Below are 105,228 nucleotides of genomic sequence, written 5' to 3'. Positions count from 1 at the left end.
AAAGCATACTATTATTGGTAGTGAAAATTCCTCGATACTTTTTTTTGAAATTTCCTTACATAATTCTTTAAAAAAATCACGTTTTTAGGCTAGATGATCTTTGAACATTTTCTGGTTAGAAGGTCCTTATAAAAATTATTTTAAAAAAATAACGATTATTGATGTGAAGGTCCTTCGAGAAATTATTTAAAAAAATCACGATTATTGATGTGAAGGTCCTTCGAGAAATTATTTTAAAAATCCACGATTATTGATGTGCAGGTCATTTGAAAACAATCCACAATTATTGATGTAAAGGTCCTTTAACATTTTTTAAAAATCCACGATTATTGATGTAAAGGTCCTTTTAACATTTTTTTTAAAAATTCACGATTATTGATGTGAAGGTCCTTTTAACATTTTTTAAAAAATGCACGATTATTGATGTGAAGGTCCTTTCAACATTTTTTTAAAAAATCCACGATTATTGATGTAAAGGTCCTTTTAACATTTTTTAAAAAATCCACGATTATTGATGTAAGGGTCCTTTTAACATTTACTTTTAAAATTTAACATTTTTTTTAAAAATCCACGATTATTGATGTGAAGGTCCTTTCAACATTTTTTTAAAAAATCCACGATTATTGATGTGAAGGTCCTTTCAACATTTTTTTAAAAAATCCACGAGTATTGATGTAAAGGTCCTTTTAACATTTCTTTTAAATCCACGATTATCGATGTGAAGGTCCTTTTAACATTTTTTAAAAAAATCCACGATTATTGATGTAAAGGTCCTTTTAACATTTTTTTAAAAAATCCACGATTATTGATGTAAAGGCCCTTTTAACATTTACTTTTAAAATTTAACATTTTTTTTAAAAATCCACGATTATTGATGTGAAGGTCCTTTCAACATTTTTTTAAAAAATCCACGATTATTGATGTAAAGGTCCATTTAACATTTTTTTTCAATTCACGATTATTGATGTAAAGGTCCTTTTAACTTTTTTTAAAAATCCACGATTATTGATGTAAAGGTCCTTTTAATTTTTTTTTTAAATCCACGATTATTGATTTAAAGGTCCTTTTAACATTGTTTTAAAAAATCCACGATTATTGATGTAAAGGCCCTTTTAACATTTACTTTTAAATTTTAACATTTTTTTTAAAATCCACGATTATTAATGTGAAGGTCCTATCAACATTTATTTTAAAAATCCACGATTATTGATGTAAAGGTCCTTCAAACATTTTTTTTAATCCACGATTATTGATGTAAATGTCCTTTTAACATTTTTTACAAATCCACGATTATCGTTTCTTTAAATTTTTTTTAAAATCCACGATTTTTGATGAGAAGGTCCTTTGAAAATCCACGATTATTGATGTGAAGGTTCCTTAAAATAATTTCGTTAAAAAAATCCACCATCATGTATGTATGTGAAGTTTAAAACAACCACATTTCTTATTTTAAATGACCTTTAAAGTATTAAAAAAAAAATTACGATTGTTGATATAAAGGACTTTCCAGAACAATTCAAAACAATCATGAATAGAGCATTATAGGACCTCCAAAAAGTATTCTTAAAATTCCAAAACTCCCACAAAAATAATTTTTAACATTCTCGATTATCATCACTTCCCTCTTTATTGTTTACACTAATACATGTGTTGACTTTAAACAAAACAACATTTGTCAAATCCTTTGCTGTATATAATCGTTTGGCTAATTTATTATAATCATGAAACCAGAAAAAAAAATGGCAAATGTATTTTTAGCTAATTTTCGGTTATTTTTTATTTGCCATCATTCCTCGTCAGAATTTAGGTCAACATTTTCATTATATTGTTATTTTTCCTTCATCTTCTGGCTGTTTTTATTTACTTTTTTCTTCTTCATAGCCACACAGTCAGATACTGAAACTAACAACAACAATTTTCGCACAAGGCCAATCAAGCGTCTCTAAATAACAACAACAAAATAACTCAGAACTCAGAAACCAAAAATTAAACATTTTTCAAATTTTCATTTCCAACCACTGGAAGAAAGACAAAATGAGAAATTCTCTGTTTTTGCCTCTCTCCGCTTTGGAACTGCCCTCCCGGCCGGCAAAGTAACTCAATTAAAACCTCAAATGGATAATATGTCCAGACATGGAATTCTCGCCAAGATTTATGGTAACACAAATACAATTTGTCATGTCAAGGAGCAAGCAGCGGGAAGACAACGAAATGAACATCGGCCTGACGGCATGTGATGTCGTCTGTGAGGAGAGATAGGAAGAGTGTCAGTGTGGGAATAAAATGTGCGGTGACGCTAATCAAGAAGTTTGCCAATGTATTTTCGCTAATTTATAGCAGAAACCAAGTGACCACAAAAAAAAAAAAAAAAAAAAAAAGAAGAGAGAAAATAGGTTGGCCATACAGGAGATAAAATGAGGAAGGAAGTCCTCTAGGGATTAAAGGTGGAAAAAGCACATGGTTTTTAAATAATCACAAGGAAGGATGATTTCTTTAAGAATATTTGTTGAAGTACCAAAGGAACCATTACAGAATTTTCAAGAACATTTTTATAAGACTTTATAGCCCCCATATGTGGATTTTTAAAATATTTTTTTCAAGGATTTTTTTTAAATATATTTCAAAGGTCTAACAGAACGACTCGGATTTTTTTAGTAACATATTTAAAGCACATACAGATCATAAAGAAAATATTTCACAATATTTTTTAAGGTCTTTTATGCCTTTAAAGGAAGATATTTTTATATATACAACAGAGGATTTAAAAAAAAATCAAAAAAAAAAAAAACATGAAGGTCCTTCTGAGTTCCATATGTGGATTTTTTAAGTCCTTCAGGACTGAAATAATGTTTTTTTTTTATTTTTTTGAGGGCCCACTACAAACTTGATTTTTAAAGAAATTTTTTTGGGGGGTCATTTAAAGGTCCTATATAAAATGTCTAATTTTAGATTAAAAAACAGACGGAAGGTCCTTTATGTCAACAAATGCTGTGTTTTAAAGGTCCTTTTTAAGATAAAGTTTAATTTTAAACTTTTTAAGAAATTATTTTAAGTTCCCATTAAAGGCTCTAAACTTGAATAAAAAAATAGTTTTGAAAGGATCTGTAGATTATACTAGGAAAATATTTTTCAGGTCCTATAAAGAACTCTTAAGATGAATCTTAAAACAATGTTTTTGAAGATTCTGTCGGTTGTCAAAGAAAACCATTTGAAGGTTCTATAAGGGGCACTAAATGAGGAAATTAAAAAAATATTTTAAGGACGTTTACATTTTTTTAAGAAAATATTTCAAAGGCTATAAAAGTGGATTTTAAACTACTGAAGGTCCTTCTACCAAGGACATGCAGACCATCAAACGTGGTTGTATTTTCAAAATATTTTTTTTAACCTTTATAAGGTCTTTTTTTTAGAAATAATTTTTAAAAGTCCTTTTTTATTTTTTTAGAATTCTATTAAAGATCCTTCAGAGCAACAAACTTAATTTTTTTAAAACTTTTTTCCAAGGAACTGAAGACTGATTTTTTTAAAGAATAATTTTTTAAAAATCTTAGATCCTTTAAAATGGTCTTAGGCCAACAAATCTGGATTATTTAAAGAATCAGTTTGTAAACATCCCAGGTCCTTTGGAGAGGTCTTAGACTAAAAAACCTGGATTTTTTTTTAAAGAATAAAATGCTAAAAGACCGAAGGACCATTAAATGTGGATTTTAAAGAATATTGTGAAAGTCCTTTAGAATGCTCCTTTGGATAAGCAAACGCGGATTTTTTAAGATTATTTTTCAAAGACGTTTTTCCAAGGAACTACAGATCATCCAACGTGGATTTGTTAAAGAATTATTTTAGAAAGAAAGATCCTAGGTCTTTTAGGGAGGTACTAGTCCAATAACTTGCATTTTTGAAAGATTTTTTTTGAAAGATCTCAGTTTTTTGAGAGGTCCTAGGCCAATAAACGTGGATATTTTGAAGAATTATTTTGGAAAGATCCTAGGGTCTAGGCCAATAAAAGTGGAATTTAAAAAAAAAATATTTTGGAATGATTTCTAGTCCCTTTTGAGAGGTCTTAGGCACACAAATGTGGATTTTGTAAAGAATTTTTTTGGATAGGTCCTTTGTAGTGGCCCTAGGCCAACAAACGTGGATTTTTTAAAGATTTATTTTGGAAGGGTCCAAAGTCCTTTGCAAAGGTTCTTATCACTTGTCAGATGCCAACAAACGTGGATTTTGTAAAGAATTTTTTGGATAGATTCCTATGTCCTTTGGAGTGGTCCTAGGCCAAAAAACGTGGATTTTTTAAGATCTATTTTGGAAGTGGCCAAGGACCTTATCAGACGTCAGATGCCAACAAACGTGGATTTTGTAAAGAATTATTCTTCAAAGGTCCTTATCAGATGTCAGAAGGAAAGATTCTTGGTCTTTTGGGCCGTGGCCAACAAACGTGGATTTTGTGAAGAAAAAAGTTTTAAAATTCCTAGAAGGTCTTTGAATTTTATTAAGAACGCTCTTTTTGGATCAGCAAACGTGGATTTTTAAGAATAGCTTTTGAATCTGCTATTGAAAAAATTTGTATATTTTATTTAATAAAAGTCCTTTTTCCCAACAAATATTTTGGAAGGTCTTCTAGAGTTCTAAGCGTGGATTTTTTTTGAAATATATTTTGAGGGATCTTATATCAAAATTAGTAAGATTCCTATGTCCTTTGGAGTGGTCCTAGGCCAAGAAACGTGGATTTTGTAAAGAATTATTTTGGAAGGGCCCAAGGTACTTTGCAAAGTTCCTTATCAGATGTCAGAAGGAAAGATCCTTGGCCTTTTGCAGAGGTCCGTGGCCTACAAACGTGGATTTTTTGCAGAAAAAAATTTTAAAATTCCTTGAAAGTATTTGAAGGTTATTTTGATCGCTCTTTTGGATCAGCAAACGTAGATTTTTAAGAACAACTTTTGAATCTACTCTTAAAAATATTTGTATATTTAATTTTTAAGGACTTTCAATTTTTGTCCAAAAAATATTTTGGAAGGTCCTTTAAAGTTCTAAGCGTGGATTTTTTTTGAAATATGTTTTGAGGGATCTTATATCAAAATTAGTAAGATTTTTAACATTATTTTTTGGGAGTCCTTAAGACAAAAAAAGTGGATTTTTCATAAAAGGACTTCGGACCAATAATCATCGACATTTTAAGAATACTTTTGAGTTAATGATTTTAAATTTTGATTTTATGAAGTTTATGGATTTTTTAGAATATTTTAGGGAGGTCCTTTAGATTAAAAAAATCGTTTTTAAGGAATATTTTTACAAGGTCCTTTAGACAAGAATCTCGGATTTTTCGAAATATTTTTAGGAGGTCCTTTACATTAAAAATTCGTTTTTAAGAAATATTTTGGTCCTTTAGACCTATAATCCCACATTTGTTGGTAGTATTTAAAATTTTTTTGTTTCTTTTTCATTAAAAAAAAATGTGTTCGTTTTTACTTTCACTTAAGAATGCTTCTTATATTTTCTTTCTAGTTCTCATCTTTCAACATCCAATTTATTCCACTATGTATGTAAACTGTAAATGGTGCAAAAAGAACATCTTGCCACTTTCTTTCCGTGTCCTTCGCCAGACCGCTGTTTACATTGTCAACTGGTTTTTGATTTCTTTTTGTGTGTGCCGTCGTAAATTTAAAATGAACTCTCTATTCTTGGCAGTCAAATATTGACTTGGCCAATTTATGAGTTACTCACTTGTTGCTGCACTTCGTTACAGCGAATTTATATGCAGAGAATAAGTTATAATGTCTGGAAGGAACAGCAAATTTGTTGGTGTGGCTCAACTCGTGTCTTCCTTCCTCTAGAATTCCTTTGGTTTTCAATTTTTTCGCCACCATTCCTACCATTTTTTTCATACTCAGACTGCAGGGAAAATCGTCAATAATTCAGTATCCATTGTGCTCGAGGAGATAATACGTTTCCTTTAAACCATGTCCTTGAGTTGCATTACCCAGTCTTGGTGGCCAAAGTCCTTGTCGTTCATATCCCTTTCAATTGTTGGGTTTCTGGTGCTAGACTTCCTGTATCATTCACTGTTTATTGCTTGTTGTGTTCGATTCCCTTCCTGCGTTCCATTCTCCTTTTTGGCATTTTTACTTATTTTCCCATAATTTTTCATTCTTTCTTTTTTTTGTGGCACTTCTTTTTTTATCCCGCTGCCATAATTCTTCCACCAACACGACAATCGTTTGGCTGACTGGCTGGCTGGCCGGCCGGCCGGCTGATATACGACAACAATAAATCCGTTGCCTTATATTTTGTTCGATGATTTTCTCCCCTATAGCCGTTGATGCCGATGCTGTCGATGATAATGTTCCTGCTTTTGTTGTTATGGACATTAAACATGGCCGAAGAAAAAAAGAGGAAAAGAAATGCTAGCACTCTCAATCTTGTTTGAATGGTTTGTTTGGTGTTGATGATGTTGTTGTTGTGTTTTTGACCATGGCAATGGCATTTTTACAAATGACACAGCTGGTGGGTGGGTGGTCAGGCGGACGGAATTGTTGTTGTTGGCTGTTTGGCTGGTCAATTGTATTTTTGTTAGGCTTCAGGCATTCAACTGCCTCTCTCTCTCCCTTTGTATGTATGCCTGTTGTTGTTGATGATGTTGTTGTAATGTACTCTATTTTGTTGTTGTTGTTTTTGTTTGTTAGTGACAGCAGATGTTTCCATAGTTTAATGTATTTTCATATGAATTTTCACAACGTTAAACATGACTTGTCTCTCTCCACACATCATTTTCTCTCGATGGTATTACAAAATATGAAGCATACTTTTAGGCGCCTTAATGTAAAGGGGTGATAATGTTACAAAGAGGATTTTTAAGAACATTTTCAGTGCACTCTCAGAGGACAGAAATGGGGATATCTTATGAGGGTATTTTTTAAGGACCATCCGGGCAATCAATGGGGTGTATTAGAGAATATTTTTGGGAGGACTATCAGGGCGAGAAACGATGATTTTTTATTTATTTCTTAGAAGGACTATTAAAACATGGAAAGTAAATGACTACATTTTTTGAAGGTAATGTAAATGTAACTTTTAAAGGACTTTCAGAGCTTTAAACCCGACTTTCTTGGATTATTTTGCAGTTTATTTTCAAGAGATTTTTTGGTTGGATTTTTTTTTTAAGAATACATTTTTGGGGAAGTTCGAATTCTAACGTAGATTTTTAATAGTATTTTTTTGAAGGACTTTCACAAGGAAAAACCTGGACATCAGGACAAAAAACGATGTTTCTTTATTTATATCTTGGAAGGACTTTAGGTAGATAGATGTTATGACTAATTTTTCAAGGAAATGTAAATGAAATTTTTAAAAAACTCTAAAAGTTTTAAACGAGAACTTTTTAAGAAATGCTTTTTAAAGTTTATCAGAGCCTAAAACGAAGGGGTTTTAAGTAAATTATTTAAAGGACTTTCAGAGCTTTAAACGTGTTTTTTTCTTTGGGTATTGTTATTTTTAAGAGATTTTTTTAGTTGGAAATATTAAGAATAAATTTGAAGCTGTGTTTGAAGTATTTTTAGTGGCTTAATCGTAGATTTTACATATTTTTTTGAAAGACTTTCAAACTTCAAGCCTAGGTTCATGAGGACAAGAAACGATGTTTTTTTTTTTTTTTTTGAAGGTCTAATAATAATTTTTGTATAACTTATTTTTGAACGACTATAAAATCTTTAAACGTGGCCTATTTAAAATAAAGGTTTGTAGATCTTAAAAGACTTTTTTATTCTTAGAAAAATTTGAATTTTTTAAAAAAAGAAGAATTTTTAGGGCCTAAAGATTTGGCTTGTTAGGAAAAATATTTCAGAGCCTAAAACGCGGATTTGAATGACACATAATGTCGTTTTTTAATATTTTTGAAGGAATTGAAGAGACTTAAAGAAATCATTTTTGGAGGACTTTCAAACCCCAAAAATGTGGAGTTTTTTTTAAAGAATTTTCGGAATATTTTTTAAGAAATTCCAGCGACGAAGATGTTTATGACTTATTTTTTTATAACTAATTTTTGAAGGACTGTAAAATATTTTTATTTTTTTTAGATCCAAAAACGATATTTTTTTAAGAAAAATTTAAATTTTTCAAAAAAAAAAAAAAAATAGAAAACTTTTCAGAGCCTAAACAGTTGGTTTGGTAGGAAAAATATTTCAGCGCCAAAACCCCGGATTTAAATGACTTCCAGACACAAAGACGTTTTTTAATATTTTTGAAGAAATTGAAGAGACTTAAAAAATCATTTTTGGAGGACTTTCGAACCCCACAAACGTGGAGTTTCTTTTAAAGAAGAAATTCCAGCGACTTAAAAAAAACTTTTTGGGAGACTTTGAAATCGAAAAACGTGGATTTCATTGAATAGTTTTCGAAACATTTTCTGCAGGATTTTCAGAGCCATAAAAGTGGACATTTAAAAAGGATTTTCGGAATAACTGTCAGACCAATAAATGCGAACGTTTGAAAATACTTCTTGAAAGATTTTCAGAGTCATATATGCGATTTTTTTTAACTTATTTTGAAGTTTTTTTTTAAGATTTTACGGAAAACTTTCTGCAGGACTTTCAGAGCCATAAATGGATTTTAAGGAATGGCTATCAGATAAAAATTATTTTTTTTGGATTTCTAGAGACAAAAATGCGAATTTAAAAAAAAAAACAAAATATTTTTTAAGGAATTTTGGATATTCCGCAGCAGATATTTTAAAGAATATTTTCTAAAGGACTTGCGGAACCGTAAGCATGAATATATTACCAGTATTTTGTTTAGGAATTTCAAAGCGCTAAATTTGGGATTTTTAAGAATATTCGTGAATTTCTTGAATATATATTTTTCGAAGGACCATCATCGGTACCTCCCAGTATTCGGTATTTTGATGATTTTAGCGTCATTATTCAACCGAATCGTTTAAAATTTTGTATATGAAGTTCGTAATGAATGCTACAGCCTGTGACAGAGAATTGTCTTTGCTGGTTCACGTCTTCGGATAGCCCCCATATACGAGTACCTGCCTATATTCGGTATTTTGACGAGTTTAGATACAATGCTCACCGAAATTGTTTGAAATGTCGTATGTGAAATTCGTAATGGATGCCACAGCCTATGACAGAAAATTGTCTATGCTGGTTCTGGTCTTCGCACAGCTCCGATATATACGATATTTTGATGATTTTTGCTGCATTATTCACCGTTTATTTCAAGTTCCGAATTTGAATTTGGAAATGACTTATGACAAACAATGCCTGTGTGGGTCCACGTCGTATAGACACCAATATAACGGCTATATTCGGTATTTTTAAAAATTTAACAGAATTTTTTAAGGATTTTATTTCCAAATTCGTTCCAAATAGTGGAGGGTATTCAAGGTTCGGCCCGGCTGAACTTGCTGATTTTTAACTTGTTCCAGAATAATTTTAAAAAATATCCTTGAAGGACAAATAAAGTCACAAACCGGGATTTCTTGTGAGCGTTTTGGTAGGCTCAGTAATGTTATTCACCTGGTTTTTTAAGAGTATTTTTGGTTTTTTTTTTAAATATTTTTTTCAAGCACTAAAATCTAATCTGAGACTTTTAATGAATATTTTAAGGTTGAACTGATAGACATACACATTTTTTTGGGAATTTTTCAGATTAGATCTTTAAACGAATTTAAAAAAAAATTAAAAATTCCCAATCCTTAATTTTCAGAGCACTTTCACCACCGTAGAAGAATATTTTTTTGTGAAGCAAAATATGAAATAAATTTTCGAACATAGTAATTTTTCGAACATAGGGGCGTATACTGTATGTATATTATGTATACGCCTTCATGTCCCTTTTGAGTGATAGTTTAATATTTATTAAATTTTTTTTTATCCCCCTTTCGTTAGAAAAATAATTCTCCTTATCCTTAAAGTTCATTGTCCATTTAATCATTGGGAATATCAAATTCTATTTTCACATAGTCATCCTGAAACCACACATGTTTTTTCCCTTAGCAATCTCCATGGATAACCAACCGAATTATTCCCCCACGGCTATTTATCTCTGGCAAACAAAGAATTAAAAGCAAATGTTCAACAATATTTTACGTTGCTAAATTTAATCACAGAAAAGCTGTAAAATTGCATTCTTTTATTTGAGTTTTGGTTTTTATTGGTTGCTTACCCCATACCCCCCAAACCAAAAAAACGGGCAATATGCTCTGAGTACTGAATCCCCCTCCAAAAAAGGGAGAAAAACCCCATTTTTATATAAATTGCAAAGAATTAATTTTTTATTCTCTTCGCCGCCGTTGTTGTTGTTCGCCGTTAATTCATTGTCTTACAATGGCCAAGCAATTACAATGCAATGCATTTTTGCCAACCTCATGCTTTTGTTAAAACAATGCGGAGGAACAAAAGAGGATCATAGCTGGTAACTGGTGATATGGGGTATAAAGGATGTGGTTGTTGTTGATGGGGCTGGTTGGTGTGGAGAAGATTTCAATATTTTATTGCAAAAAATAACAAGTTAAAAAGCACTAAGTTCAGCCGGGCCGAACTTTGAACACCCTCCACCATTTGAAATGAATTTGGAAATTTTCAAAAAAAAAAAAAAAATAAATAAATAAATAAATAAATAAATAAATAAAAATAAAATCCTTAAAAATTCTGTAAAATTTTTAAAAATATAAATCCGTTATGTCGGTGTCTATACGACATGGACCTACATAGGCATTGTTTGTCATAACCATATTTAAATTCGAAACTTTAAATAAACGGTGAATAATGTAGCTAAAATAATCAAAATATCGGATATAGGGAGGTACCGTTATATCGGAGCTGTGCTAAGACCTGGACCAGCATAGGCAATTTTCTATTACAGGCTTTAGCATCTATTACGAACTTCAAATACGACATCTCAAACAATTTCGTTGGGTATTGTACCTAAAATCGTAAAAATACCGAACATCGGGAGGTACCGTTATATGGGGGCTATACGAAGACTTGGACCAGCATAGGCAATTTTCTGACACAGGCTGTAGTTTCCTTTACGAACTCTAAATACGTAATTTGAAATAATTCCGGTGAATAAAGACGCTAAAATCATCAAAATACCGAATATTGGGAGGATACTGTTATATGGGGGCTATACGAAGACGTGGACCTGCACAGGCAATTTTCTGTCTTAGGCTGTAGTATCCATTTCGAACTTCAAATACCAAATTCGAAACAATTCCGATGAATAATGTCGATAAAATCATTAAAATACCGAATATTGGGTGGTACCGTTATATGGGGGCCATACGAAGACCTGGACCAGCATGGACAATTTTCTGTCACAGACTGTAGCATTCATTACGAACTTCAAATACCAAATTCGAAACAATTCCGTTGAATAATGACGCTAAAATCATCAATATACCGATTATCGCAGGGGTACCGTTATATGGGGGCTATACGAAGACGTGGACCTGCACAGACAATTTTCTGCCACAGACTGTAGTATCCATTTCGAACTTCAAATACCAAATTTGAAACAATTCCGGTGAATAACGACCCTGAAATCATCAAAATACCGAATATTGGGAGGTATCGTTACATGGGTGCTATACGAAGACGTGGACCTGCATCGACAATTTTCTGTCTTAGGTGGTGGTATCCATTATGAACTCTAAATACGTAATTTGAAACAATTCCGGTTAATAATATAGATAAAATCATCAAAATACCGAATATAGGGAGGTACTGATATGTGGGGCCTATACGAAGACCTGGACCAGCAGCGATAATTTTCTGTCATAGGCTGTAGTATATATTACGAACTTCAAATACCAAATTTGAAACCATTCCGGTGGATGACGACGTTGAAATCATTAAAATACAGAATATCTGGAGGTACCGTTATATGGGGGCTATACGAAGACGTGGACCTGCACAGACAATTTTCTGTCTTAGGCTGTAGTGTCCGTTTCGAACTTCAAATATCAAATTTGAAACAATTCCGGTGAATAACGACGCTAAAATCATCAAAATACCGAATATCGGGAGGTATTGTTGTATGGGGGTTATACGAAGACGTGGAACCTGCATAGACAATTTTCTGTCATAGGCTGTAGTATCTATTACGAACTTCAAATACCAAATTTGAAACAATTCCGGTGAATAATGACCCTGAAATCATCAAAATACCGAATATTGGGAGGTATCGTTACATGGGTGCTATACGAAGACGTGGACCTGCATCGACAATTTTCTGTCTTAGGTGGTAGTGTCCATTATGAACTCTAAATACGTAATTTGAAACAATTCCGGTTAATAATGTAGATAAAATCATCAAAATACCGAATATTGGGAGGTACTGATGTATGGGGCCTATACGAAGACCTGGACCAGCAGAGATAATTTTCTGTCATTAGCTGTAGTATCTATTACGAACTTCAAATACCAAATTTGAAACCATTCCGGTGGATGATGACGTTGAAATCATTAAAATACTGAATATCTGGAGGTACCGTTATATGGGGGCTATACGAAGACGTGGACAGACAATTTTCTGTCTTAAGCTGTAGTGTCCGTTTCGAACTTCAAATATCAAATTTGAAACAAATCCGTTGAAGAATGTCGCTAAAATCATCAAAATACCGAATTTAGGGAGGTACTGATGTATGGGGGCTATACGAAGACGTGGACCTGCACAGACAATTTTCTGTCATAGGCTGTAGCATCCATTACGAACTCTAAATACGTAATTTGAAACAATTCTGTTGGATAATGTCCCTAAAATCATCAAAAGACCGAATATTGGGAGGTACCGTTGTAGGGGGGCTATACGAAGACGTGGACCTGCACAGACAATTTTCTGCCATAGGCTGTAGCATCTATTAAGAACTTCAAATACCAAATTTGAAATAATTCCGTTGAAGAATGACGCTAAAATCATCAAAATACCGAATATTGGGGGTACTGCTATATGAGGGCTATACGAATTCCTGGACCTACATAGACGATTTTCAGTCACAGACTATAGTACCTATTAGGAACTTTAAATACCAAATTTGAAACAATTCCGGTTAATAATGTCGCTAAAATCATCAAAATACCGAATATCGGGAGCTACCTTTATATAGGGGCTATACGAAGACGGAGACCTGCATAGATAATTTTCTGTCATAGGCTGTAGCATCCATTGCGAACTTTAAATACGAAATTTGAAACAATTCCGTTGAATAATGTTGCTGAAATCATCAAAATACCGAATATCGGGAGGTACCGTTATATGGGGGCTATATGAAAACGTAGACCTACATGGTCCATTTGAGAACTCAACCTGTCTACTGGAAAAATAAACATGTGTGCAAAATTTTAGCGTTCTATCTAAATTCGTTCGAAAGATAGCGTGATTACAACAGACAGACAGTCGGACAGACAAACTGCCGGACAGACAGATGGACATCGCTAAATCGCCTTAGAATTTTACGCTGATCAAGAATATATGTACTTTCGTGGGTCCGACATGAGTATTTCGAGGAGTTACAAACGGAATGACAAACTTAATATACCCTCCATAGTATGGTGGAGGGTATAAAAATCCATCAAAATTGGATGGTTTATTTTTTTTTTTCATATTTTTTAAGGGCCCACCTTTAATAAAATTGCATAGCTGAGAAGTGTTTCAAGGAATTTAAGGTGTCCTGCACACCTGAACGTATACGTACCGACAACATGTATCCGCCTTATGCCATCACATCAACACAAATACCGACATTTATTTGTCTTCTTTACGGCCACCTGATTGACTTAACTCCTAACTCCATCTTAAATCAATAAAAGCCCTGCAACAAACTTTAGATCTCTCTCTCAAAAGTCAGGCCAGGCAAAGTTTAAAGTTTCTATTGACAATTTCTAGCAGCTAACTTGTCTGGCGAATGACACAAAATCCATGCAATGCCATAAAAACCCGTTCAGGCACAAGGATGTGCATTCACACAGACACACACACACGAGAAGTTACACACACCCTTCGACAACATGTTGATGCCTTGTTGAGATTGAGGTTGTAAATCTTTGAAGTTACTGCAGTTTTTCGGAATATTTCTCCAATCTAAACACCTTCATTTACAGCTAAGAATGACAGGGAGATAGACAGGCAGACAGACAGAGAGACCGACGAATAGACAGAAGCAAATCCATTCATTGCCGTAGTCTAAGTTCTGCCACTAATGCAAGGATGCCACTAAAAACGATAGATTGTTGTTGTTGTTGCTGATGATGACGTTATGGAAGTTGGGCTCCATTGCCTGATATGATTGTTGCAGTTTGTCAGCATAGCCTTGTTTTGGTGACTACTGTTTGTTGTTGTTGTTGGCATTCTGATATGGCTGCTGCACACAACTGAACTTTATGATGTTATAAACAGAAGTTATGTCATAAACTTCATGAACAATAACAACAACAACAACGATGTCGAGCAACAATAACAGCAACAAAAAACTGTTGAATTCTAATTTTGCAGCTTTATGTTTCACTCTTGAGAACAACAACAATGTTGTTGTTGTTGCCGGTTGATGGTGGTGTTGACAACATTTGGTGTGGAAGGTAAAAGCCAAAAGAAAATTTTTTGGAGAACAGAATATTTTGGAATGAAAGATTTTGGTACAATTGAGAAATTTTGAGACAGGATAGCGGAGGAGCTTGTATGGATAGAGGAAAATTAGGCTACAAATGTGAATTATAAAGAATATCCTTTAAAGGACTAAAAGGGTCTAATGGATTTTGTTTCAAATAGTTTATGAGGAACTTTAAGATCAGTAAATTAGAACTTTTTGGGGCTACAAGTGTGAATTTTAAGGAATATCCCTTCAAGGACTAGCAGAGGTCCCAGGGATTTTTAATAATAATTTTTAAGGTCTAATAGAGTTTCTTACAAATAGTTTCTGAAGGACTTTAAGGGCAGTAAACGCCAACTTTTTGGGGCATTCTTGAAGGCTTTTCGGAGCCCTAAACAGGAAGGAGTACAAATTTATGATTTCTTTTACAATATCTTCCGAAGATCTTATAGACCCCTAAAGAGAGATTTTTTAAATACACCTATGGGACTATTAGAGACTGCGAGGGTCCTACAGAGCCGTTCTAGTGGATTTTTGAATAGATTTCCTGAGCCTTGGATATAAATTTCTTAAAATATTTTAAAGGACTTTCAGAGGCTTAGATGTGAATTTTGCAGAAGTATATTTTTAGAGCGTTTTTTACGCGAATTTTTTTTTTGTAGAAGACCAGAGCAAGATCTTCTTCTCATAGAAGAGACCAGAAGGTCTTCTTCTCCTAGAATAGACCAGAAGGTCTTCTTCTCATAGAAGACCAGAAGGTCTTCTTCCCATAGAAGACCAGAAGGTCTTCTTCCCATAGAAGACCAGAAGGTCTTCTTCCCATAGAAGACCAGAAGGTCTTCTTCTCATAGAAGACCTCAAGGCCTTCTCATAGAAGACCAGAAGGTCTTCTTCCCATAGAAGACCAGAAGGTCTTTTTCTCATAGAAGACGAGAAGGTCTACTTCTCATAGAAGACGAGAAGGTCTTCTTCTCATAAAAGACCAGAAGGTCTTCTTCTCATAGAATAGCAGAATGTCTTCTTCTCATAGAAGAGCAGAAGGTCTTCTAATAGAAGACCAGAAGGTCTTCTGAAAGAAGGCTAAAAAGTCTTCTCACAGAAGACCAGAGGAAGGTCTTCTCATAGAAAACTAGAAGGTCATCTCATAGAAGACCAGAAGGCCTTCTTCCCATAGAAGCCCAGAAGGTCTTCTTCTCATAGAAGAGATCAGAAGGTCTTCTTCTCATAGAAGAGATCAGAAGGTCTTCTTCTCATAGAAGAGCTGAAGGTCTTCTTCTCATAGAAGAGAGCAGAAGGTCTTCTTCTCATAGAAGAGACCAGAAGGTCTTCTTCTCATAGAAGAGACCAGAAGGTCTTTTTCTCATAGAAGACCAGAAGGTCTTCTTCCCATAGAAGATCTCATGGCCTTCTTCTCATAGAAGACCAGAAGGTCTTGTTCCCATAGAAGACCAGAAGGTCTTCTCATAGAAGGCCAGAAGGTCTTCGCATAGAAGACTAGAAGGTCTTCTCATAGAAGACCAGAAGGTCTTCTTATAGAGGACCAGAAGGTCTTCTTATAGAAGACCAGAAGGTCTTCTTATAGAAGACCAGAAGGTCTTCTCATAGAAGACCAGAGGAAGGTCTTCTCATAGAAGACCAGAAGAATGTTTTCCCATAAAAGACCAGAAGAAGGTCTTCTTATGGAAGACCAGAAGAAGGTCTTCTCATAGAAGACCAGAAGAAGGTCTTCTTATAGAAGACCTCAAGGTCTTCTTATAGAAGACCTCAAGGCCTTCTTATAGAAGACCTCAAGGCCTTCTTATAGAAGACCTCAAGGCCTTCTTATAGAAGACCTCAAGGCCTTCTTATAGAAAACCTCAAGGCCTTCTTAAAGAAGACCTCAAGGCCTTCTTAAAGAAGACCTCAAAGCCTTCTTATAGAAGACCTCAAGGCCTTCTTAAAGAAGACCTCAAGGCCTTCTTAAAGAAGACCTCAAGGCCTTCTTATAGAAGACCTCAAGGCCTTCTTAAAGAAGACCTCAAGGCCTTCTTAAAGAAGACCTCAAGGCCTTCTTATAGAAGACCTCAAGGCCTTCTTATAGAAGACCTCAAGGCCTTCTTAAAGAAGACCTCAAGGCCTTCTTAAAGAAGACCTCAAGGCCTTCTTATAGAAGACCTCAAGGCCTTCTTAAAGAAGACCTCAAGGCCTTCTTATAGAAGACCTCAAGGCCTTTTTATAGAAGACCTCAAGGCCTTCTTATAGAAGACCTCAAGGCCTTCTTATAGAAGACCGCAAGGCCTTCTTATAGAAGACCACAAGGCCTTCTTATAGAAGACCTCAAAGACTTCTTATAGAAGACCTCAAAGACTTCTTATAGAACACCTCAAGGCCTTCTTATAGAAGACCTCAAGGTCTTCTTATAGAGTACCTTAAGACAAAGAAGGAAGTCTTCTTATATTTCAAAGTATCCAGGGATGTATTTTCTTTCAAATATTAATTTTTCATTCCCTATAGTAACACCCTTTCACCTCCTGCTCCTCCCTTGTCGCAACTATGTATGTTGTTTGGCCAAAAACGCATAAATTGTTTTGATTCTTCTTCGGCCATAAAAGTTATTCGAAGCTAAACTTTATTTAACTTATTAACAATTTTATTTGATCTCGGGCGGTGTCAAAGCTGTCGTAAACTTGAACAAATTAGTCACTTTTTGTTGGTGTTTACAGCTGTAATTTTTAACAATTAAATGTGTGAAATATTTATTAAAACAATTTGTTAAAATTAAACACAGAAAAATATGTTTTTTTAATTGATTTAATTTTGTAGTTGCTGCACAAATCCAGGGTAATTTATAACAGATGACATGACAAATTTCGGAGAATATACTCATACATGCATGTATACATATGTAGGTATGTGTGTAGACAGTTTGTTGGCATTGTGTTGGTATTTTTTCGTAACTATTGCGAAAGCATTTAAAGACATGACATTTCAAAACTTGGCATTTTTTTGTGGTTTAAAGTCTTGGAGATCAAAGAAAAATTTAATTAGTTTTGGAAATGATTTTGGATGGATGTGGGTTGTTGGGGTCGGGAATGTCAAAAAAATAATTTAAAAAAAATAAAAATAAATAAATAAATAAAAAAAAATAAAAATAGGAAATCTGGTTAAAATATTCTGACATTCGAACATTCAGGGATATGAAGTCGATGAAAATTTCTAAGCTAAAAAAAATTAGCTTCCTTAAAAGAATTCTGTGGCTGACTTTAGCGGTCTTCTAAAATTAAAGAGAGCTTCATTCAGGGATTGCAATAAAAATCTATAGGTATGTATAAAGACCTGTGCTGGTATCAAAAACCTTGACTCCTATTAACTCGTTCGGAAAATATCATTCAAAACATCTTTTTTTGGAATCCATATTTTTGAAGTACCCGGTAACTGAAGCTATAGCAGCAGTTATAAATAAAATATCAAAATATCAAAATATCTCCAACTAATCTATTCTATCCCCAAATATGAAATAATTTTCTTTTCTTATTCCACAAAAAAAAAAAAAAAAAAACAGGTTAAAAAGCAATAAGTTCGGTCGGACCGACCTTTGAATACCCTCCACCATTTGGAACGAATTTGGAAATTTTCAAAAAATAAAATTCTTAAAAAATTCTGTTAAAATTTTAAGAATCCCGAATATAGCCCTTATATTGGGTTCTATACGACGTGAGCCTACAGAGCCATTGTTTGTCATTAGCCACTACCATATTCAAATTCGAAATTAGAAATAAACGGTGAATAATGTAGCTAAAATCATCAAAATATCGTATATAGGGGGGGGGGAACCTTATATCGGAGCTATACGAAGATCTGGACCTGCAAAGACAATTTTCTGTCTTAGGTGGTAGTATCCATTACGAACTCTAAATACGTAATTTGAAACAATTCCGGTGAATAATGACGCTAAAATCATCAAAATACCGAATATCGGGAGGTATCATTATATCGGAGCTGTGCGAAGACCTGGACTTGCACAGACAATTTTCTGGCATAGGCTCTAACATCTATTACGAACTTCAAATACCAAAGTTGAAACAATTCCGGTGAATAATGTCGCTAAAATCATCAAAATACCGAATATCGGGCGGTACCGTTATATGGGGGCTATACGAAGACGGAGAACTGCATAGATAATTTTCTGTCTTAGGCTGTAGTATCCATTTCGAACTTCAAATACCAAATTTTGAAACAATTCTGGTGAATAATGACGCTAAAAATCATCAAAATACCGAATATTGGGCGGTACCGTTATATGGGGGCTATATGAAGACGTGGACCTGCTCAGGCAATTTTCTGTCACAGGCTCTAGCATCCATTACCAACTTCAAATACCAAATGTGAAACATGTTCTGTGAATAACGACGCTAAAATCACCAATATCGCTAAAATTACCAATATCGTATCGTTATATGGGGGCTATACGAAGACGTGGACCTGCATACAAAATTTTTTGTCATATGCTGTAGAATCCATTACGAACTTCAAATACCAAATTTGAAAAAAATCCGGTGAATAATGTCGCTAAAATCATCAAAATACCGAATATCGGGAGGTAACCTTATATGGGGGCTATACGAAGACGTGGACCTGCACAGACAATTTTCTGTCATAGGCTCTAGCATCTATTACGAACTTCAAATACCAAATTTTGAAACAATTCTGGTGAATAATGTCGATAAAATCATCAAAATACCGAATATCGGGTGGTACCGTTATATGGGGGCTATACGAAGTCGTGGACCTGCACAGACAATTTTCTGTCATAGACTGTAGTTCCCATTACGAACTTCAAATACCAAATTTGAAACAATTCAGGTGAACGATGCCGATAAAATCATCAAAATACCGAATATTGGGAGGTACTGATATATGGGGGCTATACGAAGACCTGGACCTGCATAGACAATTTTCTGTCACAGACTGTAGATCCCATTGCGAACTCTAAATACGTAATTGGAAACAATTCCGGTGAATAATGACGCTAAAATCATAAAAATACCGAATATTGGGAGGTACTGCTATACGGGGGCTATACGAAGACGTGGATCTGCACAGACAATTTTTTTTCATAGGCTGTAGCGTCTATTACGAACTTCAAATACCAAATTTGAAACAATTCCGGTGAATAATGTCGTAAAATCATTAAAATACCGAATATAGGGAGGTACCGTTATATCGGAGCTGTGCGAAGACCTGGACCTGCATAGACAATTTTCTGGCATATGCTGTACCATCCTTTACGAACTTTAAATACCAAATTTGAAAGAATTCCGGTTAACAATGACGCTAAAATCATCAAAATACCGAATATTGTGAGGTACAGTTATATGGGGGCATCCATTTCGAACTTCAAATACGACATCTCAAACAATTTCGGTCGTTATTGTACCTAAAATCGTCCAAATACCGAATATAGGGAAGTACTGATATATTGGGCCTATACGAAGACCTGGACTAGCAAAATTAATTTTCTGTCACAGGCTGTAGTTCCTATTACGAACTTCAAATACCAAATTCGAAAAAATGCCGGTGAATAATGTCGATAAAATCATCAAAATACCGAATATTGGGCGGTACCGTTATGCGGAGGCTATACGAAGACGTGGACTTGCACAGACAATTTTTTCTCTTAGGCTGTAGTATCCATTTCGAACTTCAAATACCAAATTTGAAACAATTCTGGTGAATAATGTCGCTAAAAATCATCAAAATACTGAATATCGGGAGGTACCGTTATATGGGGGCTATATGAAAACGTGGACCTACATGGCCCATTTACGAACTCAACCTGCCTAGTGGAAAAATAAACATCTGTGCAAAAGTTAAGCCTTTTATCTAAATTCGTTCGAAAGATAGCGTGATTACAACAGGCAGACGGACAGACAGACAGACGGACAGAAAGACAGATAGACAGACAAACTGAGAGACATCGCTAAATCGACTTAGTATTTTACGCTGATCAAGAATATATATACTTTGTGGGTTCCGACATCAGTATTTCGAGGAGTTACAAACGGAATGACAAAGTTAATATACCCTCCATAGTATGGTGGAGGGTATAAAAAATAATTTTGTGACAATTTTCTGAGATATTGACATGACAGGGTCATGAAATCGATGAAGGTTTCTAAGACAAAAAACTCCCTTCCATCAAAGAATTCTACAGCTGACTTTTATGGTCTTCTGAAATTAAAGAGAGATCCATTCAGGTATTAAAATGAAAGAAAGAAATAGGAATGTCCAACTACCTGTGCTGGCTTGGAAAGCCTTAACTCTTATGAACTCCTTCGGAAAATATCATTTAAAATGTAAATTGGAATCCATCTTTGAAAAGTACCCGAAAACCTGAGCAATACCAAAAGGTATAATTACAATATCGAAATTTGACAACAGAATTATTCTGCTCCCAACTTTGAAACAATTTTCTTTTCTTCTTCCGAACCAAAAAAAAAAAAAAAACGGAGAAAAAAATCCAAATCACAAAGTTCAAAATGATTTCACTCATTTTTTTCTTTGCCTTGGCTCACTTAAATATTCATCGAAATGCATATCCTCCCCCCCCCAGAACATGACACTTCTATTTCAACGCCACACAAGCAACGAAAAAAAAAAAATCTCACAATTTCCAAAAACAACAACAACAAAAAAACGCCAAATCGTTGTCTAACATTTTACAAATCAATTGAAACGTGGCATTGTTAGATTCGCTCCGGCACTTTGCATATCCGCCAACGATGTGCAGCGCCATGGATGCAGAACAAAAACAAAATAGAAAAACTGGAAGAGACATCGAACAAAAAACATCTGGATGTGATGTGGAATTCAATGGCAAACTATTTTTTTTCATTCGTTTCTTGTCAGTGCCAACCAGCCATCTATTAGTTTCCCCTCGGGGGGTGTTAAGCGAACATTTATGGCTGGTTAGTTAGCGCGATGTTGTTTGGAGACCATGTAGGACATATTCGTAGTGTTTGGAGAGAGGGAGACAAAGATAAGTACCAAAATTGGATAAATCGTTGTCATACCAAAACAACACTGGAAGTCTCCCTTATGGAACAGATCAAGGTGTTCTCCATAGAAGACAATACGAGTTTTTTTATAGAAGGTCAGCTCTTCTCATTCGAAAGAGGAAAGAAAAGCTAGAGGGAAAAGCTTAGGGAAGACCTCGAAAAAGATTTTTTCTCAGAGAAAATAGGCATCTTCTCAGAACAAAGCAAAAGCTTCGGCAAAGAAGATTAGCAGGTCCCTTCCAAGTAGATCTGAATATCTTCTTGGAGAAGAAAGTCTTTCCATAGAGGATTTGGGGTCTTTCCATACAAGACTTGAAGGTCTTCTAATAGAAGAGCTCGAGGAGTTCCTCACACGGGACAGCCTGAGATATGAAATCGAGAAGATCTGACACAGGGAAGAGATAAACGATATCTTCACCAGAGAAGAGCTAGAAGAGATCTTCATCAGAGAAGAGAAGAAGAGCAGAAGGTCTTCTTTTCACCAAAGAGATCCAGGATTTTTTTTTTCAGAGAGGAGTTCGAGCAGGTATCGATCTTCACCAGAGAAGAGCTGGAAGAGATCTTCATCAGAGAAGAAAACCAGAAGGTCTTATTTTCACCAAAGAGATCCAGGAGGTATTTTTTCAGAGAGAAGTTTGAGCAGCATTTCTTCCTTGAAAAGAGTTCGAGGAGATCTTCGTCATGAAAGAGTCGAGTAGTTCCTCTCATAGGACAGCTTGAGCAAATTTTCTCATAGCAAAGCTCGAAGAGGTGTTCTTCATGGAAGAGCTTGAAGAGCTCTACTAATTGCAGAACGGAAGATCTTCTTCTCCGAGAAGAGCTGGAGGAGATCTTCATCAGAGAGTAGAAGAAGAAGAGATCCAGGAGGTATTTTTCAGAGAGGAATTCGAGCAGGATTTCTTAATTGAGACGAGATCGATGAGGTCTTCGTCATAAAAGAGTCAAGAAGTCCCGCTAGTAGCGCAATTTTAACAAATTTCCTCACAGCAAAGCTCGAGGAGGTCTTCATAAGAGAAGAGCTCGAGGATTTCTTCTCAAGAAAGTCATCTCATAGAAGGCCAGAAAGTCTTCCTATAGAGGATCAGGTCTTCGCAAAGACGAGAAGATCCAAAAGACTTCTCCTAGAAAAGTTCAGGACCTTTTCCAGCATTTTTTTTTTTTGTCCGAGAAGTCTTTTCAAAAAATAACTGGAGGCCTTCTCAGAGATGAACTGGAGGTCTTCTCCGAGAAGAGTTTAAGGCCTTCTCTGAGAAAGACAGAAGGTATTCTCCGAAAAGGACAAAAGGTTTTATCCGAGAAGGGCAGACGATCTTCTTCGAGAAAAGCTGGAGGTCTTCTCCAAGAAGAGCTAGAGGTCTTCTCCGAGAAGAGCTGGAGGTCTTCTCCGATAACAGCTGGAGGTCTTCTCATAGAAGAGCTGAAAGATCTTCTCATAGAAGACCAGATGGAGGTCTTCTCATAGAAGAGCTGAAAGATCTTCTCATAGAAGACCAGATGGAGGTCTTCTCATAGAGAGCAGAAGAACAAGAACAGAACAAGGTATTCTCATAGTAGACCAGATGGAGGTCTTCTCATAGAAGACCAGATCGAGGTCTTCTCATAAAAGACCAGATCGAGGTCTTTTCATAGAAGACCAGATGGAGGTCTTTTCATAGAAGACCACATGGAGGTCTTCTCATAGAAGACCATAACAAGGCCTTTTTATAGAAGACCAGATGGAGGTCTTCTCATAGAAGACCAGACGGAGGTCTTCTCATAGAAGACCACATGGAGGTCTTCTCATAGAAGACCATAACAAGGCCTTTTTATAGAAGACCAGATGGAGGTCTTCTCATAGAAGACCAGACGGAGGTCTTCTCATAGAAGACCAGATGGAGGTCTTCTCATAGAAGACCAGATGGAGGTCTTCTCATAGAAGACCAGATGGAGGTCTTCTCATAGAAGACCAGATGGAGGTCTTCTCATAGAAGACCAGATGGAGGTCTTCTCATAGAAGACCAGATGGAGGTCTTCTCATAGAAGACCAGATGGAGGTCTTCCCATAGAAGACCAGATGGAGGTCTTCCCATAGAAGACCAGATGGAGGTCTTCTCATAGAAGACCAGATGGAGGTCTTCTCATAGAAGACTAGATGGAGGTCTTCTCATAGAAGACCAGAACAAGGTCTTCTCATAGAAGAGCCGAAGAAGGTCTTCTCATAGAAGAGCCGAAGCAGGTCTTCTCATAGAAGAGCAGAAAAAGGTCATCTCATAGAAGAGCTGAAAAGTCTTCTCATTGAAGAGCAGAAAAAGGTCATCTCATAGCAGACCAGATGGAGATATTCTCATAGAAGAGCAGAAGGAGGTCTTCTCATTGAAGATCAGAGGGAGGTCTTCTCATAGAAGACCAGAACAAGGTATTCTCATAGAAGACCAGAAAAAAGTATTCTCATAGAAGAGCTAGAAGAAGATCTTTTCAAAGAATGTATTTTTATAGAAGGCCGGAAGAAGGTCTTCTCATAGAAGACCAGGAGAAGGTCTTCTCATGGAAGAGCTGAAAGTCTAATCAGAGAATAGTTGAAGGAGCTGATGATCATCTCAGCGAATAGCTGAAGGTCAACTCATAGAAGAAGTAATTGCCTAAAACAGAGGTGCCTCAGAGAATAGCTAAATTTCTTTTCAGTGCTTTAGTTTGAAAATCATTAGTTGTTCCATTTTGCTTTTCAACAGCCAGTTTCGGCTAGGCCTCTCGCAGCACGTTGCTTTTATTAACACCCATTTTAAGCCATTTAGTTTGATTGCAGTTGTCGGCGATTGCAACAAGAAATGTTGACATGGAAAAATTGTAGGAAATTATTGGGCCCCCATGGATGAGAGGTCAATTTCAATGTTCCAAAAGTATTTTCTAGAGGTTATGACGCCAATTGAATATTTCAAATTCTTGTCACTTTAAAAAGAAAACCAAGCATTCCATTTAAAACCCAGATTAAAATACCTCCCAGAGAATATCCGCTGCTAATTTACATCCGACATGTGTTAATTTAAGCCACTCCCCCCCTCTGTGGCTAATTATGTTGTTCTCGCTTTGTTGTGGTTTTGTTCTTCTATTGATTTTTTATTTCGCTGTTTTAGGTTTCGATTTCAGCCTTAACATCGAACTTGTGTGGAGGTCTTCCTTCTCCCAGCCTCTCTTTCTTCCACCCCTCTCAGTTTTATTTGTGGAACATTGAGTCTTTTGTCTTCCTTCACGCCTGCACCTTTTTGTTGTTGTTATTGCTGTTGTTAACCTTTCAGAGGTGATTATCATTAGCGTGGCGTTGATAGAGCTTCATCGCGCGTCCATTTCCATTTCAATTTGTCACTGTCACTTTGTTTGGATTTCATTTGAATGTTGTTTTCGTTTCGGGGACTTATTTCGTTGGCTTTCCTGTTTCGTTCAATTTGGTGTCGTTGGTGTCGTTGGTGTCGACGTTGACGTTGTTGTCGTTGACACTGTTCTTGTTGTTGTTGCTGTTGTTCCTTTCCTTTGTCTTTATTAAATTCTTTACGCTTGTTTAGCTTTAATGCCACTGTAATGACATTAAATCCCGGCGACGGTCATTAGACGTGAACAGGTCGTTGAGACTTGTTGTTGTTGCTGTTGTTGGAAATAGGAAATTGCTGTCATGTTTATGGAAGAAGAGCTAATGATTCAATTTCATTTATCAAAATAAGTCTTTTTTGGATTCCTGGGAAAAGGAGTCCTTGAAAAAGTATTCTTCAAAAAATCCAAGCCTTGGCTGGTCCTTAAAAAAATATTCTTCAAAAATTCCATGCCTTGGCTGGTCCGTAAAAAACCATTCTTCAAAAAATCCATTCCTTCGCTGGTCCTTAAAAGACTATTCTTCAAAAAATCCTTGCCTTGGCTGGTCCTTAAAAAAATATTCTTCATCAATCCAAGCCTTGGCTGAGAAAAGACCTTCTGGTCTTCTAGGGGAAGAAGACCTTCTGCTCGTCTAAGAGAAGACCTTCTGGTCTTCTAGGGGAAGAAGAACTTCTTGTGTTCTGTGAGAAGAAGACCTCCTGGTCATTTCTAGGAGAAGAAGACCTTCAGGTCTTTTCTAGGGGAAGAAGACCTTCAGGTATTTTCTAGGGGAAGAAGACCTTCAGGTATTTTCTAGGGGAAGAAGACCTTCTGGTCTTCTGTGAGAAGAAGACCTTCTGGTTTTCTGTGAGAAGAAGACCTTCTGGTCTTCTGTGAGAAGAAGACCTTCTGGTCTTCTGAGAGAAGACTTTCTGGTCTTCTGAGAAAAGACCTTCTGGTCTTCTATGAAAAGAAGACCTTCTGGTCGTCTATGAGAAGAAGACCTTCTGGTCGCCTATGAGAAGAAGACCTTCTGGTCGTCTGTGAGAAGACCTGCTGGTCTTCTATGAGAAGAAGACCTTCGGGCACTTCTATGAGAAGACCTTCGGGCACTTCAATGAGAAGACCTTAAGCTCTTCTATGAGAAGGCCTTCTGTTCTTCTAGGAGAAGAAGACCTTCTGGTCTTCTTGGAGAAGAAGACCTTCTGGTCGTCTATGAGAAGAAGACCTTCTGGTCGTCTATGAGAAGAAGACCTTCTTGTCTTCTAGGAGAAGAAGACCTTCTGGTCTTTTATGAGAAGACCTTCTGGTCTTCTAGGAGAAGAAGACCTTCTGGTCTTCTAGGAGAAGAAGACCTTCTGGTCTTCTAGGAGAAGAAGACCTTCTGGTCTTCTTGGAGAAGAAGACCTTCTGGTCGTCTATGAGAAGAAGACCTTCTGGTCGTCTATGAGAAGAAGACCTTCTTGTCTTCTAGGAGAAGAAGACCTTCTGGTCTTTTATGAGAAGACCTTCTGGTCTTCTAGGAGAAGAAGACCTTCTGGTCTTCTAGGAGAAGAAGACCTTCTGGTCTTCTAGGAGAAGAAGACCTTCTAGTCTTCTAGGAGAAGAAGACGTTCTGGTCTTCTAGGAGAAGAAGACCTTCTGGTCTTCTAGGAGAAGAAGACCTTCTGGTCTTCTAGGAGAAGAAGACCTTCTGGTCGTCTATGAGAAGAAGACCTTCTGGTCTTCTATGAGTAGAGGACCTTCTGGTCTTCTATGAGTAAAAAACGTTCTTGTCTTCTATGAGTAGAAGACCTTCTTGTCTTCTAGGAGAAGAAGACCTTCTGGTCTTCTAGGAGATAAAGACCTTCTGGTCTTCTAGGAGAAGAAGACCTTCTGGTCTTCTGGGAGAAGAAGACCTTCTGGTCTTCTAGGAGAAGAAGACCTTCTGGTCTTATTGGAGAAGAAGACCTTCTGGTCTTCTTGGAGAAGAAGACCTTCTGGTCTTCTTGGAGAAGAAGACCTTCTGGTCTTCTTGGAGAAGAAGACCTTCTGGTCTTCTAGGAGAAGAAGAACTTCTGGTCTTCTATGAGGAGAAGACCTTCTGGTCTTCGATGAGAAGAAGACCTTCTGGTCTTCTATGAGAACATCTTCTGGTCGTCTATGAGAAGAAGACCTTCTGGTCGTCTATGAGAAGAAGACCTCCTGGTCGTCTATGAGAAGAAGACCTTCTGGTCGTCTATGAGGAGAAGATCTTCTGGTCGTCTATGAGAAGAAAATCTTCTTTTCGTCTATGAGAAAAAGACCTTCTGGTCGTCGTTGCGAAGACCTTCTGTTTTCTGGTCGTCTATGAGAGGACCTTCTGGTCGTCTATGAGAAGACCTTCTCGTCGTCCATGAGGCGACCTTCTGGTTGTCTATGTGGCGACCTTCTGGTCGTCTATTAGGCGACCTTCTGGTCGTCTATGAGAAGACCTTCTGGTCTTCTATGAGAACATCTTCTGGTCGTCTATGAGAAGACCTTCTGGTTGTCTATGGGAATACCTTCTGGTTTAGGTTTAGGTTTTTTGTAAGAGACTTCCTGGCCTTTTTAGTGTCACAATTTCAATTCGGAAAAATGTGATTTAAAGCAGTGATTGTCATGCAGCTATTTTTTCGAAAATCAGTTTATGTCCTCACATCAGGAATGTAAAAATTTCACTTTGATATTAACTTTTGCCAGTCAGTAATGTATGTATATCCTTCCGGCAGTCGCAGACAAACCCACTCACACACACACACACACCCACATTGTACATATGCGTGTATGTAGGTGATGTGGTTGCATTCCATCTCGCTTGGATTGCACTGCATTAACATGATTTGAGTAAGTTTGGTGTCTAGGAAATATCCTGCATGTGTGTGTGTGTTTGGAATAGTGCCCCTGGAGGGCAAAAACAGAGAGTAAGAGTAGCTGTGAAATAGTTTTGTCATTTCGCGGAACATGTATAGCGCTGGCAATGCTAAGTAAATTTAGAAATCGACGAGTCGTTAAGACAATAGACTATTGTTTTATTCAACAGCAGCAGAAGCAGTGGCGTTCACATATTTACAGATGATTTGAAATTTCAACACAGCGGGAGCCAGTTGAAGGGAAATTCTAGTTTTCACTCTGTCACAGAAACACATTTGGTGGCTCAAAGGTGGAGAAAGGGGAACGGAGATAGTCATTCATTGCCACGAATGCAGTGCATAATTTGTAGAATTTCCCAGGCGAAGGTTAAGGGAAGGTAAGTGCCACAACCTACCTGCCACTCACTTACTTATGCCACACATACGAACATATGTGGCTTATACAGTTCACTCTCGCTCCCTTTGTCTGTTCGGAATTGTCAAATTGATTTTGATGTTTGAAATGGTAATAAGAAACAAACACACTCTAACCTTGCCGCGATGTCAAATGCACTTTTGCGTGAAAGCTTTCCACGAACTCGCCCCACAATGTTCGTGGAAAAACATCATTTCCATGAGGAAAATTAGATTTTTATATGCGACCTGGGGAATATTCGCTATTGTTTCGAGTGAGGGAGTACTGGCATACAAATGCAGTTTGCATTTGATTGCATCATATGTTTATGGCAAAATGTAAAAATGAAATTTTATTCATTCAATAAATATTGCGAAAAATGGAGTTATGATTGCAAAAACTGGTCGGCGATGGGGTGATGGGATTTAAAGAAGGTATAAATAGCGGAAAAATACCATTTGTCACCATTTTACCCCATTTGGAGAAGAGTTATTATGAGAAGAGTTACTACAGCTCTGCTAGAAAAAGAGCTACTGCTCCTCTCGGAGAAGAGCTGCTTCTTCCCTATTAGTAGAGCTACTGCTTCTCTAGGAGAAGACCTTCAGTTCTTCTAGAGAAAGACTTTATGCTTTTCCAGAGGAAGACCCTCTTCTGGTCTTCTATGACAAAACCTTCAGCTCTTCTATACGAAGACCTTCTTCTGGTCTTCTATGAGAAGACTTTCTTCTGGTCTTCTATGGAAATACCTTCTTCTGATCTTCTATAAAAGAACTTCTTCTGGTCTCCTTTGAAAAGACCCTATTCTGGTCTTCTAGCAGAAGTCCTTCTTCTGGTCTTCTATGAGAAGAGCTTCTTCCGGTCTTCTATAAGAAGTCCTTCTTCTGATCTTCTATGGAAAGACCTTCTTCTGGTCTCTTATGAGAAAACATTCTTCAGGTGTTCCATGAGCAAAAATTTTTTAAGGTCTTCTATGAAAAGAACTTCTTCTGGTCTTCTAGGGAAATACCTTCCTCTGGTCTTCTATAAAAAGACCTTCCTCTGGTTTTCTAAGAGAAGACCTCGTTGGTCATCTATGGGAATGTCCTCTTCTGGCCTTCTATAGAAATACCTTTTTTTCTGATCTTTTATGATAAGACCTCCTTCTGATCTTTCATCAGAAAACATTCTTCAGGTCTTCTATGAGAAGACCTTCCTCCGGTATTCTATGGAAAGACCTTCTTTTGGTCATATATGGGAATGCCTTCTTCTGGTCTATGGAAATATCTTTTTCAGATCTTCTGGTCTTTCATGAGAAAACATTCTCCAGGTCTTCATCAGCAAACATTTGTTTAGAAGACCTTCTTCTGGTCTTCTATGAGAAGAACTTCTTCTGGTCTTCTATGGAAAGACCTTCTTCTGGTCCTCTAACAGAAGACCTTTTTCTGGTCTTCTTTGAGAAGGCCCTATTCTGGTCTTCTATGAAAAGACCTTCTTTTAGTCATCTATGAGAAGTCCTCCTTCTGGTCTTCTATGAGAAGTTCTCCTTCTGGTCCTCCATGAGAAGAAATTCTTCTGGTCTTCTATGAGAAGACCTTCTTCTGGTCTTCTATGAAAAGACCTTCTTTTGGTCTTCTATGAGAAGATCTTCTTCTGGTCTTCTATGAGAAGACCTTCTTCTGGTCTTCTATGAGAAGACCTTCAGATCTTCTATGAGAGAAGACCTTCAGCTCTTCTATGAGAGAAGGCCTTCTATTAGAAGATCTCCAGGACTTCTACGAGAAGCCGTGTCAGCTCTTCTCTGAGAAAGTCTCCAACTCTTCTATGAGAAGATCTCCTGCTCTTTTATGACAGGACCTTTAGCTTTTCTAGAGAAGACCCTCAGTTCTTCTGGGAGAAGACTTTTCAGATCTTCTCAGAGAATACTTTCAGCTCTTCTATGAGAAAACCTCTGGGACTTATATTAGAAGATCTCCAGGACTTCTACGAGAAGCCGTGTAAGCTCTTCTGTGAGAAGGTCTTCAACTCTTCTTTGAGAAGGTCTCCTGCTCTTTGATGACAAGACCTTTAGCTCTTGAGAAGACCTTCAGTTCTTCTGAGAGAAGGCTTTCAGCTCTTCTAGGAAAAATCCTTCAAGTCTTCAAAGAGAAGAGCTGAAGGTTTTCTTACAGGAAAGCTGAAGTTCTTCTCTTTGAAAACTTGAAGGTTTTTTCCTAGAAGAGCTGAGAGAAGTCTCCACTCTACTATAAGAAAATACCCTCAGCTTTTCTTTGAGAAGATTTTCATTTCTCCGAGAAGATCTTCTGTGGGAATACATGTGAGAAAACTTTCAGCTCTTCTCCCTTATCTTCTGGTATTTTTCTTGGAAGACCTTCTTCTAAAATTGGATCTCTTATCCTAACAGGAAACCTCTTTCTCTTCTTGTGAGATAACCTATTGGGTTTCATAGACTTTAAGCTATCCGATTTCTATATGAAGACCTCCGCACACTTTCCTGCTATAATAGCAGATGCTCTTAAATGGTATGAGCTATGGCTTCCTATCTTCAAAGAGAGATTCATTTTTCCTTTTCTGCGAAGAGTTACTGCTATTTAATGAGGAATACTAATGCTATTCTTCAAGTAGAACTAATAATAACTCACAATTTTTCCTGGAAAAAGAAAGAACTTTACACCGTGAAGAGCAATAGCTCTTCCTTTAGGAGTACAGGAGAAAATTTCTAGTTCTTTGGGGAGAAGACCTCCAGCTTTTAAAAATAAGGAGATCCCTAGAATCTCTTTAAGAATATCTATCAGAACTTCTTAAATGAAAGCGTTTAGCTCTGCCAGAAGGAGAATGTTTTACATTCTTCTTATATGATCCCCTCTATATGTGAATAAATCCTCTATTCTTCCTTCAACTAAAACTATCTTTGTAAGACTCTCCGCAATTTCGAATTGTTTTCTTGCTAATATTTTCAGATCTTCCATCCAAAATTGGCTACGAGAAGTTTTGCGGTTCTTATGTGAGAGGAATTTTTAACTCCTTTAAGTGGCGCCCAATATGAACTATTTTTCTTTTTCGAATTCAATTATTTTGCTCCTTCAGTCAACTGATTTTTTTCTTGGAGAATATGGCCTTCTGGGATGAATATTGGCCACATCTCTTATATATTTTTCTAAGGGCCTTATATCTGCCATAAATTTCAAAATTCGTCAGATTTTAAATTAAAATTCATTCTCTCGCGCACCTTTTTTGAAACATATCCTTTACCACTAGTTCTCAGTACTTATTGCATATAAATTGTTGAGATCACATTCCCATTCATTTAATCAACCACTTGATTCAGGCAATCTTGCAATTTTCCAAGCATTTTTCCTTCCACTTACCCTACATGCATGCATCTAACTATCCTCTGTCAGCTACTTTTCTCTCTCTAGGTTTTTCCGATTATAGGCAATTTCTAGGAGAAGAAGACAAATCTTGTATCAACAATTCCCTGGTCAATTCCTATTATATTACTGTGTAAAACCCCTTTTTCCTGCAGTAATAGGGAGAGATTGCATTCTCGAGGCACACAGACAGGCGCACTCCCACACACACACACACAATTGCATTTACCATCTGGTGGATGATAGATGTCTTCTTCAAAGCACATCTGTACTTATTTTAAAAATATATTTCATCTTGATATTATTCCATTTCTAAAACTGGCATAATGCATTTTTTATGTGTCCAACGGGAGGGGAAGGAGGATCAGAAACCCAGAAACATTGCTTGTTGTTTGAGTAAATAAATCGAGAGAAAAAAACAACAAATCCTTAAAGAAAAAAAAATCTGAAATAGAAGCTATGATTTTCATGGCAACCATGCTGGGAATGTTGCCGCTATTGTTGTTGTTGCCGTTGCATTCGAAAGTGACTCAATTTCCACATCGCACAAGTCCTTGGATTTCCCAAAGGATTCACCAAGGGTTTTGGGCCGGGCAACTATTGCATTCGGCAAGGTTGTAGAGTACGTTTTCATGGTTATGGGTGTGAGTGTGTGTTTGTGAAGGGTTTCGAGTGTCTCCGTGTGTGTGTGTGTGGGTGTGTATTTGTGTGCAAAGGATACAAATGTTTATTTTTCTTAAAAGATGCTTTGAAGGAGATCAAAAATTTTTCTTCAGATTTATAAACATTCGTGCAACAGTCTTGGAGGGAGAGGGTATGGAAAAAAAAGCAACATCTCAACATTTGATGCAGCTTTAACCTGCAATGAATGAATGTAAGAGGGGAGAGAAAAATAAAGGCTAAAGCAAAGACAAAAAAATGGAAGAGATTGCAAATCCTCATATATCCTTTGCGGCCAAAGTCAATTCATTTCTATCTAATGCCACGAATGCCATATGAAATGCTGAGATTACTTTTGAGATTTCGAATATTGGGGGGAGGGGTAAAGATTTGAAAGTCATTTGAAATTAAGGACATAGAAAAGGTGCTTTATATATGGTGGATCTCTATATATAGTCCTTTACCAACAGAAGCATATCGAATCTCCTCCGTCCATAGAGGATTTTTTTAGAATCCTAGGTCCACACTGGTCCCCTGAAAGGTGCTATGGCTATAGAGGATGTTTTAAAGTTTAAAAAATTTTCTCTCTCAGTAGAAGACCCTTAAGAGATTCTCTTTTTATGGAGGACTCTCAAAAGGTCCACAGAGGGCCCTTTAAAGTTCCTCCATCGATAGAGGACATATGGATAATCTCTGTCCATAGGGGATCAGTGATTGGATATCTGTCACCAGAGGATATTTTAAAAGTCAACTGTCCTTAGAGGACCTATCAAAGTTCTCCTGTCCTTAGTGGACCGTTATCAAATCCTCTGCCCACAGCTAACAATAAAATTGTCTTTTGTCTATAAGGGAATTTTTAAGGATCCTGTGTCCATAAGGTACCCCTAAAAGGCAGCTTGGCTATGGGGACCTGTCATTCTAAGGTCTTCTCTTAATAGAAAACCCTAAAAAAATCCTCCTTTTTTGGAGGCCCTTAAAAAATCCCTCAGTCCACAGGGGGTCCTTAAAAGCTCCTCTATCAATAGAGGACATATGAAGGATCTCTGTTTATAGGGGAGCAGTTATTGGATATCTGTCACCAGAGGATATTTTAAAAGTCCGCTGTATTTAGAGGACCTATTACAGTTCTCCTGTCCTTAGTGGGCCTTTATCAAATCCTCTGCCCATAGCTAAAAATAAAATTGTCTTTTGTCTATAAACGAATTTTTAAGGATCCTGTCCCTAAAAGTCCCCTTGGCTATGGGGACCTGTTATTATAAGGTCTTCTCTTAATAGAAAACCCTAAAATAATCCTCTTTTTATGGAGGACCCTCAAAAAGCCCTCAGTCCACAGGGGTCTTTAGAAGGTCCTCGTCAATAGAGGACATATAAAGGCTCTCTGTATTGGAGGATTAGTGATTGGATATCTGTCAAATCCTCTGTCCGCAGCTAACAATAAAATTGTATTGTGTCTATAAAGGAATTTTTAAGGATCCTGTGTCCATAAGGGAACCCTAAAATACCCCTTGGCTATGGGGACCAGGTCTTCTATTAATAGAAAACCCTAGAAAAATCCTCTTTTCCGTCAATATAGGACATATAAAGGCTCTCTGTATTGGAGGATCAGTGATTGGTTCTCAGTCCATATAGGTCCTCTGTCCTTAAAGTCCAATTAAAGTTCTCCTGTCCTTAGTGTACCTTTGTCAAATCCGCTGCCAATAGCTGAAAACCAAATTGCCCTTTGCCCATAAAATAATTTTTAAGGATGAAATATCCATAGAGAACCAATAAAATAACCTTTGGCTATAGGGGACCTTTCGAAGTCCTCAGGGCCATAAAGAACCTTTAAAAAATATCCACCTTATAGAATCCCATTAAAAGATCCTCTTTCTATAGAGAACGCTTAAAAGGTCCTCCAGCACATTTACATAGAACATAATGAGACCTTTGTAGGGTCGCTTGTCCATGGAGATTCTGTCCAAAAAGGACCCTTCAATGGTCTCTGTCCACGAAGGACCCCTAAAGGATCTACGGTACATAAGGAACCTTTAAATGGTCTTAAGTACATAGAGAATCTTGTAAATGTCATTTGTGCCTAAAACAGCATTAGAGGTCCTCCACCTATCGAGTCCTTGAAAAGGTCCTATGTACACAGCGGACCTTAAAAGGTCCATTGACCAATGATGATCCTATGTCCCTAGAGAATTTTTGAGGTGACCTTTAAAAGGAAATTCGACCATAAAGAGCCTTTTGCAGGTGTTCTCTTAAAAGAGGACCCTTAAAAGGGCATCTGCCCATAGATGTTCCTTGACTGGTTTTCCGTTCCGTTAAAATGCTCCCCTTTATAAGTAGGACCTTAAAATATCATCTTTCAATGGAGGTCCCTTAAAGGGATTTCTGTGCATAGATGTCCTTTGGAAGGTCATGTACTCATAGAGGACGTTTAAGGGGTATCCTGTCAATAGAGGGACCAAAGGTTATATGTCCAAAGAGGACCTTAAAAGGACCTTTTGCAGGCCTTCTCTCATAAGAATATTCTTAAAAGGTCCTCTAGTCCTTTTTATGGTTTCCCGTGTATGAACTATCCTTTTATGGCCCTCGGTCCATAGAGCACCATGAAAATGTTTTCTGTTAATAGGGAACCTTTAATAAGTCCTCTGACCATAGAAGACCTTTAAAAGGATGGGTGTACAATGTGGACCAAGAAAATATACTTTGGCAATAGATGTCCTTTAAAGGGATTTTTTGTACATAACTGACCTTTGAAGGGTCCATCGGGAATCTGTAAAAGGTCCTCTGATCATAAATGACCCCAAAAAGGTCTCTCTCCATAGAAGACCCTCTGACTTTTAAAAGGCCCTTTGTCCATTGAGGCTGCTTAAACGGTCCTCTGTCTATGGAGGACCTTTGAAACGTTCTGTGTCCATATAAGGCTCTTAAAAGTTCCTATTTTCACAGGTTATTCTTAAAAGGGACATTCAACAAATCCTCTTCCATAGATATCTATAGACTACAAAGGTCTTAAGTCCATGGAAGATCCCTAAAAGGTACAGAGGGTCTTTAAAAGTTCCTTTGTCCATAGAGGTCGCATAAAAGACTTTCTGTATATAGAAGACCCTTGCAGCGATCTGTGTCCACATAAACCTCCTCTGTCTTTATATGAACTTTAAAAGATCCTCTTTCGACAGAAGATTTTAAAAAGGACATTTATGTGGTTATCTTCCTTAGATGACGTTTAATTAGTTTAATTTACACAGAGGACTTTGAATGAGCCTTTAACCGTTAGGAGGTCCTCTATGGATCGAGGAACCTAAATAGTTCTCTGAACATATGGGAACTTTAAAAGGTCCTCGGTCTATAGAGGTCCACCATCTATGAAGGATTTTGATAAATTCTTCTCTCCACGGAGAGTCCCTGAAAAGTCTTCCGTCCACAGGGGACCCTTTGTCGATGTGAGGCCTTGTAAAAAGTTCCTCTCTCTTTCGGGGACCCCCTGTCAATTGGTGACCTCTTAAACCTATTTTGTGCATAGAGTCCCGTAAAGGTCCTTTGTTTATAAAACACCTTTAAGGGGTCCTTTGTTTATGGTGGACCTTTAAATGCTCCTATGTCCTCGAAGAGGTCTTAGAAGATCCTTTTGCCATTGATGCCCCTTAAAAACGTCCTCGAGGACCTTTAATATATTCTCTGAAGTCATCTGTCAGACTCTTGCAAGAGTTTTTTCTTTTTATTTTTTTTTGTACCTCGACCCACCCTAATACACCTTCACTTCATATTACCTTCTGTTGGAATGCTTATATACTCTTTTGGGTTTGTCATTTGAAATAAGGACAAATCTGACCAACGTTGTTATGGATTAAGTGTCACCTGAAGTCACACACACTCTCATGTCTATATGAGTGTGTGTGTGAGTAGATATTTATGTTATGAGCATACATTTTAAAGCTTATGTGGTATTTTATTTAATATCTCCTCATAAATATATGACTGGGAAAAATTACAACCACATCAGATTTATTGCAGGATATATTGGAGAATATTTAAGGAATTGAATATTGCACCGAAAGGATTGGGATTTTTTTTTAACAGAAAAAAATCGCGAGACTGGAGTTCTTGTTTTAATAGAAAAAAATCGCCAGACCTCTGTTTGAGGTCTTTTTTTCGATAGAAAAAAATCGCCAGACCACTGTTCTAGAGATCTTTTTTCCTATAAAGAAAAATCGAGGTCTATTTTTTATAGAAAAAAAAAGTCGCCAGACCTCTGTTTCAGGTCTTTTTTCTATAGAAAAAAACCGAGAGACCTCTGATTGAGGTCTTTTTTTCTATAGAAAAAAACCGAGAGACCTCTGATTGAGGTCTTTTTTTCTATAGAAAAAAACCGAGAGACCTCTGATTGAGGTCTTTTTTTCTATAGAAAAAAGACCTCAAAAAGAGGTCTGAGAGACCTCTGTTTGAGGTCTTTTTTTCTACAGAAAAAATCGCCAGACCTCTGTTTGAGGTCTTTTTTTCAATAGAAAAAATCGCCAGACCTCTGTTCGAGGTCTTTTTTTCTATAGAAAAAATCGCCAGACCTCTGTTTGAGGTCTATTTTTTCTATAGAAAAAAACCGAGAGACCTCTGACTGAGGATTTTTTTTCTATAGAAAAAAATAGACCTCTAGAACAGAGGTCTCTCGGGTTTTTTCTATAGAAAAAAAGACCTCAATCAGAGGTCTCTCGGTTTTTTTCTATAGAAAAAAAGACCTCAAAAAGAGGTCTGAGAGACCTCTGTTCTAGAGGTCTATTTTTTCTATAGAAAAAAATCGAGAGACCTCAGTTTCTGAGGTCTATTTTTTTCTATAGAAAAAAATCGAGAGACCTCTGCTCTAGAGGTCTATTTTTTTCTATAGAAAAAAATCATCGGACCTCTGTTCTAGAGGTCTATTTTTTCTATAGAAAAAAATCGAGAGACCTCTGTTCTAGAGGTCTAATTTTTTTCTATAGAAAAAAAAAAATCGAGAGACCTCAGTTCTAGAGGTCTAATTTTTTTCTATAGAAAAAAATCGAGAGACCTCTGTTCTAGAGGTCTAATTTTTTTCTATAGAAAAAAATCGAGTGACCTCTGTTCTAGAGGTCTATTTTTTTCTATAGCAAAAAATCGAGAGACCTCTGTTCTAAAGGTCTATTTTTTTCTATAGAAAAAAATCGAGAGACCTCTGTTCTAGGGGTCTATTTTTTTCTATAGCAAAAAATCGAGAGACCTCTGTTCTAGAGGTCTATTTTTTTCTATAAATTTTTCTAAAAAATCGAGAATCCTCTGTTCTAGGGGTCTATTTTTTTCTATAGCAAAAAATCGAGAGACCTCTGTTCTAGAGGTCTATTTTTTTCTATAGAAAAAAATCGAGAGACCTCTGTTCTAGAGGTCTATTTTTTCTATGGAAAAATATCGAGAGACCTCTGTTCTAGAGGTCTATTTTTTTCTATAGAAAAATATCGAGAGACCTCTGTTCTAGAGGTCTATTTTTTTCTATAGAAAAAAATCGAGAGACCTCTGTTCTAGAGACCTCTGTTCGAGAGACCTCTGTTCTAGAGGTCTAATTTTTTTCTATAGAAAAAAATCGAGAGACCTCTGTTCTAGAGGTCTATTTTTTTCTATAGCAAAAAATCGAGAGACCTCTGCTCTAGAGGTCTATTTTTTTCTATAGAAAAAAATCGAGAGACCTCTGTTCTAGAGGTCTAATTTTTTTCTATAGAAAAAAATCGAGAGACCTCTGTTCTAGAGGTCTAATTTTTTTCTATAGAAAAAAGTCGAGAGACCTCTGTTCTAGAGGTCTAATTTTTTTCTATAGAAAAAAATCGAGAGACCTCTGTTGGAGGTCTATTCTTTCTATACAAAAAATCGAGAGACCTCTGTTTGAAGTCTTTCGTTTTTCTATGCAATGTGCTCAGACCATATGCATAATTTTAAGCGACCTGTATGACGTCTTAATATTTAACAATGTTTGACACTTCCCGCTAATTGAATTAGGCCGAAAGACCCTAGAAATGACCAGTAATGGAAAAAAATAAAATAAAACAAAAATAACAACAAAATAAAATTTGTAGAGAATATGGGTATTTTTTTGGAAGGGAGGGCCTGCGAGGAATGGGGAACAAACAAAATAAACGGCTTTGGCCATTTCATTCGTATTTATTTTTGTTGTTTTTATTTTCCTCTATTTTTCAACGGACCAGAAGGTATATATTCCAGTGCATTTTGGTAGAAATAGGCCATTGTTGAAACGCGGCGGTTAAAAGAAACAGCAATGGACGTTTGAAAAATAATAAAAAACAGGAAATACAAAAAATAAAATTAAAGAAATATTTAAAATTAATTAATAAAAAAATAACAATATATAGTGGAAATTAAAACAAAAATTCGCAAGTGGCGGGATTGTGAAAAAAATAAAAGATAATAAAAACTATTTTATGGTTTCCAATTAATCCCAAATTAAGAGCTTCGGCGTTTGGTTGTTCGCAGGTTTTAAACAAAGCGTATATATATTGAATAAAAGTAACAATTTATTTACATCTATAAAAAATTTAAAAAAAAAATAAACAAACAACCCATTCAACACCTTTTTCCAATTAAATAAATCCATAAATGCTGAAATAATTTCCAAGTGTTTGAATAAATATTTAATGCCAAAGTGTCAAAGTGTTTGTGCGAATTTTTTTTGTTCAAAAAATAAATAAATAAAAATCCCAATCGTTTCCATTCATAAATTCACTGACCATAACATTGCCATAGCCATTGAAGAGCAGAAATATTTCCCACGAATCCTGAATGATTTTCCGTTTTTTTAGCTGTAATTTTCAGCTGCAAAAAAAAACTCCGGTGTTAAAGTGTGATTTTTTACTGGTGTTCACTTTGATTTACATCATCTCCACATATGACCATTTTTTCATCGAAATTAGAAAATTACTATGCTTCGGTGTGCCAACAATTCAAAAATGTAAGTTAGAAAACAACAACAACAAAAAAGGAAAACAAAAAAAAATTGAAATCATCGAAGTGTGCGATATGCTTGCTGTTAACATGATTGTAAAGCAGATTGTTCCCATATGCCATTCAGCGTGGGATAATTGAATTACAAGGAGTGTTTTTCTAAAAAGACCAAAAAATTTGGAATTTTTTTCTATAGAAGAAAAAATATATAGATCTACAATGAGGTCTAGCTACCTGTAGAGAGATATCTGGATTTTTTTTCTAGAAAAAAGAAAAACTCACCTTCATAAGGGAAGGTATCAAAAAAGAAAAAAAACTTCAAAATGTAGATGTCTCGATTTTTTATATAAAAAAATACCTCCATAGGGGGAGGCCTCAAATTTTTTCTATAGAAAAAAGAACTCCATTGGGGGAGGACTCCAAGCAGGAGGTCTCGATTTTTTTTCCTATAGAAAAAAGGTATATTTCTGGATTTTTTCTTTAGAAAATAATCTAAGGAGAAGGTCTCAATTTTTTCTATAGAAAAAAAAATACTTTCAAGGAGAAGGTCTCGTTTTTTTCCTAGAGAAAAAATGGATGTCTTTTTTCTATGATAAAAAAAGCCGAAACTTCCTTCTTAGAGGTCTTTTTCCATAGAAAAAATTGAGATCTCCCCTTTGAAGGTCTTTTCTTCTATAGAAAAAATCGAGACAACTTCCTTTGAGGTCTTTTTTCATAAAAAATCGTTTTTTTTTTCTATAAAAAAATGGACTCTAAAGAGAGGTCGGGCGATTTTTTTCTATAGAAAAAACAGGGATCTCAGGCAGATCTATAGAAAAAAAAGTCCCTGAAAAAAAAAACAGGGACCTGAGACAGATGGACCTCAAACAGAGGTCTGGCAATATTTTTCTATAGAAAAAATGTACCTAAAACAGATTTATTAAAAAATCGCCAGACCTCAAAAATACCTCCAAAGAGGATATCTCGATTTTTTATGAAATTAAACATCAAGCAAGAGATCTCGATTTTTTTTTTCTATAGAAAACCAAAGATCTCCCAGTGGGAAATTTCGATTTTTTTCTATAGAAAAAAGACCTCCAAAGAGGAGGTCTCGATCTTTTCATAGAAACAAGACCTCTATAGGTGGCGTAAAAGGTCCTCTGTGTATTGAGGACCCTTAAAATCTTCTGTGTCTCTATATAAGGCGCTTAAAATGTACTCTGCTTTTACATGATCTTTAAAAGGTCATATTTTTACAGAGGATTCTTCAAAGAAGACAAAGACCTTCAAAGACCTTTAAATAGTTCTTTGTCCACAAATGACCTTGAATTCTTTTTCTATTAAAAGAGGACATTTAACAGGTGATCTATCTATTGAGTAACCTATAATGGTTCTCCCACCATATAGGAAACCTATAAGTACATAGAAGAGATCCTATATCTATAGAGGATCGTTATAGTATCTTCTCTCCATGGAGGACCCCCGGAAGATCCTCTGCCTTTCGAGGACAGTGAAAAGTTCGTTTGTGTAAAATCTTATGGAGGTCCTTTGTTAATAAAGAGCCTTGAAAAGGTCATTGGTGCATAGAGGACCTTTCAAAGGACTTCGATCGGAAAGAATCCTTGAAAAATTATCTATAAATAGGGGACTTTGGCAATGTCCTCTGTTAGCCTCTTGCAAGGTAAAATTAGGATACAGCTCTGTAACCTATTCGCGTTTGAATTTTTTTCAACTAGACCTACCCTAAAAGGAGATCTCGGGTTTTTTTCTATAGAAAAAAAAACCTCTAAGGAGGTCTCTGATTTTTTTTCTATAGAAAAAATGAGCTCTAAGTTGGTCCTAATTTTTTTCTATAGAAAAAATGACCTCTAAGGATGTCTTGATTTTTTCTATAGAAAAAATTACCTCTAAAGGGGTCTCTGACTTTTTTTCTATAGAAAAAAGACCTCGAATAAAAAGACCTATAGAAAAAGACCTCCATGGTAGGTCCCTTGATTGTTTATCTATGCAAAAAGAAGCCTCCAAGGAGAAGGTCTCCTTATTATTTTGGAGAAAAATAGACCTCTTAGGAGGAAGTGTCCCCCCCCTCCCACAAGTGGAGGTTTCGATAAATCCACCACCATATCTCAATTCGAGATACAAAAAGAGACTCCTATATCAAATTTGAGGATTCCAGCCTCACCACTTCACCCAATATGATATTTAGTGCAATTTAACACCATTCGTACAATTACAATTTCTCAATTACAGACACCAAGAGTGACGTCTATATAAAATTGTCATCTAATATTAAATTTAGTATCATTTTGTACTTTTCGTACAATTATAGTACACATTTCCAAAACCATCACTACATCTCAATTCTACATATCTAGAGGGACCTCAAGATCAAATTTGGGAATTCCAGCTCCATTCCTTCACCAAAACAAAAATTGTACCATTTAGTACTTTTCGTACAATTATAGTACGTTTTTCCAAAATCACGCCCATATCCCAATACCAGATACCCACAGACACCTAAATATCAAATTTGAGGATTTCAGTCCGATCCCTTGACCTTATATCAAATTAAGTACCATTTAGTACTTTTCGTACAACTATACAGGGTGAGATAAAAAAAACTGCAATAAAGTCAAACGCCGTAATTATTACATTTTTTTAATTTTATTGAATGAAAGCAAAAATTGTCGGAAATCAACTTTTAGAATAAGTTTAGATTATTCGTTCGAATTGGTCACCTTTGGCACGAATTATGGCCTTCAAACGGCCAATGAAACCGTCATACGCTGCCACAATGTTGCTCTGCGGTATTTTGGCCCATTCCCGGCGAAGCGCTTGCCAGAGGTGACCGACACTTTGGTATTTTTTAGTGCCAACCTTGCTTTCCAAAAAAACTGCAGACACAATAGTCCAACGGATTGGTATCCGGAGATTTTGGTGGTCATTGTGATATGGAAATAAAGCGAGAAACCTCATTTTGTAACCATTCTTGGATGGCGCGTGCTGACTACGATGGTGCTGAGTCCTGTTGGAATGTCCAAGGTCTGTGGCCAAAATGTTTACGTGCCCAAGGCTTTAATACGCCCTCCAGAATATTTTCGCGATAATATTCGGCATTTATTCTGATGTTCGATTATTACGAGCGGAGAGCGACCATCAGCTGTTAATGCGGCCCACACCATCACCATGGCCGGCGCTTGAGTTCTGGTGGCCAACCGAAGGTGTACATTTTCAGCCGACCTTTCACGATCATTTTGTTTCTTTACAAACTGCTGGACAACGAATGTTTTCTCATCGGAAGAAACCAAATTTGGCAGTTCACCACTTTCGGCCTAGCGAAGCAACTCTTTAGCTCTTTTGAGTCTATTTTCTTTGTTTTGCGGTGTAAGTTGCACTTTTGGAATTTGAAATTTCAATGGCTATACCCCGAATTCATTTTTTAATATTTGCCGGATGGAATATTGCGATATGTTCAGCTCACGAGCCATTTTTCGGCCTCTGCGACATGTTTCGATTAAGTTGCTTTTTTTTTCTTTTCGAACCATTTTTTTCTTCCGTCCACTTCCTTGACGTCGGGACGAGACGCAAAAGAGACACAAAAGATTTATTCACATTTAAATGCTGGAGTGCCCCAACGATAGCCACTTGTGGTTTTCCAGCCAAATATAAAGAAATCTTAATATCACGCTTGAATTCCATCACGAATAATTTTTTTTCTGGAAAATTCTCATCAAAATGCTTTTGTACGCTTGTAAACAATATCATGAGCTGTAACTGGAATAATTTTAAGAGCTGTCGGACGAGTGGCTTAGAGATGGCAGCAGTCTTAATTTGGTTGCATTTTTTTTCATCTCACCCTGTATACTCTCTATAGCTTTTATTGGAGGGTATAAAAAGCCCCAAAAAGAGGTCTGGTAATATTTTTCCGGAAAAAATACCTCAAAGAGGAGGTCTCTTATTTTTTTCTATGGAAATTATTATCAAATACCAAAATGTTATTATTATTCATGTGAATAACCCAATATTGCTGATATTCCCACGGAGAATGGCCTATTCGGAATGCAAATAGTAAATAAGTTCAATATTTGTATAAATATTTTGTTTTTTTTTTTGTCGAGAACGCAAATAATTGTGATGCCCTAAAAAAAAACTATGCCACTTTCACATTCACACACACACACACCCGATCGTTTACATACACACAACCATACACACAACCACATCATAACACAATTCAAACATTTACTTAACATTCTGCACCAGAGACAAGGCAAACACAGGGTATTTTGCACTTTCAGCCAGGCCATGTTAATAATAATCGGAAAATATATTTTTTTATGATATTTTTCGCATTTAAATTGTTGGGCACTAGTTGGTGTTGTTGTTGTTGCTGTTGCTTTTTGGATTTCATTAGCCACAAAAAGGAAAACACAAACAAACAAATAAATAAATAAATATTTTTCTCCATATATTTATGATGATGTTGTTATTGTTTTTTTGTTTCAATTGAGATTATGGTCATGATTAAGGATGTTTTTTTTTTTGAAAAAAAAAAAAAAAAAAATAAATAAAAAAGAAAAAATTATTTTCAATTTTTTTTTCTTTTTGGGTCTTCCACAGCATTTTATTTAACTGTGTCTGTGTGTGCGTTTTTTTATGCAAATTTTTTGCCGACGTGGCTTTTGTTGTTATTGGTTAAATATTTTCATTCTTTTTTCTGTGCAGTAATTGTAGGTCCAGCTTTTTGTTTGTTTATGCCATAAAATTTAATAAATGTTAATAACTTTATGTGCCTATAAGTGGCTATTTTATTTATAACCAACAACTATTTGTTACATCTACATAAATTAATACTCAATTAGTCCCGCAGAACAATAATAACAACAATGCAAACATTTAATAATCATCATTTGTTAATTTGATTTAATAATGAAATATTTATTAAACAGTGATAATTGTTTATTAAAACTTAATGCGTAAAGCAAATAGAGATTAAGTTAAGAATTCAAGGACAAAAATTATTTTTTTTAGAGAAAAAAAAATCCGGAAAACTGAGGTTGAAGTATTATTTAAAAAAAAATAAATAAATAAAAAAGCCGAAGGAGGAAAAGAATCGAAAAACTTCCTCTTGGGAGGTTTTTTTTTTCAAAAAAAAAAAAAAAAAAAAAAAAAAAAAAACAAGTAAAAAAGCTGTAAGTTCGGCCGGGCCAAACTTTGAATACCCTCCAGCATTTGAAACGAATTTGGAAATTCTTAAAAATTCCAATTCCAATGCAGAAATTCTGTTAAAATCTTAAAAATACCGAATGTAGCTGCTATATTAGGGTCTATACGACGACGTGAACATGCATAGGCAACTTTTGTTATAAACCATTACAATATGCAAATCCGAAACTTGAATAAAAAAATCGGTGAATAATGTTGCTAAAAGCATCAAAATACCGAATATTGGGAGGTGCCGTTATATGGGGAGGTCTTTTATTCTATAGGTCTTTTTTTCTATAGAAAAAAAATTTAAAAATTTCCGTAGAAAATTCGAAGGACCTCCTTTTTTATATAGATCTTTTTTTCTTCGTTTTCTATGGAAGAAAATCGCCAGACCTCTCCTCGCTGGAGGTTTTTTTTTTCTATGAAAAAAAATCCATGGACATCCCTTCGTTGGGGGTCTTTTTTCTATGGAAAAAATCTATAGACCTCCCTTCGTTGGAGGTCTTTGTTTCTATAGAAAAAAAGTCGATGGACCTCCTCTCACTGGAGACCTTTTTTCTATAGAAAAAATCCATAGACCTTCGTTGGAGGTATTTTTCCTTAGAAAAAAAATCCATCGCTGAAGGTCTTTTTTTCCTATAGAAAAAATCGATAGACCTTCCTCGGCTGGAGGTCTTTTTTCTATAGAAAACAATCGATAGACCTCCCTTCGTTGGAGGTCTTTTTTTTCTGTAGAAAAAAAATCGATAGACCTCCCTTCGTTGGAGGTCTTTTTTTTTCTATAGAAAAAAATCGATAGACCTCCCTTCGTTGGAGGTCTTTTTTTTCTATAGAAAAAAATCGATAGACCTCCCTTCGTTGGAGGTCTTTTTTTTCTATAGAAAAAAATCGATAGATCTCCCTTCGTTGGAGGTCTTTTTTTCTATAGAAAGAAATCGATAGATCTCCCTTCGTTGGAGGTCTTTTTTTCTATAGAAAGAAATCGATAGATCTCCCTTCGTTGGAGGTCTTTTTTTCTATAGAAAAAAATCGATAGATCTCCCTTCGTTGGAGGTCTTTTTTTCTATAGAAAAAAAATCGATAGACCTCCCTTCGTTGGAAGTATTTTTTTCTATAGAAAAAAATCGATAGACCTCCCTTTGTTGGAGGTCTTTTTTTCCAGACCTCAGTTTCTGAGGTCTATTTTTTTCAATAGAAAAAAATCGTCGCCAGACCTCAGTTTCTGAGGTCTATTTTTTCTATAGAAAAAAAAGTCGCCTATTTTTGTCTATAGAAAAAAATCGCAAGACCTCAGTTTCTAAGGTCTCCGATTTTTTTAGAGACCTCTAAAGGGTGCTTCTATAGAAAAACATATTTCCAGGGAAGTCAGTAACATCGACGACAATTTTCAGGATTTCAACTCTATTCCTTCACCCAATCCTAAATTTAGTACTGCTTAGTACTTTTCGTACAGTAATGGTACACAGTTTCAAAACCACCTCAATATCGTAATTCAAGATACCAACGGAGATCTCAATATTAAATTTGAATATTCCAGTCCTATGCCTTAGGCCAATGCCACATTAACTACCATTTAGTACTTTTCGAAAAATTATAGTACACATTTCCAAAAGAAGCTCTTTTTTTCAACCAAAGACACCAAAAGTTCAGGTTTTCAGATCTATCCATTCATCCTGACCTTATTTTCTATAGAAAATAATTGATAGATCTCCTCTATGAAGGTAATTTTTTTTTTGGAAAAAATCACCAGACCTCTGTTCTAGAGGTGTATTTTTCTATAGAAAAAAAAAATCGTCAGAAAAAAAATCGATAGACCTTCTCTTTAGAAAAATCGATATACTTCTTCTAGTGAGGTCTATTTTTATCTATAGGAAAAATCGATAGACCTTCTATATGGAGGTCAATTTTTTTCTCTTGAAAAAATATCACCAGACCTCTCTTTTAGAGGTTTATTATTTCTCTAAAAAATAACCAGAAAAAAAATCGCCAGAGAAAAAATCGAGAGACCTCTCTTTGAGGTCTTTTTCCCCCTTTTTTCTGTTCGTTGGCTTCACAACTTACTTTTGAGTGATTTGAGGGTTAAGTTTCAAATGAATTGTTTATGAAACCACATCACACTTGAATCAAATTTGCTGAACTCATGTTATTACATTTAATTACTCAAATTGTAATTTGTTGAAATACAAATATTTTGATAATCAAAAACAAAAAAAAAAAAAAAAAAAAAAAACAATAACATGCCATTTTACAAAATAAACACATTGAGATTAGAGACTACAAAAAATAATAATAATTATTCAAAATATTTCTTATTCAATTGTGGATTTTACAAACTTAAAAGCTCTCATCTTAGCTGCCAATATTTATTATCGGAAAAAATCCCATTATTTTCTTTTTTTGGTATTTCATCTTTGCATTGATCCATCACCGGTCATGTATACCAAATTTTGATGGAATACTTTATTTTCTGGTAGGCTTTTTCGCTCTTGGCTTCTTAAGTGTGCGAAGAGCAAATATTAAAAATTTAAAAATATTATTTCACGAGGCCCAATGGAACATGAAATATTCAGTCTCTTTTTTTTTTTGCTTTGCCGTATTTTTCTTGATCTGATTTTGCAATTAAAAAAAAAAAGAAAACTTGAAATTTCCAAAATATAATTGATTGTGTTTTTCTTTCATACATTTCAATTTTAAAATTATTTGGCTCCATATCCAGCTGAGTGTTACGATCATCCATGCCAACTTGTTGTTTTGTGTGTATGTCGAACAGTTTTCGTGGGGATTTATAAGCGCTAACAACGGAAGCTAAAAGACAGCAGCCAATGAAATTTGTGGTGAAAAAAAGTAAAAAAAAAATAAATAAAAAAATTTTTAATGCAAAACTGTGGAATATAGTGAAAAATATATAAATGAAAAAAAAAAAAATGAAATAAAAAAAATTATTAATTGAAAATACTATAAAAATATTGAGTTCAAAAAATGTCTGCGTAAATCCCAGTTTAAAGAATGTCACATAGTGCGTATGAGCTATATTTGATGGTGCATAACTCATACGCCACAGGAATATTAAGAAAATAAATACAATTTTTTTTAATAAAAAAATAACTCAAGAGGCCAATTTGTTTTTCCCAGAAAAAATATACCCCCGGGGCCTCACGATTTTTTTCTTTAGAAACTAGTTAAATATCACCAGTCGATTTTGCCAATACATCAGTGAAAGAGTAGTGAAATAACTGACTGACTGAGAATCAATGCCCAGATGAAACGGCTGAAGCCAAAATTTTGAAAATTTGCACGAGGACCAGTCTTTATGCCTAGGCCTGTGACAAGGCTGGGGTTTTGGAAATTAGTACTAAAATGGTACGAATAGTAATAAAATGTACTAAAAACTTATTAATTTGTTCTGGACAAACGGGATGAGTTGGAATTCTCAAATTTGGAATGAGAGTCACTGATGGAGTACAGGATAGATGTACCAAAGGTTTTTGAAAATATGAACCTTCAGGTTACCAAAAGTTCTAAAATGGTACAAAATTTCCAGAAATGGTACCATTTGGTATTATGTGAATGGCTAGAGCTGAGACTTGACATTTGGTATGAGAATCAGGATTGGAATGTAAATTTGGTATTTGAAGATGGTTTTGGAAATATGCACTAAGTGTGGCAATTGTACTAAATGGTACTAAATTTGTAACAGTTTGGTTTTGGGGTGAACGGATGAAGCTGGAATTTCGAAATTTTGTATTGGGGTCCCTGTTGGTGATGAATTTACAATAAAGATGTGGTTTTGACAAATGGGTACCTAAAGTGCATGAAAAGTACTAATCAGTACTATATTTGGTACAATTTGATATTGGGTGAGTATAAAGTGCTTGAAATCTGAAATTTGGTATAAGGGTCGCTCTTCATGTGTAGCCGGGTAAATGGAGGGGGTTCCGGGAAACTGTACTATTTTGTACGAAAATCACTAAATAGTACTAAATTTGGTATTGGCTGAAGGAATAGGTCTGTAATGTTGAAATTTGATAAATGTCACTGTTGGTATCTGCTGTTAAGATATGTAGATGGTTTTTGAAATGTGTATAATATGTGTGCGAAAAGTACTAAAAATAGTACTAAGTTGGGTATTGGGTGAAATTAGGTATTTTTTCTACAGAAAAAAAACCTCTCCGAGGTCTTGTGGTTTGTTTCTATAGAGAAAAAGAACTCTCTGAGGTCTTCCGATTTTTTCTTTAGAAAGAAGACCTCTCTGAGGTCTAGCGATTTTTTCTATAGCAGAAAAAATGTCCTCCAAGAAAAAACACCTCCAACAGAGGCCTTTTGATTTTTTTCTATAGAAAATAAAAAGACTTCGCAGAGGTCCTTGATTTTTTGAATATAAAAAATTTCAATACAGAGGCCTCTTGATTATTACCATAAAAATGGCCTTCCAGGGGCCTCCAGATTTTTTTCTATATAAAAGTCTCCCAAAGGCTTTCGAAAAAAGACCAGAGGCCTCTAGATTTTTTCTATATAAGATATGTCCTCCGAAGAACTCTCGTTTTTTTCAATAGAAAAATAACCCTCTGATTTTTTTCCTTTAGAAAAAGAACTTACAGGGTCCTTACGATTTTTTTCTTAAGTAAAAAAGACCACTCGGAGGCCTCTCGATTTTTTTTCTGCAGAAAGAGAAAGAACTCCGCAGGAATAGGTCTCTGGAATTTGCTTCAATAGTAAAATAGACCCCAGGAGGACCGCTTTTGAATTTTTCCTTAGACGAATAAAGTAGAAAAAAGACGTTTTTCAGACCTTACGATGCTTTATTTATAGAAATGTAGGTCTCGTGTGTTCTAGGCCCTAAGGGGTCTCAAGAGGATTTATTATTTTTTCTTTATATGTGTGTCTATATTTTCAAATGTTTTATGGATGAAAAATTCTTTAGGGGACCTTTGATATTTTATGAAGGAAGAAATTACCCCATTTTTCCATTAAAGGGGCTCCAAGTTGGCTTTGGGAGTATATCTAATGTGCTGTTTTGTCCTATAGAAAACAATTGTTTTCTGTAGCAAATTAAAGTCTTGAAAGGGAAAAAAAAAACCAAAGAAAAAGGCCTCTGGAATTTGTTTCTATAGAAAAATAGGCCTCAGAATTAGGCCTTTTGAGTTTTTTTCTTAAAAATAAAAAAATATATAAAAATAGAAAAAAGGCCTCTTACGATGTCTTAGTTATAGAAAAATAGGTTTCATGTGTTACTTCGATGTTTTCTTGAGCCTAAGGGGTCTCACTAAGTTTTTTCCTGCTGGAAACAGGTTTTCCAAATGTTTTCTCTTGAAAAAGGACCTTGATTTTGTTTAAAAAAAATACGACTCTAATATTTTTTATTTTTTTTCCAAGAAAACCAGGCTCTATGTTGGCTTGGGCAATTAACAAAAAAAAAAAAAAAAATAAATAAATAAATAAATAAATAAATGAAGTGCCTCTGGAAGCCAATCTTTCCTGCAAACAGAAGGGTCTCGTGGCTCCTATCTCACCTTGGGACCATTTATTCTGCGGAAAAATAGCCTTGGAGCCTTTTTTTCTTAGAAATAAATTTGACTTCCTTTTTTCTTGAGAAAGCAATTGAAAGCATCCCCGGGGTCATTTTCTTTTTTTTGAGAAAAAAATTGAAGGAACCATTGGCATCTTTTTCGTATAAAAATATATTTAAAGGTCCTCTTTTCTATAGAAAGTGGAGGGTTTCCATTTTTTTTCTATGGAAATAATGACTGTTCGAATACTGTTACCGAAAAGAAGTCCTCAAAGTATATTTTCATTACCCTTTGCTTAAAGAAAATATACACCATCTCTGCGTATGAGCAACATTTCGCCAGTCATTAATCATACGCCACATGTAACAAACTCATGTTTAATTAGTACTTAAAAGAGTTGTGTCAATCTAGTTCAGTACATCACTTCCTAAACGTATGAGTGATTTGATGAGTGTCATATATTTCATATCACTCATACGCAGGGTTTTCATAAAGAACACCCGAATTCTATGGAACTACATAAGCATTGTCACAACTCCAATAAATATTTCTCATTCAAATCTAAAAGTTCATAATTTAAATTAATATTAATATTCATATTAAATCTATAAAGAAGACTAGAAAGTCTGTAAAATAAAAATTTCAAAACAATTTGGTGCTGTAAAATTTACATTTTCCACAAAAAAATTCTCGTCATAAAAAAGTGTCATGAAAACCAAATGAAAGTGCCACTTGGAAAATAGTAAAACAAAGTTTTCAAATGTGAGTTTTATTTTGGCTACAAAACAGACAAAACATTGTTGCCAAAAAAAAACAGCGGATTTTGCAACACAGACATCTGAGAAAAAAATCCTAACAGTCTGTCGAACATCAGATGCCAGGTGACGTTTAACTGCGGATTTTTTTATGGGTTTGTGGAATTGAAAAAAAAAAAACCGAAAAAAGCAGACTTCCGTTTGCCTCGATGCCAAATGGACGGATGACCAAATGCGAGTCCTGTTTATTTTTTGGGTTTCAAAACAAAGTTTTTAATCTGCCAAACCCGACAACCATCATAACTGGCAACTCGAGCAAACTTCTGTGACATTTTTCCACAACAACAACAACATCGAAATTTCCATGAAATTCTAAGTCCACCAAAAACTCCAAACAAAATGGTTCTACTAAACCGTAAAGATCAAAAAGGTGTAAGTAATGCCAAACCAAAATAAAAATAAAAAAAGAAGAGAAACAAAAACCAAAACATGTAAAAATATTTTATTGTTGTAAATAAAAAAAATTAAATTTTTTTGTTGTAAATAAAGTTTTGGTTTTGTAAGTTTGAAGTAGCAAAAAAAAAAAAAAAATCATGAAAAACTTCAATGAGTTTTTCACATAGTTTTGTAGTAGAATTTTAAACGGTATTTTTCCTGGTATTTTTCTCGATTTCAAATTTTTTTTCTGTTGTCCTCATCGTAGCCAGTTTATGATTTATGGAATGTTGCAAAAGTTGCAAAACAAATAGAACCCCTGTAGCAATTTAAATTTAAAACTGAAAGTTAACAAGCCCTTAGGGGGGCGTATGCGTGCTCAACAGCACTCATACGCACCCCAGCTCTTCCCACACCCTTAGTTCACCAACAATTAATTATTTTCCCTTTCAAGTGCCCAACTGCCCTCTTAGTTTCGAAATTATTTAATTTAATTACAAATTAAATTATTCGAAAATATGCAATTTTGTAATCTCTCCCACACACACACACACTCGCACACACACATATCACTGACCATTTAAACAGCTCTTAATTTTTAATTCATTAAAACAAATCAATCAACTGGAAAAATAACTAAAATAATTGGATAAAGGATATGGAGGAGCAAAAAACAAATGGCTGTCATACAATGTTTGAAATGCATTCGGGGAATTTGCAGGATTTGAATGAAAAGTCATAGTTTAATTAGGGCTTGAGGGTAATTATCTCATAAGATAATGGGTGTCAAAACAATAAATAAAGAATAAATATAAAAATAACAATTAAAAAAGTAGAAAGATCGGCCGTGCCGAACTTTGTATACCCTCCGCCATTTGGAAAGAATTTGGAAATTTTCCAAAAAAAAAAAAAAAAAAAAAAAGAAAAAACTATAAGTAAATAAGAAACCAGTAAAGAAAGTCCTAAAGTCGGTCGGGGTCGACTTTATGATACCCTACACCACTTTGCTAATTTAGTAGAGCTCCGCATGACAATTAAAAGTTTTTATGGGAGAATTCAATCATACACGCTATGATTATAATTATAATTTAAAGTTCAAAGGACTAAATATGCCGAAGCATTTGTATCATTTAAATTCGGAATTGTATTGTCCATTTGGTGCAAAATATATGGGTGCTATATCCAAATCTGAACCGATCTCGATAAAATTTGGCAAAGATATTTCTGAGCTATATATTTCCCTGAATATCGTTGTTACGGAGTGCATATTACGGCTGTGGGTAACAAATATAACAAATCGGATGAACAGTATATATGGGAGCTATTGCTATATCTGAACCGATCTTCACCAAATTTGACATACCAGCTTCTACACTTAATTCGGTCATAAGTGCCAAATTCCATCCCATTTGGACAAATATTAAAAGTTTGGTGCACAATAAAATGTAAATCGGACGAAGTTATATATGGGAGCTATATCCTAATCGGAACCGATCTCGATAAAATTTAGCAAATGTATTTCTGAGCTGCATCTGATTGGAATCAGATCTTGATTTTGTGATTTATTACCTTCGTGGATTTTAAAAATATGACCCTTTGTGGGGGAGGTACCAGATGAAATGCTCCGTTCTCTACCATCTTTATAACAAATCTTGTATTGATGAAAATGTTGAGATGTACCAAATCTGAATGGAATCGGATATTAATTTCGGGTTTCATAAGCTCCATTGATGTTCAAAATGTTGACTCATTGTGGGGGAGGTTCGAGAAGGAGTGGATCATAATATCCCATCTTCACACCAGACCTTGGGTTGATAAAAATATTGTGTTGTGTGTAATTTGAAGACAATCGGACAATTAAATAACATTTTATAAGAATTATAATTATTCAAAATGTTGATCCTTTGTGTAGGAGGTACCACAAAGAGTCGACCGATATTGTCCATTTTCGCCCCTAACCTAGCACTGATGGAAATATTAGGTTTTGCAAAGTTGGAGCAAAATCGACTTATCCTTTTCCTTTTTGCGCAATAAAATATTTTCTTTCTGAAAATGTTGACGATATTGCCCATCTCCGAACTAGATCTATGTTTGACAATAGTATTACGATGTGCCAAGTTTTGACCAAATTGGATAGTCTCTTCGACCATCCAGCCAGACAGACACACGAATGGAAATCGATAAATCGATTCCAAATGTCTTGGAACGGATTTATTTCAAAGAGACCTAGATCTAAAACCGTTATTTCGATGAGGCACGTTATGGCCCTATCAAATGATATATACCTCCTCTAGCCATATGGCTGGGGGTATAACTAGCTATGTGGCTGAAGGTATAATTAAGGACATCCAATCGAAAAATCATGGATATGAAAAAATAAGAAATATTTCGGAAGGATATTCTAATGAAGAAATTTTAGTATTTTTTAAGAAATTTATTAAGATGATATCTTATAAAAATTCGTGAAGAATATCTTAATGAAAAATTGGAGAACTTTTCTTTATTGATTATATTTTCTATTTAAAAGGAAGGGAATGTCTCCGTAAAAAAATCATCCTAATGAAAAATCTTGGAATTTCAGAGGTCCAAGTCCAAAATCAAGAATTTTTAGGAAAATGGTTTCCAGGACATCCGACCAAAAAACAGTGTTGTAAAGATTATCCTGAAGAAAATTCTGGGATTTTTTTTAGTTCTGGCAAAAATCGTGAATTTTTTTAAATTGTATGAAAATATAAAGAATATCATGGAGAAAAATCTAAAATTCTTAGGAAAAAATGAGACTATTCTCCTGATTTTTTTTTAGAAAGACCTTCCAATAAAGCATCCAATATAACTTAACAAAATACTTTGAAGTTCTTTCGGACCAGAAAATGTTGATTTTGGAAAAATATTTTGAAAAGTGACTTTCGTGGAATTATTGATTTTTTTTAGAGAATATCTTTAAGGACCTTCGTATCAACAACCTATGATTTTTTTTAAGAAAATGTTTTGAATATTCCTTTGATGAAGCATCGTAGACTTTTTTTGAGAATATTTTGAAGAATGTCGGAACCAAAATCAAAAATTTTTTAGAGTTTTTTTTGGTGGATAGATGGCCAAAAGAAATTAATTTTTCGACGGATATATTTAACAAAATCATGAAATGCCAAAAAAAAAAATAAATAAAAATAAAAAAATAGCGAATTAAAAACATGGAAGGATATCCTAAATAGGAATGGAATTAAATGAATAATTCTTTGATGAAACATCGTAGAGTTTTTTGAGAAAATTTTGAAGAACGCCGGAACCAAGATTCAAAAAATTTTTAGAGTTTTTCTTCGAGGATAAATGGCCAAAGGAAATCAATTTTTCGACGGATATATTTGACAGAATTGCCAAAAAAAAACAATAAATAAATAAAAAAGCGAATTAAAAACAAGGCAGGATATCCTGAATAGGAATGGAATTGAATGAATAATCCTTTGATGAAACATCATAGAGTTTTTATGAGAATATTTTGGAGAACGTCGGAACCTAGATTCAAAATTTTTTTAAAGTTTTTCTTGGAGGATAAGTGGCCAAAAAAATAATTTTTCGACGGATATATTTAACAGAAAGCATGAATTACCAAAAAAAAAGTAAATAGAAAAAAAAAATAAATAAAAAAAAAACAACTAATGAATTAAAAACATGGAAGGATGTCCCGAATAGGAATGGAATTGGAACACACATTCTGATGAAAAATCTGGCAAATTTTTGAAGAATATTTTGAAGGCATTTGGGCCAAAAATTGTCGGTTTTTTCATATTTTAGCCAAAGTTTGAGCAAAACAAAAATAATATTTAAAACATTTTCTGGTCAAGGACAGGAATCTGCCATTTTTTTGAAGAATATATTGAAGTCATTTCGACCAAAAATCGTGTTTTTTTCATATTTTAGCGAAATTTTGAGCAAAACAGGCAGAATATTTAAAACATTTTCTGGCCAAGACAAGGACATCTTGTCGATTAATCTTGAATTTTTAAGATATTATTTTTTGACTTTATACTTAACAGTTTTTAATTCCTTGAGTGGATTTTTAAAGGACTTATTTCCATGATTTTTTTTAACATAAATAATTATTAAATAATTTAATTTCAAACGTCACGAGCCATGCTTAAATTTTTATGTCAAATTTCCACCCACATTTATGCTATGCCTTATCGTGATTTGCTGTTTTCCATGCAAATTCCTCCTCTATTTTTTCCGGTAACGAATTTTTATCTAACATTTCATTACAAATCAAATTCACATTTCTTCAAATTTAATTACCTTCATTCAGCTCCGTTTTATTTCTAGACATCTCTGCAGACAGACAGACCGACAGCTACTTAGCTAAACGAATTCACCGACTGAATGACTGACATACAAACAGACAGACAGATAAGTGATTTACATATGATTGTTTATCACCACTCACAACATAAATAACATTATCTCAATTTAGAGAGAGAGAGAGGGAGAGAGAGAGGGAGAGAGAGAGGAGGCGACTGAGAAGAGGGTACCTCAGTTGAGTGGATTTATGTTAACGAAGTCCTAAAGTTAAAAAAAGAGGAAAAAAGTGTTTGTGCCTTTTCTTCTGGTTCCTCTTCTTCATTTTCCATCTATCGGAATTTTATGTGTTCTTCTCATAAGGGGCGAGCTGGGTTTTTTCTTGAAAATATTTTTTCTCTGTTTTTTTTTTTTTCTTTTTTATTTAAATCGGATTTAAGATGTAGGTTTCCTTGTTCTTATTCATCTTAAAGTGCTGCTTATATTTTCATGACTCGTTGTTGGGTTAAATGAATGCCATTGCATAAATGATGAAGATGATGATGCAGGGTGTGGGGAGTTATGGAGAGGAAGTGGAAGAGGGAGAGGAAAGAGGATAAGTATCTGATAACTGTTTGTTAAAATGCTTATTAATGTGCCCGTTTTAATGAAGAAAGTGTGGGAAAATACTTAATGAAAGATTTATCTGAGGGACAGTGATTCGGGTAGGGCAAAATTTGGAAGGGAATCATAATTTTTGGATTTTTTTTTTTTCTGAAGAGACTTGGGAGATTTTGGAAAATTTGGAATTTTGGAATTTTTTGAAGGACATCTGGACAAAAAATGTTAGAATTTTAAGAAAACATTTGGAGGATCTTCTTAAAAGGCTCTTAAATAATTTTGTATAATATTTTAAAGAACGCTTGAAGAAAAAATCTCGGATTTCTTAAGAATGCCATTCAAGCACATTATTAAGAGAGCCTTAGATTATTTTTAACATTATTTCTATGGACCTGTGGATCGAAAATTATGGAGCTTTTGAGAAAACCTTTTTTGAAGAATATTTTCAGATCCGAAAATCTTGGAAATTTTGAAGAGCATTCTAAAAAAAAACTTTTGGAATATTTCCAAGGATATCTGGATCAAAAATCTTGGATATTTTTTTAAGAATATTTTGTTGGACGTGGGGTCTGAATATTTTGAAGATTTCAATATAACCTTCTGATAAAATATTTAGACATTTTTTGATGAATATTTTGAGAACCGAAAATCTTGGATCTCTAAAAATTTTTTTTCTGGATACATTCTGACAAAAAATGTTGTAATTTTTTAATGAATATTTTGAGGGATATTCGGACCAAAAGCTCTTTGAAGAATTTTTGAATGAAATTATTAGAGACATTTTTTAGGATTTGTTTTTTTTTTTTTTTTTCAGATAATTCAACAATTTTTTTTTTGAAGGATATATTGAAGGCCTTTTGAATAAAACAATTTTTTGAAAGTGGAATCTGATTCTGAGCAAAATTTTCTCCGAAATTTTTGGATGGTTTTTGTGAAGGATATATTAAAAATAATAATTTCAATTCTCTATTGAAGCACATTCTTATACAAATTTTTGGACTTTTTTAAACATATTTTAAAGGTCATCCAGATTAAGAATTTTAGAGTTGGCAAGAACAATTTTCGAAGGACCTTCTGATGAAAACTGTTGAAATTTTTGAAGAATAGTTGTGAAGGACGCCTGGACCAAAAACCCTTGAGCTTTTTAAGATTAAAATAGATACAAATTCGGATTAACATTTTTGGACGTCTGTAGCAAACATCTTGTATTTTAAAAGACATTTTTCGAGAGACCTTCTCAAGTAAAATGTACGAACTTTTTTGTGAAGGACATTTGGATTAAAAATAATATTTTTTCTCTTGAAGCACATTCTTATGAAAAATGTTGGACTATTTTTTAAAAACAATTTTAAGGACATCCGGACCAAAAGTTGTGAGCTTTATAAGACATTTTTTGAAGGATCTCGGGGCTTTTCTGACATGGACCTTTGGACCAAAAATAATACTTTTATTTCTCTTTTGAAGCACATTTTCATTAAAAAATTAGATTTTTTCAAAATATTTAAAAAAAAAGATAAAATCCGCAACAGAAAATTTTTCGTAGGACCTCCTCAGGAAATTTTTGGTAGGACACCTGGACCAAAAAAAAAAATGTGTTTTTTAAGATTTAAGATGCACATTCTTATGAAAATTTTTGTTTTTTTTTTATTTTGAAAAATATGTTGAACGACCCAAAAAAAAATAATAAATACACACAAAAAACACTACCAAAAATTCGGATTTCTAAAGACATTTAATAATAGAACTTCTGACGAAAAATCTTGGCTTTTTTTTTTTTTAATAATTTGTTGAATTTTTGAATTTTGAATTTTTAAGAAAATTGTATTCTTGAGAAAATTTTTCCAGAGCCTTTTGATAAATAATTTTGGATATTTTTAAGAATATATTGAAGGAAGTCTGAACCAAAAATCTTTTATATTTTTTAAGTAGATTCTTATGAAAAATATTTGGAATTTTTTTATTTATTTATTTTTTTTTTTGTGAATGATGTTTGGACCAAATGAGATATTTTTCTATTAAAACACAAACTGACGAAAAATTTGTTTTTTTTTTTTTTTTAATATTTTAAAAGACCAAAAATTGTGGAGTTTGTAAGAAAACTTTTCGGAAGGACCTTCTCTGGACCCTTCTGGGAAGTTTTTAAAACATATTTTTGCACCAAAAATTATAGAGTTATTTCAAATTTTTTCAACGATATTCTTTTGAGCGTTTTTGAAACTTTTTGAAATATATAAATCTTGACAACTTCCTTCATTGTTTGGAGGGCTTTAGGAGATTTTCTTCTACTATGTCTTGGTCAAAAATCTTGATTTTTTAGGAAGGATGTTCCTTTGGAAAATCATAGATTGAAAAAAATATTTAAAGGACATCTGGACCAAAAATTGTGAAATTTGAAAAAAAATCTACCATAGATAATAAAAAATGTTGAAAAGTTGAAATTTTCAAATGAGAGTAATGTTTAATGTAGGATTTATCTGAAACGTAGTGGAAAGACGTCTGTAGCAAAAATCATGGATTTTTTAAGAAATTTTTCGAGGGACCTTCTGAAAACTTTTTTTGACCAAAAATTGTTGTGTTATTGTAATTTTTTTTAAAGTAAATTTTGAAGGATATTTTCAAGAACATCTGGACTTTAGAATGAAAAGTCCTTATAATTTTTTTGTGAGGTCCTCTAAAGAAAAAGTTTTCAACACGTGATAGGAAATCTGTAGTTAAAATTGTGTGTTTTTTAAGAAGGACCATTCGATGGAAAATCGTAGATTAAAAATGGTCCACGTGGCCGTCTGGACCAAAAATTGTGGAGTTTTAAACTTTAAAGATGATATTTTTAAGAGAAAATAAGATTTATCTGAAAGGACATTCTTATTAAATTATTTCTAAAGTCCTTTTAACGGAACATCGTGTAATTTTAAAGAATATTTTTAAAGTATAGTCTGATTCCAAATGTTGGAATTTTTAAAAACATTTTTAAGGGACCATCGTTCGTAAAATTAAACAAAAATTGAAATTCGTTTGAAATAAATGATATTTTTAAGACATATAATTTCCCTGTAATGTTATGATTTTATATTTTTTTAATAATTTTCATTTATTTATTTCATCCCCTCTCTCCTTCCTGGCCACTGCACTCCTCCGCCCTTTCTCAGAAAAAAAAATATTCAAATAAAAATCTCATTGAATTCTCTGACAGCATCACTTTGCGAAATAAGTTTAACACTTGCTTGTGCTTTACGATTTTTCGGCTTTCTTTCATTTCATTTCGCCTCGTGATGAACATGCTCAGGCTCAAGCCCACTCAGAAGATAGCTTTTTACAATAAAATACCCCAGGTAGTTGCTCTTAAGCAAAAGGTAAAGTGGTAGAGAATGAATACCAAGTAACTGACACATTAAATATTTTGCATAAATACATACACACATACATATGTAAATTTTTTATGAGGTGTGTGTGTGTGATCTTATTTAAGCGACTTTATTTTCTCACACTTCCTTTTCTTTCTGTCTTTTTTTCATGTCTCTTCTTGCCTTCTCCCACAATTTCTGGCCATATCTTATTACATTGGCTTTTCGTGGGATATCCTGACTGGTGGCTGGTGATATCCTTGCTGGCTGTCCTTTCTGTGTTTACTTACAATACCGGAAACAGGTGGCCTCACACACCGTTGGTGCCGGCTCCACCGAAACCCTCAAACATGGTTGTCTGCCAATCGGTTTACCACAACCATTGGAAATGGAAGAGAAGAAATTCCTCCTGGCTGTGGAACGTGGCGATATAGCAAATGTGCGAAGGTAAGTTACATATTGTGTTGTTGTTGTTGTTGCTGCTGCTGTTATTGTTTTGTAATGAAAAGGTGCCACATGTTTGAGGAAAGTTATTTAGTTGCCGAGCTGCAGTAATTATTTGTGTATTACGCCCAGTTGTCGGGGGTAGATAATTTTTAAGTAATTTAAACGCGAGGATTCCCAGAAAGAGAAGAATGGGAAATGGAGTATTTTTATGGCAGAGGAGCTTTTTGAGGCTTTCAATGGAAAGGGAAGATTTTTCTATAAATATTTAAGGGTTTTCTAAAAGGGGACGTTCCTTAGGAGATCTTCTTCTATAGAGAAAAGATCCTTTAAAGGTTATCCTTAGAGGAAGGACCTTAAGAGACCTTCAGCTACAGATTACCTTTAAAGGATTTTCGATTTATAGAATATAATTCTTTTGGCTATGAAAATTCCTTAAGGTTCCTTCCGCTCGTAAAAGCCTATTAGACTGATGCTATAGAAGGTCCCTCAAGGACCTTTCAAATACCCCTTTCAAATACCCCTTTCAAATTCCAAGGCAGAAGGCAGCCGTCTGACTATGACTAATACAGGGTCTTTTGTCCATAGGAGAAGGTTTAAGGGATTCTCTCCATAGGAGAGAATTGATGGGCCTTTTTCTCTTAAAGATCGTTTAAGGATCTTCTCAAGGGGTCTTATACATTTGGGAGTTCACAAAGAGAAGATCTTTGAAAGTCTTTTATAAAGACATTGTTCTGGTTCTTTTGGGAAGGACAAGGTCCCTTGAATGTTTTCTACAGAGAGATGGTCATTTTAACATCTTCTTCAAAGAGAATACCATTTAAGTGCCTTATTCAGGGAGAATGCCTATAGAGGATCGCTCTCGGAGAACCTTTATAGACAAAATACCTTTCAGAGGTGTTCTGTAGACAGAGGAGCTCAAAGAGGTATTCTATAGACAGATAATCTTCCAGTGGCCTTCAAAAGACGTATGACCCTTCAAATATGCCTTTTGCCATCCAAGGGATTTTAAGAGGCCATTTGACATTAGAAGCAGGTTGAAGGACTTTCTGTCCATAGGAGGGGGAGAATTTATGGATATTTTCTTTATTCAAGACATTTAGAGTATCTTCTCTCGACAGATCCCTCACGAGGTCCACTTTTGTTAAATGGATGATCTTTGATCTGCTAAGGGCCTTTAATGGACCTTCTGTTCCAAGACTTTTTAATGATTTTATGTTTATGAGTCCTTAAAGGGACCTTCAGCTACAGATTACCTTTAAAGGTTTTCCGACTTATAGAACACATGTGAATGACCTAATATGATTCTTCTGCCTATGAATGTTCCTTAAGGGTCCTTCCGTTCGTAAAAGCCTTTTAAACGGATGATTTGCTATAGAAGGTCCTTCAAGGACCTTTCAAATACCCTTTTGCCTTCCAAGGGACCTTAAATAAGCCGTCTGACTATGAGAGTCTGATAAAGGGTCTTCTGTCCATAGGAGAAGGTTAAAGGGATTCTCTCCGTAGGAGAGCATTGATGGGCCTTTTTCCCTTAAAGACCGTTTAAGGACCTTCTGAAGGGGTCTTATACCTTTGGGAGTTCTTTGAGAGTCCTTTCGTCCGTAAAAGTCCTTTCTGTCCATAAGGCAACGTTGAAGGGATTCTGCCCATCGAGATTTGATAGGGTTTCCCTTATTAAAAACTCTTCAAGGATCCGACTACAGCAGTCGGTTTAAGGACCTTCTGTGCATAGGGGAACGGTAAAGGCATTCTGACCGTAGGAAAGATTTGATGGGGTTTCCCCTATTAAAGACCCTTTAAGGACCTTTTCTCCATAGATATCTTAATCTCAGACTTTGATTTGTAGAGAACGCTTGAAGGATCTTTAATCTACTAATGGCGTTTAAAGGGCCTTCCGTTCATAGACGTTTTTCAATTGTCTTCTGTAAATAGACTTGTTAAAAGGACCTTCAGCTCATAAAATACCTCCAAAGGATTTTTTGTTCATACAACACCTTTAAAGGATATAGAAAGGCCCTTCTCCCTATGGAAGTTCTTTAAGGGTCCTTCCTTTGTAAAAGTCATTTAAACGGATGCCTTTCTACAAAAGGTGTTTCAAGGCCTTTCAAATGACATTTTTGCCTCCCAAGGGACATTAAACAGACCTTCTGGCTATAGCAGTCGGTTGAAGAATCTTCTGTCCATAGGAGAACGTTGAAGGTATTCTGTCCGTAGGAATGAATTTGTGGGTCTTTTCCCATTTAAAACCACTTGAAGAACCTGAACTGAATAGATCTCCCGAGGGGTTCTCTTTCGTTAAATAGTCTTCAGTTTGTAAAGGGGCTTTCCAATGTCTAATTACATTCAGTTTATAGAGTCCTTAAAAGGACCTTCAGCTATAAAATACCTTGCAAGGATTTTTCTACTTTTAAAACACCTTCAAGGGACCAATTGAGGTCCTTTACCTGAAGGTGTTCCTTAAGGTTGTTTTCGTTCGTAAATGTTTTTTAATCGTATGTCTTTCCAAAGAAGACCCTTCAAGGGCCTTTTGTCTTGCAACAAGCCTTCCGTCTTTAGCAGTCCTTCAAAGGTACTGCTTTATAAAAAATACCTTTCGAGGATTTTTTTTGGGCGTAGAAAAACTTCAAAGGCCCATCTGCCAATAGTAGTCCTTTAATGCGTCATCTGTCAATAAAATATCATAGAAGGACCTTCTGTCCATAGAAGTTATTATTATGATCTTCTGTTGATAGAAGTCCTTAGAAAGACCTTTAGAATATCTTGAAAGGACCTTCTGCGCAAAGTACGCCTTTAATGGACCTAGGAAGAAGCTTCCACTTATTCTTTCCGCTCGAAAAGGTCCTCTTAACGGATGTCTTCCTATAGAAGGTCCTTCGAGTGCCTTTTGTCTATATTTGTCCTTTAAATGAACCTGTGTCCATGGAAGCCCTTCAGTGGGTCTTCTGTTTCCAAGAGTCCTTCAAAGGTTCTTCTTTCTAAAAAAATACTAGTCAAGGACATTTGGTTTATAGAAGACCTTTAACTGCCTCTCTGCAAATATAAGTCCTTTAATGAGTCTTTTGTTTATAGAATACATTTAAAGGACCTTCTGTCCATAGAAGTTTTTCAAGTTGACAGTTTTCTTTAGAAGATCCTATAAGGAGCCCTATGCACATAGGAAACGTTAAAAGGTTCTTTTGCTTACAGAACACCTTTAAAATGACCTTGGAGGGACCTTTAGTCTATAGGAGCCCATTAATGGACCTTCCATACACAAAAGTCCTTTAAAATTGTATATTTTGAACATCCTTTAAGGGGACTTCTGCTCATAGAAAAGGTTAAAGGACTTTTTGCTTACAGAACACCCTTTAAATGGCCTTGGACGGACCTTCTGTCTATAGGAGTCCGTTAATGAACATTCCATCCACAGAAGTCCTTTAAAATTGTATATTTTTATAGAAGATCCTTTAAGGACTTTTTGTCCATAGAGGAACTTTAAATAGTCTTCAGCCAATTGAGGACACTTAAAGGTCATTATGTCTATAGAAGTCCTTTAAGTGGACTTCAGTTTATAGAAGTCACGCAAAGGTCCTTCTTTCAAGGACTTTTCGTTTAGATATGAACTTTTCAATGGTTCTCTGTCAATAGTAGTCCTTCAATGGGCCTTGTGTCTATAGAACATAAAATAGGCTTCTTCCATAAAAAAATCCTTTGACGTCTCTTCTTTCGGTAGAATATCCTTTAAGTGTAGTTTGCCTGAAGAAACCGGACCTTCTGCCCTCATAAGTCCTTCAACAGATATCTACAGGTCCTTCTGTATATAGATATCCTTTAAAATACCACCAGTTCATAAAAGTTCTTCAAACATAGAAGTTCTTCGAAGGACCTTCAGGAGTCTTCAATAGCCAGAAAAACATTCAAGGGTATTTTGACAAAAAATGACCTTTTGAGGTCTGCTACCCACAGAAGTTATTGTAAAGGAAGAAGGTGCTTTAAAGCTCTTCGGTGGAGAAAAGCCTTATGCAGGGTCTTTTGTAAAGAAAGAAGTTTCTTTCATTAAAGCACCTTCTTCTACCCTTCTGTGGGTAAAAGACCTCAAAATGGCTTTTTTTGGTCAAAATACCCTTGAATGTTTTTCTGCCTGTGGAAGACTCCTGAAGATATCCTTTAAAATACCGTCAGATCATAGAAGTTCTTCGAATGACTTTGTTTACAGAAGACCCTGCATTAGGCTTTTGTCCGCCGAAGAGCTTTAAATCACATTATTTCTACACAATAACTTCAAATGGCTTTCTTTTTATAAAAGTCCTTTGGAGGATCGTCTGTGGGTTGGTGCTTTTTTGGTCAAAATACTCCTGAATGGTATTCTGGTGTTGGAAGACCCCTGAAGGTCCTTCGAAGGTCTTTTTCTGTCTCAATTGTCTTTCTACACAATAGCATCAAATTAAATTTTTTTCTATAAAAGTCCTTTAGAGGACCTTCTGTAGGTTGGAGACCTCAAAATGTGATTTTTTTGTCAAAATACCCTTGAATGTTTTTTTCTGGCTATGGAAGACTCCTGACGGTCCTTCGAAGGTCTTTTTCTGTCTCTATGGACTTTCTACACAATAGCATCAAATGATTTTTTTTCTATAAAAGTCCTTTAGAGGTCTCTCTGTTGGTAGAACATCTCAAAAGGTAATTTTTGGGTCAAAATACTCCTGAATGTTATTCTGGTTATGGAAGACCCCTGAAGGTCCTTCGAAGGTCTTTTTCTGTCTCAATTGTCTTTCTACACAATAGCATCAAATGATTTCTTCTATAAAAGTTCTTAAGAGGACCTTCTGTGGGTTGGAGACCTCAAAAGGTCCTTTTTTGGTCAAAATACCCCTGAATGTTTTTCTGGCTATGGAAGACTCCTGAAGGTCCTTCGCAGGTCTTTTTTCAGTCTCAATAGTCAAGTTATGGGTCCTCTCTAAAATGTCCTTCCAAATTCCCTACCCATCCTCGCTGAGAAATTATTTCGAAATTTCCATTTTCTCCCCGCACAAGACTTAGACAAAAAAGCGACTGAGTGTAGAAGGTGTATTGTTCTTGTATTTATTTTGTTGTATTGTGGTTTTTTTTCTTTGCCAACAACACTAACAAACCAGGATGTATCCTCCACAATGTGTGTGCAATAAGGATAAACCACAATAGTGGGCAGGATGCCACAACTACTGGTGGTGGTGCAGAACATTTAAGCTAATGTTTTTCACATTGTTCGCCTAAAGAACAAACACTTTCGTTTTTCCCCCCACTCTCCTCTCGCCGAAAGTATCCTCCGCCAAGTATCATCTTTCAGTCTTCGTTTCTTTTTTCACATTTGGTTGCTGTATCCTGGCAGCAGACAAATGTCTGATGTTATGTTACACGGTTACCCTGGCCGAGCACAAACTTACATCTGTGGGAAAATGGGGGGAGGGGGTTTTGAGGGAAAGGATGTATGTGGTTGCCAGTGTTGTTGTTGTTGTAGCGAACAACAAATTTGTTGTTAATATTGGTATTCAGGTTTTTTTTTATTATTTATTTCGTTGTTGTTACCCTGTTTGGCAGAACAAGAAGGTGTTTATATGTGAAAGTAATTTATCTTTTTTAAACCTCCTCCTTTGCCTCCGCCCACCAACACTTGCTGGTGTCTCTCTGGCATCATGTTTGTGTGAGCGTATGTGTGGGACACACAGAAAAAGCACTTCCCGTTTGACTTCCCGTTTGCCAAATTTGTTCTACAAGGGATTCCAACGTTGCTATTGTTCTTTCCACTCTTTTTTTCCATGGTTTTTTTTTTCTTTTTTTTTTTAATAAATTTTCAATTAATTTTCGCATTTTCTGAAAAATGAATTTAACGCAAAACATGAGAATTTAATCTTTTGCGAGAGCAGAACATGTGAGGAATTATATTTAAATTTTACGAACATTGTTTTGCCATAAATTATGAATTCAATTTAAAAATGACTCCTTAAAGTAGGCAAGGGATTATTGCAGAATATTTGTTGCATTAAATATGCAATAGTTTACATTAAATTTAATGCATTTTCAATCGAGTGTAATTGCTGGTTAGTTGAAGCCTAAATATCGATTTCTAGCGAAATGGGCGGAGTGTTTAGGGCATGAAAAATAGTGGGCGTGGTTGAGTGAAAAACCACAGTGAAAATAATTGAGGAAAATAGTGAAATTTAAAGAGGTTGGTATTTCTATGAGAGACCTTCTGGGCTTCTATGAGAAGGAGAAACCCTGGTTACTGGTCTCCTACGAAGAAGACCAGCTACTGGTCTTCTATGGAGAAGACCAACTATTGGTCTTCTATGGAGAAGACCAACTACTGGTCTTCTATGGAGAAGACCAACTACTGGTCTTCTATGAAGAAGAAGACCAACTACTGGTCTTCTACGAAGAAGAAGACCAACTACTGGTCTTCTATGAAGAAGAAGACCAACTACTGGTCTTCTATGAAGAAGAAGACCAACTACTGGTCTTCTTTGAAGAAGACCAACTACTGGTCTTCTTTGAAGAAGAAGACCAACTACTGGTCTTCTTTGAAGAAGAAGACCAACTACTGGTCTTCTTTGAAGAAGAAGACCAACTACTGGTCTTCTTTGAAGAAGAAGACCAACTACTGGTCTTCTTCTATGGAGAAGACCTACTACTGGTCTTCTATGGAGAAGACCAACTACTGGTCTTCTTCTATGGAGAAGACCTACTACTGGTCTTCTATGGAGAAGACCAACTACTGGTCTTCTATGGAGAAGACCAACTACTGGTCTTCTATGGAGAAGACCAACTACTGGTCTTCTATGGAGAAGACCAACTACTGGTCTTCTATGGAGAAGACCAACTACTGGTCTTCTATAAGAAGACCTTCCGGTCATCTATGAAGAAGACCTTCCGGTCTTCTATGAAGAAGACCTTCCGGTCTTCTATGAAGAAGACCTTCCGGTCTTCTATGAAGAAGACTTTCCAGCTCTTCTATGAGAAGACCTTCCGGTCTTCTATGAAGAAGACCTTCCGGTCTTCTATGAAGAAGACTTTCCAGCTCTTCTATGAGAAGACCTTCCAGCTCTTCTATGAGAAGACCTTCCAGCTCTTCTATGAGAAGACCTTCCAGCTCTTCTATGAGAAGACATTCCAGCTCTTCTATGAGAAGACCTTCCAGCTCTTCTATGAGAAGACCTTCCAGCTCTTCTATGAGAAGACCTTCCAGCTCTTCTATGAGAAGACCTTCCGGTCTTCTATGAAGAAGACCTTCCGGTCTTCTATGAAGAAGACTTTCCAGCTCTTCTATGAGAAGACCTTCCGGTCTTCTATGAAGAAGACCTTCCGGTCTTCTATGAAGAAGACTTTCCAGCTCTTCTATGAGAAGACCTTCCAGCTCTTCTATGAGAAGACCTTCCAGCTCTTCTATGAGAAGACATTCCAGCTCTTCTATGAGAAGACCTTCCAGCTCTTCTATGAGAAGACCTTCCAGCTCTTCTATGAGAAGACCTTCCAGCTCTTCTATGAGAAGACCTTCCAGCTCTTCTATGAGAAGACCTTCCAGCTCTTCTATGAGAAGACCTTCCAGCTCTTCTATGAGAAGACCTTCCAGCTCTTCTATGAGAAGACCTTCCAGCTCTTCTATGAGAAGACCTTCAGCTCTTCTATGAGAAGACCTTCCAGCTCTTCTATGAGAAGACCTTCCAGCTCTTCTATGAGAAGACCTTCCAGCTCTTCTATGAGAAGACCTTCCAGCTCTTCTATGAGAAGACCTTCCAGCTCTTCTATGAGAAGACCTTCCAGCTCTTCTATGAGAAGACCTTCCAGCTCTTCTATGAGAAGACCTTCCAGCTCTTCTATGAGAAGACCTTCCAGCTCTTCTATGAGAAGACCTTCCAGCTCTTCTATGAGAAGACCTTCCAGCTCTTCTATGAGAAGACCTTCCAGCTCTTCTATGAGAAGACCTTCCAGCTCTTCTATGAGAAGACCTTCCAGCTCTTCTATGAGAAGACCTTCCAGCTCTTCTATGAGAAGACCTTCCAGCTCTTCTATGAGAAGACCTTCCAGCTCTTCTATGAGAAGACCTTCCAGCTCTTCTATGAGAAGACCTTCCAGCACTTCTATGAGAAGACCTTCCAGCTCTTCTATGAGAAGACCTTCCAGCTCTTCTATGAGAAGACCTTCCGGCTCTTCTATGAGAAGACCTTCCGGCTCTTCTATGAGAAGACCTTCCGGCTCTTCTGTGAGAAGACCTTCCGGCTCTTCTGTGAGAAGACCCCCAGCTCTTCTATGAGAAGACCTCCAGCTCTTCTATGAGAAGACCTCCAGCTCTTCTATGAGAAGACCCCCATCTCTTCTATGAGAAGACCTCCAGCTCTTTTATGAGAAACCTTTCAGTCCTCCATGAGAACACCTTTCAGTCATCTATGAGAAGATCTTCAGCTCTTCTATGAGAAGAACTTCAGCTCTTCTATGAGAAGACCTTCAGCTCTTCTATGAGAAGACCTTCAGTTCTTCTATGAGAAGACCTTCAGCTCTTCTATGAGAAGACCTTCAGCTCTTCTATGAGAAGACCTTCAGCTCTTCTATGAGAAGACCTTCAGCTCTTCTATGAGAAGACCTTCAGCTCTTCTATGAGAAGACCTTCAGCTCTTCTATGAGAAGACCTTCAGCTCTTCTATGAGAAGACCTTCAGCTCTTCTATGAGAAGACCTTCAGCTCTTCTATGAGAAGACCTTCAGCTCTTCTATGAGAAGACCTTCAGCTCTTCTATGAGAAGACCTTCAGCTCTTCTATGAGAAGACCTTCAGCTCTTCTATGAGAAGACCTTCAGCTCTTCTATGAGAAGACCTTCAGCTCTTCTATGAGAAGACCCTTCAGCTAAGCTCTTCTATGAGAAGACCTTCAGCTCTTCTATGAGAAGACCTTCAGCTCTTCTATGAGAAGACCTTCAGCTCTTCTATGAGAAGACCTTCAGCTCTTCTATGAGAAGACCTTCAGCTCTTCTATGAGAAGACCTTCAGCTCTTCTATGAGAAGACCTTCAGCTCTTCTATGAGAAGACCTTCAGCTCTTCTATGAACAGACCTTCAGCTCTTCTATGAGAAGACCTTCAGCTCTTCTATGAGAAAACCTTCAGCTCTTCTATGAGAAGACCTTCAGCTCTTCTATGAGAAGACCTTCAGCTCTTCTATGAGAAGACCTTCAGCTCTTCTATGAGATGACCTTCAGCTCTTCTATGAGAAGACCTTCAGCTCTTCTATGAGATGACCTTCAGCTCTTCTATGAGAAGACCTTCAGCTCTTCTATGAGAAGACCTTCTGGTCTGCTATGAGAAGACCTTCTTGTCTGCTATGAGAAGACCTTCCAGCTCTTCTATGAGAAGACCTTCCGGTCTTCTATGGGAAGACCTTCCGGTCTTCTATGGGAAGACCTTCAGCTCTTCTAGAGAATACCTTCAGATCTTCTATGAGAAGACGTTCAGCTCTTCTAGAGAAGACCGTTCAGCTCTTCTATGAGAAGACGTTCAGCTCTTCTATGAGAAGACCTTCAGCTCTTCTATGAGAAAACCTTCAGCTCTTCTATGAGAAGACCTCCAGCTCTTCTATGAGAAGACCTCCAGCGCTTCTATGAGAAGACCTCCAGCTCTTCTCTGAGAAGACCTCCAGCTCTTCTATGAGAAGACCTCCAGCTCTTCTATGAGAAGACCTTCAGCTCTTCTATGAGAAGACCTTCAACTCTTCTATGAGAAGACCTTCAGCTCTTCTATGAGAAGACCTCCCAGCTCTTCTATGAGAAGACCTTCCAGCTCTTCTATGAGAAGACCTTCCAGCTCTTCTATGAGAAGACCTTCCAGCTCTTCTATGAGAAGACCTTCCAGCTCTTCTATGAGAAGACCTTCCAGCTCTTCTATGAGAAGACCTTCCAGCTCTTCTATGAGAAGACCTTCCAGCTCTTCTATGAGAAGACCTTCCAGCTCTTCTATGAGAAGACCTTCCAGCTCTTCTATGAGAAGACCTTCCAGCTCTTCTATGAGAAGACCTTCCAGCTCTTCTATGAGAAGACCTTCCAGCTCTTCTATGAGAAGACCTTCCAGCTCTTCTATGAGAAGACCTTCCAGCTCTTCTATGAGAAGACCTTCCAGCTCTTCTATGAGAAGACCTTCCAGCTCTTCTATGAGAAGACCTTCCAGCTCTTCTATGAGAAGACCTTCCAGCTCTTCTATGAGAAGACCTTCCAGCTCTTCTATGAGAAGACCTTCCAGCTCTTCTATGAGAAGACCTTCCAGCTCTTCTATCTTCTATGAGAAGACCTTCCAGCTCTTCTATGAGAAGACCTTCCTAGCTCTTCTATGAGAAGACCTTCCAGCTCTTCTATGAGAAGACCTTCCAGCTCTTCTATGAGAAGACCTTCCAGCTCTTCTATGAGAAGACCTTCCAGCTCTTCTATGAGAAGACCTTCCAGCTCTTCTATGAGAAGACCTTCCAGTTCTTCTATGAGAAGACCTTCCAGCTCTTCTATGAGAAGACCTTCCAGTTCTTCTATGAGAAGACCTTCCAGCTCTTCTATGAGAAGACCTTCCAGCACTTCTATGAGAAGACCTTCCAGCTCTTCTATGAGAAGACCTTCCAGCTCTTCTATGAGAAGACCTTCCAGCTCTTCTATGAGAAGACCTTCCAGCTCTTCTATGAGAAGACCTTCCAGCTCTTCTATGAGAAGACCTTCCAGCTCTTCTATGAGAAGACCTTCCAGCTCTTCTGAAAGAAGACCTTCAGCTCTTCTGAAAAAGACCTTCCAGCTCTTCTATGAGAAGACCTCCAGCTCTTCTAGAAAAGACCTTATTTTCATGAAGAAGAGCTCCTGCTGAGAAGAGAAGCTCTAGCTCTTCTCTAAGAAAAAGGGCTCATGCTCTTCTCTAAGAAAAAGAGCTCTTGCTCTTCTCTGAGAAGAAGACCTCTTGCTCTTCTCTGAGAAGAAGACCTCTTGATCTTCTCTGAGAAGTGGAGTTTCTCCTCTTCTCTGAGAAGAAGAGCTTCCACTCTAGACTGAGAAGAAGAGATCTTGCTCTTCTCTGGGAAGAAGAGCGTGTGCTCTTCTGTGAAGTAGAAGAACTTCTGCTCTGCTCTGAGAAGAAGAGCTTCTGCTCTTCTTTGAAGAAGAAAAGCTTCTGCTCTTCGATAAGGAAGAGACTCTGCTCTTCGATGAATAAAAGCTTCTGCTCTTCTAGAAAAAAGAAGAGCTTCGTCTCCTCTTAGAATTGCTTCTGCTCTTCTATGGAAAGAAGACCTCCTGTCCTTCAGTAAAAAGTACTTTTAATTAAAGGACAGTTTTATTCATTTGGCTGGTTCTCTTGTCTAATTTTGTGTAGTGGGTATGTATCAACCCCCTAATGAGAATATCATTGTTTCCAGATGTTGTTAAATTAATTTCCATTTGTTAGACTAGGTCAACCCCTTTTCCTAAATACAAATTCCTTTAAATATCTCCATGGTTATGGTCCCCCCTGACCTCCAGTTTGACAAAAATTCTACAACTTTTACTTTGGGGCAAAATTGTATGTTTCCCTTCAGATGATGTTGTCGTTAGTGTTTTTATCTTTGTGTTCGAATTTTTGGTCAGTTGATATTGTTGTAAAGAGAAGGAAGAAGAAGAAGCTGGAGGTTGCCATGCCACTCATCCGAAAAGTCTGGCTCAATAGTAGTTTGTTGTTCTTGTGTATCATTATCCTTGTAAACATTCAAGTGTAACTGTTGTCCGACTGTAAACGCACTTTCAAAAGGTTAAAGTGTGTCGTCCGAACCTAACAAATGTTTCGTTCGAAGTGTGAACGGAACTCTCGCTTTGTCCATCTCTCAGTTGTTTGAGTTTTTGGTCACACCAAAAAGGCATTGGAATGTAAAGCTAGAATTGAGTTTGCAACACTTCTTGTTCGGTCACAAAAATATGGTGTAACCTTAACAGTTGTATTGTCTTAGCAACACTTGGACATAAGACACACACACATATATTCATACATAATAAAAGTTTCTTGTGGCCTCTTTTGTGTGTGAGGTGTTAAGGGGAAGGAAAAAGGCGTGAGAGAAAGAGTGTTGTTACCGACTGTTGACAATAATGGCCAAAAGGACTTTAGTAAAGTGTTTCCTGCCTTGTATATGTTCTCCCATGATTATAAAGGAATACACACACACACACACATACAGACATACCTATTTATAGCCATGAATGAATGTTGTTAGGAATTTAAATTTGCCATTCCAGCCCAGACCCATGTCCTGTGTGTTGTGGCCACAAAAAAAATGTTGCCCCTCTGCCTGTCCTTATTCATTTCATGACTTTGTCTCATATTTTCCGAAATTAAATTGTCTTTGTCAAATAAAAAAAAAATATCTCAGGTATGTGTTTATTATGACATTTTCCACAGTTGTTGTTGTCGTAGTTGTTGTAGAATTTTTATTAAGGTATTTGTATCTGTTGTTACTTGGAAGAGTAAAACAACTTAGATATTTATTAGATACGACCAGAAGGGTTACCTTCAACGTATATTAAATTTAAACAAGTTAAAAAGCAGTATGTTCGGCAGGGCCGAACTTTGAATACCCTCCCCCATTTGGAACGAATTTCGAAATTTTCAAAAAAAAAAAAAAATAAATAAATAAATAAATAAATAAATAAATAAAAAAATCCTTAAAAAATTCTGGTAAAAATTTAAATATTCCGAATATAGCCGTTATATTGGGGTCTATACAACGTGGACCTACAGAGGTATTGTTTGTCATAAGCCATTACCATATTCAAATTCGAAACTTGAAATAAAAAGGGTAAATAATGTAGCTAAAATCATCATAATATGGCATATAGGGAGGTACCCTTATATCGGAGCTGTGCGAAGACCTGGACCAGAATAGGCAATTTTCTGTCACAGGCTGTAGCATCCCTTATGAACTGAAAAATCCGACATCTCAAACAATTTCGGTGGGTATTGTACCTAAAATCGTCAAAATACCGAATATAGGGGGGTTCTGATATATGGGGCCTATACAAAGACCTGGACCTGCATAGACAATTTTTTGTCACAGATTGTAGTATCCATTTCGAACTTCAAATACCAAATTCGAAACAATTCCGGCGAATAATGACGCTAAAATCATCAAAATACCGAATATTGGGAGGTACTGATATATGGGCCTTATACGAAGACCTGGACCAGCAAAGACAATTTTCTGTCACAGGCTGTAGTTCCCATTACGAACTCTAAATATGTAATTTGAAACAATTCCGTTGAATAATGTCGCTAAAATCGTCAAAATACCGAATATAGGGAGGTACTGATATATTGGGCCTATACGAAGACGTGGACCTACATGGCCCATTTACGAACTTAACCTACCTACTTGAAAAATAAATATGTGTGCCAAATTTTAGCCTTCTGTCTTAATTCGTTCGAAAGATAGCGTGATTACAACAGACAGACCTGACGGACAGATAAACATGCAGACAGACGGACATCGCTAAATCGACTTAGAATTTTACGCTGATCAAGAATATATATACTTTGTTGGGTATGACATAAGTATTTCGAGGAGTTACAAACGGAATGACAAGGTTAATATACTCTCCATAGTATGGTGGAGGGTAAAAAATGCTTTTGTTGAAAAGGATATTTTCTTGAAGGCGGGCATTTTTTAATAGTAAATAAAACCTTGACATTTTATTTGGGGAAAATTATTAACATTTTTATCCTTTTTATAAAATTTTCTGTAAAAAAAATACCTGATGACAGGGGAAAAGAGACAAGAAAATATTTAAGGACTTTTATGAAAAAGTAGGGTAAAAAGATACAGGTGAAATGGGGATGAGTCTAGAAGTACAGGGGTGAGATAAGACGGGATTTTTGGAATTTCGCATCTGAAAAGGGAACGAAAAGTACAAGAAGGTGAAAAATAGTACTAGCTCTGATAACTTCGTGTGGTTTATTCTAGATTTAGAGGAATATTCTTCTTCTTTGTTCTTGATTTAGAGGACTTTTGGAAATTCGTATATTAATGGCACGAAAATTCTCAAATGGTACAACAGTTTCTATTGAGTTTATGATGCCTAGAGATCTGGTGTAGTGTTATTTTTCAAAAATTTGTTTTTTTAAGGGAATCAAAAGTACCAAAGCTGTAGCTGTAGTACAATTTTGGGAGAAGCTCAAATTTTGACGTAAAGGTGTGACTAAAAATGAATTTCTAGAATTTTTTGTTTCTGAAAAAAAAAAAAAAAAAAAAATACAAAATGTACAATATGTTATTGGATCTGAACGTCTTAAAACTTGGAAAGTTTATAGAGGGATTATTTTTTGTTCATTAAGACAAGATACGGTTGGACTTTTAGAGTTTCGTACTACAAGGGTATGAAAAGTTCCAATAGAAACGGAAAGAACTAGAACATTTAGCATGGGATCGTTTTTTAACTGGTTACTAGTGGTACAAAATAATTAATTTGGATTAATTAATTAATCCAAGTTGGGCTAAGACCGGATTGTTAGGAATGCGTACTTTAAGGGTACTAAAAAAAGTTCTAAAATAAGAAAATGTCCTAACCTTGCTATTTATGGATTGATAAAAGATAATTTTTTGTATATTAGGTGAGGTAAGCCGAATTTGAAGTTTCATACTTTAAAATAAGTTAGAAAGAAATGAACATTTTTGCATAACAACCACTCTTTGGTGAAAAAAGTCAGAATTTTTACAAATTCGCACTTCAAAAGTACAAAAACGTCCAACGTTGCTATTAAAATATCGGGGAGAGATGGAACTTTAAAATTCGGCAAGAATAATTCTCATTTTGTTTAAAAAAAGTCGCCCTAAAAAGAAATAAACTGTACCAAATGGAGTAATATTTTTTACGGCTTTAGAAGAGATCGATAAATTAATAGCAGTGCTTCAAATTTTTCAGTTACATGAGAAATGAAATAAGGCGGACTTTTTGGAAATTCGTACTTCAAGGGTATGAAAAGTACTTTAAGGTACAAAATGGTACAACGTAGTTTTTTAGGTATCTATAAGTCCTGGAAGCGATATGATATATATAAAAAAACCTCAACAAAGTCAAACGCCATAGTTTTTACATTTTTTTTTTAAATTTTTTTGAATGAAAGCAAAAAATGTCGGAAATAGCATAAAATTTTAGAATAAGTTTAGATTTGTTCGAATTGGTCATTCTTGGCACGAATTATGGCCTTCAAACGGCCAATGAAACCGTCACACGCTGCCCGAATGTTGTTCTGCGGTATTTTGGTCCATTCCCGGCGAAGCGCTTGCTTGAGGTGATCGATATTTTAGTGCCAACCTAGCTTTCCAAAATACTCCAGACACAATAGTCCAACGGATGGGTATCCGAAGATTTTTGGTGGCCATTATGCACTGGAAATTAAGCGAGGCACCTTATTTTGTAACCATTCTTGTGTGGTGCGTGATGAGTGGTTGCGATGGTGTTGAGTCCTGTTTAAATGTCAAAGGTCTGCGGCCGAAATGTTTGCGTGCCCAAGGGTTAAATACACCTTCCAGAATATTTTCGCGATAATATTCGGCATTTATTCTAATGCCACGGTCGGTTAATACGAACGGAGAGCGACCATTGACTGTTATGGCGGCCCACTCCATCACCATCACACCAGGGCCGGCGCTTGAGTTCTGGTGGCCAACCGAAGGTGTACATTTTCAGCTGACCTCTTTGGCAGGTAAGCCCGATCATTTTGCTTGTTTACAAACTGCTGGACAACGAATGTTTTTTCATCGGAGAAAACCAAATTCGTCAGTTCACCACTTTCGGCCAAGCAACTCAACGAAGCAACTCTTTAGCTCCTTTTTGTGTCTATTTTCATTCTGTTGCGGTGTAAGTTCTTGCACTTTTTGGGATTTCAATGGCTTTACCCCGAGCTCATTTTTCAATATTTGCTGAATGGAATATTGCAATATGTTCAGCTAATGAGCCATTTTTCGGCCACTGCGACGCCACTGCGGGGTTCGATCAAGTCGCTTCTTTATTTTCGAACCATTTCTGCTGATGTTCCTGTTTTCTTCCGTCCACTTTCTTGACGTCGGGCTACGCTACCAGTGTCACGGTAACGAGACACAAAAGATTTATTCACATTTAAATTGAGTGCTCTAACGATAGCCACTTGTGGTTTTCCAGCCAAATATAAAGAAATCACACTATCACGCTCGAATTCCTTCACGAATAACTTTTTTTTCTGGAAAAGTCCCAACAAAATACCTTTGTAAGCTTTTAAACAATATAATGAGCTGTCACTGGAATAATTTTAACAACTGACGGACGAGTAGCTTAGAAATGACAGGAGTCTGAAGTTGGTTGCAGTTTTTGCATGCTATAAAAATACCAAAAAATTAATGTGCAAAAATCCACTTTAAACAAAATTAACAAAATTTGAAATCTGGCCTGAAATTATTGTATTTTGATGACTTGGATATACTAACTACAGGGATGGGGTAGATCTCTTGGAAGTTCGTACCGAAATCTACTAAATATTGTACTGTGAGAAGCAAAATTTTCAAACAATTGTACTTAGAATGTTCCGTACCATTTTGTAAATAAATATCAATCAAATTTAAGAACAAAATAAGTAAACATTTCTCTGACCTTATTTTCATAACATTAAAGCATACTTTTAGGCAAAACTTATTAAAATAAATTACCAACACAAAAATACCTGCTGCCGGAGAAGATGACAAATGAAGTTTTATTTTTTGTTGAGGGGGAGAGGGGGCAACAAGCGATAACATAACAAAGTAAATAAATTAAAGAGAAAGTCAAATGCCGCCAGTTGTTCTAAAGTAATTTATTTACTTTGTAATTTAGCGCAAATTTCAAAGAGGAAGACAAAACAGAAGAGGGACAAACAACTTTTTAATGATATGGCTACGGAATAAAGTTGTTAAGGACAGGTGATGGGTAGAGGGGAGGGGGAAAAATTTTTCCTTGTTTTTTTTTTTTGGTGGGACATAAAAATATCTGCAATTTCTGCGAATCTAGATTTCTGGGGAAGATGAAAGCTTATATTTCGATTTTCTATGGAGAGCTTGTCATTTTGAGGAATTATGATTTTAATTTTTAAATATATTTTGTGATAAAAATTCAGCTAACATAAAATTGTCCATGTTTTCAGGAACAGACTAAAGAGGCTTCTCCCCCACGAAAATTTAAGGGGAAGTAGTGAAAACACTTCCCTTTCTCCTCCTTCTCCTCCCACCAACTATCTCATTCTAATTTTCTGTTTCTTCTTCATTTTCCCAGCCATAAGGCATCTAATTAAAAGTTTTGTTTTGCCTCCTCCTCCTCCACCTCCTCCTAAACAGTTTACCTTGCAATTTGGAGAAAATTTGAAACGAAGTCAAGAGAAAATTTTCAACAACCTTCCTTTGCAAATTTAAATATGAACTTTTCTATTGATTTGAAACTTTATGAAAAGGCAAAGAAAAATTAAAAAAAGGAAAAGCAAAAGCAAAAGCAAAAGCATGGAGCATAATTGTGATGCTCTTTTTCAATCGAAGTAATTTTGTGGCAGTACAAATATCAGACATTGGTTTTTTTGGAGGAAAACTAAAACTAAAAGTTTCTCCACATTTGGTTGATTGTGTAGCAATGGCAGGTAATTACCTGAAAAATCAAAAGCATACTTTTGGGCGAATTTATTTTTAAATTTTTTATGAGAATAAATGTTGGCAACAATTTCCTGAGTTTAGAATAGCAACAATTTATTTCTAAAAATTAATTGGAAATATTTGAAAAAACCTTGTAACTAAAGTTTTTGTTTCTCTCGCTTTTCTAGAATCCTTCAAAAAGCCCATCGCAAACACCACATCAACATCAATTGCATGGACCCCCTGGGCCGGCGTGCCCTCACCCTGGCCATCGATAATGAAAATCTGGAAATGGTTGAGTTGCTGGTAATCATGGGTGTGGAGACCAAGGATGCCCTGCTGCATGCCATCAATGCGGAATTTGTCGAGGCTGTGGAGCTTCTACTGGAACATGAAGAGTTGATATACAAAGAGGGTGACCTATATGTAAGTGCATGAGAAAAAAAAAAACGAGAAACAAAGAGAGGACAAGATAACAAAACGGAATATGTGTCTTATCGATGGCAACAAAATTTAAAGCATATTTGAAGTTTACCCACTGCTTCGGAAGAAATTAGTTTTTTGCCCAGGGCAGGAAGCAGAAGCTGACAAAACTACCCTTCTTTGCCTAATCTTTAATTAGACATCAGTCATTAGACACGTTTTTTTCTGGGGGAAAGACATCATAACAATGCCTGTGGGATATGTTGGAAAATTTTCTTTTTTCCTTTTGTGGTGTGTCATCAACACCATCGTCTCGTACAAATTTTCTGTTCCTCTTTCTTCAATGAAGAGAGTGGAACATTGGGAGAGGTAGGGAGGAGGTGCTAATTCCTTAGATTTTTTTGTCTTTATTATTTTTTTATTGATTTTATTTTTAAAAAAAAATTCGTTGAAAGAAAATGAGGAACTTGGAAAGCTGTAAAACTTCGTTGGCAAAGAGACTTTGTAAAAAATTTTAAAAATCTCCACAAATATATCGAGGGTGATTCATTCCTGGTGAAGCTCTTATAGTTGAATCGGGGACTTTGTGAAAATTTGAAAATTAATTTGAAAGTCCTTGGATTATAGGAATCGGAGCTCACCATTTTCCTATACATCATGAAGATTAATATCATCACAAGGATAAATCACTATCGCATCCTTGGCTTTCTCTTGTATTGATGCGATCCATATTGTATTAATGCTAAATAGTGACACAGGGCAATATTACACTTCATGTTAATGTCATATGTAATGTGACTAATTCCACATTTATTTTTAAAATCTATAGCATAGTTTTAGGCGATACACAGAATTTTCTCACCTGAACAGAAACACTTTATATTAACATACGACTGGCGTTTCTGATTACACAGGACAACACAAAAATTAATTGCAGGAAAAAAGCACCAGATTGTGTTAGAATCATATGTAAAGTGACTATTTCCAGATTTACATGTATGTATAACATAGTTTTAGGCGCTCAAATACATTTTAAAAAGAAACACAATATTAATGGGGCAAATGTGTGTTTCTGAGTCCACTGTTCAGCACAAAAAATAATTCCGGGAAAAGCCAGCGGAATTCCAACAGAGGAAAAATAGAAAACACTTACATCGGCGTTTTTACGTTACAAAGTAATCAAAATAGAGATTATGGTTAAAACATCCTTTAAACGTGATCCTAGCAAGTCAATATTTTCCACAAAATTAATTGCCATAAATTTTTACTACCTGTCGGAGAAAATATACAAAGTCTATATATTACCTAAACGATATCTATATTAGATCCTTGAAAATATTTATTTAAAAAATCCTCGCTTAGAAGGTCCTTGATAGAATATGTTCAGAAAATCTACATAGGGTCATTGAAAAAATAGGTCCTTTATAAAATATATTAAAAAAGAAAAATGTTTCATGACTTAAAAGCTCCTTGAAAAAATATATTTAAATTATATTCCAGAAATCCATGTTAAATCCTTGGAAAAAATATTTTAAAAAATCCAAGCTTATAGCTTAGAAGGTCCTTGAAGAAATGACTGCAACAAAGTCAAACGCCATAATTTTACATTTTGTCTTAAATTTTATTGAATGAAAGCAAAAAATGTCGGAAATAGCATCAGTTTTAGAATAAGTTTAGATTTGTTCGAATTGGTCACCTTTGTCACGAATTGTGGCCTTCAAACGGCCAAAGAAACCAAACGGCCACACGCTGTCCGAATTTTACTCTGCGGTATTTTGGTCCACTCCCGGTGAAGCGCTTGCTTGAGGTGATCGACACTTTGGTACTTTTTTTTAGTGCCAACCTTGCTTTCCAAAATACTTCAGACACAACAGGTCCAACGGATTGGTATCCGGAGATTTTCGTAGCCATTGTGCGCTGGAAATGAAGGGAGGAACCTCATTTTGTAACCATTCTTGGGTGGCGGTGGCGTGTTGAGTGTGATGATGCTGAGTCCTGTTGCAATGTCCAAGTTCTGCGGCCAAAATGTTGGTGCCCAAGGCTTTAATACGCCCTCCAGAATATTTTCGCTATAATATTCGACATTTATTCTAATTCCACGGCCGATTAATAAAAGCGGAGAGCAGCCATCGGCTGTCATGGCCGCCCACATCATCACCATGGCCGGCGCTTGAGTTCTGGTGGCCAACCGAAGGTGCACTTTTTCAGCTGACCTCTTTGGCAAGTGAAAACGATCATTTTGTTTGTTTACAAACTGGTCGACAACGAATCTTTCTCATCGGAGGAAACGAAATTCGGCAGTTCAGCACTTTCGGTTAAGGAACTCAACAAAGCAACTCTTTAACCCTTTTGAGTTTATTTTTTTTTCTGTTTCGGTGTAAGTTCTGGCACTTTTTGGAATTTCAATGGCTTTACCCCGACCGAGCTCCTTTCTGAATATTTGCCGAATGGAATATTGTGATATGTTCAGCTCACGAGCCATTTTTCGGTCACTGCAACGAGGGTTTCGATCAAGTCGCTTACTTACTTTTCGAACCATTTCTGCAACATATGGTTGTTGTTTTCTTTCGTCCACTTCCTTGACGTCGGGTAAGAAGCGTATCAGTATCACGGTAACGAGTGATGGTACGAGACACAAAAGATTAATTCACATTTAAACGCCGGAGTGCTCTAACGATAGCCACATGGTTGGTGGTTTTCCAGCCAAATATAAAGAAATCACACTATCACGCTTGAGTTCCATCACGAATAACTTTTTTTCTGGAAAATTCTCAGCAAAATGCTATTGTACGCTTGTAAACAATATAATGAGCTGTCACTGGAATAATTTTAACAGCTATCGGACGAGTGACTTAGAAACGACACCAGTCTGAAGTTGGTTGTAGTTTTTTCATCTCACCCTCTATACATAAAAATCATCATCGTATAGCTTGGAAGGACCTGGAAATAATTTATTCAGTGACATTTAAAAATGAGGCTTTTTATAGATCCATATGGCTTTTACGGATCCCTTTCAAACACACAGAATTTATGGAGGATGGACATCATTCTAACAAAAAAAGAAATCTTCTAGAAATTCCAAAAATAGGCTATTAACCACTCCTTAACTTTGAGTTAATAGCCCGGATTTTTTTTTTTTTTTTGGAAAAATTTGTTTAGAAAAATTCCAAGAAAATCACAGAAATGGTCTTCTCGCAGCCTAAAATATCTTCTAAAATATGTTTTGGCCCTATATTGGGTGTCTTATGTCATTTGAGAGAACACCCACCCCATTGACCCAAACATGTGGGAGAGCGGGATAGGGAGATGCCATAACTATCAGTGTGCATAGGTTTTGTCGCAAACTTTTAAAGTTGTAAAATTTATAGATTTAATTACATTGCTATCATAAAAAAAATTTGATCCTTGCCCTATGAAATGTTTTCCTCAAAAAGGTCAGATTTTTCTTTTTAAACTTCTTTGTATTTCCCCATTGGTTCTTAAATCTTCCCCCAGAATACCTTGTCACAAATATTTCACATATCTGGAACAAATGATTTAAAACGCTGACAATATACCTTCATAGTCCTGGGTAATTTAGTTTCGTCTCTCAACTTCTCTCTGCTTTCCATCTTTTCTGCTTTGTAATGCCTTTCCCAAGAAAAGAGACACACACACACACACACAAAAGAACAACAACAACTACAACGATATTTCACAATTGGGCTAAGCATTTTTCCTGCCTAGTCATTTGTGGATGTGTACGTCTTTTTTTATTCTCTGCCTTTAAGGATACGGAACGATGACAACAACAACGGCAACAGCAAAAAAGTTGCATGACAAATCCAACGAAAAAATGACATGAATGTTTGCTTGATTAGGCACTTAATGTACCACAAATGTTACGTTTTAGTTACGTTTTTGCTGCTGCTGCTGCTACTACTACTTTAACTTCTATGATGCTTGAGATGCGATAAGGACTTGCTCGGTCGTTTAAAAAAAAAGAGAATTTTAATTTTTCATGCATTACGGTATAGGGGGCAAAGGATGGTGGAAGAAGGGGGAAGGGACTAATTCATACGCCCTTGACTTCATTTTTTCTTACGTATGAATGGCATGTTTAGAGAGAAGAAATTGCAAAGCTCCAGAGACAGACAACTAAGCTTTTCATTTTTTGTTGCTGCTGCTACTCTTGGCAAACAAAAATGATTCGCATTTTTGCTACTGAATTAGAAGTTATCTCAACTCGTATCTTTAAAGGCTCACACACACATACACACATAGAAAATTTTCTATTTCACTGAAAATTGTTTTTTTTTCTTTTTTTTGTTGCCCTCCTTGCTTTCATATTCACTTTGTTATTCTTTTGGCAGTTCCGCCAAGAAGTTTCCTTTGTTTTAATGCCGAGTTTTTTTTCTTTTTTTGTTCTTTTTTTAGAGTTGGCAAAAAGTTGACATTAATACCGCCATGTTTCCGCCGGATATAACACCTTTGATACTGGCAGCTCACAAAAACAATTTTGAAATTCTGAAAATTCTTTTGGACAGAGGTGCGGCCGTTCCGGTACCGCATGATATCAGGTGAGTTGCGGAAGAAAAAAAAAAAAACACATTACATTCTTCGTCATTTGAGTGAGAGAAAATACCCTGAAAAGAGTAAAAATTTGTAATAGTGAATTCCTTAAAGAAAAATTGTCATGAAATGATTAATTACGTTCATAGCTTGGATCAACAAGAAATGTTTAAAAAATCCACACTCATACGATTGTCCTTAAAAAAACGAATGTGGAAGGTCCTTTGAAATCAGTTTAAAAATTCCATGTTTATAGCTTAAAAGGTCCTAGAAAAAATTCTTAAAAATTCCACATTTCTTGCCAGGGAGGTCCTTGAGAAAAATATTTTGGATTTCCTTTAAAAATTTGATTAAAAAGTCTACGTGTAAGCTACACGCGGGTACTTAATTTTTTTTTTTTAAAGTCAGCTCTATGGTTTGGGACGTACTTGAAAAATTTATTTTGCAGGTCCTTTAAAAATTTGGATAAAAAATTTAGGTTTATGTCTTGGGCGGTCCTTGAACAAATTATTTTGAAGGTCCTTTAAAAATTTGGTTAAAAAATCCAAGTTTCTTGCCTAGGAGGACCTTGAAAAAAATTTATTAGATGCCCTTTGAAAATTTGTTTAAAAAATCCACGTTTTTTGCTTGGGAGGACCTTGAAAAAATTTTTTGGAGGCCCTTGAAAAATTTGTTTGAAAAATCCACGTTTTTTGCCTGGGAGGACCTTGAAAAAAATATTTTGGAGGCCCTTTGAAAATTTGTTTAAAAAATCTACATTTCTTGTCTGGGAGGACTTCGAAAAAAATATTTTTGAGGCCATTTGAAAATTTGTCTAAAAAATCCACGTTTCTTGTCTGGGAGGCCTTTGAAAAAATATTTGTTAAGGTCATTTGAAATTTTTTTTCAAAAATCCACGTTTGTAGCTTGGGAGGTGCTTAAAAAATTATTTTTAAGGTCCTTGAAAAATTTGTCCTAAAAATCCATGATTGTAGCTAGGGAGGTCCTTGGAAAAAATTGTTTTAAAAAATTCACATTTCTTAATTTGTTTGGAAAACTCAAATTTGTAGCTTGAGAGGTTCTTGATTTTTTTTTGGAAAACTCACATTTGTAGCTCGGGAGGTCCTTGGAAAAATTTGTTTAAAAAATTTGTTTTTAAAAATCTACGTTTATGGCTTGGGAGTTCCTTGAAAAATGTTGTTTCAAAAATTCCTTTGAAAAATCCAAGTTTATGGCTTATAAGGTCCTTAAAAATGTTGTTGCAAATTTTTTTTTTCAAAAATCTGCTCTCTGGAAAAATTTCATTAAAAAATCCTTGTTTGTAGTTTGGAGGTCGTAGAAAGATTTGTTTAAAAAGACCACTTTTGTAGCTCGAGAGGTCCTTGATGAAATTGTTAATAAAAAGGTCCTTGAAAATTTTGTTTAGAAAATCTACTTTGAAGCTCGGGAGGTCCTTATAGAATTTGTTTAAAAGAAGGCATGAGAGGTCTTTAAAAAAATTGTTTAAAAAATCCACGTTTAAGGCTTGGGAGGTCCTTGAAAATTTTCTTTTTTTTGAAGTCGACATTTCTGGCTTTAGAGGTCCTTGAAAAATTTGTTTAAAAAATCTACATTTATTGCTTGGGAGAACCTTGAAAAATTTGTTTAAATAATCTCCATTCGTAGCTTGGGAGGTCCTTAAAAAATTGTATAAAAAATACACGTTTATGGCTTGGGAGGTCCTTAAAAAATATTGTTTAAAAAATCCAAGTTTGTGGCCTGGGAGATCCTTAAAAAATTTTGTTTTAAAATCAAGGTTTGTGACCTGGGAGGTCCTCGAAAAAGTTTGTTTAAAAATCAAGGTTTGTGACTTGGGAGGTCCTCGAAAAAGTTTGTTTAAAAATCCACGTTTATGGCTTGGGAGGTCCTTGAAAAATTTTGTTTATTAAATCCGCGTTTGTGGCTTGGGAGGTCCTCGAAAAAGTTTGTTTAAAAATCCACGTTTATGGCTTGGGAGGTCCTCGAAAAAGTTTGTTTAAAAATCCACGTTTATGGCTTGGGAGGTCCTCGAAAAAGTTTGTTTAAAAATCCACGTTTATGGCTTGGGAGGTCCTTGAAAAATTTTGTTTAAAAAATTCACGTTTCGTGCCTTGGGAGGTCCTTGAAAAATTTTGTTTAAAAAATTCACGTTTCGTGCCTTGGAGGTCCCTGAAAATTTTTGCTTAAAAAATCCACGTTTGTAGCTTGGCAGGTCCTTGAAAAATTTTGTTTAAAAACTCCAAGTTTATGGCTTGAGAGATCCTTGAAAAATTTTGTTTAAAAAATCCACGTTTATGGCTTGGGAGGTCCTTGAAAATGTTGCTTAACAAATCCACGTTTATGGCATGGGATGTCCTAGAAAAATTTTGTTTAAAAAAATCCACGTTTATGGCTTGAGTCCTTTAAAAATATTTAAAAAATCCACGAATGTCCTTGAAAAAAAAAATAAAAAATACACTCTTTTTAATTTAGAAATATATTTAAAAAATCCACGTATATAGCTTAGAAGGACCTTAATTAAATATATTTAGAAAATCTACGTTCATAGCCTAGAATGTCCTTGAATATATTTAAAAAATCCACGCTTATAGCTTAGAAGGTACTTGAAAAAAAAATTAAAAAGAAGCTACATTAGGTCTTTGAAAAATTAAATTTTAAAATCCAAGCTTACAGCTTAGAAGGTCCTTGAAAAAATATATAAAACTCGCTTATAGCTCAGGATGTCCTTGAAAATTTTCATTTATAATTCATGTTTGTAGAGGTCCTTGAAAAATTTGTTCAAAAGATCCATGTTTTCCTTTCGAAGGGGTCCTTGAGAGAATATTATAAATAAATCCACATTTGAATCTCTGTAGGTCCTCCAGAAGATTTTTTAAATAATCATGTTTGGCCTCGGAAGGTCCCTGAAAAACTATTGTCCTGGTCCTTAAAAATATGATTAGAAATCCAAGATTTTTCCTACAAATATCTTTTTTCTAATCCCATATTTTTTTTAAATTTTTCCTGATTTCCAGATGTGGTTGTGACGAATGTGTCCGCATGTCCATCGAAGATTCGCTGCGCCATTCCTTGTCTCGTGTGAATATTTATCGTGCCCTTTCCAGTCCATCGCTGATCTGTTTGACCTCCCATGATCCCATTATAACATCATTTCAGCTATCCTGGGATCTAAGGAATTTATCGATTACTGAACAGGTAAGACCCACAAAAAAGATAATAAATCCAGAAAAATATTAAAAATTTGTGTCCAGGAATCCAAATCGGAATATGTGGAGCTGCGTCGCCAATGTCAACAGTTTGCCGTTGATCTACTCGATCAAACTCGTACCTCCAATGAACTGGCCATAATTTTGAACTATGATCCGGATATGTCAACATATCAGCCAGGTGATCGCATGTCCTTGTCGCGTCTGACCCAGGCGGTGTATTATAAGCAGAAAAAGGTGGGTTTGGTGTAGAGAGAAAATTTAGAAAAAAATTATAAATTTTTGGATTTATTCCCTCCAGTTCGTGGCCCATTCCAACATCCAACAATTGCTCTCGGCCATTTGGTATGAAGGCCTACCCGGCTTCCGCCGCAAATCTCTGTTGGAGAAAATGATTTGCATTGCCCAGGTGGCCGTGTTGTTTCCCATCTATTGTATGATCTACATGGTGGCGCCCAATTGCAAGACCGGTGTGCTAATGCGTAAACCTTTCATGAAGTTTCTCATTCATGCCTCGTCGTATCTCTTCTTCTTGTGTAAGTAGAACCGTCACAAAGATTTTTTTTACGAGATCTTTGTTTGTCAGACCAAACAAAATCGTGAGCATAATTGAATAGCATTCAGGAGCTTTAAAGGAGAAATGGAAAAGCTGGTAAATGACAGCCACATTTTCAATTTTCAAGTTTTTGGTTCATTCGCTCACTCATTTATCACAGAGAGAATTATTAATAGAGCAATGTTTAGAGAGGGGAATATAGGAGGAGAGGGGGGAGGAAGACATATACTCAAACTAAATGAAAACATATTTACTTGTACCCCATATCCTTTGGGGAGCTTCCTTGTACTCTCTCCTCCCCGGAAAATCCACTTCCTCCTCATTATGTTTGCCATGAGGAATAGTTGAGGTTCGGCTAGCTGTGTTGGGGTTGAGAGGCAGAGGTCTTTATGTTTTTCTATTTGTTTAAATGACATGATGACTCTACTGGTTCTCAACAACTGTGAATGGGGGGTGGGTTGAGGGACGGAAACCCGGAATAGAAGATGATGCTGTCTTAAAACCATTTGTGGACATTATCTAATCTCATAAACCGACGACAGCATCACTCCATGTAATACAACCACAATGATGATAACTGAGTGGTGGGAACAGTGGGCGGAAAGAACAAAACACAAGAAAAGAATTTAAAAACAAGGACTCCGGAGAGGAATTTTACTGCTGAGATGAAGGCAAATTAGGGCTGGACCGGAAAAAGGTTGTGAGACAATATAAGTTCATGATCATCACCCCTGAGAACCATTAGGACCCTTATCTATGAAACAGTGGGCGATCAGAAGCTGTTCACGTTTATGGTTTGGGAGGTCCTTGAAAAATTTGTTAAGAAAATCCACGTTTATAGCTTGGGAGGTCTTCGGAAAATTTGTTTGAAAAAAAGATCCTTGAATATTTTATTTGAAAAATCCGGGATTGTAGCTTGGGAGGTCTTCGGAAAATTTGTTTAAAAAATCCCCGTTTGTTGCTTGGGAGATCCTTAAAAAATTAATTTTGGATGTCCTTAAAAAATTCTTTTTAAAAATGCACGTTTGTAGCTGGCAGGTCCTTGAAAAGTCTGTTTAAGAAAACCACGTTTGTAGCTCTGAATATCCTTGTAAAGTACGTTTAAAAAATCCTCTTTTGTTGCTTGGAGAGAAGAATTTAAAAACCAAGAAGGGCTCCGGAGAAGAATTTTTCTGCTGAGATGAAGACAATTTAGGGCTGGTCGAGAAGAAAAGTTGCGAGACAATAAAAGTTCATGATCATCATCCCTGAGAACCATTAGGACCCTTATCTATGTAACAGTGGTCGATCAGAAGCTTTCCACGTTTATGGCTTGGAAGGTCATTGAAAAATTTGTTAAGAAAATCCACGTTTGTAGCTTGGGAGGTCTTCGGAAAATTTGTTTAAAAAATCCCCATCTCTTCCAAGTAAGATCCTTGAAAAATTAGTTTTGGCGGTCCTTGAAAAATTTGTTTAAAAATTCACGTTTGTAGCTGGCAGGTCCTTGAAAAGTTTTTTTTTAAGAAAACCACGTTTGTAGCTCTGAATATCCTTCGAAAGTGCGTTTAAAAAATCCTCGTTTGCAGCTTGAAGGGAAGAATTTAATAACAGAGAAGAATTTAAAACCAAGGACTCCGGAGAGGAATTTTTCCGTTGACATAAAGGCAAATTAGGGCTGGACAAGAAAAAATGTTGTGAAACTAAGTTCAGGATCATCATCCATGCTCAGAAGACTTATCTCTGAAATAATGGCCGGTCAGGACCAATATCTCTGAGGCAATGACCCCCCAGAAGGATTCAGTGGGGGATACAATTGTTATCCTTGCACTTTATCCACTGTTTGGAAAAATCTGACGCTTCGGCCATAATGATAATGGAAGCATACTAAGCGTATTTTATTCTTTTGTTTTTATATCAACACTCTTTCATTCTCTATCTCTCTCTCTCGCTCGCTCACTCACACACACACACATACATACACCCCCACATAAATGTAGATATTCTTACATTTAAATGACAACCACTAAGCCATCACATAAGACTAACATTTAATACTGCCACCGCAATGTTGACCACATGACAAACCACACACACACACTAATACAACATACACACCTACGCACACATATATAGATGCCACCACATAACCACACCAACACCATCAAATCATAGACTATTACTATTCTACTTAAGGCATATTCGTGCCAGAGTTTGTTGTTGGTGGCCAAGTGTTTGTGTGTGTGTAGGGATGCGTGAAACATAGAATGTCCTTGTACTTGACCAAAACGGATATCATGTTATTTTCCCACGCACACACACAGGGACATACATATACATAGAACAGGATTTACTATTTAATAATAATCTAGCAAAGACAATGGCGACCACAACTTTATATGGGAATTAATCTACAGTTCCAAAGACAAATGGGTACTTCCAAGGAGTCCAACGAACCACAGGGAACATCAGATGCTGTAGAATGTTTATTTTTTATTTTTGAAATTCAAGAGCATGAAAAGAAAAAAATGAGTAATCGATAGTGTAGTAAAAAAAATTGTTTAAGGACCAAATGCGGTTTTTAGAAAAATATTTTTTCAAGGACCAAACGTGGATTTTTTCAAAGACCAGACGTGGATTTTTCAAGGACAAAACGTGGATTTTTTCAAGGACCAAATGTGGATTTTTTCAAGGACCAAATGCGGATTTTAGAGAAATGTTTTTTCAAGGACCAAACGTGGATTTTTTCATGGACCAAACGTGGATTTTTAAAAAAATATATTTTTAAGGACGAAATGTGGATTTTTTCAAGGACCAAATGTGGATTTTAGAAAAATATTTTTTCAAGGACCAAATGTGGATTTTATCAAAGATCAAAAATTATTTTTCAAGGACCAAATGTGGATTTTAGAAAAATATTTTTTCAAGGACCAAACGTGGATTTTTTCAAGGACCAAAATGTGGATTTTATAGAAAATATTTTTCAAGGACCAAATGTGGATTTTAGAAAAATATTTTTTAAAGGACCAAACGTGGAAGTTTTCAAGGACCAAACGTGGATTTTAAAAAAATATATTTTCAAGGACGAAATGTGGATTTTTTCAAGGACCAAAGGTGGATTTTAGGAAAATATTTTTTCAAAAGGACCAAACGTGGATTTTATAAAAATATTTTTTAAGGATCAAACTTGGGTCTTATAAAAAATATTTTTCAAGGATCAAAAGTGGGTCTTATAAAAATATTTTTCAAGGACCAAGCGTGGATTTTGTAAAAATATTTTTTCAAGGGCCAAACGTGGATTTTGTAAAAAATATTTTTTTTAAGGACCAAACGTGGATTTTAGAAAAATATTTTTTTCAAGGACCAAACGTGGATTTTAGAAAAATATTTTTTCAAAAGGACCAAACGTGGATTTTAGAAAAATATTTTTTCAAAAGGACCAAACGTGAATTTTGTAAAAATATTCTTTCAAAGGACCAAAAGTGGTTTTTTGGAAAATATTTTAAAGGACCAAAAGTGGTTTTTTGGAAAATATTTTAAAGGGCCAAAGGTGGATTTTATAAAAAAAATATTTTTTTAAGGCTCAACCTGGATTTTATAAAAAAATATTTTTTAAGGACCAAACGTGGATTTTGTAAAAATAGTTTTTCAAGGGCCAAACGTGATTTTTTTTTTTTTTGATTTTGTAAAAATATTTTTTTAATATTAAACGAGGACAATTTTAGTTCTCAAGGCTGCTCAGAACTATTATCCCTGACATAAGGGGGTCAGATCTGTTATCTTGGAGATAGTGGCTGGTCAGAACCATTATCTGGGAGATACTAGCTCGTCAGAACCATTATCTCGGAGATAACGGCTGGCCAGGATTTCTATATTTAAAAAGTAGTGCAATTGAGGACCATTATCTCGCAGATGTTGGCTTGTCAGGAGCATTATGGCTGAAATAAAGGCTGACCAGGACTATATTTCAGAGTTACTAGCCGGTCAGGAATATTATCTCGAAGATAATGGCTGGTCAGAACAGATATAATGACCGGTCAGGACAACTATCTCTTATATAATGGCAGAACAGGACAATTATCTTGGAGTTAATGGCCAGTCAGGATAATTATCTCTTAGATAATTTTTAGCCCGGACAATTATCTCGGAGATAATGGCAAGTCAGGACAATTATCTTTGAGTCATTGGCCAGTCAGGACATTATTTCTTAGATAATGGCCAGTCACGATCATCATCTCCAACATAATGGCTGGTCAGGAAGACTATCTCGAAGATAATGGTTGATTAGGACAATTACAGGCCGGTCAGTACCATTTTCTCAGAAATAATGGTTGATTCAGAAATAATTGCTGGTCAGGACCATTATCACGGAAAAAATGGCTGGTCGGGACCATTATCTCAGCTGTCAGGACTATTATGTCTTCGATAATGGTATGACAGGACTATTCTCTCTGAGATCATTATCTGGGAGAATTTTGCCATCCCAAACATTTATCTATGTGATGAGGGCCAGTCACCTCCATTATCTCCGAGAAGTTTCTCGATGAGCTCCATTTTGCCTTTTAGAGAATAGCTGATCCGACCTATAATCTCTTCGTAGAACGAGAACTTCTTTAGGTCCATTCTTTAAATTAAGGTTCGGATAGCTATTTTTTCTGTAATTAAAAGAAGGGATTAAGTTTTCCCAAATATTAGGCCTAGTTGGAAACGTTTTACCCTGAGTTGACCTCTTCTCAGGGTCAGTTTGTTACTAGATAAGATCCTGTCGCTGGTCTTTTTTTATATTTTAAGATCCAATTGAAATCTTTTCTCTGACATTATAAGGGATAGCAATGAAAGTTTTCTCTAAAAAAAACCTCTCCAATAAAATTTAGGACTTCATCTCTGAGAAAAAATACCTTAGAGATAGTGTTTTCATTGAGACATTTCATTTCTCTCTCAGAGAGTTGGCGGTCAGGTAATTTTTCTCATTAAATTGTTCACCAACTCTGCTTGTCATTTCACTTAGTTTAAGAGTTCTTAATATGTGTGGCATAGTCTCCATTTGTCCGTAGCTCTTCCTCTCTTCCCCTCTCTCCAAAAAAGTATCTTCTCCATTTCTCTCTTTCTCGCTCTGATTGCCATTTAATATCTGTGATTCTCAACCAAGTCACATAATTTGTTATTTTTTTTTCGTTTTTCTCTTCTCGTTCACCATTATTTCCTGCCATTGTCCTGCTGCTGCTTCTGGTGCTGCTGCATTTGACATTCAACAGTTATCCTTATTCTGGTCTCCCAGCGTGCCGATGAAGATGTGATACGCATACTGGGCAGTGACCGGATGAAACAGCAGCTGCTCGAGGAGAAAATGCGTCAACGGGGACGGGGTCCAACAAAACTGGAGCTACTGGTGGTGCTGTATGTCTTTGGATTTATGTGGGAAGAGGTCCAGGAAATCTTCAATGTGGGCATGAAATGTTACCTGAGGAATATGTGGAATTTCATAGATTTCCTGAGGAACAGTCTGTACATCAGTGTGATGTGTATGAGGTAGGCAAGGGGGGAAAGAGGTTTTGATTTTTTTTAATTAAATTTACTTTTCTCCAATTTCTAGGACCTTTGCCTATATCCAACAATCCCGTGAGATTTCCAAGGACCCTAAAATGGCCTTTGTCCCACGCGAGCAGTGGGATGATTTTGATCCCCAGCTGATTGCAGAGGGTTTGTTTGCCGCCGCCAATGTTTTTTCTGCCCTGAAGTTGGTCCACATGTTCTCGATTAATCCCCACCTGGGTCCCCTGCAAATCTCCCTGGGCCGCATGGTCATTGATATTGTAAAATTCTTCTTCATCTACTCCTTGGTTTTGTTCGCCTTTGCCTGTGGCCTAAATCAGTTGCTGTGGTATTTTGCTGACTTGGAGAAAAGCAAATGTTATGTTCTACCCAATGGAGAGGCGGACTGGGCGGGCCACTCGGATTCCTGCATGAAATGGCGTAGATTTGGCAAGTAAGTACATATTTGGGTCATGACTAAGGGAATTTCTGGAAAATAGTTCCACTTTGTAAAACATCCTGTGAAAGGCTTTGGACTCCACTGCCAATGACAGTTTTAAGGACACAAGGAAATTGATGATTTGACAACAACAAATGTTTGTTTTTCTTTTTTTGCTTCCTTTTTCTGCAGCTTGTTCGAATCTTCGCAATCATTGTTTTGGGCCAGTTTCGGCATGGTTGGCCTCGAGGACTTCGAGTTAACTGGCATTAAATCCTACACACGTTTCTGGGGTCTGCTCATGTTCGGTTCGTACAGTGTCATCAATGTGATTGTCTTGTTGAATCTGCTAATAGCCATGATGTCCAATTCCTATGCCATGATTGATGTAAGTTCCAAACTGCCCCCCCTCCCCTCTCTCCCTTAAAAAAAACACAAACATACTTCGAATGTTAAGGGCCAAACAGAAATCTCTTTGCAATGCCACCGACAAACAACAAGTGAAAGCAATCTCCAAGGATATCTCAGCCATCGATTTTGAAATTTGGGCACGTGTATTTCAGGGGGATTCTTGGCATTTAACATTGTTATGACTTCCGTTTGTGTGTCTGTATTGTGTTGACTAAGTATGCGGTTGTTTTCCTTGTTAACAATGTTTTCAGGAACATTCCGATACCGAATGGAAATTTGCACGTACCAAACTCTGGATGAGCTATTTCGAAGACAGCCCCACGCTGCCGCCACCCTTCAACATTCTGCCCTCCGTTAAGTGGCTCATTAGGCTGTTTAGGAAATCAAGCAAAGAGATTGATCGCAAACGCAGCAAGGTAGGTGGCTATCAATTTTTACATAACATTAAGGGGGGCGGAGGAGAGTGTTGTTATTAATCCATTTCTGTTGTATCGTAGAAACGTCATGCCAAGGAACAGGACAATGCCTATGAGAACATCATGCGTTCTCTGGTCTGGCGTTATGTGGCCGCCCAACATCGTAAGTTCGAGGATAATCCCGTTACGGAGGACGACATCAACGAGGTGAAGAGTGAAATTTCCACAATGCGTTATGAGATGTTGGACATCTTTGAGAGCAGCGGCATGGATGTAACATCGGCAGCGAAGAAGGAGAAACGTAAGTAATAAAACCAAAAATATTTCGGAGATAATGCCAGGGCAGGACCATAATCTTTAAGACAAGGGAGAGGCAGGATCATTTTCTGGGATATAATGGCAAGGCAGGACCAATATCTTTGAGATAATGGCCATTCAGAAGATTATCTCGGAGATAATGGCCGGTCAGAATGATTATCTCGGAGATAATGGTCGGTCAGGATGATTATTTGGGGGATAGTTGCCGGTCAGGACGATTATCTCGAAGATAATGACCTGACAGGCATATTATCCCGGAGATAATGGCCGGCCAGGACCATTATCTTGGAGGTAATGACCGGTCAGAATAATTTTCTCGGAGATAATGGCCGCTAAGGATGATTGTCTTGAAAATAATGACCAGTCAGGACGATTATCTCGCTAATAAAGGATGGTTAGAACCATTATCTCGGAGAAAATGGTCAGTCAGGAACATTATCTCAAAGATAATGACCTGTCAGACATATTATCCCGGAGATAATGGCCGGTCAGGACCATTATCTCGGAGATAATGGCCGGTCAGGACCATTATCTCGGAGATAATGGCCGGTCAGGACCATTATCTCGGAGATAATGGCCGGTCAGGAATATTATCTCGGAGATAATGGCCGGTGAAGATGATTATCTTGAAGATAATGGCCGGTCAGGACGATTATCTCGGAGATAATAGCCTGTCAGGACGATTATCTCGGAGATAATAGCCTGTCAGAACGATTATCTCGAAGATAATGGCCTGTCAAGAAGATTGCCTCGAAGATAATGCCCTGTCAGGATTATTTTATCGGAGATAATGACCGGTCAGTTTGGTTATCTCAGAAATAATGGAAGGTCTAGACTATTATCTCGGAGATAATGGCCGGTCAGGACCATTATTTCGGAGATTTTGGCCCGTCAGGACGACTATCTCGAAGAAAAGATATGTCAGGACAATTATCTCGTGGATAATGGCAGGTTAGGAGGATTATCTCGAAGATAATGACTTGTCAGGAATATTATCTCGGAGATAATGGCCGGTGAGGACCATTATCTCGGAGATAATGGCCGGTAAGGATGATTATCTCGAAGATAATGACCGGTCAGGACGATTATCTCGCCAATAATGGATGGTCAGGACCATTATCTAGGAGATTATGGCCCGCCAGGACGATTACCTCGAAGATAATGACCTGTCAGGATTTTTATTTCGGAGATAATGGCCGGACAGGTTGGTTATCTCGGAAATAATGGAAGGTCTGGAAGATTGTCTCGGAGATAATGACCGGTTACGATGATTATCTCGAAGATAATGGACGGTCAGGACAATTATCTCGGAGATAATAGCCTGTCAGGACGATTATCTCGACGATAATGACCTGTCAGGTTGGTTATCTCGGAGATAATGGACAGTCAGGAAGATTGCCTCGTAGATAATCGGGTCAATTATCTTGGTGATAAAGGCCGGTCAGGACTATTATCTCAGAGGTAACTGCCGCTCAGAATCATTATCATTAAGGTAATGGCCGGTGAGGATCAGTATCTGGGAGATAAGGGCCGGTCGGAACCATTATCTCTGAGCTAAGGTCCTGTATTCTTGTCCTTATCTTCCTTATGCAAATATCCTTCCTCCATAAGCCATTAAATTAATGGGAAAAACTCTTTATTTTCCTAGCCTGTCGTGCCAAGAAGACCAAAGTCTGGGAACGGCGCCTTATGAAGGGCTTCCAATTGGGTCCCGTGGAAAATGTCAACGATGAGAAGGCAATAATAAGGAATAATGGCAACGTGAACGGAGCCGGTGATATGAATGAAATCAAGATCGAAAAGGAGGCGTCTCGGCCACTCAATGAAACGCCGAAACAGAAATTCCAAAGAGTAGCAAGGCAGGTGGCAGCCCAGTCGACGGCTCACAAATGGACGGTGGTGATACAGGGCACGCTGAAGAACTCACAAATTGGACGCTCCAATCAGGATTCGGCGAAGAATTTGCAACAGCTTAACAAGGCCATTGAGGAAGCTAAGAAGTACGTCAAATTGAGAGGACCTTTGGAGAGATTTTTTAAATGTTTATTTTCTTTCAGGTTAATACTCCACACCCCCGACCATGTCTCGGGTCGTGACTCCCCCATTGCCGTGGAGTTTGAAGATGAAAAAGCCGAAACCCTCTTGGAGTTATTGAATCAAATTAGCGAGGAATTGTCCAGCGAGTCAAGCTCCGGCAACCGCCCAAATGTGGAAGAGGTGAAAAAGAAGTTCCTCCAATATCAAAAGACCCCACCCGGTACAGAAGCCAAGTCAAATTTGAAGGATAGCCAGCCATCGGCTCGAACAAAATCCCCAGCCAGCAAAACGGTGACAACAAGATCTCAAACAGCACCAGAAATACAGAGGAACAAAAATTTGGCGCCCAACCAGGGGCCACCGGTTAGTCACAAATCTAGAAAACCTGAAAATGTGGCAGCAGGCTCTTCTCAAAAATCCAAGAAAATTGAAGAATTGACATTGTCGGCTGGCAAATTATCCTCCATGAAGAAGGCAGCACCCCCTGCCCCCGGAGGTGCCAAACCCCAAGATGGATCCAGCAGAACTCCGTTCTCGGTGGAATTGAATAGGCCAGGTCATCGCCATGGCTATGACAATAGAACCCTGATTTCAACGGCCAATATGGATTTCAATGTTGTGGATTTGGATGATTATGACAACGGCATGACGGATGATATCTCCCAAATTAGTGGAGAGTATCAGTAGAAGGATGGAATTTCGAGGGAGCCAAAAGACGTTAGAAGTAGTGCATAGTTTTGAATTGGGCGAATTTTTTGCGAATCATTCTTATGAAATGTGCCTTAAATGATTTTAAGAAAAATAAAAAATATATTTTGGAAAAGTTAGTTACAAATGAAATCATTGTGATAATATTGAAATTTTATAAAAATAAAATAAAGACGAAGAAGAAGAGAAAATAGTGGAAATTGTGGTGAATTAAAAAAAGAGATAATTTTTTATTTGGGGTAGTTCGAAGATGAAGACGAAAATGAGTGAATTTTTGTTGTTATTGGAAAGTCCTGTGAAAAATATTAAAAAAAAAAATAGATCCACGGTTATTGTTCCATCTTTGGTCCCTTAATTTTCTAAAATCATGCATGGGTCAAAAGGTCCTTGAAAAAATATTTTACAGTAAGCCACAATTATTAGTCCTTAAAAAATGTGTTGAAGAATTCGCGGTTATTGATCTGAAGGTCTTTAAAATATTTAAAATGAAAAATCTGAAGGTTCTTGAAAACATTAAACAAAATCTAAAAACCCATAAAATATTTCAAAATAAAAAATCTGAAGGTCCTTAAAAATATTTTAAAAAAATGTGAAGGCCCTCAAAAAAATTACAAAAAAAATCTAAGTGTCCTTAAAAATTTTATAACGAAAATCTGAAGGTCCTTGAAAAAATATTTTACAAAAAATTCATGATTTTTTACCTTAAAAAAATATATTGAAGAACTCACGGTTATTGATCTGAAGGTCCTTAAAATATTTAAAATGAAAAATCTGGAGGTTCTTAAAAATATTAAAAAAAATCTGAAAGCCCATAAAAATATTTCAAAATATAAAATCGGAAGGTCCTTAAAAAGATTAAAAAAAAATGTGAAGGCCCTAAAAAAAAATTACAAAAAAAAAAATCTAAATGTCCTTAAAAATTTTAAAACAAAAATCTGAATGTCTTTAAAAACATTTTTTATGAATCCTCGATTATTGATTAAAAAAATTATATATCCTCGCTTATTGATCCTTGAATAAATTTTTTTATAAATCTCGATTATTGGTCCCTAAAAAATTATTTTTTTATTGATCCTTGACTTTATTATAAATCCACGATTATTGGTCTTTAATTTTTTAATTAATTAACGATTACTGGTCCTTCATTTTTTTATAAATCCACGATTTTTGACCCTTGAATTCTTTTTTATAAATCAACTTCATTTTTTTATAAATCCACGAGTTTTGGTCCTTAAAAACAATATTTTCTTATAAATCTACGATTATTGGTCATTGAGAAAATATATTTTATAAATTCTTGATTATTGATCCTTGAGTTTTTTTTAAATCAACGATTATTGGTCCTTGATAAAATATATTTCATAAATCCACAATTTTCGGTCCTTGAAAAGTATATGTATTTTTTAAATCCACGATTATTGGTCCTTGAAAGAATATTTTTATAAATTATTGGTCCTTAAAAAGATTATTGGTCCTTAAAAAGTACTTTTCTTTTAATCCACGATTGGCCATTGAAGAAGTATTTTTCTAAAAATCCACGATTTTTTATCTCTAAAAATATTTTTTATAAATATACGATTTTTGGTGCTTGATTTTCTTTTGAATAATTTTTTGGTCTTTGAAAAAAATATTTTTTGGTCCTTGGAAAAATTATTTTTAAATATTCACGATTATTGGTCCTTGGAAAAAAAATTTAAAAAAAAATCCCCGATTATTGGGTCTTGGAAAAAAATATTTAAAAAAATCCACCATTATTGCTCTGACAGTCCTTGGAAAAAATATTTTAAAATTCCACTATTATTGGTCCCTGAAAAAAGTATTTGAAAAAATAACACTATTTTTGGTCTAAAAGTCCTTGGACAAATATTTGAAATATCCACAATTACTGGTCTGAAAATCCTTGGAAATAATATTTGAAAAACTCACGATTGCTGGTCTGAAAGTCCTCTAAAAAATATTTAAACTATCTGAAAGTCCTTGCGGAGACTATTTAAAAGATCTAATATTTTTGGTCTAAAATTCCTTGGAAAATTATTCAAAAAATCCACGATTATTAGCCTGAAAGTCCTTGGATAAAATTTTTAAAAATTCACAAATATTGGTCTGAAAGTCCTTGGGAGGAATAAAAACATCCTTGTAAATAATATTTAATAATTCTACGATTATTGGTCTGAAAGTCCTTAAAAATATTACAAAAATCCACTATCCACTCTTCAAGAAAATCCTTAAAAATCACTGATAGGTCCTTCGAAAAATATCCCTAAAAAATCAACTGTTATTGGTATAAAGGTCCTTCAAAAAATACTTGTCGAAATTAACGCTAAGTGGTCTTAAGGTTCCTTAAAAATCCAATATTATTGATCTGAATGTCCTTAAAGGTCCGAAGGTCCTTCAAGAAAACTTCCTTTAAAAATCCACGAATATTCATCTAAAGGTCCTTGAAAAATTGTCCATGAACAACCACGACTATGGACCTAAAAGTGCTTCAAAAAATATTCCTTGAAAATTAACTATTATTGGTATGAAGGTCCTTAAAAAAATACTCTTCCGAAATCCGCACTGGGTGGGCTTAAGGTGCTTCCTTAAAAATCCAATATTATTGACATGAATTCTCCTCGAAAAAAAAAATCCTTTAAAAATCCAGGATTATTGGTCAGAAGCCCCTTTAAAAATCCACGATTATTCATCTAAAGGTTCTTGGAAAAATAAACATCCACGATCATTGACCTGATAGTGTATCAAAAAATTGCTTAAAAGTCCTTGATTATTGGTCTGAAAATCCTTCAAAAAATAATCCTTAAAGCCACCAATTTTTGGCCCGAATGTCTTTCGAAAACTATTACTAAAAACTCAAGATTATTTGTCTGAGGGTATTTCATCATTTGTCGTTATATCCCAAGTTTATTGATCTGAAGGCCCTTTAAAAATACACGGAAATTGACCTTAAAGTCCTTCAAAAAGATTCATTAAAATTCACGATTTATGGTCTGAAGATTCTTGAAAAAAATTCCCTTCAAAATCTACTTTTGTTGGCCTAGCGGTCCATCCATAAATATTTCCTTAAAATTTAAAATTATTGGTCTTAAGGACCTTTAAAGGCTATTCCTTTAAAATCCAAAATTTTTGATCTGAAGGTCCCTCAAAAAATATTCCTCAGAAATGTACCATTTGAGGTCTAAAAATCTTTTAAAAAATATATACAATTCTATTTTTCACCTTTCCTTGGAAAAGCCCAGCCCGAATCCATTCCTTTTTATCAAGGATATTAAGCCTTCAATCTCTTCCCCTTCAATCTCATAGGAATTCTTCTCTTCTTCTCATCCCGCATTTAAATTTAAAAATGTATTTAAATCCTTTTTTATGTCCTGTGAATCTCCTGTGGATTATTTCTTTAATTTTGGGAATCTTACGACACAATCCAAGCCAAAATAACAATGAATGTTGTCATAAACATTTCGGCCAATAATCCAAACAGTCATCACAACGCTTTTCTGCAACATTCTAGCCAATTTTGGTGATGGCTGTAAATAGTCGTCTCTGTGGATCGGTTTTTTTGTGCAAATCTCTTAGATTTGGCAATGGAAGTACGGCAGACAGACAGTTATTTAAAAGAAGTCAGCTCCATTTCACATATCCGTTTCATGGCTGCCTCCCTCAACTCTCCCCACTCTCCTCTGTGACCAAATAAACTCATATCCTTTTTCTGTGTTGCTTACAATCCTTATGTCGTAGACAATCTTGTGTAAACATATCCTGTTTCCGTTGCGCCATCAGTGATAAGTGAAAATCGAATAAAATGCCAAGGAAAGGATCACAACGGCTCGTTTATTTGTGTCTGTGTGTCTGATTTTTTGTTGTTTTACAATTCTTTCTTTTGTTTCGTAGATATCCGCTTGTTTATGGCGGAAAATAATGTCTAAATAAATTTTGGCAAGCTGATAGTGAAATCAACACCCTGATGAGGGTGTGGGGAGAGGCATGGTGAGGGACAGAAATGTCGTAAACAAGCAAAACCCCCACCGTTGAAAGTAAGAGTGAGTTATTTCATTGTAAAAGGATATTACAGTTTAAATTGTCGATCCTTATTTTATTCGTATTGACATTTTGCTCATTTGGGGCTTTTTGTTTTTTTGTTTATGATTTGGATGTTGTTGCAGCAGGGGGTGGGGAGGGGAGATGTTATTGTATGATCCTTAGAGAGAAAAAGGGATAAGGTAAATGTTGTTAAATGGGAAAATAAACTCATAGCAGTGTTCTTTGTCAAGGCGAAGCTGAAGTCCATATTATTTGCAAAAAGATCCAATAAATACCTCTCTCTCTTAATAAGTTTTCTGGTAGGGATCGGTCAGGACAATTAAAGTTTTTCAGCATCAATATATAGCAGATCAAAACTTTTTTTGTTGGAAAAGTTTCCTCAAGGACTTAGAGATAACTCTAAGACAAGGAGCATATGGCTAGAGATCAGGATTTTTATTTCTTAGAAAATTTAATTTTTTGATTTTTATTTCTGAGAAATTTTACTTTACGCAGAAAAAGGCGAGTGGGTAAAATCATCACAAATATAAAGGACTTCATCATTGTCGACGAGTAGTTCTAACTCTGGATCAGAAATGTTCCTTTAAAAATATTCCTTAATATTCTCGGAAGATTTTTGAAAAATTTTGTTTCAAGACCACAGCTACTTGAGCGGTAATTCTTGAAATAATATTTTCAAAGGAACTACGGATATTTTTTCGAAAAATATAAAGTTTTTGGGTATCCTTGAAAAAATATCTTTTAAAATTCAGTATTACTGTCTGAAGGTCCTTCAAACGATATTTATAAAAAATCCTGGGAATATCCATGAAAAAAATCCTTCAAGGACCTGCGAATAGTCCAACGAAAAATATTCATAAAAACCTAATGTTTTTGGGGTAGTTGAAATAATATCCTTAAGCATCCTTAATATTGCTGTCTTGTGGTCCTTCAACAAATTTTTTATACAAATTCTCCGATGGTTTTTAAAAAATATTCTTCAAAAAAATTATTTAAAAATATATATATACCATCCAGGATATGTCCCCTAAATATATCCTTTAAAATCCACAGTTATTCATCTGAAGGTCCTTTAGAATATATTTTTTAAAATTTCACCATTATTACTACCAAGAAGCTTTAAGAAATGCTCTTTGAGTTTTCAGTCTTTTCGGTCGGAATGACCTTTGAAACTATTTCTAAAAAATTTCAATACTATTTATTTAAATATCCTTTAAAAAATTTTTTTTTTAATGTAAGAATAATTGGTCAGATTGTATTCAACCAAATATTTGCGAATAATCTTGGGTTATTGGTCTGAATGTCCTTCAAAATTATTTTTTATAAAATGGTTAAATTCGGTCCAAAGACGATTTAAAAATATTTTTAAGGTCCTTTAAAAAAATATTCTAAAGGACATTTAAAAATATTTTTATTGATATTGGACTGTAGGTCCTTTAAAAATCATGGAATTTTTTGGTTGGAGTGTCCTTCAGAAAATATCCTCAAAAAATCGACGATTATTGGTTGGAAGGTCCCTCAGAAAATATTCTTTAAAACATCGAAAATAATTGGTTGGAAGGTCCTTCAGAAAATATTCTTTAAAACATCGAAAATAATTGGTGGGAGGGTTCTTCAGAAAACATTCTTTAAAAATCCACGATAATTGACTGGAAGTTCTTTCGGAAACGAGTAATTTCAAGGTCGTTCAGCAAAAAGTCTTAAAAATCAACCATCGATTTGAAGGACCTTCAAAACATATTCTTTAAAAATCTACGGTAATTGGTCGGAAGTTACTTTAAAAAAAATATATTTTTTTTTAATCCGTGATTTTTGGTCAGAAGGTCCTTATTTCTTAAAAATCCTCAATTTTTCAGAAAGAATATTTCATAAAATTCTAGGAATATTTTTTTTAAATCCATGATTTTTTGTCAAAAGGTCCATAAGAAAAAAATGTCTACAAATTTTGTTTAAAAATCCTTTCACACATTATTGAGAAATTCTTTGTTACTTGTCTAAAGATCCTTTTAAAAATATCCTTTACAAGTCCAGGATTATTGACCTTGAATTGAATCTGTTGAATTGTTTAAAAATTCCTTTGAAGTTCCTTCAGAAAATATTCTTTAAAAAAGTTTGGGCCCAAATCCCTTGAACAATATTCCCAGAAAATCCTGAATTGTAGGTCTGCTGCTCCTTTCAGAAAAACTCCCAAAATCGTTAAATATTGATGAGAAGGCCATTAAGCTTTTAGATCCAAAAACTTGTGTGTGAAAAATCTTAAAAAAAACCCCTTAGAATGATTAATTGGTCTGAAAGTGCCTCAAAGATATTGGACAAGATTTTTCGAAGGTCGTTAAGAAATTCTTTTAAAAATTTACAAAATTTGGTCCAAAATTCCAACTTTGGCCGAAAACTCCAAATTTGGTCCACATTTCAAAAAAATCCCCAATTTGAGGTCTGCTGGTCTTTCCAGAAATTCTTAATTTTTGGTTTCGAAAGACCTTTACAAATTTGGCTTTTACACACAAATTTTATGTCTGAAAAATCCTTCAAAAATATCCTTATAAGGATTTACAGGTCTGAAATTGCCTCAAAAATGTTTGTGAAAAATTCACTATGCATTGTCCGAAGGTCCTAAAATATAAAAAATATTTTACAGCAGTTCACGATCGTTGATTCTCAGATTCTTCAAAAAATTATTTAGAATTTTCATTAAAGTCCCTTCAGGAAATATCCTTTAAAAAATTTAAAAATTTGGTCCAAAATTTCATGAACATTATTCTTAAAAAAAATCTACTAATGTATATCATCCAGAAATATTAATTTTTGCTCCGAATGTCCTTTATTAATATGTTTTTTGATTCAAATTTTTAGTCTGTAAAATCCTTCAAAAAAATATACTCCAAAAGGACTTTAAGTTCTTCTTTCTTAGAAATTGAAATTTGATAATTTTGTTGACTTATTGATATATACTTTTATATTATCTTTTTGTTTATTTTTGTTAAATTCATTTTATTTTCCATTCCATTAATCTCATATCTTTAATGATTTTTGGGTACGATTACATGCTGTCTGCATTTGAATATTGCTTCGTGGGTGTTTTAACAAGTTTTGCAATAAATGTAATGCAACACATACACCAGTCTTTGTTCGGCGTTGCTGGCCAAGTGTGGGTGTGTCGGTGTGTGTGTATGGCTTATTGTAAATTTCAATTTTCAATAAAATGTCGGACTGACCCAAAAAATATAACTTTTAATATTGGAAATATATGGACAATAGGTGGGGTCGAAACGGAGGAGAAAAAATTTATAAGATTACAAAAAGAAAAGAAAATATTAATTTATAAATATTTAATTTAAAGTATCGGGTATTAGAAATAATAGGTGTATAAATAATAATAATAAAATAATAATAATTTTATTATAAATATATATAATTTTGAGTATTGCCGGAAATATGGGGGTAGAATTTCCTTGATAAAAAATATGACAAAAAATAAATTTTTTAGTATTGTAAAAATATATTATATTAAAAATCCAATATTTTTAATTTAAATGTTCCTTCAAAAATATTTTTTTTTATTATTGGTCCGAATGTTTTCATCCAAATATTTGCAAGAAATACCGGATTATTGGTCTGAATGCCCTTTAAAATTATTTTTATAAAGCGATTATATTTTAAACGTTCTTTAACAAATATTCTAGAGGTCCTTTAAAAATATTTCTATTAAAATTGGTCTGAAGGTCCTTCAAGAAACATGAATTATTTGTCGGAGTGTCCTTTAGAAAATATTCTTAAAAAATGGACGATTATTGACAGGGCTGTCGTCCAGAAAATCTTCCTTAAAAAATTTGCGATTATTGGTCAAAAGGTTTTCTGAAAATATTCTTTAAAAATACAAGATTATTGGCTGGAAGATCTTTCAGGAAATATTCTGAAAAAATTAATAATTGATATGAACTCTCTTCAGAAAATATTTTTAAAAAATGGACGATTATTGACAGGTAGGTCATCCAGAAACTGCTGCTTAAAAAAATTTACGATTATAGGTCAAATGGTCCTTCTGAAAATATTTGTGAAAAATACGCGATTATTGGCTGACAGGTTCTTCAAAAAATATTTTTGGAAAAAGAACTACAATTCGCTGAAAGGTCCTCCAAAATTAATAAAATTATGATTATTGATCAAAAGGTCCTTCTAAAAATATTCTTAAAAAATACACAATTATTGGCTGGAATGTCTTTCAGAAAATATGTTTAAAAAATCCACAAATGATCTGAACGTCCTTCAAAAAATATTACAAAAAAAAAAAATTGAAAATTGATCTGAAGGTCCATTAAACCATATTCTTTAAAAATCCATGACTAATATGTGGAAAGTCCTCAAAAGAATATTTTTTTAATCCATGATTTTTGGTCAGGAAATAATTTGTCTGAAAATATTTTTAAATATCTCGATTTTTGGTCTGAAGTAGCTTCAAAGAATATTTTGTATAAATCCATCGTGAACCTTCGCAGATTTTAATAAATATTTTGAAGGACCCTCATACCAAAAATCAAGGATTTAAAAAAAAAATATTTTCAGATTCATCAACCCAATTATTATGTGAAGGACCTTCTGATCATTATTATTAATCTGAGAATACATTTTTTAAATCCTTGATTTTTGGTAGGAAGGTCCTTCAGAAAATAATTCTTAAAAATCTTAAAAAATAATTTTTTTTTTAATTTCAATGTCTATTAAAATTCCTTGAAAAAACCTTAGACTATCCTTGACAATCATTAATAATAATAATAATAATAATAATAATAATAATAATAATAATAATAATAATAATAATAATAATAATAATAATAATAATAATAATAATAATAATAATAATAATGATAATAATAATAATAATAATAATAATAATAATAATAATAATAATAATAATAATAATAATAATAATAATAATAATAATAATAATAAAATAATAATAATAATAAAAGTAATAATAATAATAATAATAATAATAATAATATAATAATAATAATAATAATAATAATAATAATAATAATAATAAATAATAATAATAATAAAAGTAATAATAATAATAATAATAATAATAATAATAATAATAATAATAATAATAATAATAATAATAATAATAATAATAATAATAATAATAATAATAATAATAATAATAATAATAATAATAATAATAATATAATAATAATAATAATAATAATAATAATAATAATAATAATATAATAATAATAATAATAATAATAATAATATAATAATAATAATAATAATAATAATAATAATAAT

At 35.4% G+C, this 105,228-nt stretch overlaps 1 protein-coding gene across 4 annotated transcripts; it reads left to right on the top strand.

Annotated features, from left to right (window-relative positions):
• The first annotated feature begins 38,571 nt into the window (after window positions 1–38,571).
• LOC101899557 (transient-receptor-potential-like protein) lies at window positions 38,572–96,020 on the top strand. Of its 4 annotated transcripts, none has more exons than XM_059128885.1 (15): window positions 38,572–38,693; window positions 50,469–51,042; window positions 59,581–59,723; window positions 77,520–77,757; window positions 82,171–82,313; window positions 85,317–85,497; window positions 85,554–85,745; window positions 85,810–86,044; window positions 91,296–91,569; window positions 91,634–92,026; window positions 92,204–92,399; window positions 92,674–92,838; window positions 92,920–93,139; window positions 94,805–95,156; window positions 95,214–96,020. In XM_059128885.1, the coding sequence occupies exons 2-15, from the start codon at window positions 51,010–51,012 to the stop codon at window positions 95,878–95,880; spliced, it is 3,432 nt and encodes a 1,143-aa protein (XP_058984868.1). In that variant the 5' UTR covers window positions 38,572–38,693; window positions 50,469–51,009; the 3' UTR covers window positions 95,881–96,020. The 4 variants fall into 4 exon arrangements, with proteins under 4 accessions (XP_058984868.1, XP_058984866.1, XP_058984869.1 ...); XM_059128886.1 differs by lacking the exon at window positions 38,572–38,693 and adding an exon at window positions 38,787–38,876; XM_059128884.1 differs by lacking the exon at window positions 38,572–38,693 and adding an exon at window positions 39,035–39,168.
• Window positions 96,021–105,228: the final 9,208 nt, after the last annotated feature.

This window comes from Musca domestica, unplaced genomic scaffold, assembly GCF_030504385.1.
Source record: "Musca domestica strain aabys unplaced genomic scaffold, Musca_domestica.polishedcontigs.V.1.1 58, whole genome shotgun sequence".
NCBI lineage: Eukaryota > Metazoa > Arthropoda > Insecta > Diptera > Muscidae > Musca > Musca domestica.
Note: the sequence above shows the minus strand (reverse complement) of the source record. Positions and strands in the feature narration are given on the sequence as shown.

Coding starts and splice junctions, on each gene's coding strand:
- LOC101899557 (XM_059128883.1), top strand. CDS start 39,106: ATGACCATTTTTTCATCGAAATTAGAAAATTACTATGCTTCGGTGTGC. Junction 77,758..82,170: donor ACAAAGAGGGTGACCTATAT/GTAAGTGCATGA, acceptor TTCTTTTTTTAG/AGTTGGCAAAAAGTTGACAT. Junction 85,746..85,809: donor TGTATTATAAGCAGAAAAAG/GTGGGTTTGGTG, acceptor TATTCCCTCCAG/TTCGTGGCCCATTCCAACAT.